Genomic DNA, 124,128 nt, shown 5'->3' with positions numbered 1-124,128 from the left:
TGGAGACTGCCCAGGCAATCTAATGGCGCTGAGTGTGTTTTAGTGAGATAAATAAAACATCAGATGATTATCTTTCTAAACTTAGCACAGAAAGTGCCAAATTCCCCTGCAATATTCTCCTGATGGTATTCACTCTTGTTTTGAGTTGCTAGTGTAGCTGAGTAATATTTTTAAAATAAATCTGATATTTTTTAATGAACATTCTCATTCTCAAAAGCTGTTACAGTATTTTCTTTTGTGAAGTTCATATTTTCTCTTTCTCTCTCTCTCTGTGTGTGTGCGTGCGTGTGCGTGTGTGCGCGCGTGTGTGTCGAGATCCGTTGTAGGGGTAAGAGGGTCGTGCAATGTTGTTTGTCTCTTAATTAAGCTAACTGTATGAAAAATATATTGTTTTGGCTTAAAGTCCTTAAGAAGGGAACTAAATAGCGATTTGTTTGAGTTTCTTAATGAGTTGTTGGTCGGCAAAAAAGGCCGTTAATGTTATTAAATCTGTTCGGGATTTTCCCTCCGGCCCTCTGTGCTGCAGTGGACGGGGAGAGGCCGTGCAACTGGCTGCTCGTGCTCTCCGCTGGTGTGTTAAGTTACCAAACTGCTATTTCTGAAATGTTGTGTGTTATATTGTTATGGACTGCACTGTAATTTAAGCTAAATATGTGAACGACTGTGAGTTTTCAGTTGATACTAATTGTATGTGAAAAAGGAAATTAAGTACAGACTACATTTTATATTCTTCTATAATTTTTTATATGACTTTTGTTGATGTTTGATAATATTGTTTAAAGTATCCGAATGACTTGGAAGTCACTGATTTTTATTTTACTGTTGCATTTATTTTTGGAAAAAAGCTGGGGAACCACTGTATGGGAGACGGGGAGAGAGCGTGCCCATCATGCTATCTGCAGAATAAATGTGCAGATCCTGATCCCTGGTGTGACGTCGTTATTTGTCAGCAACCATTCAAGAGCCACAACACTAGGTGAATTGGATGATTGCGCTCTCCCGCAGTATGGGGAAAAAAACAACACATAGGGTACTGGCTATTCTTACACATTATCCACTTTAAAGTAGCATGATGTGAAAGATCCATATACAGTCACAAACATCTTAATAATACCTCCTCATGCTGGTCATCAGCCTTTGCTGTGGGATGGTATGGCATGCCTTAACCAGTTGTTGTTGAAGGTCAACCAGAGTGGTTGTGTTGGTCACTCCGGTACATACAGCATGCCTAAGCTGATCCCACAACTGAATTGAGGTCAGGACTCAAGGTAGGCCATTCCATCCTCTCTGTTCCCAAACTCTGAAGAAACGTTTTCTTTTACTTTCTCTATCTGAATCCCCATTAGCTTGCAGCGACCAGCTGCACCTTTCTTCCTGGGGTCCTTGTATTTAATAAAATCTGTATATATATATATATATATATATATATATATATATATATATATACAGTATATATATATATATATGTGGACATGTATATGCAAATATGTTTACCTATACACAGAAATACATCACATTCCTACAAAGTCTATAAACTATTCTTTAAAATATATAATCCTTCCACATACGTACATGCACACAAATATACACATATTCATACATATAACACATGAAAAACTTTGTCTAAATTAATATAAACAGATATACGTATACATATACACACATATTCACATCTATACACAAATCATACAGATATACACACTTATAAAGTGAGTAAATTTATAACTCAGGAGCATTATCATTGTTAAAAATAAAGAGCACAGTTTTGTAGTTAGATCATAATTGTTTTCTTCTTGTCTAGACCTTTGCAAGCATATTTTGTGAATCATATTACAATGTATCTGCGTCTTTGTGCGAGTATACTGTCATTACATACTGTAGCTCATTGTTCTCATGGGAAAGCTGAACATGACCTTGCTAAGAAGATAACACAGTTTTAATACTTGTGCAGGACACTTGTATTTTCGGTTCGCATTTGGCTCACATTCGGTTTGCAGCTGGCTGTACACAGCTTGTGTTCTCTGTCTTTGTGCTGATGTGAACTCCTTGCAAGTAAACTTACTCTACCAAGAGTCCATTGGTCTATCGTTCCTGATTAAAGTCTGAAATTATTTTTTTGATCCAACAATCATGCTGGAGGACGGAGTTAGGTCCCAGATTCTGGAAATATGGAATTGCCACTGAAACTCATTGTGGTATGTCAAAGGTGCTAGTTTTGCATCTTCAACTGACACACACTGGACAGCACTTGAATCTCAAAACAGGATCATTCTAACAGGAGAATATTGAAGGGGGATGTTGATATTTTTGGGGGGCACTACCCACACATTTAACTGCGTTGCTCATTCCACAGAAACAAGGTATACCTCATAAATTACACAAAAACCTAAAACCACAGCTGTGTTTCCCCCCTTAAAAAACATTTGCACTTCTATTAGTGAGCATAAGCATTTCTGTAATGCAGAGAATGTTTAAGGACAACAGATTTTCTATTTTAAAAATTGACTGACTGATCAATATTACAACCTTCCAACAGTTTGCAAGGTCTTCTCTCAAGTTTTAAGGTGCCAAATTTTACATACCAGGCACAAGTTTAATTTTGATCCCATTTTGCTAATCTTGTACACACTTTGATTACTCAACAAAAAATCTTTTAGAGCAGGTTTTCCCAGAACTTAATTATTGGTGGCATTACTGTACAATGCCACAGCATGTTGTAACAAAAAAAACCCAAAAACTATATGCCTTACTATATAGCTAAATGGCTTTTAGTTACTATATGTAACTAAAAACATCAAAATAACAGACTTGGTGATGAAATGATTGACATTATTGTTTTTTTTCAAGGGCATCCAAAATAATCAAGCTTTAAATCACAAGAAAGTCCAAACCAACACACATTTAACATGTATCCATTAACAGCAGAAATTACTCTGTTAAGCCATCTTTACATTTACATGATGAAAACTAAAAACAAAAATGTCACACTGATGTGCACAGGAAAGTTTTGTGGTTCTCACAGTCCCAAAACTGGAATGACTGGAGTTCCTGTTTCTCCTAATATGGCTGTTTTCTGCCACCTTCAGAAATTCCCCGATGACTCAGCTGTTATTGGGTATATAGGAGAGGGAGGAGTACAGATCGCCGGTGGACAGGTTTGTAGAGTGGACTGGTAGGATTTACCTGCATCTGAATGTCAACAAGACCAGAAAGATGGTGATAGACTTCAGGAGGAACTAACTAATTAATTCCACTGAAAATCATGGGCCAGGAGATGGAGACTGCTGAGACCTTTAAGTACCTGAGAGTGACCATCAATCACTGAGTGGACTGGAGATCTAACACAGATGCTGTGCACAGGAAGAGGATGAGCAGGCTCTACTTCTTCTACCAACAGACTGAACAAACCTATATGGCTCCGTCATTGGGTACAAACTGGACAATTTTGAAACTGATGGAGAGGAGGTCACTGAACAAACTGGTTTCCATCATGGATAACCCCAACCACTCTCTCCACCACACAATGGTCAGGCAGCGGAGCTCCTTCTCTAACAGACTGAGAGGCTCCTCTTGTTCGGACTGATACAGGAAATCTTTCCTACCACATTCAATCACTGTTCAGTGAGTCATCTCTGGCAAACAGGGAAGAGCCTGCTTAGACACCAGGCTTTACCTGCTGCTCTTATCTACTTGCCATTTTATTGTACTTTTTAAATTCCATTTTGGTTTGCACATAGTTTTTCTAACATTTGATTTTGCACGACTTTATTTAAATTTATATACTTCTATAGCCTAGTCTTCTTATTCTCCCTTGGTCTATTGAGTTTTATCCATCTGTTTTTGAGACATAATTTTAATGAATTCAGTCTGCATGTCAACATCAACTGTCACTTGGGACTCACACAGGTGTTGTGCTGTGATACCATGCTACCAGGAGCATTGACAGAATGCTACCAGGAGAGTCTTCTCTCATGTTTATATTTACACAAACTTTGGTAGATTCAAAATAAATACTAATACATAACAGCCGGCAGTGATGCAGCATCTTTTCAAGCTCCTGGTGATTCCGACTCGTTTCTATTTATGCTTTTAATTTGGACACTTTGTTTTAACTTATTTATAGTATTGTTATTGTTACCTTGAGGAATAGCCAGGGCTTGGGTAACAAATCATGTTCTTTTCTGTTTTTGGCATGTAGAAATGTCCAAAAAACCCTTTTAACCATTTTGAACTTTGAACAAGAAACAGTCAGTTTCAGCAATTCCATGGCATTTTTTTTCTACACAATTAGTCTTGAAAGATCAAAATTAAAACAATATTGACATCTCCCCTCAGAGTTCAAGTATCTCGGGGTCTTGTTCACGAGTAAGGGAAGGATGGAGCAGGAGATTGACAGGCGGATCGGTGCGGCGTCTACAGTGATGCTGTATTGCTGCAGTGACTCTGCATAGGTCTGTCGTGGTGAAGAAGGAGCTGAACCAAAAGGCAAAGCTCTTGATTTACCAGTCAGTCTACATTCCTACCCTTACCTATGGTAATGAGCTGTGGGTAGTGACAGAAAGAACAAGATCGTGAACACAAGCGGCCAAAATGAGTTTTCTCTGCAGGGTGGCTGAGAGTGAGAAACTTGGTGATCCGGGAGGGGCTCAGAGTAGAGTCGCTGCTCCTCTGCATCAAGAGGAGCCAGATGAGGTGGCTCAGGCATCTGGTTAGGTTGCCTCCTGGACGCCTCACTGGTGAGGTGTTCCGGGCACGTCCCACAGGGAGGAGGCCCCGGGGAAGACCCAGGACATGCTGGACGGACTACATCTCTCGGCTGGCCTGGGAACGCCTCGGGATCCCCCCAGACGAGCTGGTGAATGTGGCTGGGAAGAGGGAAGTTTTGCTGAGTAGGCAGCTGCCCCCGCGACCTGACTCCAGATAAGTGATAAAAAAAAAATGGATGAATGGATGGAATGCCATCTTGTTTCTTATTGGATACAGAATTTATTGAAAAGGTGTGGCCTTTAATCATACCTAGTGTATTTTGTATTACAGGTGCAAAAATATTACATTATTTTTGTTTTTACTGTTGAGTTTTTAGGATTCTCTAATGCCACTTGTACAAAAGAAATATTAAATTGTGGTCATCTTGGGGAGAATTTTCTGTCCTATTAGATTGGGGGTGGAGGGGTAAAATGTTAAGAAAATTAGCATACTTTGTTTCTTACATACCTCTGATCAACTCCTGTTCCCCTTAATATTACACAGCACAACTCTGAAAAATTTAATCCAATTTCAATTTATTCAAATGCAAAAAAAGTGCAAAAAGTACATCCCTTAATTTGCTTTGATTAGTCAATAAATCAGGAGGAAAGACCAGGTCCAATCATCACTCGTGCTATACATATTTTCTATTTGTTTGAACATACAAAAACATGTCAAAATACAGCATGTATACATGTAAAAATAAAGTCCAAATACAAAAGTAATACTGTCAACATTTCTGTACCATATGTTCAAATTCATCAGATCCTGAATTCTGAACAAAATTTACCAAATTAGATAGCAGATTCTGCAGCTATTTACATTTTATCATTCATCTACTTCTTATTTATGAAAAATTATAAGTCAAAAGTTTTACTTTTGACCCTGGGTAAATCAAAATTGAGCTTCATCTGTTTCAAATCTTATGAAACCTTAATCCAAATCAAATTAGAACTGTGAACCCATTAAACTGAAGTAAACCTCAAACCTCAGTATCATAGGTAATAAACAGAGTACCTCTTAACTAGTTTAAAGCTTTCCAGTATTCCTTACTATACCATATCATAGTATACCAACCACTCATTTATGTAACTTTTTTTAGCTCAAACATAAATTCAAATGTGGGCTCTTCAGTGTCGACACAAAAAGTAGAGCTCACACTTCTGTCTCATAAGCATGTTTTGAATTACTCAAAACTAGAGAGCAACTGGGATCCTTCCAACATGTCATCATTTCTGCACTGTCCTGAGGAGTCAGCGTCAAAGCTTTACAGTGTCACATGGCACTTGTACCTGCTGGTGAAACGGCAAGATGCAGGCTGAGAACGGGAGATTAACAGTAATCTTGGGTGCTATTCTCCTGAGTGAGCCTCCAGGTCTGTGATCAACACATTCCCATCTGACTCTGTTGCTTGAGAGCTGGTTTGTCTGTAATAAGCGCTACCAAGTGTGGGGATGCCTCGAAAACTTGCAGAATTCCTCTTGTACAGAAACCACACGGCCCCTGCCAGCAGGGCAAAGATCAGCACAGCCACCAGCACTGCAGCAGGGATAACACCATGATGTAAACCTGAAAAACAGAGTGAGAAAACTCTGAATCACATGCAAAATGCATTAAATACTAAAATTTCTATTGATCTCAGCATGTTTAACCCCATTCTGTTTATTATCCATGGCAAGCACGTGCTCATAAAAATGTAGGGCAAATTTGCAGATACTTCTACACAAATCTAAAGTTTTAAGGTTACTGGATTCAAACAGCTTTACCATTTAATGGTTCCACTTCCACCTCCATAGCTCCATCTGCAAAAGAACAAAGACACTTAAGTTCAGGACAACATATCATGCATTTTCTTGGGAAATCAGACTGATACAAATAAAAAAAAAAAAAAGTCTACAGTGACATAATTTCTAAGACAAATGTGGTAATATTTTTCACAGCTTTAAAGGTGAATAAACATTTACAGCAATTTGGTCCATAAAAACCTCTTCAGCAAACAGCACAGTAACAGCTCAAATCGATAACTTTTCCTATGAAAGCACTTTTACTTTGAGCGAATAAACAAATCTGGCTACTTACAGTAAGTAAAAAAATTAAAAAAAAGTAGTGATACTACAGTGTCTGTTGAGTCCGTTTTTCTACTTTGTAGCAGCTGTAAACAGAATAGTTATTCATTTAAAAGGTTTTTTTTTGCGCTCTGAGACCAATTTTCTCTTTTTTAGCTCTGTAATTTGTCTCCATCAAATGAGAAGATTGGGAAGTTAATTCTCCACCATGTTAAGTAGCTAGCTGCTAGCTGTGCCTGCAAATTGGTACTTAAGAGGTAGCATGCACTTAAGTTTTGAGGGTAACAGCAGAATGGTTGTAATTATCTCTGGATTTAGTGGAAACTGAGGACAGAATTTGTTACTTTTCTATTCAAAATGAGAACATTAACAAATTATAGTGCAAACGAAAATGAGGTTGCCTAGTGTCAGCTTCAGTACACAGTCTCGAAGGCAAGCATCATGGAGAAAAGCACACAGGAGGCAGAACGACAGAATGTGATGTTAAGTGACTTCGTTGACATTTTCACCAAGACACCAAAACCAACCAGAATGACGACACCTGACTACTAATATAGTAGACAAGCTTAACTGGATCATACCATTTAAAGGGTTTCCAAAGACAGCTATATACAAAAGAAATAATGGAAAATATTTATATTAAAAGTTTCCCAGAGTCTATACATATATTTATACACCCAAAAACTACTCAAAAATCTTGCTAAATAATCCAACCAATGATTAACCAAAACTATAGAAAATTATTCCCCACAACTCCCCCTTTACCTATTTTTAAATTTAACCAATGAAAGTCAGACGTTGCTTTTCAACCATGCTTCAACAGAATTATTTAAAAAAATAAACTCATGAAACAGGTCTGGACAAAAATGATGGTACTTAATATTTTGTTGCACAACCTTTTGAGGCAATCACTGCAGGTTTAAAGGGTGCCTTTTCCAGACACCATGTTTCAGCTCCTTCCAAAGATGCTCAATAGGATTTAGGTCAGGGCTCATAGAAGGCCACTTAAGAATAGTCCAATGTTTTCCTCTTAGCCATTCTTGGGTTTTTTTAGCTGTGTTTTGGGTCATTGTCCTGTTGCAAGACCCATGACCTGTGACTGAGACAGAGCTTCCTGACACTGGCCAGCACATTTTCTCTAGAATCCCTTGATAGTCTTAAGATTTCATTGTACCTGCACAGACTCCAGACACCCTGTGCCAGATGCAGCAAAGCAGCCCCAGAACATATCAGAGCCTCCTCCATGTTTCACAGTAGGGACAGTGTTCTGCTCTTGATATGCTTCATTTTTCCATCTGTAAACACAGAGCTGATGTGCCTTGGCAAAAAGTTCCATTTTTGTCTCATCTGTCCATAGGACATTCTCCCAGAAGCTTTGTGGCTTGTCAACATGTAGTTTGGCTTTTTTATGATTTGTTTTCAACAATGGGGTTCTCCTTGGTCGTCTCCCATTAAGTCCACTTTGGCTCAAACAACAACGGATGGTGCGATCTGACACTGATGTTCCTTGAGCTTGAAGTTCACCTTTAATCTCTTTAGAAGTTTTTCTGGGCTCTTTTGTTACCATTCGTATTATCCGTCGCTTTGATTTGTCATCAATTTTCTTCCTGCGGCCACGTCCAGGGAGGTCGGCTACAGTCCCATGGATCTTAAATTTCTGAATAATATGTGTAACTTTAGTCACAGGAACATCAAGCTGCTTGGAGATGGTCTTATAGCCTTTACCTTTAACATGCTTGTCTAATTTTCTTTCTAATCTCCTGAGACAACTCTTTCCTTTGCTTCCTCTGGTCCACATTGAGTGTGGTACACACCATGTCACCAAACAGCACAGTGATGACCTGTAGCCTATATATAGACCTACTGACTGATTACAAGATTGTAGACACCTGTGATGCTAATTAGTGGACACACCTTGGATTAACTTGTCCCTTTGGTCACATTATTTTCAGTCTTTTCTAGGGGTGCCATAATTTTTGTCCAGGCCTGTTTCATGAGTTTATTTTTTTAAATAATTCTGTTCAGCATGGTTAAAAAGCAATGTCTGACTTTCATTGGTTAAATTTCATATAATTTTTATTTATTATTACTTTTGTCAGATTCAAGTTATTTCTGCGACCATTGTGAGTTTTTCTTTCATTAACCGAAGGGTACCAACAATTTTGTCCACATGTGTAAGTACAAATATTAAATAACTTTCCAGTATTTTTACTTAATACTTTACTTAAAACCATCAGAGCACTACATAATAATTGTTTAGCCATGCAAATCAAATCTACCTCGTCTTTGCAGGTTAGCATAACATGGAAGATTCCTGGTTTCTGCTACTACACACGCACACACATCATAAACCGATAAAAAAATTAACTTAAACTGTGTAATCATTCAACATTTGTTTTAAGAAATTAAAACATGTTTACCAATCAACCTGTCTTTGCAGTCATCAGTACAAATACACTATGATGTAACAATGGCTCACTGTGACACTGAGCTGCAGGAGCCAAGAGTGTTGAACTGACACATTTTGTGCAAAAAAATTCTGGTTCAGTCTGGTTTGGTGAAGTAAAATGACCCAATAATATCTAATGGCTTCAACATGGGTACACTGAACCATCCTAAACAGCCGGGGAGATTGCAAAGGTCTTCAACATTCAATGGGACAAAATTTCCTTAAAGGCTTTTTCTTTTTTATTCATGTAGATAAAAATGAAGAAAGCAGGGTTGAGTGTTAGCAAACTGATCTTTTTTGGCTTTACACTTTGTTTTTTTCTTAATTTTGTAAGCTGATTTAAATGAATAGCAGTCTGCCTGACATGATAAGAAAGCACAGGGAACTGTCTTGTATGCTTTTTTGTATTCAGTCTTTGAAACAGCTGTAGTTTAAACACAACAAACCAACATCACACTCTGGTGTTGGTCAGATTCTCAATGTAACAATGTTTCATTTTCCTAAATCCTTTTGAATTCTCCTTCCCACACTTCCTTGATCTATTAATGTTTTTTTTTTCCCCCCCCAAGGTCTGGGAAACTGTCAAGAAAAGAGATAGAGGAGACCAACCCTGTAATTGTGTAATAAGGTAGTAGTGAAGTAACAGACAGTTTAACAAAGTGATGTAACCCAACATTACTGCTGTGCAAAAACAGACGAGTAAAAACACATGCATCTCTATCACTAAATCCCAGCAGTAAAATACAGCTCACATGTTCACAATTATACTCTCATCTGACAGAGGACATACTAAACAATTCTACAGAAAACATACATGGATATGCTTCACTGGAAACACAAAGCTGATAATGCTCAATTGTAACACATGACTGACACGAAAATAGCAGCAAAGAAAAAGGATAAACCATGCATTTACTCAAGTCCAACCAAAAGCGAACAATTGTCAAAGCACGAATGGGAAAACACACACTGATCACAACTAGTGTAGCTCAATACAAAACAAAGTTACTGCTTTTACTCAGTAACATTTACAAGTTCCACTACACTAAAAATTACATCAATACACTCACCTCATTATCACGAGGGCACCTATACACAGTGATAAAGTTGCTACCATGGTAGGATTGTTCACGCTAACTCACACAATCTTCCTGCACTATACATGGTCATCAGCTGTAAATGATATCCAAAGACTTTCAAGCTCACGCTGCTCTCCGAAGACTTACCAAAGGCCCAACACAAGCTACTGAAAATTCAATCAGCACAAGATATAGAAACCCTGCTCTCAACATAAAAATATCAGGCTTTAGGTCGCTTCAAAGACTAAGCGTCTAAGCAGGCGGCAGACCAGAGATGCAGTCAACCACCAAGCTCTAAACTTATACTCACAAAAATGTAATAAACCAAAACAAAGCAAAAGAAATACAGACGTCAGCACAGATTAAACTTTGGAGACAGTATTCTCAGACAGTAAACACTTCAGTTTCAGTCTTTACTAACTAATTAAAAAGAAACTTCTCAGGTTCAGCCCAGGAAAGACTAAACAGGTTAAGACTAAACACAGGGTTCAAAAAAGAAATAAATAGGCTTTAGTTTGGGGAAACCCCTGCATGGCTCAGCAGGCAGGTTCTAAATCCACATTTCCACAGGTTTAACTACTATCACAATGAAGCTTTTGCACCATCCAAAGTTGATGCAGATGGGTGTGTTAAATCCTTTTCACTTGAGTATAGTCATGTGATCAACTTTCAGAACAAAAACACTGTTTACAACAGCTTAAAACTGTCGGCACTTAGTTATTTTTCTTTTTTAAGCTTCATGCAATTCTCATAGTCTAAAGTAAAACCCTTCTTCAAAGAGAAGTGAACAGGGCCTTTACTTTTGTGACACTTATGTGATCTCCTTTTCACTTGCTTGTTTGAAATTGCTTTTTTTAAGCTGACCCTTGTGACCCCGTGAGCATCTGTGTTTCAGATGGCCCCACAGCTTTGCAAGAGTCTTTTCTACCTACCTGAAATAGCTTTGCAGATAAAGCCGAGCTGTTTGGTGCATGTTGACAAGTGCCACATGCCATCAACCACTCCGGTAGTAACACAAGCATCTGCGGTCAGCATTTTGGTGTCTGGGCCTTTGTCGGCCCAGTTCGTGTAGTCCATCGGTGAACCATCCACCCACGCCAGAGAATCAGCTAGAACAATATTCCTCCGTTATGTGAAACAGGTTTAACATTTTCAGATGGACACACAAGAATGATCAATTCTTACTGTCAATGTTGAAGTACATCCCCAACCAAATGGTCTGGTGAGATAACCCTGAGGACCACAGCTGCTCCAGAACAAAGCGATTTTCTGTTTCACTCTCAATAGTCAGGACATCTGATGTGTTGACTAGAAGACAACAACAACCCAACAAATTCAATACTGCTGATATGTAAACAAATCAGTAGGTTCTTCTCAAAGTAAAAGAATGATCCTTAATAGCCGTTCTTGTACGATGCCATGTCAATAAAAGCTTAAATTTTCAGACTAATTAAAACAGAAATTAATCAGATATTGACTATGCAGGTAATGATATAACTCACCTTTGCGTCTGCAGTGCTCTCTTGACTCTTCAAAAGTCAGTTTCTCCACCACAGGTTCAAAGTTGTAACAGCCATGTCTGAATTTCACCCAAGTTGAGGGACATGTCATCTCATACGAGACAAATGGTTTACTGCCTGTGACAGACAGCAGGAGAGTACGGAAACTGGTGTGTATTTTTAACACATTTGATGATGAAAAGAAGAAACAAAACAGTTGAAAAAATGCACTTTCGAGTTATCAGACTTTCATGCTTTACTGAGGTGGCACTGACTTGGTGGAAGAACGTGACACAGGGCTCCTGGTAGCATGGTATCACAGTCAGCTCTCCGCCAACCTCCGCTCACATCCATGTACACACACTCTCCGGTAACAAAGTCGTCGTCCTCATCGTCAGCTGCATCCCAGTGTGTGTACACTGTGTCACTGCCATCTGACCACTGATAATTGATGCCACTCTGCAATGATTCAACAAAATAGCTATACTTCTGTTGGTAAAAATGCTGAAATCTCAAGAATTCACTTATCATTTTTAAATTAAGTCCTGATTGTCCATAATCTATTCTTAAGAAGTTGTTTGTTCAAGGTTTAGGAGGAAGGGGATTTAATCAGATACCAAAACAGAAGCCAAACTAAATATTAATGTTAATAAAAAGCAACATTCCTCAGGCTTTCGTTAGATTAGATGCATGTTTCTGTGGGTTACACCAGCTATTAATTCAACACCAGTGAAACACATTAAAGTGCTCCATGATACAGCAATCAAATAACATGAAAAGAAGCAGGCATTGTAGTTAGTATAGAAAAGTGCTGTAGTTATATTTATTAGCAAGTAGTCTGAATAATAAATTGATCAAGTATTAATTAGTATAAAAACAATAGAAAGACCACAGCAGCTTTATGGGACGTGTTTCCTGTAAGCTCTCGTTGACCAAAAATTCCACAGATACTGAGTTATACACGAATCCTAATGTTAAGTCTGACTGTCTGCTGGGAAAAGTACACGCCTGCAAACAGAACATCTTGCTTGGGTTACAAGGTCAAGAATCTATCTATCTATCTATCGTACAAACTGTAAGAGGGATACATACGTCTTGGCTATGCAGTCCAATCCAGTGTGGGACTGCCAATCTATTGACAAGGACAGTAAGGAAAGCCTGGTGGTAGGCATCTGTAACGCTCACTAGGTCTGAATGACTTTCTGTGCACATACGGATCGCGTCATACCAGCTCATGTTGCCAGAGACAACCTTGTAGCTGCGGTCTCTGTACTCAATATTGTCAGGAAGAGGGTGGTGATAGGAGTGGGTGGGGGGTTTGGAAGTGTCTACAACAAAACAGAGAGAAAGAAATAAAAATGAGTAGAGAACAGAATGATTACTTCAAGATGTTAAAGTGTGGAACAAAAGTATTTGCAAAAAAGCTTGATTCAAGGACAATTTTGGAATTTTTAGTAGAGATCTGAAAAAATTGGACTATTTCCCAAAATGCAAAACTATTCCTAAAAATTGAGAAATCAAACCATCATTGAATTTTTTAATAAAATAAACATGGCTATAAAAAAACAGGGAGCTGCTGTAGCTACAAAAAATGAAACTCAAAACCATCCAGTCACATCTGTAGTCAATGTTGTTGAAATATTTTCAATGATTCAACAAGAAGACCACAAGAGGTTTCTTTGACTTACTGATAGAGTGAAAGATAAAACTGTACAAAACATAAATTAGTATCTGAAAACTAGAGAAGCCTGAACAAAGGACAAATTAACATAACACAATCTTTTTATTAAATGCTTGTTATAACAGTAATAATAAGAGCAAGAAACTGGTGAAAATTACCTTGGGGTTTTTGACAAACAAATCCATACCCGCTCTCGCTGCACTTCTCATCGTACCATTTCCCAGTCAGGTGGAAGTTGTGGTTGTTAGATAAAACTGTGCAAAGGGGTTCATCAGCAAAGCCAGTAAGCCACTCATCCTCCTGAGATGAACACAGAAACAGACACAAACATTTAGGCATGAACATAACAGTATGTGAAAGACCTCAGCTTAGTCTTGTTTGTAGATATGGGAGGGAAACCTATTCACAGTCATTATTCACTATGGCTTACAGTGAGGTAGCTCTTTGGCTCAATAGGAGACCAGTTAGTGTAGCTGACTGGTTTTCCATTGGTCCATTTCATTGTGTCTTCATCCCGCAGACCAATCCACACACCTACTGAGCTCCCCTGGAGTAACATGGTGATGTATGCTGTAGAAGTGATGGCATGACAAAACAGAAATAAAACACAGAGCAGGACTTGGCACAAAAACAAAGCAGTTGTTTCTGTTGTTTGTGATAAACTGAGTCGTCATCGTGCAGGTTGTATGCTTCTACCTTGTTCAATCTCATCTTCTATGGCAACCAGCGAACCTTCAAACGAGGAGCAGATGGACTGGGCATCTTTCCAACTCTTTCCCTCCTTTGGACTGCCAGGGAGGTGAAGCAAAAGACACTGCCAACACACACATACACACATCCCACACAGAAAATGAATATCACATTGTAAAATACTAATCAGCATTCCCACACCACCAGAACTCCTGTTTGGACCGGCCATGATTCAAGGTTAAAAAATTAAAAAAAAAAAAAAAAAAAAAAAAAGACAGAAAGGAAAGTAAGAGCTCTGTTTGTTATCAGCAAATCTGAGAAAAATTAAGTAAATACTATTTTGCAAAAGGACAACACAACACTGTTCATTTACTCAAATGTACATTTCACTACCAGTTTAGCTGCCTGTATGACCAGGGTGTTTCTCTGAACTCATCCAGAACAAGTCCCCATTCTGAACCAAAGTGTTACTCTATGTAACTACATGTATTTCTCTATAAAGCCACAATAATTTGCCCATTCTTCCTTGCAACCACACTCCAAATCTGCCAGATTGTAAGGGCATCGCTTGTGCACAGCCCTCTTCAGGTTACCCCACAGTTTCTCTGGTGGATTCAGAGAAACTTCTTGATAGATTCAGCTTTACAGAAGCCTGAAGCATTTGCATAAAAACTTATTGGTATTTTAAACTGTTTATAAATTCCTCCATCTTGACTAAGGCCCCAGTTCCAGCTGAAGTAAAACAAGCCCAGAGCATGATACTGCCATTCTGGAACATTATTAGTTTAAGGGTGTGCAGACTTATGCAACTAGCTTCGACGTTTATATTGTGGATGTGTATATTTACCATTTATTTTTGTACTCATATAATTTTATATCCACTGTATAAGCAAATTCACTGGGTCTTAGCTGGTACAACAACATGATGCACCCCCATCTAGTTGAGTTAAAATGTGTTCTCCAACCAAATTTTATATGTTATGGCTTAATGGAAAATTTGACCAAAAAAGGAGAAACTGCTTTATTGTTTTTTTTTTTTTTTAAAGAGCAAATCAGATTTGAGTTTTATTGTAACTTGAATGCCATCAGCAAGGGGTAACTCTCATGTTGATAACATACCCAACCACAAACAGTGAAAGGAAACGCAAACATCATGTTTGCTGATAAGAAAAATGACCATTACAAGTCCTTTTGTGGTAGAAAGGCTAAAAAGAGACACTTGTTGCAGATTGCACAATATAATACGAATGTAGTAGCAGCGTGCAATAAGTGGACAATCATTTAATACAAACACTTTTATTTAGAGCCCTGCCAACCTGTTGACACAAAAGTGTATTAAATTTTATGTTCAGCGTTTGTCAGATATAACATTGCTTATGAAGATTCTTTTTTAAATACAATACAAACTGTGAAATATCAAAAGAAATATATTGTCATTTGAGGGACTGATGAAAAATAAAAAATACTTCAGGGAAAGTAAAGGATAACTTGTTGTTTCTGTGAGGTTAATTTAAATGAGTCATCCAGAAGTGTATATGCATATGTGCAAGCGTCAGGTTGTACCTTATGTCCGAAGTACTGCCACTTCTCTGGACATCCTCCAATATAGTGAGGCTCTCTCGGGGTCTCCACCACAGAAACTGTCCTTCTCTTGCACACATAGCCATGGAGGTTGTTGCATTTACTTGTGGACCACTTTCCTGCATCAAACCAATTAAAGTTAAGTGCTGGCATATACGATTATGTGAGAATCTGTGTGTGTGTGTGTGCGCGTTTGCTTGTGTTTACCTGTTGAGGAATTCATGGTGACACACATCCCATGTTTTTTAAGGCTACTGTCAAAACTCCCGTCAGCCCAGTTGTGAAATTCAATCATTGTCTTATCGCTCCACCTGAAAAAGAAATTTAATAGCAATGATTGTTAGAGTAATTAATGTAGCGTGAATTGTTTCTTGAACCCCAACTTTCATCTCACTGCCTTTGATCATCTGAATGCATTTCAGCTTTACTGCAAATGTGCATTCTTTTCAAATCAAACATAAATTTTAAATCAACCTCATTAAAACTAGACAAAAAAAGGCTTGTTCATTCATGCCTTCCCATCGACTACTGTGGGAAAAATGGCAGGGGTTTTCCTCATCTTGATTAACAGCTGATTAACAGATTAACCCTAATTAAATTTTAAATATTCCTGTTGTAGCACACTTAAGTTAATTTGGCTTCCTGTCTGTTTTCTTCCACATCTGTCTTCAAATGGTTAATTACTGTTATGGACAGTGTTATGAACATGGTTGTTCTTCACCTCTTTTCATCCATGTTAGGCAGCTAAACCAAACTTTCCAGCCTTTCTCATTTCTCTCCTCCTCCTCATCTCCTCTCTCCTCCTGCCTGTGACACAAAATAGTTATCACATTATCTTGAAGGAGTTCTTAATTGCTAAAATGCACCAGGTGGAAGGAGGAGTAAGAGGAGAGGAGGCATCTGGGATGTATAAAAAGGATGTAACATTTAATGTGCTATTGTCACAAAACCTCCACATTAGACAAGCTTCCTCATTGTCCATTTTTAAAACTCATCTTAAAATCCATTTTTATTCTTTGGCTTTTTTTAGTGTGCTATGGTTTGTCTTACTTATTGGTTTTATTTGTTTTTAATCAGTTTATTCTTTTAAATTGTTTATTGGTGTTAAACTGTTTTTAAAACAATGAACAATTATTTTATTATATTTTGTCCTTGTTAATTGTTGTGTTTTCTGTGTTGCTTTGCCCATTTATGTACAGTACTTTGTTACAACTGTGGTTGTTTTAAAGGGCTTTATAAATAAAGTAGTTAAGAGTTATCATGAACACTCTTAATAACCATGTGACTAATTGTAAAATACAACAAAACAGACTATGCAACTCTGCCACACATGATATTAAATTGTTTTAAAATCATAACTTCAAATTGAAGATGAATCATTTTGTTAAAAGCGAGTTAACGGAGCTTCACTCTATACACCTAAAAACCACCAACCAGGCTAGAAATCTGGGTGTATTGATGGACTCAGACCTAAATTTTGAGAAACACATTAAAGGAATTACAAAGTCAGCCTACTATCACCTTAAGAATATATCAAAGGTAAATGATCTTATGTTTCATCAGGACCTGGAAAAACTAGTCCAGCTTTCATCTTTAGTCGGCTTGATTATTGTAACAGTGTTTTTTATAGGTTCTACCTATAAATAAATAAATAAATAAATAGTTATTCAGAACTCTGCTGCTCGAGTCCTCACAAAGACCAAGACATCAGCTCTGAGGTCTTTACACTGGCTGCCTGTTCGTCAGAGAATAGACTTTAAAGTTCTGCTGCTGGTCTATAAAGCTCTGAAAGGTTTAGGACCAAAATACATCAGTGACCTCTTGATCAAGGATGAACCTGCCAGAACCCTCAGGTCATGGATCCAGTTTCTTATCAGTTCCCAGAGTCAGAACCAGACATGGAAAAGCCGCATTCAGCTTCTATGCTCCACATGTCTGAAACAAACTCCCAGAAAGCCTCAGATCAGCTGAAACACTCTGTTCTTTTAAGCTTGAAATTTTAAACCTGATCATGTTTTAATACTGTTTTTCCCCACAGTGGAACTTTATTTCTTGCATTTTGTCTATGTTATCTTAGCTTTTTCTGTTTTTATTTCTTTTAATGTTTTTTTTAAGCACTTGTTATTGCTCCCTGCTGTAATGCTTTTAATGTTTTATGTAAAGCACTTTGAATCATCTTGTACATGAAATGTGCTATACAAATAAATTCTGCCTTGCCTTTTCTTTTCTCAACTTTTTTCTGCTTTTGACTCTTCCTTAGTTCCTCTCCAGGAAGAAAAGGCAGGAAGAGGAACCAAGGCTGTACAAACTGAAAAACCAGAGGCAGGCTCCTGGATTTTTTCCCCACATTTGAATTTTTAATTTTGTTTGTGGTATTCCTGGTCACTTTCCTTGTGTGGATTTTAGATATCCACACTTTCTCTACATTTGAGAATTAAACTTATTTACACAGCTGGTGTTCTACATTTGACTCAATCCTTCTGAAATGGGGATTACAAAATTTTTAATTTCTGTTGGTTACATCTATTCATGCCACAATCTTCTCATCATATTTTCATCTGCTGTCCTTCTATGACACATCATATACTGAATGTCAACATTTATGTGTATCTTTCATATTTTTCTACATATGACACTCAGATGTTGGAAGCCAAAGCCAGAGGGCTACTTATTTATTATTAATTTAATGCATAAAGTATGGTAAACAGAAGTTGTTTTTTAGGTTAACCCTGTTATTGTATTCTCAAGATAACATTTTTGTTTTTCTTTATAGTGCACCTACAATCATAAAATAAATAAAAAATAAGACATTGGATTCATACTGCTCTTTATATTGCAAGATCTCAAATTAAAAACTTTATTAAAAGTAAGAGAAAATGAAAAGATAACCAGAGAACTGCTGGGTGTGCAGAAGATAAAGGACCAACTTTTCTGCATCTAAGAGGGAGAGAACGGGGTAGAGTTTGGAAACTTCCCGCAGGTGACAGAATGAGGTCTTGCAGAGGTGGTTGATATGGGATTCAAAGGTGAATTGGGGGTCCGTTTTTACAGATTTGTGACTACTGACAAGAGGAGAATATTGGAGTCAGAGAAGGACTTGCTGGTTATGAGTGATGATTTGGTCATTAACCAACTAAGGCTACCAAGCTTACTTTGCCCAATGTGTTATTGGATGAAGTAACAGACTAAAAAAAAAAAAAGAGAGAGAGATTCAGCACTTACAGGAGAAGCTGCTCTTTAGTGAATGGTGTAAAATGCAGTAGTTTGTGTAACAACACCTCAGCCCAGTTCTGTTTTAGGAAACAAGATTTCTTGCAGTCTTTTTAGATTTTTTTGTCACCCAATTATCATCAAAAAAAGCAACAGTCATTCCATTAAATTCAGATAAATTGCTTTTCCAATAACACACACACACCTGACCTCCTCTCCAGGCAGGCCGATGGACATGCCAATCCACCAGTCAGTTGGGCCCAAAGAGAGCTGAAAACACATAATGAATAAAACAGGGTTAAAAGAAAAAAAAAACAAAACAAAAAAAAACAAAAAAACGGTAACTTTATTTTTCCTCTCCTGCTCTGCAAGCTAGCCCTGATTTTTAGATGCCCTCCTTAGCTCATTCTTTGCTTCTTCATCATCTAGTTTTTGTTCCCATTATTCCCACACAAGCTTAAACACCACAAAAGACTTCTTAAGTCCGATTTGAAAGGCTGCTGCCAACAGACAGCCTTTTCCTGACTCACTCTGTGTGGGGGCACTCGAGCATTAAAGTGTCCACATATGAGGTGAATTTTAGCTTGTCACTGTGTGTCTGCAAACACTTAAGTTTGAGAAAAAAAAAGAGAATCATTGTGTTCACACTTGTAGGCTTTTCCCAGAGTGTGTGATCTGTTTGTAGAATGGGTTTTTCCAGAGCCATTCAACAAAGACAAGCTTCTGTGATTTCTTTGAGTGCATTTTTTGGGTTTGTTCTCTTTAAATAAAAAGAGGTTCATGTTTGTGGACTCACTTTGCCTTTACATTAAAAACATCATATAAAGAGTAAAAAGGTGAGGCTTTAACTCAAATGCTTTTGTAACAACTGCACACTAAAGAACGCAACTCACAGAAGCGCCACTCTGCAAATCTTTACATGTGGCACTCTGCTGTCAGATTATGAATTGCGACTTTGACAAACCCGTCGCAAGCGCTCCTTGACAAAGTGCAGCTCCTCTCTGGAGTGAATGGACATCAGATGGGCTCCCATCATCTGACAGGCCAGAGAAACAGAGTGCCAGTCGAAGGGCTGCTTGGCCAGCAGGTACTCAGCTCCACGGTAAAACACCCAGGGTTCACTCTCTGCAAGAAGAAAGAAGACGTGTTTTCAAATATTAAAGTGGGGTTAATGATGCACAGCTCTCATTTCTGACAAACTGATCACATTTTATATGTGACTATAAGACTGCTCAAATGGCAAAATGGACTTTTCCTTTTTTCCTTTAAAGACATTTTCAGTTCTAGCTGACAGAATTTCTCAGCAAGAAGTGAAATGTCCTCAAGAATCAAAATGAGAAAAAAACAAAAGTCCAGCAGCGTCCTACGTAAGTATTGGCTTGACTTCGCAAGATGGCCGTCCAAGCCTTTACAAGCTTGTTAGTGGCTGATGAGCCCTATACGACCAAGCCAGGTGCAGTTTATATCATAACTTCATTAACAACATCTGCAGTTTCGGCATCTGTTAAGTTTTTCAAAGAATTTTACTCACGCTCAGTGTACCAGTACGGTTTCTTTAGTTTATCACCTGCAACATCAAACAGAGTTTTATCAATAGGATGGTGCTGATGTGTGTATTTACAGACTGTGTGCAGCCGGGTCATATGTGGGTGTTCACCTCTTGACAGCTTGCAGATCCACTCATGTTTGTTATCACAGGGCTGTGGTGTAACAGTGTTGGTCAGGTCACTGTACACAGCACAGTCCCTCCTATCATCCTCCTCATTTTTATCTTCAATGAAAGACTTCACAACCTGCACAAAGACAAAGACACCAGACAAAGCTGTAATAATGCACATTTTGTAAATGTCAGAAATTGAAGATGAGCCGGCTGGATGTCTCTGTACTTACTGGAGAACCATCAGACCACTCCCAGACTCCAGGATGCTCAGGGTCTCTCTTATTTAAACCAACCCAGAACCAGCGGCCCTCTGTTCTAAAAATAACACAAAAAAGGAGCAGGGCACAAACACACTGCAACATAAGTTCATATGAGAAATTTAAATCCTTTTAAAATGTCTACTTTGATAAACGGTCTAGCCTGCCTCATCTGCACTCTACAGATCTTTTAGCAAAGATTCCAAATTTATTATTATTCCTCACATGAAAATAATAATTATTGTTTCCTTTAGAACAAGTTGTTTAAATCTACAGTAATGATTCTCTTCTTCCTCAGTCTGCAATTTAGCATTGTCATGTTTCTAAAGTAGCCTAGAAGTAACTAATCCATCATTGGCTGTAGGGAGGGCATTTCATTGTTTTAAGCACCCACCACAGATTCTTGTAAGAGGAGGGTTAGGCTGGAAGGATATTCAGCTGGATGCAATATGGAACTTTGTAACTTTATGCCATTAAAGTGTACACACATCTCTTTATTGCCTGGTCTGTGTAAACCCCAGTTTACTATTCACTTTCAAAAATGTTACAAACTTAAAGATTATTATTGTTTTTAATGCTGGCTAGAACAGAAGATTGGCTAGAATAACAAGTCTCTGAACCAAATTGCTTCCCTAAAAAGAGTAATTAAATTCTGAGTTTACTGTGTTACAAGTCTTAGAGGGCTGTACCAACCCTTCAAACATGGTACTGAGCAGGTACTTGACAAAAAGCTGTTCTTCATAGTGCTGGAAACTGGCCAGCTGAGCCCCAAGGGCCTGGCAGAAGAAGTCCGCTTCCACCCAGGAGCGCTTCATCAGGACTTTCTCATCGTGGAACACCTAGAAGGGCACCATCTCAGATAACCAGGGCTAAAATTGCAGAAATGCATTACATTTGCACAGTTTCTGAATTTTCTCTATTTTTTTTAGCGTGCTTTTTCTGCTTAATAGATCATGTTTAATTATAGAACTCACTTGTATAAATGATTATGACATGCATACTTAACAGGATAAGTAGGTGTAGACAACAAAGAAACAGATGGAAGAGTTTGTTGTTTGGTAAAACAAATATCCCCTTCAGTGTGATTCAGTCTGGTTGGTGAGCTTACTTGTGCCAATTTCTCTATCATTTCCATCCCCATACTTCATTTGTACTAAATAGTGGGCAAAGTAAGACAGAAGGCAATAAAAGGACAGAGTGGGTAAGAGAGGACAAAATAACACAGAAGTTCCTACCTTAAAACAGTGGAGCAACCCAGAGTGTGATTCCCAGCCTGGAGGACAGGGGGCATAAGCATCAATGTGGTGCTCTGGCAGCTCAATGTCATGGTAGCTGCTCACACTCTGCTTGCAAACGGACAGAGCCTTGTGTGACTTGCAGTCTTTCACCTCCCAGTGACCCAGAGCAGGTCCACCTGACATGGCAACACATCCACCAGCACTGACTGAGAACAGTAGAGAAGGAAGACAGATAAACTTCCCCAAAACAACCACGGTGCACTTATTCATCAGTAGCAAAACAAGAATTTTCCAACAACAGGCCACCTGGCTGGTGTTTATTCCAGTTTGTGAAGATGAGAGGCAGAGCTGAGCCATTGTGAGGAAGCCAGCTGTAAGTCCCCTCCTTCTCCTGGTCTATGAGACCGATCCAGTAATGCATGCTACTGTTGGCTCCACTCGCACTCAGCAAACTGTTGACAAATGCCTGCTCAAACCTGCAGGAGTGTGGAAGATGAGTGGAGACAGTTTGAAATGTTGAAACAACAAACCAAAAAAAAAAATAAATAAATAAAAAATATTTCCTGTAAATGCATTAAAATGATAGGGACAATAAAGCACCTGTTTTCTATAGTAACAAGAGGAGCCTTGCAGTAATATCCTTTCAGTGCATTTTCATAGTTTTGTTCATGACTAGTCACAGTGTAACAAGAATAACCATGCCGCCTCCACCCCTAAGAAACAAAAAAACAAAAAACAGAATCATTTCAAGGGTTTGTTTTTCCAGTTGTGCCTCACTCTATTTTAAGTAGGAATGTGGTTTCCTCTGAATTTGAAGGTGACCTCTATCATATTCAAACTCAGAGGAACCTCTGTAAAAAGAGGAGATTTCTGTTTCATACATCCATGCATTTCCACCCATATCAGGTCAGTCAGTCACCCACTTCAGTATTTTAAAAAGTCTTTTCAGCTTTTCTACAGCCCAGTGCAGGAGTGGCTGCTCATTTCAAGTATCATTCTCTTCCGCTCTCTCTTTCCATGTTACAGTTTTCAAAATCTTCTTTGTTATGGGAAATAACTTCCAAGCTACAACCTATGAACTGAAAATGGCAAGTTTACATTTGGGCCAGGCAACAAGTAAGGACTGCTTCTTTCTTTGAACACATAGGAAGATGTAAAAATAACACTTTGACTTTCAAAATATTTACCAGGGACATTCTTGTAAGTTTGGCCTCGGCCCCACCAAAACTAGAACCAGTCTTACACCATTTTACGGTAATATTACAAAGTGCATTATGGCCAAGTCCCTTATTTGTATCTCTTTAGAGAAATACATAGTTTTTTTCCTCCCTCAATTATGCCAAAATATCAAGTGCAATAACACTGCACTAGGGAGACAAGTCTGTCGATGTAAGGCAGGGTGTGGTAGACAAGCCCAAGCATTGAAGGTTTGTAGATAAATGGGGTTTTGACCTCCACCAAGACAGAGCTCAAGTAACTAGCAGCATTGGTTTTGTCTGTCTGTCTGTTAGCAACATAACTCAAAAAGTTGTGGACAGATTTTGATTACATTTTCAGGAAATATCAGAAATGGATTAAGGAACAGGTGATTCGATTTTTGGGGTGATCTGGATCACAGCCTGGATCCAGGAATTTTTAAAGGATCCTTTACTGTGGGGAGATTAGAGCGTCTAACAAAAAACAATGCCCACAACCATTGGCAAAAAAGGCTAATTATTATGGCTAATTCTAATTATTTTTGTGATGCTCATAGCGTTAAATTTTTTTTTTTGAAAAGCCAAACTCTCATTTCAGCTGGTACATCAAAGTTTGTGACCTGGTTAATGTTAATGGTTAACCAGAGTGTGTCTGCAGTGCTGCTGACAGTAATAAATGATGGCAAAGTTTTTTTTGGCTTTTCTTTTAAACCATAGTTCTTGGACTGTATTCATTTAAACTAGGATTTTCTTTTCTGCCTTAACAAGTCTTGTCTCCAGTGAGAACACCTCCTATTATAACACCTGTAACACCCTAAGTTAGCATTGCTGTACTTGTTCTACTTGTACACAGACATTTCAATAGATCTAAAAGGATTTAGAGCTGCATGTCAAGACTTTGGTTTCATCAGTGTCGAAAGCTTCAATGTTTTTCCTCACATAAGCACATGTGTTGCAATATAAATGCATTGTTAAATCATTAACAATTAATCTAAATTATACCCATAATTATTTTACTAAAGGTTTATTTATATGCAAGTTTTCCAATTTATGTATTAAATTAAATGCATTGGTTCTGTTGTTACATTGAAAACTGACTTTCCAACAATCCACATAGCCTAATCTCTAGCTTAGCTAAATAAATGTTTAGATCTTAAGTATTTAAAAAGTCCCCCTTCGTCATCTGGTCCAAAGCAAAGGTTTCATATTTTTCCTACTCCTGAAATTTGAACCCTATCCAGTTTTAATCCGGAGTGAAGGTCATGTTTTATGTTTTGGTGCATTTCTGAACATGTAGGGCTTTGGTCATATACATGTAAATGCTTGGTGTGGAGAGAGTGTTTTGACATGTGGTGTGAATTTTTCCTCCTTTACCCTTTTCACCTCTCTAACTCCAGACTCCTTATGGGGTCCAGATGCCTGCACTCACATCTGCATAAAGACAGAATTCAGAGCTTTCTCTAACACTAGACACTAGAAATGTCTTTAAAAAAGCATGCTAATAGAAACATTTCATCTCTTTACCTGATTTATCTGATAAAACACAAAGAATCTTAAGTGGAAGGCTTAGTTTTGTTCACTAAAACCCTGAAGGGGACATTCAGAAACTGCTCAAGCATGATGATATTGTACCCTCGGGGTAATTTTTGGCCCCATGTTCCAGAAACGAAGTAGCCTGATGACTCAGTAGTTTGATATTCCTGTAAACAGAGTCAGAGAGCACCATGCACGCCAGACAATACATCAACAGTCAATGAATCAGCTCATTGTGTTTGTGAAGGGGCAAGTTGTTGTGAAGTTGAACTGCAGCAGGCATGTGGATCTGTCTGGTGCAAGTCCCGATCTCTGCAGGGATGTTTAAACACTACCCAAAATCTACTGAACAAAATGCAGAAGAAAAAAAAATCATTTTAGTTTATCAACTGACTGGGTTTCCTTGAGCCCATTAGCTTTGTGACAAACTCTCAAGTTATTTTTAGTGTGCGGACACTTTCAGACTTGTAGGATACAGCCGGCATCAGTATTTTTCATACAAATAATTCGATGAAAAAATAAATAAATACATAAAAAAAAACCAATCAACATAAACCAATGTGAGTCTTCACTTGAACATCTTCTGCTTGTAGGTCTAATCAAATAGTTTTTTAAAGAATTGTGCCATCTTGTGGGTAAAGTTTTATACAAGACTCTGCAGCTCATAATGAAATGAAAGTTCAGTCATGGAAAGTAACTTGTTAACTCATTAGTGACCTGACCTTGATTTGAATAGTGCTACCAATGACTTCACTCATGTTACTGAAAGATGCATCAGAATGTAAATATCTGTGATGCAAGTGTGTATGTGTACTCGTGCATTCATGTTCCTACCACAGGACATCCTTCATCCCAGGTTCCATGGAGCTGAACTGGATTCTGACTCTCTCTTCTGCACACAGCAGGCAGCCGCTCATCACATGAGCCCAAAAGCCAGTTGCCTTTCTGTGACAGAGGTTTGCATTTTATTCTCACAAGGGCAGCAGCCAACTTATACAAACATTATAAATAACTGCAGCTAGATGATTAATAATTAGCTGATGTAAATGATATTTGGCTTCTCAGAAGCGACAAATGAGAGAAATTGTGTTTTTTTTTTGGTCAGAACTTGGAGCAAAATCAGTGTTTTTTTTTATCATTGATGTGTGTGTTTGTGTATACACATATATAACAAGATTTCCCACCTCTCTGTCCACTTTGGCACAGAGCGTTACATCTGTCAGGTTGAGAACAGGGTGATACTGGTGCCAAAGAGTAATAGTTACTGGTGAGCCATCAAACCACTCTACAGTTGGTGACGATGCACGTTTCCATAGACCAATCCAGACCTCAGTACTCTGCCCAGAAACTGAGAAACACGAGTACACAACTTATCATTCTGACACAATATTGTAATTTCGTTGCACTTTTGTTGCAATGGCAATAAAGTTCTATTCTATATCCTGAATTATCCTGTGTTGCATGAACATCCTCACAGTTGGCCAGGAGGATCAGCAGCATTTCCACTTCTGACAAAGTTTGGAGACTGGTGAGGTTTGCTCCATGAGAGCCACAGGCCTGGGAAGACTCCTCCCAGCTTCCAGCTTCTGTTTCTGGCAGTACATGGTAGCAGAAACCATTATGAGGCCACCAGCTATCAGCACATTCGGTACGAATATACTGCCAGTTCTCTGTAGGAGGAAAAACCAGGAAGTGAAGTGAAAACGCTAATCAGGACAAGACGGACCGGAATATCAAAAGCTCACAGCAGACATTGTTTTGGTCTAGTCGCCAAAAGCGCAACAGGGAGGAAGGTCAGAAGTTCACTCCCCAGGTGCAGTGCAGCAGCTGTGGCCAACAAATACAAAAACTAAGAAAGCTTTTTGTACATTTTTCCCACAAACTCATAATTCAAAACAGTTTAAAACTCCTCTGAAGAAACAGTCTGCATGTTTGAGTGCATCTGTTGTACACTCTCACCTAGCGGCTCAGCTCTGTAGGTGTCATTAGGTGTCTTCTTGCAGATGTATGGCAGAGCAGACTCACAGGACAGACTCTGCCAGTGGCCTTCGTAGGCTGAGTTGTAAACACCACACTGTCTGTTGTCCTGCAGAGGGCTGGTGGGAAGAGCTGGTGGGAGCACAGGTGTGAAAAAAATTTTATTTCTTCATTGTTTAGGATGTCACAAGGACTAAACATCTGATGTTAATAAATTTGTTATGAAACTGTTTATTCCTCATATTGCTACAGACTGTGCATACACATTTGATGGTATGAAGGTGTTTTTAAGGCAAAACAACTGAGCACCTGTGACTGAAATTTATTAGTTATTAGATTAGCACCTGTGGTGAAATTCACTAGTGCTAGAGGCGCTCCATCAGACCACTGCCACCCATGTCCATCATTAAGGTGGTTTAGCCCAATCCATACCATCGCTCCAACGCTTGACAGTCGATCTACACAAAGCGGAAAAAAACGTGACAGAAATCATTTATAAATCTTGAACTGTGATCAAATAAGAGAGGGCAACATTTTAAACCACAACCTTACAATATCAAGAACAATTGTTCTAGTATCAGTGCAGCACGGCTCTGTTGCAGTTTGCAGATTTAACACAGATCCAGCCCTGCAGTTTGTGTTTTTCTATCAGATGCCTACCTCTGATGTACCTGTGCTCTGCCAGGCTGGTGACGCTGAGCAGGTTTCCACCTTGAGCCTGGCAGGTTGACAACGCCTGACTCCAGGTAAGGATGGTGTACAGGTTGAACTGGTAACAAGCTCGTAGCTCTTGATTTGACTCCCAGAAGTGTTCACAACTGTAATCTGAGTATTGCAGTGAATCAAAAAGGCAGGAAGAAACTGAATGAGAAAGAGGTGAGTATGTGTTCAGAGCTTACACAACATAGAAAGCAGAGGGGGAAAATGGCATATTTATCACAGGAAACATGGCTCTAAAAATAGAGCCATCAGCGGAAACAATAAGGATTATAAAACTCCTTTAAGAAGACCGTTCAGTATTAAGTGTGGCAAAAGATGTTGGCTGTTCAGATTCAGAAAACTTTATTTAACCCATACAGGCAATTAACTTGCAGCTTACCACAGACACCAGTCAGCATTCAAAGTGCAATGTGTCAGACATAATTAGAGCACAGTATCCATGACATAGTTAGAAGACAACAGATAAAAACATTAAAATATCAATAATAATAATAATAAACCCAGGTTAACTATTTCTAAAATTTAATATAGTAAAAGGAAATCAGGAAGGCTGTCAAAGGGAAACAAACAGATAAACTAAAAATGAGCATCAATAAAGAAAAGTGAAAGCAATGACTTGAAAATATAATATTTCCAATTGAAAACAATGGCTAACACACAAATAAAATAAACTTTTATTTGATACAGATCAAACTAGAAGCACTCAGAGAGTACAGACCTTTGTCAAGCCATAGGGTCACTTACCTAAAAAAAAAAAAAAAACTAAATGCCAAACAGCCCATCCAGTACACCGTATATTTACCAGATCCAGAATATCAACATGGTCCGGTCAAACGGTGTCAGATTTGATCTGGGTCACCTGCAAAATCTAATCACTTGTTCTTTATTCCATTTGTGACATTTCCTAAAAATTTTATCAAAATCTGTCCATAACTTTTTGAGTAATGTTGCTGACAGACAGAAAGACAAACAAATGCCACCGAAAAAACAATTAAAAAATAAACAGATGCAGGAGAATATCTACGAAAACCACTAAAACTTAGCAGGTATCAGTGAGAAGACATGTTAAATACATAATAAAATAAAAATCTATACTCCAGCACATTGATGGATGTTAGAGCAGCATTCATCCTACTTTGTGTTTTAAAAAGAAAGAAAACAGAAAAATGAGAAATGGTGGATCAGATTAAAACTATTTACAGTTAAAGTGTAGAAACAGTGTCTCCATGTCTGCTGCAGCTATTCTCTTCTATGTTATCTGAACCACGTTTTACTAAAGACTGAAAGGAGATTTTTTTTTCTTTTTATCATAATGATGCATTCAGGTCCAGAATAATTGGATTCTCTGATAAAGAGGCAAACAGCAGCATCACCATTAACATACTGACTTAAGTGTAGGCTGAAAAAAAGTGTTTAATTCTGTATATTGTCCATGAACACAGAAACTGCCTCAAACACATTTTGAGCCAAAAGTATCCAACTATCACACCAACCAATAACAGATAGGCTGATGAAGAAAATCTGAAGATGAATGATGGCTAGAAATGAATCCTCTTACTTTAAATAAGATGATTTAGTTCAGAAAGACATTAAAGGGCTAAATTTAAGATCTGCTGTTTCAACCACACAACCAGTTAACCAGGTAATTAAACAGCCCCTTTATTGCCGTGTTTTTATCAGTTAATTATAATTTTGTAAACAGCTAGCGTGTTCACCGCTAACTATTTGCGTGTAGCATGTGAAAACAGTGTAGCTTACCACAGCTTCTACCATCATCATCATCCACAGCAGCTGATTTTTTTTTGTTTGTTTTATTTTCATGACAAAAAATATGTCCAATGATGGTTAAGCACTAAAGGAGAAGACAATCAGCATCTCTACAATAAATGCAGAACACCTTTCTCATTTCATTAATCAAAAGTAAATTTTGTGATGATTAAATTATTTTTGAGGATTATAATGCATCTTGTCACAATTCAATGACATGGCCAATAAGATTGGAAATGTATGGAGGACACAGAAAAAAAACAACGACAAGGCTCTATTCTGCAAAGCGGATCTGTCAACTGCTGAACCTGATCGATGAAGAGTATTGTTTTGCATTAGCGAAGTCTATAGGACAACAAATCCAGTCAGAGATGAAATAAAGTACTAATGGTAATTTTTTACATCTATTTGATCTGAAAAAAAGTAATAATGAATGTTACTTTTAAACCTGAAGGTCCATCATACCTTTCACCGGACAGAAGCCCCATCTTTCAGCCAGATCGTAGCGAGTGGTGGTCGAACACCAGTGAAGATGGTCCTCACGCCCCTCAGTTGTGCACTCAGCATACCATTTGTTGTTATAATTAAAGGGGAAAGCACAGGACATTCCGTGTGAATTTCCCAACAAAGTGTGAATATCTGTAAAATAAAAACCAACACACCATGGCTGTCAATTGTCTCATATAATAACAAAGACATGCAGGATAATTTAGATGCTTACCTTCATATGGAAATGAGCATGGTCCCTCATTTGGAGTGTTGTACCTTTTCCACTCATGGTAAATGTTCTTTTTTACCACCACCAAGCGTCCAGACACAGTCACCTTCCACTGGGATGCCCCGTAGAGCATGTTTCCACGGCAGCGCCACCACAGCACAGGGTAAGCCATGTCACACTCAAACATGCTGAGAGGCTGCATAGCATCTGATATGTTAAGGCCCAAGCACATGCTGGTGCCCAAATTGAAGAGACGATGTTGAGAGACCCACTTCCACAACATGCGGCGTGTGGGACGCTCGCAGTCTTCCAGCACCACATTGGAGCGATCCACTGTGATGCAGCGTTTGAGTGGCACACTCTCCAGGATAAACAAGCCCTTTCCTGGAGAGAAATGGATGAAAAGCGAGGGAACGGGTATGAGAAATTCAGACATGGAGGAGTGGACCGGATAGAGTGGGATGAGAGACATCCTGAACAACATGAGAACTTGATATAAATATGTGCCACAGACAGAGAAGGATGACCAGTTTTTAGCACACATTTTACCCAAATATTCAATCTCTTTAGCAGATGTTTGTCCATTAAAGCGGATCACCCAATGAAAATTAAAGTTTTAGCAAACCTTTTGTTTTCAGAAAATAAATCAAAGTTCTTCTGTAACTGGATCCTCAAGCAAAAGAAGATATAACGTTTACATGCCATTTCATGCCATAACTGTATTTATAAGAAGAAAAACAAGACTGTATGTTTCCTGAACTAATTCAGTGTTGAACTTGTTTGACTTGAGTTTAAGCTGGTGCATAGATTGTTTTAAAAAGTCATGCACATCCACCACAAGAGGGATTCAAATGTCTGTTTGACTAAAAGTCTAGTATGTGGGGGTTCAGTGTTTGGATATCATCATTTTGAGTTTTCCCTAGAATGAGCTACACCAACATGTGAACACTTACAGCATTTAGCTGCATTTTGGAAGTAGCACATAGGGTGTTAAATTATCTAATCTAAAATATACAGGTATAATTATATATATCACATGTCTGTCTAATTTCTAATTTAATTAGTAGTATTAAGTACCAAAAGTCTACACAAATATGTGCAAATCTGAAAATGACATTATCCTTTTAAAAGCAGCTCATTTAAAACAAAAGCCTTTAAACCCTTCATCCAATAGTAAATAGCACAGAGGCAAAATAATAAATCTTTTTTTTTTAAAAAAACATAAGTGCAGGGTAATGTTTACCACTGATTTAAAGCACCTCTTCTTTTAATAACAACTCCATAAGTGTTTTGGGACCAAAGAAATCAGAAGCTGTACTTCATCTCCTATTTTAATCTAATGTGGGCTTTGACTTCTAAACAGTTTAGAGACTTTTTTTTTAAATAATAATTTTCTCATATAATGGAAAACATATCTTTCTAGGCGACTCTGGAGTCTTGAGGTGTGTTATTGTAATTTGTGTGGAATTTTGTTTAGTTTTGTCTTTCTAAAACAAGCAAAGCCCTCCCAGATAAAATAGGCTACGTCTCTGTGGCTGCATATTTTTCTCCAAAACCTGTATAAAGTAATGTTTTAAAATATGTAGGTTCCCATGTCCTGTTCGCTAATGCACCTTGATGCCGAATGCTGTATTGTGGGACTGTGCCATCTATCAGCTGTGAGCTGATAACACAGTCAGTCCATCTTCTATTTTCCACAGGGTCTATGATTAGTCTTATCACATGACTCTACAACTCAGTCCATTTTTAATTAACTTGGGTCTACAGTAAGAGGTCACTTTTCTGTAACTTCTTTGAGTTCTCTATGCATACAAAAAAAAAAAAAAACTCAACTTGGGGGTTTGTGTTTGCTGAAAAACGTTTCCGAGCGTGGAAAGTCAGTACAGTGATTTCAGCTGTTGTTTTTATTGCAGCTCCTCCTGGGGGCTTTTTTTTCTACAAGTACAGAAATATCCCAGGATTCTCTGGATATTTTGATATTACAGCGCGATCCCCAAATACATTCAAGTGTTGCTATCGCTACATTATTATCCTCAGCTTTCTCATTTTACTAACGTGATGCCAATTAAACTAATTAGTTTACTGAACAGAAACGGTGCATCGGGTGTTTTATGCAGCTTCCTGCTTTATCCCCTTAAAAGTTTTACCAGCATCAAAATAACTATATATTTTATGGCCTCATTACTTTAACACGCTATCATAATAATAATTGTTGGTAATAGAAGCTTGGGGCATTAGTGGCGCGCAGTGATCTTGGGGCCACCACAGCAAACCCGGTGACTTTTTCCAAAGCTTTAAGTCCAATTTAAATAATCACACATCTTATCTGGTCCGGGTATCAAAGTATAATCCGTTTTTCTGACAAAACCAAAAAACGAAATAACAGAAACAGCGCCCCCTTTTCTTTTTTTCGTTTTAAACCAAAAACGGAAAAACGGTTTTTGCTTTCGGCCCAATAAAACGAAAAAACGAAAAGATCCAAATCAAATAACGGCCGAAATTTGGTTTTTGCAAATTCCTTGTTTCGTTTTTTTGTTTCTTATTCGAGATAGTGACGGCTGGCAGACCGGAAGCGGAAGGAGAGTGTTAACACTTCAGAACAAAAGTAGCGTGCAAACAGCTGGTTGTTTGCCAGAACGAGATGTTTAATCATTATTCTATCTGTGTAGGAGCCATATAAGTCGTCATGGATAGTGATCAATGGTTTTATGGATTGTTTTTTTTGGTTGCCATGGTGATGGGGGGCTCTGGCGCTGGTTTGCCAGAGAGAGGAGAGCTGGTCAGCCGTAGTTTTGTTGACCGCTTCAGTTTGTCCAGTTTGCCACGCACTCATTTGTCAAGTTGAATTACAGTTTGCCTTGTTTAATGTTCCACAACTATGTAGCCTACATTCCATTACGCATGTCATCAATCACACAATAAACCGGATCAAAGCAGCAAATCTGCGTGCCTCAATAACGAAGCTGTTAAGTGCGTTTAACTATTTTAACTTTACATAGACCACAGTAGCCTACAGACCTTCGTTGCTGTATGCTGGCACATTTATTGGCACCTCCCTCTACAACGCGTTGTGTTTTTCTTTCTGATGGATGTTAAGCATCATCTCGCCGTTTCCCACCAACGAACCCCTTTGTTGAAGCTACGAATTCACTCATCATTGCATCAATGAATAAACTCAACAGTGTACGTGTGTGTGTGAGCGCGCGTGTTTATGTGTGACAGCAGGTGTGTAGTGCATCCAGGTGGTGGGCGTGTCCAAACAAGGAGCGGCTGCAGCTTTTGACAGATTACAGCAACAGGCTGAAATCTCCGAATCTAAATGTCTGACAGTTCCTCAAACATTTTCTCTAGTCTCGTCTCCTAACTCGCGCACGCGTCTCGTCATGGGTCGTCAATGAAATAATTTCGTCATTGTTCACGAAAACAACTTTCCAGGATCTGGACCGGATCTGGTTTGCGGGTATCAAAACTACCTGACATCACAGCAAAAGTCGCTGATCTAAAATGACAAATGGATTGCGCCTTACAATACTATACACCTGATTTGCACGTTTGCCTGGAGAGAATCTGCATTATGGACATTTCAGCCAGAACGTGCAATGATGACTGGGATGAGACAGCTCTGCACGCACTATTTGAATACTACTGTAAATGTGCGGCCGCTATTTCTGCGCCTTGATTTAACACTTTTTAAAGGCAGGCGCGAGGCTGCACCCTCTGGGTGAGAGCGGAGGCAGCCATCTGCAGGAGTTCAGAGGTGTATCAGTCAGATGTTTGGTGCAGTCATTTAGTTCATTCTTAAATGTATCAATAATCAACACATCAAAGGGAAACCGTGAATCAACCTGAGTTTATATAAATGAAACTGAATATTCAACGCTTTGATCAGCGGTTATTAAATCAGACATGTATTTTGTCTTTCTATTTTTACTTTTAAACTCTGATGTTTGCAGTGCGCTCCTGACCTGGATGGAGAGCTCACCAAGCGCTCAGCTCTCCCTCCTCTACTTCCTGTGTGCCGTTCCCATCTCCAAGTCGCTCGAGACCAGCTGGTATTGAAAGCTATGTACCCCAACTTTGATCCCTTGCACCGGGACATAAATGACCAGCGTTACTCCTGATTCAGCGCTGTCATGGTTTACCTCACTGTATGGTCACAGAAGACGCACCTCATGATGTCAGACCATGTTGGCACAACACAGCAACTGCTTATCCATGTCCTGATTAACTAGCGACTTTTTTGGCTGTGCGGAGATACTTTCATCTATGGATTTTCAATTTTCCAATATTTCTCTTCCAATAATACCTCCATCTCCATCTTGCTAGTTGTGACCTTGGCGCAAGCAATCTTAGCGAATCACCCACAAACCCTGGCAAACTATTACTGTTATTTTTATCCCTCTAATTACAGCAATGTGAGGTTTTTACAATCAGTGGCTGTATCACTCTTCATGAGAGGTGTCCTTACTCTACAAGCAGAGCCTACTTTCACTGGAAGTACAGAATAACAGTGAGAACTGGGCTAAATTAGTACTGTTCTTTCCTCCTTTGTCTATATCTTGGCACACAGATGTTAACCTTTTAAATGCGTATTACTCCAGTGCTGCACAAGATCACATCATCTGAAAATAATACAACCAGTTCAGTTCAGTTGTTACTTATTAGGCAGAGGTCTGGTAGAAAAGGTTGCTGTACCATTAGGGCAGCATTCTTCTCTGCTGCTTTGATTACACTCTGAAACCTCTTCCTGTTGTCCTCAGTGCAGGCCCCGTGCTGTGATAGTTAAACCAGCAGGCTCTCAATACTAGAGTGGTAGAAGGTCTTCAGCAGTTCGGTGTCCATACCGTTCTTCCTGAGGACCCTCCTGGAAGGACACTGTGATGTTGGTCCTCCTCACTGTCGGGCCCATGTCTGGACCGCTGGAAATTACAGTAAAATACACCCTGACATACATTTAAGAGTGGATATGTTAGACCGTGTAATGTAAGGTTGTATTTTGCTAATTTGAAAACAGCCAAAAGCTTGCAAGTGGAATATCATTGTCTTGGTTTTAATGTGCTGAAACAAAACAACTGTATGCATGTCTGTGTGGTGTGTGAATAACTAATGGAACTAACACCTCCAAATGCACAATTCAGGAAACAAATAAGTACTCAGTAAACAAGAGTGCAAACACAATGTCATTTATTCCGACCACATAACACATCTCAACAGAACTATTTAACTAACTTAAACAAGTAACAACAAGAACCATATATAACCATTAACGCAAACAATGACCAAATATGGACAAAAGAAAATTAAACACATATTTCCCTCTAGACTTGTTGTCTCCGCAAAACAGAGATCAGCTCCATTACAGCTTCCTGGAAGGGGCGATGCTGTTGGTTCACGGCACTGTTAAACAGACTCCCCAAGTCTGGGTATGCAATGTTGAACTGCTGTTCTGCATTTTGCTGGTCTTCCAGAGACTGAAAGGGATTGGTGCCAAATATTGACTCTCTGGTCAGGTTTGCCCCCCTCTCCTGCAGGTAGAGATCAGCAGCCTCTGCTGAACCTGGCAGATGTTGTTCTGACAGCTTCACCTGACATCCACCTTCAGCCAGGACATTTGGAATCCCTCTTCCTTATGAAAGACAATGTTGAATCAGTGTACAGTATGTTTCTCTTGGTATTGAGACACACTCTGCTGTACTGTACTGTAACAAACTGTCCCCATCCCAGTATCAGTAATGCTAAAGTCTACTGACATTACACAGAAATAAACTGTTTGTGTCCATGTATGTCTGATTTGGCCTGACAGGCAACTGTAACACCAACAGTAAAGTGTTGTCAGGTGCTTAACTTATGTAATATCAAATTCATGTGAATGTGTCATCAAGAAGGAAATCATTATGTGCTGATTTGCAGCCAAAAAACAATAAATGAGCTAGTTTGTCAGTTCTTATGTAAATCTAATGATTATATTTTTAAAATCCTTTAAAATCCTTTAATTTGTGTTGAGTTATGATGAAAAAATTAAACTTATTATCAAATTAAGTCTATAAAACAAAATGTGTAATAATTGAGGGACTCTTTTAAAATGCTTTTAAGATGAGCTGTATTTACACATCGTTTACGGTAACATTTTGAACTTGAAAATGTTCAGTGGGAACAGAGAAAGCAGCAGGCAATACCAGGTGCTGCTGAGGGGGAAGTTATTCTCATAACAACCTCCCAGGTATGGGAACTTATTTTTGTGTCGCGGTGACAACTCATAAAATTGAAGAAATACCTGAAACTGTGTGAGAATTCCAAGCATCAATAAAGCGTTGGATTCCGATCCTGGCTACCTGACAGGTCAGGTTTGACACACAGTATCGGACTGTGCTGTCGTCCATATCAATAAGCTCTTGGTCCACCAGGTGAACCAGGGCTGCCTTCAGTGGATAGGTGACCCTGTTGTTCACCTCTGGCCACACACGTTCGATCCTGTGGTTCTGTGAAAATGTAGAGCAGAAGGGAATTCAAAAACATCAATAAGTTCTGTTCTGTTCAATTCTGTTGTGAAAAATACATACCCATACACACATATTTCATGTTGAGAAAAATTATATTTTGAAAAGCTTTTAAATACCCTTGTTGATGCTGTCTGCTGGCATGGTTCCCTGTCTTGCCGAAACCTGTACCCTGACAGTTTTTCCTGGATATAGAGTGAGAGATAGAATTCTCCTCCGTGATCCACCCTCAGCTGATCCCAAAGGCCATAGGTCACAACAGCATTCCTTTTCAATCAATGAAAAGAGAAATAAAAGCTCAAAAAAACGTAACCATTTCATTCAAATTGCACACCCTATCACAAATTAATGACATATTTTATATTTGAATGGACTCATCAGTTGGCTGTGGATAATTACAATGTATAATTTTATATTTACTACTACCCAAATACATTCAAAAATTTTTTCTCATCCCTTAATCATGTCATGCTGCATTAGAAAAATTAATAATAATAATACTACAAAACATATAATAAAAAGCCAACAGGGTAAAGACTTTTCATTGTTATTGCTATGAGCTGCACATTGTTTTGATCAGTCCAGTCCAAGCTGGCTCTTATTCTTTCCTATACAACTGTAAGCCAAAACACTATCAAACTTTCTTCAACTTAAACTTCACTTGAAGGGCAGTTGTTAAAAACTTTCATCAGTAAAACATTTTTCATCAGAAATCACACAGCTTTGTACATATATAATCCACATATCAACTCACCTGTACACTTCATCATATATAACAAGATTGTTTTTTACAGGCATGATGGAGTAGGCCACAATCTTGCTGCTATAGCCATCTATGGCCACCACATATGTCACCCCATACATGGCCATCTTTTCGTTTTGGTCCATGTGAAGCTTTTGACCAAAATATGCCGCTTGATACGGCATGGGATTGAGATTCCTCAAGCCCTAGAGAAAAGATTGACAATGGTTTCAATGTAACTGAAAGGGATATTTGACTTAAAAGATAGAAATGGGGCAATAAACTGTTTGTAGGCAAGCTGTAAATGGATAAAATTTCATATCTCACAAAAATTGAGCCATTTATTGAAAAGCACTAACATCAACTAGAAGAACATGTTTTTGGGATTGTATGCGTTTAACTGATTCGGGATTGCGCGTCAACTGAATCGTCCTCGGTCAGAAGGAAAAGGCAAACTCCATCAGTACAGTTCAGCCAGATTTACTGAAGGTTCAGGAGGTGCAGATGATTTGTTTCCTGCATAGATGTATTTGTATGGTTGTTGGTGTGTGTGGTTTGTCAAGTACGAACGCACACGGAACTCAGACACACAGGATTAATGCAGCATATAACACAAATGGCAATTTCTGCGGTGTAGCTGCTAGGCTGCTAGGCTCATGCGGTCAGGCCAAAAATGAAACTTAAAACAATTACGACACAACAGAACTACAAGAGGCCTGGTGCATTCCGAGTAAAGTAGTCCCAGTAGGGCACAGACTTTTAAAAACATGAGAAAGGGAAATCCAGACCTTTTCACTGGCTGATTTATTGTCACACATGTGAAATGCATTTGCATTTACCGTTGAACTTAAAATAGGCTACAACACAAAGAAGTTTTAAGTGCATACTCACTTGGCAACGAGTCTCGTGGTAAGGAGGCTGAACAGCCTTCAGTGCAGCTGCAACTCTCATTTCTGAGGCATGGATGCCTTTGCTATGGAGGTATCCCTTCATCAACCTCCGACCATAAGTCGGCCCTGTCTAAAAAAGAATAAAAGGTATTAAACACAAACACACACACAAGCTGAGGTTTGGACACATAAAATGTTATAGTATCATAAAGATACATTGGCTGTGGTTAGACCAGTAGTAGACTGGACGATTATGGAAAAAATAATAATCACAATTCTTCTGATTGATATTGAAATCACGATTAATGTACACGATTATTTATTGATTTTAATAAGTGTTTATTGAACCACCAAAGCTCAACCTCAAATATAACTTTTTAAAGAAACAACTGCAAATAAATTTGAAATAAGTAAAGGAGTAAAATAATATATTAAAATAATAATGGTAATAAAAAAATGAATAGCCAGTCTATATGTGTTCCTGTTATACATGTGACATTAATGATTTTTCTTCGATTACAGTGTTTTTATAATTGTTAGAAGGCATGATTGTAATCATGATTAAAATTCGATTAATTGTCCAGCCCTAACATGTTACTGGGCTTCTAGCGGAGCAAGTTTTTCTCGGCATGCGTACAGGTGCTTTTTTCAGCAGAACACGGGTGACAAATCCGTTCATTGTGTAGTGCCACTGTGGCCAAGAGCTGGCCACCCAGCACCAATATGCAGTTATTTGTGTTGCCATCATGATCTGAAGAGTAATGCATGACAAAAATGTCAGTCTTCAAATCAGGCTATCCCGTTTGTGAATAGGCAGTTTACAACCATTAAATTAAATATGATGCTATCAATTGCTGTTTATGTAGGCCTACTACAGGCAGCGCCGCTGCTCTACCTGGCAGTGAGCAATGTTCAAACTTATTATCATATGAAGGCCGTTTACCTCTTGAATTGCATCCACAACTGCGCCCTCCAACTGACACTTTGACACCAGTCTATTTTTTTTTAGGTTCCGACTTGCGCAGAATTTCTTTATACTCGGGACCGACGCGCCTTTCTCCAAACCCATTGAAACCAACGTATTGGAAATTTCATTGTAAGTTTTGCCATTTGACATCATAGTTTTGATTAAATCTAGGTGTGCATCAAGAGCCATCTCTGTGTGAGTATACGCGGGAGCAACTTCGAATTTGAGCGGGTGAATGTGCGTGATACGTAGGCCTATTAAGGACTACTAATACCCGTTTGACATGTCACAAATTTGAGCGGGCAAAGCATTCGTTTCTGCAAGGCAGACGGTGTGAAACGAATAGCATTGCTCTTAATTCCTCTCTCTGGTTCTGGATATGGATATGGATCTCGGAAGAGTGACTTTGTGGCGTGGGACCCGCAGTGTTAATGTTCGGCACATGGACCTGACACTGGACAACATTTCCCGGATTTTTAAGGTAATTCTTATTTTTCTCATTACAGTTGCTGTAATTACATGATGGTGTTTAACAATAACGTGGTAGAGTTATGTTCAATCAGAGGGAAACTTTTAATGTTCTAACTAAAACTCTTCCATAACAACAGTTAATATGCTCCATTTATGGCTTTGTGTCTGCAGTTTTTGGCTTTGTAACAAAATGTGAGGGAAAATAAAGTTTGGTTGTTGTGGTGGGATGGCACATGGCGGATGCAATCCAAAACTTTATATGTTTGCTCTGGCATTAGATATTCAGGTAAAACTCTAAAACTACATTTAAACAGCAGATATTAGTTTTCCACATGTTATCATTCTTTCATTCATTTCTTTTTCCGAAACAGCACAAATAAGATCATTCCAGCTCAGACCCAGCAAGGTCTCTTTGTCATCCTAAATCAGATTCTTACCTGATGTTTTCAATTACCTCATACTGTGATCTTGTCTCATTTCATCCCACTTTTATACAGTATATCTGTGGTGGGAGAGGAAGGAGGTCTGGATAATAGCTAGAGGGCACTGGATCTAAAAAGTTTGAGAAGCACTGATATAAACCATGTCAGAAAAAAACAAAATCTGCAACACATTAAATTAAAGACTAATAACAGGACAGAACATTGGATGGAAGCATTACAGACCAATGTTATGTGATACCAGCCATAGTTCATGACAATATGCCAACTTGGAAAATATAACATTAAGATCTGGCTGGACAGTGACATGTTGTTCTTTTAGGAATGAAGGAGAAGAAAACAAAGTTTGAAGTGGGACTGTGTGGATGCATAACAGTGTATCAAACTTTTGAAAGTCATTGTCTTCCATTCTCCCTTAGCTGATCCCATCCACAATTTATCTAATAAAGGACGGTGGTGATGTCCTACTGCCCAGCACCACAGGCTACATCGATGATGATGACTTACATCGATGTGAGGTCTGTGGGGATGAGGAGCGGTCTGAAGCGGTTCCTGGTAAGGCCAAAGCATATGATTATTGTAACTGATTTATCTGCTATTATCTGTTATTGATGCGCCTTGAGATGACTTTGTTATGAATTGTCGCTATACAAATTAATTGAATTGTAATTGATTCATTATTGGTTCTGTGTTTCTAAAATGGGTGAGAAATGGTAGGCTACTTTTTCTACTACAGTTAAGATAGCATTGACAATTGTTTGGTCCACATCTAAATTGTACATTATATTTACAATCTTAGAGGAACAAAGACAACCTGTGTGAAGTTGGGCCCCCATCCTCAATAAAACTTGATGAAAATAGTCTCAATAGTACGCAGTTTTGTGCTGCATTTGCGCTGGTTTGTGTTGAAAAAGTGATTGTTGGTGCTGCTTTAGATTTCGAGATATTTAACACTCTTTGAAAAGTGAATTTGAGGTCATGCAGCTTCCCATTTTCCAACTGAGCCTAAAGTGGTCTCATTCGTTTGTGCTGGATTATGCTGAAAAATTATCATTTGTGCTGGTTCAGTTTTTTCCAGTATTGCATAAACTCATATAACTTTCTCTCTGTGGGCTGCCCTTGACACTTTGACGTGTGTTTGATGTAGCATGATTGTGACATCGACCACTCGTGATCACAACTGCAGTTGCATTAATGTTTTTATTACTGACAGTCCCATTTATATAAACCGTGTACTTATTTTAAGTTTGTGATTGTAATGGCCATTTGATATCAATGCATTATCAGTGTTCGCCTTAGATACCACTCGTAAACTCGTGATTTTACATCAGCAGGTGAAGTGCAATGAAAAATGCAAATTTTTGCAGTACTTTGGAAAGAGACCATTTTAAGTTCATGTTGACTACAATGGGAGGCTGCAAGCCCTCAGGTGGGCCCGGTATTTTTGCAGGAAGGAAACTACAAAAACACACGAGCTGCAGTCTGCAGGAGGTAGGTTCTGGTATGAGAAAGAGGCAGCTCCCAGCAAGCCAACACACCCAGCGCTCATTTTGGGAGAAACTCCCTCTGCTGGCAAATTACAGCTATTACACTTACAATTTCATATTTAATTTAAGTAGGCGTTTATAGAGATGGGATCATCCGTAATAAAAACACAAATTAAATTGTAACTGTGATCACGAGTGGTTGGTGTCACAGTCATAGCAATGTTACATCAAAACACATATCACAGTGTCAATAGTAAACTTGCAATACCATAAATTCTAAAACAAGACAAACGCTAATTTTTTTCAGCATAAACTAGTGCAAATGCTGCACAAACAATAGAAACTATATTTTATTGAGGATGGGGGGCAAACTTCATGCAGGTACAGACACCATATTCATCTCCAGGAAGCTAGAGGAGTTAAAAAAAAAACATGCTTGATCATCAAACCAGCTCCTACTTTTTGCTGAAGCACACGTGCTTGCTGGCTTGCACTGTTGTTTTGGATGTTTTTAAAGGTTTTTGTGGGTTTTTCACTGTTTGTGTTTTAAGCCTTAGCCTATGGAAGTTTGTCCAGAAAATAGCTTTTATTCCCTTGGTCAGCCTCTTGGTAACTCGTGAGTTGGTTTTGATAGTCACCTAACATCATAAATCTCATGAAAAAAAAAAGATTAATTGTCACAGTTCCTCCTGCAAGACAGCCAGCCTTCACCTTTATGACAAGACCATCTACATCCACCGGACATGCTGGGCCCCCTACCCCACGTCCTGCCAAACTTTTCACCAGGTATGAGACCAAATAACCTTCTTTGTCATGGTTTATTAACAGAAAATAAACAAGAAATGGTGATTAAAAACTCTCATGCATAACATGCACAAAAGTTCTAATCATCGCCAAATCTTATGTACCTCTCCCCTCTTTGTCTTTGCATTGGAAGGAATATATTACTTGGAAGGGTGGAAAGAGGCAGCCTGACGATAGATGGTGCCTCACTCATTGTGGAGTTCAGCCTGGCTGATGCCACAATTCCAGCAATGTCTGAAAAAGTGAGGAGGGAGCTGAGGAGCGATATGGACATTGTTCTATGCGATGGACATGGGAACAAGTTAGTGGAGTCTAGTGGGACTAATGGTATGTTAAGTTGTTTACCTTTGGCAGAATGCCTTGTTCACTCGATCCTTTGATGAAATTAAATGTTTTATTCAGGCAAGCTTCAACTCTTTTTCAAGAGGTAAGTGATGTAACCTCATCTGTTGGGTGATACCAATCACCTGTTAGAGCAAATATCTTATTCTTATTCCATAAGCGTCAAATACCACTCATAATTACTAAACAGTAATCAGTAACATAGACTAATCGCAATAGTGTATTTTGTGTTGCTAACATTGCTTTGTTTTGTAACAAACTTTAACTTCTGAATGTTACTCTACTTCTTTTCCTTGCTTATAAATCATTGACATGGGGTGGGGTCAAGGTTCAAGCTCTTCTGTGAATTTGCTGACATCTGTCTGCCACAGGACAGCCCATTAAAGCCATAAGTTCAGAAAGCCTCATGCTTATTCATACATGGAAAGTCTTAAACTAAAACTTATTTTATTGACAAAACAACATTTAACATGCTTATTAAACTGGTAAAGAAACACCAGTAGACATTATCCTCCTTCAGCAAAATAATCAGCGTTGTATCTTTGCTTCAGGCCTAGCCTTCTGGAGACAAAATGCCAGGAAGGTTGTTGCTGTCCCACAACTGGACTTTGAGGAGCTGCAAAGGAGGAAGAAGAGGAGGAGTGGGTAAGAAGTGTTTTTAAATATGATTTTTCATGCTCAATGGAGATAGATATATGGATGACAGTGTTACAATGTTATTTTTTTATTTTTCTTTTATATTTTTCATTCTTTAAATATATATGGTAAAATATGTTATCCTTTTAACTAGCTAACAACTATTTAAATTGCAAGGCCAAGCAAGTAATCTAAGTACTAAGCTGCTTGCTTATCTACTCATGACTAACTACAGTGTCAACAAGTTAAAATTGGAGAACCGCAGGGACCTTTTCTCATTTGCAAATTTGTTTTGCCTTCCACCAGTGTCACAGAGGAGAGCCACATCACAAACATGGAGGAGCTGGTCCTGGCAGCAGAACAGCTGCCAGCAATCACCAAAGCCCTCCAAGACCTCGGACAATTTGCCAGGGCCAATAAAGTTAGCACAATAGCCTTGACGGATGAGGAGGTGGCATCAGTCAAGGCCACATTCAAATGCGTCATATGCAGAGGTGTGTAAGGTAACACATATAAGGCATAGTTAAGCATTTAATAATCCCTAAGTTGTATGAGTTGGTTAATTTCCTTCAATTATCATTGTGTGTTGAGAAGCTCACATCGCTGCCCCACAAATTAAAAAACAAAAAACACTGATAATCATAGGGAATGTACCTACTAATCTATTTAGGGGTAGACCGAATGCAGTTTTCTGGCCGATCACAGATCTTTAAAAAATTTGATCTACCGATACCGATTTTTGCCGATTCCGATTTTTCACCACATAATGCTGCCAAATTGAAGACATGTTTTTCCGGTGGACCTTTGTTAACCCTTTGGACTCCAGGGGGCATTTTTGGGGGGATTTATCGTCCGGTACGTCTTGTGTTATTGCTGATAAAAAAGTTATCTTTAAAAATATAACTTGCAACTATAATACAAATGTCAAAATTGTCCCATTTGCTCACTGTTTCTCATGCCATTCTTAGAGGCAGTTTTTATCTGCTATGAGCTCCATCAAATATTTTACCCTTTGCAGTGTATTTTTCTAATATACAATGAAAAAAAGTTGCACAAAAACAAGTAACAAGGGTAATAGTAGCATAAATTACAGCACTGTGTAAAATTCCATACTATTCCATTGATATATTAGTCCTTAGACGTCAATTATTGCGTTCATAACAAAGTTTCATTCATGGAGACGACTCACAGACAGAGGAGTGAAGCATCTCGACAACTAAAGATCTTTGACACAGCACGTCACCGCAAGAAGCTTTACAATTGGATCTTTCAGCTCATGTGATACAACTCGATAATACGATTTGACACTGAGATTCCAACACAAACACCTTAGCTTAGCTTGGCTTCTCTACGTCCTGAAGAAATACCGGAGCTATCGGCTCAAATCTTGAACTTTTCTTTACAGAGAAGAAGACAGTAAGATCGGTTTCACATGTACTGATCCGCCGATAACCAATCCCCCAAAATTAATGAAATCGGGGACATCCCTAAATCTATTGTTTATAATTATGGGGATAGGTTAATTTCGACAGAGAGCCTCCATTCTCACTCCTAATCTGTCAGGTCATGTAATTAATTATGTCAGCTATTCCGGACCTCCGGCATATTTCCTCTTTAAGTGAATAAACTGACATGAAGCTGCTAATCATGAACAACTAATTGTTCTTACAAACAATTTTCATGCATCTTGCAGATCCAATGAGGAACCCTGTGGCAAGCTCATGCTGCCGTGGCCTGATAGGTTGCCAGGTGTGCATTGATCAATGGGTGGCCCATGAACCCAGCTGCCCAAAGTGCCGGGATGCAGACTTTGTTACAAAAATGTTTGAAATGACAGGCATGGAGGAGACTGTTCAGTTACTCAAAGACACTATTCGTGATTGATTTTTTTAATTTTCTTTTGTCCATATTTGGTCATTGTTTGCGTTAATGGTTATATATGGTTCTTGTTGTTACTTGTTTAAGTTAGTTAAATAGTTCTGTTGAGATGTGTTATGTGGTCGGAATAAATGACATTGTGTTTGCACTCTTGTTTACTGAGTACTTATTTGTTTCCTGAATTGTGCATTTGGAGGTGTTAGTTCCATTAGTTATTCACACACCACACAGACATGCATACAGTTGTTTTGTTTCAGCACATTAAAACCAAGACAATGATATTCCACTTGCAAGCTTTTGGCTGTTTTCAAATTAGCAAAATACAACCTTACATTACACGGTCTAACATATCCACTCTTAAATGTATGTCAGGGTGTATTTTACTGTAATTTCCAGCGGTCCAGACATGGGCCCGACAGTGAGGAGGACCAACATCACAGTGTCCTTCCAGGAGGGTCCTCAGGAAGAACGGTATGGACACCGAACTGCTGAAGACCTTCTACCACTCTAGTATTGAGAGCCTGCTGGTTTAACTATCACAGCACGGGGCCTGCACTGAGGACAACAGGAAGAGGTTTCAGAGTGTAATCAAAGCAGCAGAGAAGAATGCTGCCCTAATGGTACAGCAACCTTTTCTACCAGACCTCTGCCTAATAAGTAACAACTGAACTGAACTGGTTGTATTATTTTCAGATGATGTGATCTTGTGCAGCACTGGAGTAATACGCATTTAAAAGGTTAACATCTGTGTGCCAAGATATAGACAAAGGAGGAAAGAACAGTACTAATTTAGCCCAGTTCTCACTGTTATTCTGTACTTCCAGTGAAAGTAGGCTCTGCTTGTAGAGTAAGGACACCTCTCATGAAGAGTGATACAGCCACTGATTGTAAAAACCTCACATTGCTGTAATTAGAGGGATAAAAATAACAGTAATAGTTTGCCAGGGTTTGTGGGTGATTCGCTAAGATTGCTTGCGCCAAGGTCACAACTAGCAAGATGGAGATGGAGGTATTATTGGAAGAGAAATATTGGAAAATTGAAAATCCATAGATGAAAGTATCTCCGCACAGCCAAAAAAGTCGCTAGTTAATCAGGACATGGATAAGCAGTTGCTGTGTTGTGCCAACATGGTCTGACATCATGAGGTGCGTCTTCTGTGACCATACAGTGAGGTAAACCATGACAGCGCTGAATCAGGAGTAACGCTGGTCATTTATGTCCCGGTGCAAGGGATCAAAGTTGGGGTACATAGCTTTCAATACCAGCTGGTCTCGAGCGACTTGGAGATGGGAACGGCACACAGGAAGTAGAGGAGGGAGAGCTGAGCGCTTGGTGAGCTCTCCATCCAGGTCAGGAGCGCACTGCAAACATCAGAGTTTAAAAGTAAAAATAGAAAGACAAAATACATGTCTGATTTAATAACCGCTGATCAAAGCGTTGAATATTCAGTTTCATTTATATAAACTCAGGTTGATTCACGGTTTCCCTTTGATGTGTTGATTATTGATACATTTAAGAATGAACTAAATGACTGCACCAAACATCTGACTGATACACCTCTGAACTCCTGCAGATGGCTGCCTCCGCTCTCACCCAGAGGGTGCAGCCTCGCGCCTGCCTTTAAAAAGTGTTAAATCAAGGCGCAGAAATAGCGGCCGCACATTTACAGTAGTATTCAAATAGTGCGTGCAGAGCTGTCTCATCCCAGTCATCATTGCACGTTCTGGCTGAAATGTCCATAATGCAGATTCTCTCCAGGCAAACGTGCAAATCAGGTGTATAGTATTGTAAGGCGCAATCCATTTGTCATTTTAGATCAGCGACTTTTGCTGTGATGTCAGGTAGTTTTGATACCCGCAAACCAGATCCGGTCCAGATCCTGGAAAGTTGTTTTCGTGAACAATGACGAAATTATTTCATTGACGACCCATGACGAGACGCGTGCGCGAGTTAGGAGACGAGACTAGAGAAAATGTTTGAGGAACTGTCAGACATTTAGATTCGGAGATTTCAGCCTGTTGCTGTAATCTGTCAAAAGCTGCAGCCGCTCCTTGTTTGGACACGCCCACCACCTGGATGCACTACACACCTGCTGTCACACATAAACACGCGCGCTCACACACACACGTACACTGTTGAGTTTATTCATTGATGCAATGATGAGTGAATTCGTAGCTTCAACAAAGGGGTTCGTTGGTGGGAAACGGCGAGATGATGCTTAACATCCATCAGAAAGAAAAACACAACGCGTTGTAGAGGGAGGTGCCAATAAATGTGCCAGCATACAGCAACGAAGGTCTGTAGGCTACTGTGGTCTATGTAAAGTTAAAATAGTTAAACGCACTTAACAGCTTCGTTATTGAGGCACGCAGATTTGCTGCTTTGATCCGGTTTATTGTGTGATTGATGACATGCGTAATGGAATGTAGGCTACATAGTTGTGGAACATTAAACAAGGCAAACTGTAATTCAACTTGACAAATGAGTGCGTGGCAAACTGGACAAACTGAAGCGGTCAACAAAACTACGGCTGACCAGCTCTCCTCTCTCTGGCAAACCAGCGCCAGAGCCCCCCATCACCATGGCAACCAAAAAAAACAATCCATAAAACCATTGATCACTATCCATGACGACTTATATGGCTCCTACACAGATAGAATAATGATTAAACATCTCGTTCTGGCAAACAACCAGCTGTTTGCACGCTACTTTTGTTCTGAAGTGTTAACACTCTCCTTCCGCTTCCGGTCTGCCAGCCGTCACTATCTCGAATAAGAAACAAAAAAACGAAACAAGGAATTTGCAAAAACCAAATTTCGGCCGTTATTTGATTTGGATCTTTTCGTTTTTTCGTTTTATTGGGCCGAAAGCAAAAACCGTTTTTCCGTTTTTGGTTTAAAACGAAAAAAAGAAAAGGGGGCGCTGTTTCTGTTATTTCGTTTTTTGGTTTTGTCAGAAAAACGGATTATACTTTGATACCCGGACCTTATCTCCTGTACACAATTATCTTCCATGCAGAAGTACAAAAAGACGTGGACTTAGTGTGCAGAGCTCTAGGCTACAACTAAAAGAACAAGCGAGCAGCAGCCGCATTACTGGTAACTTACTGTAAAACTCCGTGAGCTGCTTTTTCTCCAGCACCTCATCGTCCTCCTCGGTGACACACTCGCAGCTTTTCGCCAACAATACAGTTACACAAAAAACCGCCACAACAGTCACGGAGTCGATGCGACGAGGCGAGTGCGTTAACATTTTGACAGCGGGATGCGGTGTCCACGAGCAAGCGTCCGCATATTCCGAGGCGTCCGGTCAGAGAGAGAAAGAGAGGGGGAGAGTATTTTTGGATTCGCTGTTTTTCATTCGTGGAAAAGTTCAGTTTTTCAGCGGGGAACCAGCGACGTCACGTTTGACGGAGGAGCTACTGCTGCCCGGTCTGAGAGCTGCATTCCTGCCGCTCTGCGCTCCTTCCACTGGGCAACAACCAGTAGTTTAATTTAGGCCAAAAAGACTGCTGGGGACAGAATCCGCTACCATTTGTGGAGCTTTCCTTAAACTTTTCTGCAGAGTTATCTGATAAGGATTAAGACATTGTTCATGAACTCTAACAGTAACAACTTTAGAAAACAACAAAACTTTTACATAACATATTTAATGTTCCCTTATTCACAACAACATCCTGGGAACCTTCTTTCAGTTCCCAGAAAGTCCTCTGGGTTTTGGGTTCCCACCCCCATTTTGATGAAACTCAAGTTTCCAAGAGCTGGGCCAGATGGATGGGGACATGGTGAAGCTCTAAAATCTTACCCTCAAGTGTCCACGTGCAATAGTGAACTTCATTGTTTTATGTTGTTCTACATCAACACTCCCATGTTGTTAATCATAGTTTTTACATTGTTCAGTAAGTCTTATGTCATTATGTATAAATTTGATAATGGACTTTAAAATATACACCAGATATGTTTGATCTGATTATTACTATTGTCTGATTACTCCCATTTGTTGGAATCTGATGTTCATGTAAACAAGCTTACTGCCATTACATGATGAAGCATATTACGCAATGCTGTTTACACGATCACTTGAATAATCTAATGACTGATAAATCCAGAAATCGGATAATGATTCAATTTTTGGTGTGTATGTAAACAGGCTCACTGATAAAACTACTGATTTGGCTCGAAGCAAGTTTTACTCATTAACAATAAAGTATAACTATGTGCAGCAGTGATTAAAGACAAATAATTCATACTCAATCTAAGTCAACAACTGTTTGCATTTGCATTACCAAAACATTTTCTACCCCTGTAAGATTCATAAAATAATATGAAAGGCTTTAGGAAATGTTCCCCTAGTGGCCTGCTTTGATAATTTTATGAACTAGTCTTTTGTGAATGCTTTTTGAAAACACCTTGAGGCATTTTTTATTTTGGTCAACACTTAAAAAGATATTTGAAACTAATTTCTGACAAAAAAATTATTACTTATTGAGCTATATGGAAGGAATGATCAAAAATATCTATTATTTAAATGACTTTATCCTAGAATGATATTTTGATAAGTCACATTTTCTCATTTTCACAAATCAAAGATGTAAACAATGTATTTTGATATTCACTTCAAACATGTTCACAGTTGAAAAAGTTTACCATGAAATTATATCACAGTGAAGACAACTGAAGCTTTGAGACATGAAGCTTGCAGACACAAGATTGGGTGAATGTGACGTACATGTAAAGTGCTTTGGATAAAAGAGCTATGTAAGTACAGACCATTTACAAGAAATGACCCTTCAGCACATCATGTATCTATTAAATAAATTTTGCAAAAGGAAAATATTTCATATTTATTCTGTATTTCACAAAGAGAACAAGAGCAGTGATATCCCTACTCTTATTCAAAGTGATGATAATAAAAAGTGGAATTTTAGAGCTCTTAAAGAGCTCTTGTACACATGAGAAACCATCCTTGAAGAGAAACTTTCTGCTGGGTCTCAATGCCTCACCAGTGTGGGTGAACACACAAAATAGCACTTGAACACACCACAAAGACGATTTTCATCTGTCACCCAGGACATATAGTCTATATCTGCACAAGACATAGCTCAGCAGTGCAGGAGGGGGCAGTAGAACACATCATTCAGAAAGGGAAAACAAAGACTGCAATAATAATAATAATAATCTCATCCAGAGCTGATCCCTTGTGTAATGATAATCTTTTTTTTTTTTAAGTTTCTTTACCGTCATTGCTGTGAAAAGGTTAGTTTGTTTTGGGAATATGAAGATGACAGAAGAGATTGTGTATGACATGTTAAGATGTGAGCTTTCTGTCATCACTGCTATGTTAACCTTCTCATGCACTAGTCTGAACAACCCATTAGACTGAGCACTATCACTAACAGGTGGAAAGTCAAAGTAAAACACAAGGATGAGACCAGTGTTCATTAATGCTCTAGGTGTGTCTGACAGCTGATTGTCAGTTAAGTGTATGTATCAGGCCCCTAAAGCGTTATTTATTTTTAACTAGTTGATGATTATCTAATGGGGTTTTGCATAAAATAGCAAACAACAACCCATCCTCATTTGGAAAAAAAAAGCCTTTTGCTTGATGCTCCTTTTATAACCAACTGTGACACCCTTACCTGTCACCAAGTAATAATGTTGACTGTAGAATAGTCCAGAATGCTTTTATCTGTATATTCTATAAACATGTATCCTTTTGTTGAATACTAATGTTTAAAACTGAATGCTAAAAAAAAAAAAAAAAATCAGTAAATAGATTAAAATTTTCCTAATTTTTGTGTCAAATAATAAAAAAATTCAACAGAACAAGTTATTAACATTAAAGGCTCAGCCTTGCTTTACAATAAAACAAACACAGCATTAAAAAAAATCATACACTTGTATATTTACATACATTTGAACAAACCAAAGCTCAGTAGTTGATCACTTGTAATGTAGTCTCTTTTCCAAGCTGCAGGTCACAATACACAAGCACTTGAATGGTGTTCAGTGTCTTATAGTACAACATTGGCAGTGCACTTTTACAGCAGTAAACTCATCATGTCTTGTCTCTTCACAGCGTTTTCTACTGTGTTAAAATATCTCAGCGTTAACACAGAGATTCACACAAACAGTTTTAATATCAACATTCTCTCTGTCTTGTACACACACACACACACACACACACACACAACACACACAAACTCAAGTGCACTCAGTTGATGATTTGCAATTGCCTCCAGTTAGTCATCAGTAGCGATTCATCGTAATAATCCTTTCTCTCTGTGTGTTCTTATAGGTTACATTTTGAAATGTAGATGTTGAGCTTCTAAAAAGAGGGTTGGTCCCCTGAAGAGAAAAAAAACAAAAAAAAAACAAAAAAACACAAATGCAAGAAGATCATCAAATATTGTCACAGATAAATTATTGTCCAGATCAGCCATCTCAAACTCTGGTCCTCGAGAGCCACTGTCCTGCAGGTTTTAGGTGTTTCCTTGCTCCAACACACCTGATTCAGATTAAATGGATCCTACAGCTTTTTGACAAGTTTTGCATAATGACCCATTAATTTAAGTTAGGTGTGTTGAAGTAGGGAAACATCTAAACCCTGCAGGACACTGGCCCTTGAGGACTGGAGTTTGAGATCCTTGGTCCAGATATTACCATCAACAATCTAAAGGAAAAAAAAAGTCAGGACCAACAGTGTTAGTCCTGTTAATCCAATCCAATTTTCCCAAATATCCTCATCACCATTGTCCTTTTAACACAATTTAAGAATATTAAAAAAAGAAAATAACATACAAACTAATTAAATTATGTTATGCGGCTTTGAATTATTTCAATATTACTCCTGTCACAAAACATGTTATTGGTGTAACTGCATCTCTAAACTGTTCTGGTGTCACAATCTATGATTAGAACTTGTGAGATAAGATTTCTGTAGTTTGTTGCTTTGGGTTGGACAATGTACCTGTGAGTAAATGTGATCTATGAATAGTACAAAGTGTAACCCCTGTCTGTATACACTGCCTGGCCCCCCAAAAAAAGTTACTACCTGGATTTAACTAAGCAAATGGTACGAGCCTCCTATTAGATAATTACTGCATGGGTGATTATTTGTCAGCCGGGAACAAGTTATTTAACCCCAACTAATGCAATGAATAGTTTCTCCTTTCTTAAACAACCATATTTAAATACACATCCAATGTTAGTGAAGAAGACATTAGTCTGTTTTTAGAAGGGTCAAATCATTGGCATGCATCAAGCAGCAAAAGCATCTCAGGAGGTTGCAGAAACTACTAAAATTAGATTAAGAACTGTCCAACGTATTATTAAAACTAGAAGGATAGTGGGGAACCATCATCTTTGTGGAAGAAATATGGGTGTTCAAAAAATCCTGAATGATTGTGATCAGCTAGCACTTAAACGTTTGGTGGAATCAATTAAAAGAAGAACAACAGTAGAACTCAGAGCTATGTTAAGTAGTAAAAGAGCATTTCCACACTGACACTGTGAAAGGAACGCCAGGGATTGGGAATGAACAGTTGTGTAAGCATAAGAAAACCACTAATCAATAAGGCTAGCCAGAGAAAAAAGGCTTGAATTTGCTAGGGAGCATAAAGATTGGACTCTGGAGCCATGAAAGAAGTTCATGTGGTCTGATGAGTCCAGATTGACCCTGTTCCAGAGAGATGGGAGCATCAGGGTAAGAAGAGAGGCAGATGAAGTGATGCAGCCATCATGCATAGTGTATAAGCCTGTGGAAGCAGTGTTATGGTCTGGGGTTGCTGCAGTTGGTCAGGTGTAGTCTCAGTAACATTATGTGCCCAAAGAATGAGGTCAGCTGACTACCTGAATATACTAAATGACCAGACTATTCCATCAACTGATTTTTTCTTCCCTGATGGCATGGGCATATTCCAAGTTGACAATGCCAGGATTCGTTGGGCTCAGATTGTGAAAGAATGAGAATATTTGGGATGTGCTGGAGAAAGCTTTACGCAGTGGTCGGACTCTCCCATCATTAATACAAGATCTTAGTGAAAAATTAATTAACTAGATGGAAATAAATCGTGGGACATTTCAGAAGCTTATCAAAACAATGCCACAGCGAATGCTGCTGTAATCAAAGCTAAAGGCGGCCCAATGAAATATTAGTCATTCTTTTCTTTTTGGTGGCAACTTTTTTTTATTTATTTATTTTTTTGGCCAGGCAGCGTATATCTTCCTATCAAGGCCTGTGAATTTTGGTTCTTATAGGTTTAGCTCTTGTTAGATCTTCGTGTTGTATTATTTCCTTAGTCTGTCCTTTGGTTTTCAGTTTGGGCTGTCTTTAGGTTCAGGCTGATTTTTCTGTGTTAGGTTTGCTATCAGTTTTATTTAGTAGAGGTTATCCTCTTGTGTTTTCTGTTGTTTACTTCCTGTTACACCTAGTTCTTAGTTGCTGATTGCCACACCTGCTCACTTAGTATATAATTGTCCTAAGTTCCTTTGTTCTCTGACAGTTCATTGTTGCTGTTATTTCTGACATCCAGTCAGTGTTTTTGGAGCTTTTTGTTTGTTTATATGTAATAAAGCTTAAGTTTCTCTGTCCTCCTGCCTTACAATCCTACATTTGGCACTCTCAGTTTGGAGAATTGTGGTTTCCTGATGTGCTAGTTAAAGTTAAAAGCAACCTCAGTTGCTTTTAACTTAAACTAGCACAACTACTTAAACTTCAAAGATTTCACAATGGTTTGAGTACATTCTACAAACTTGTACACCTAATCAACTCTGCATCAGACAGTTTGCCAAATTACTGATGAATCATGTTAAGTGCCATGTTTGTTCATAAGTGTTTAATGCAAAAGTGATGCATGTCAACATTCCCCAATAGTGTAAGCTCAAAGTGCTGTAAGACTTTGAGTTTGATATGGTTTAGACATGGGTTGCACGGTGGTCTGGTGGTTAGCACCGCAGCCTCACAGCAAGAATCGGCTGGGGGGAGGTTAAAACCTGTGGGTTGGTGGCCTTTCTGTGTGGAGTTTGCATGTTCTCCCCGTGTATGCATGGGTTCTCCGGCTTCCTCCCACCGTTCAAAGGTTAATAGGGCACTGTAAATTCTCCCTAGGGGTTAGTGTGAATGGTCGTTTGTTCATATCTGTGCTGGCCCTGCGATGGTCTGGTGACCTGTCCAGCGTGTACCCTGCTTCTCACCTGCTAAAATGCTGGGATAGGCTCCAGCTTACCCCTGACCCGTAATGGACTAAGCAGTTGAGATAATGAATGAATGATTTAGACAGAGAAAGATGGACTCTTCTATGGGCCCTTCTAAGCAGCTTTAAGCTTAAGCTCAGCCATTCAGGAAACCATCTGACAAGTAGAGAGTGCTCTGATTTTTGATTGCTACCATGAACAGCATTGTGTAGCAATAATCACATAAAAGAAAGCCACTTAGCTTATCATGCAGACACAGTCTCTTATCTAAAGAGCTTATTGTTTGGTAATGTCATTGGATTTTTTAAAAAGAAGAAACTATAAAATATCCACAACCTTAAAAAAAAAAAAAAAAAAAAATCAAGGCCTTACCGTCTGCCATTTTGCCTTTGCCCTTTCAGCCTCAAACTTGGCCACCTCTTTGCGGTCATGGACTGATATGAGCACCTTCCACACAGCCAACAGGATCAGACCAATACACACCACAGAGAGGGAGACCCCCAAAATAATCATGGGGATGTTAGGAGGCTCTGGGCAACCTGAGGAGAAGCAGTGGATGACCTGTGTTTTACCCCAAAATGGTAAAATTTGTTTTTACATCTTTCTTGTCTTGTTATGAAGCTTACCGGACATCTGCAGATTGTAGGCAATGGCTCCCATCTCACCTTCGGCCACACTAAAAGACATCCAGCACTCATTTTCCATCATTAGTGTGCATGACTTAGAAAGACTCTTGTCATAATCTGAAAAAAAATGTGAACATACACATTCATATTGAAGGAGTGAATCTATTGTAAATATATCATCTTTCCTTTTGTAAGTGCACTGAGGATGTAAAAGGATACACTCTTCTCTGTTTTGCTGTCAGTGTGATTTCCATATCAAAGACTAATCTGGTGTGTGCGCATGTGTGTGGGCCACACAACATCTGAAAATCCTCTGTGATCATCAGATATACTTCTCAGTTTGCACAAATGTAGTGGTTTTAAAATCAACTCTACTATGGAAGGAAGACCAGGTTCTTTGGCTATTCACATGCATTACAATAGCTCTGCCTGTACAACAAGGTAAATAATATGTTCCCCATTGTCCTGCACAACCCAAAAGGACATGTTGTGTTAGAGAGGAGGGTGCAGACTTCAGAGAAACACTCGAGTTGATGGAGGTCAGCATTCCACCCAATCACTGACCCACACTGAAACTTAGTATGTTGATACAGATATCACAAAAACTGAGCTGAGAGGGCAAATTCTAATGACAAGCATTTACAGCACAACTGAAGGATCATTAAAAAAAATTATATAGTAAGACACATTTTTAAGATTCATTTGACAAAAACCGAGCATGAATGTATTTTTCAGTTTGCCTAATTCAAAGCACCTGTTCAACTTTCTGAACGACTCCTTTTAACTGATTAAATCCAATGACAAATGAAAGCCGAAAGTCAACTTGCACAGACCTGAAACCTGCTTCAGATCCTGTTTGGTGGTTGCTCAGAGAGAAAATGTGCGGTTTGCTGTCATTGATTTGTTATTACATCATGGTGACAGTTGCAAGCAGGGACTGTTTTATAAATGTTTCCTTGTGAGTTTCTTTCAAAACATTCAAGTTTGGATGCCAACGTGCTTTGCACGCTTCAGCTATGACGACAAACAGTTGGGTCATTCCAAGCCAACCAAACCATCCCAAACCCTAAATATATATATTTTAGTGATAAGTTTAGCACCTAAACTATTTTTTTCTTATATTTTCTGTGACTTTACCTACTTTCTTTGGAATGAAATCTCTTCTAAACATCAACAAAACACTGAGGATTATTAATAAATACACACCTGCTACAGAATGCTTTAAAGAAGTCAAATAAATATCTCAAAAATGTATATCTCAGGAAGTTTTTACTTTGTTGCAACAATTTTATTTATTTATTTTTTGTTCTGTGACGTATTTTTAATGTAGTTGTTTGGTCCTGCATTAAACACCCAGTCTCATGTTTAAAGGTATTTTGATTGTAGATTTTTATGGAAAAGAAGAACAATTGCTAATATACAACAAACTAGCAACTGTTACTTTTATCATTCACGATTTAAATGATAAACCACATTTTGACCAAGTATTTGATTTAGATTGGAGAGCAAAAACAGGTAAAACTGTTTATTATATGGTAATTTATGAGACAAACAGTGATTGATGTGCGTGTGTGTGTGTGTGTGTGTGTGTGTGTGTGTGTGTGTGTGTGTGTGTGTGTGTGTGTGTGTGTGTTACAACTGTAACTGAACGAGAAATTGTCTGAGAACATATGATTTTGCAATATTGTACAGATCGTTGATACTAAAGCAACACAGATACTTCTGAAAGCCAGAGCAGGTAGAGTAAAGAATCCTTTGTTCCTGAGTTCCTAATCAGGTTTCTAGTTCAGAAAAGTTTTAATCTACTGGAAATTATCACAACAGCTGAGCTCTACAGAGATCAGCTCTGTCAGCGGAGAAAAAAAAACCAAACAAAAAAAAACCATCAATCTTTAAACCCAAACGTGTTTTCATGAGTCATGCTCACAGTATGCAATCCGTGTGCACAAATATCCATAATTCATGTCATAAACTGTCTGCTGGACTTTGAAATAGCTTCATGGATTCATTGTTTATGCCCACAAGTAGCAACTCTGACCAATCAATGCCCTGTAGCAGGCGGTATTGTACAGTAACATGTAATCTAAGAAGACAAGGAGCGAAATATTATCATGGATGCTTGTTTTATAGAAATACTTTGAATGATAAATTGGCCTACAAAATCTGATTGCATGTCCGTGCATGAGAAGCTTTGATGGAGCTGGCCCAAACAAGGTAATATGAACAGGACCGTGCGCATAGATGTAGAAACCCTGTAGGCATCCTTACCTGCTGTTACATTGATGGAAATGTTATCAATGTTGCACTTCTGATCACACAACTCACGATCATCTTCATCTTGAAGATGGCACTCCACACAGGCCCTGATGTTGACACAAACAGTAAAACAAAAGCACAGATTTACCTTAAAGATTATATAATAACCCCTGGTAGTCAAGGTTTAATGAAGCTCCAATCACTGATGCAGGACACAAAGAGGAATCACTGGGTCGGTCACTTATCAGCATTTTCCCAAGGTTTTGCTCATTCTCTATCACCAGTCTCCCCTGTAATAGTGCTATCAAATAGCACCAGCCCTGACAGCTGCTTTACAATGGAGAAAGGAAATCTTTTAGTGCTATGTTAGGGACATTAGTGTCTTTTGATGTTACATGGGAGGTGTAGACACATGTTAACAAGGAAAACTGAATCTGATATCCCTGAACTCAAAAGAACAGACAGATCGTGTGGCAAAAGAAAAAAAAATATCTTGTATCTTTTAGTTAAGGACATATCAATCATAACAGGAAAGCTGACAAAATCCACATTCACATTACACCCATATTCAGCTAAAAGAAAAGATGGGGGTAAAGTGTTTACTCACCTTGCAGAGCTGCAGGCATCTTTACATGTTGGGCACTTCTCGCACTTTTCCCCAGATGCTCCAGGAACAGTGCAGACACACCGGCCACACTTGCATTTCCCTCTGCCGCTGCAGAGCCCAGCGTCCTCTGACATGCACATATCAGTGCTGGTGCTGCAGTTGCAGTACTCCCCTGTCCACCCACTTTCACAGTGACACTCGCCACAATCACACACTCCATGACCTACAAATATAAAATCCCTAAAGAATCATGCTCACCAAAAACTGATGTGGACAAGTCACAGTATTCATATGTGACTACTCACCTCCGCAGAGCTCCCCACGGAAGCGAACACATGAGTAATTGTCACACTCACAGTAAGGTCCATAGATGCGGCCAAAACTGGACGCATGACACGAGCACTTCCCACAATAACAGTGCCCCTGACCATTGCATATCTCTGAATCATTTGTTGCAAGGCAGTTACTCAACAAAGAACTCTCCTCATTGCATTCACAGTGCTCTCCCTGAAATCCCGGCTGACACACGCAGACGCCACATTGGAAAGCTCCTTGACCCTCAGTGCACTGGCTGCTGTTTGCTGTAAGAGGATGCTGGCAGTCACATGAGCAAAGAGACTCCAGTTCCACCTCCAAGCTGTCCTGTAAGCCCACTGGTTTGAGGGAGAAGTGCCGGAGTCCTGACAGGCATTCCGAAAGCTTCACGGACACATTAAACAATACCTGTAGAACAAAGAAAAGGTTCAGTGAAACCAAGTTCAAAACTACTGATCCCAGGAATCTCTGGATCTCTGTGTTGTAAAACTCCAGAGGAAAGTGTTGAAAGCCAGTAAATCTGTAATTATGTTGTAGTGACTGATATGTTCCCTTATTTAGAGAAACATGAGGTCTGGTCAGTGTTTGAAACTATCCTGCATGAACCATCCAGCATTATTAAATACTAAAATCTATTGTGCTTTAATACTGTAGACTCAATACTCCTCTTTGAGCATTTTTCTTAAAATATGTAAAAATCCCCCAAAAAACATCAAGCCACTCAAGTTAAACTAGGAGAAAGCTAAGGCTGAAACAAATAACTAAGTTCATTACCAGTAAATTCAAATTTGTTTTCATTCATATACAAATTCGCTAATGAAACCTGTCTGAGTTAAAACACACTAGTTTATAGCACATAAAGGATTTTTTTTTAATTCCTTAATACCTGAATTTATTTATAGTTATGTAAAAACAAAATATATACAGGAAAAAATCGAGGAAAACAATTGAAAAAATAAAATATTAGTTTACATATGTTAGTTTATAATATATTTATACAGTACTCTGAAATGCAACAGCCTGTATGAAAAACTAACAACAAATACAACAACAGAAAAAAAGCCTTATTTGAAGCAGAATCAACTCACCATCTCTCCTGGTTTGATGTTGGAACACAATTTTAAATCAGGAAATACAGTCCCATTAGGACAAATGGTTGTGAAGGACATCTGTAGCTCTTCTGTGTCTCCAAGGGCCTCAAGCTCAATCTCTGACCGCAGCTCCTGGAAAACAGTTCATAAGCTGTACATTATAACAGCATGTATGGAAAAGCAGTAGATACCGAACAGAAAGTTTTTCCTTTCTAAAATACCCCAACTTCTAAACCATGGTATTAATACAGTGACTTTTGTTATCATGAGGTGGGATTTCCAAGGCTGTGGCTGTAATTATACTGTCACCCCACAGTGACCTGTGATGTGCCAGCGTCTTTGAAACCTCCTATATAATTCAGCCTTTTAGATGAGTCATCATCCCAGGTGTGCTTGGTTACTCAAAGCACCTGAGTAAAGAATGACAGCTAACCTCAGCTGGAGAAAGAACTGCCTTTGAATGACGAATGCATTCTGTGACAGACTGTCTGGGTGCTATCAGAGGGTTAATTTCGTGTGGGTCTGCAGTTGTACTGTGTCTTCAGTGTTGCTATGGAGGAGAAAACTGGGACATATATGGGATATACCCAAGTCTGTAAAACAAATTCAAAAGAATGCATTACAGTTCAGTAAATTCATTTAAAAGTGGCTAAGACAGCTATCCAACTAAGGAACAAAGGCTTATTCATGATATTAGGTAAGTATAAATACTGTTCACTAAAATATTCCTGTCTGTAGTATTGTTCTTCTTTTTAAAGCAGTAAATCTACAATCAGGGACTCCTCTCCTGGTGTGGTCAACCTGGGTGTAAACAATGCAACTGACAAAGTAATTAAAGGACTGTGCACCACCACCACCAGTCACTGCCGCCTGGGGGGATTTACCAAACGGCACAGCGGGCTGCAGTGGAGAGAGAGAGTGGGGAAGAAAGAAAGAGCAAGTCAGAGGGGCGAGGAGATCAAACAGCCAGAACAAGCAGAAACTTGCTGTCAAACAAGCTGATGCAAAGCACTGGGTGGAAGAGGCAAAAAATGCAATAGAGGAAAGAATGAAATAGGAAAAGCAAGGGAGGGCTGTTGGCTGTCATCTAAAAATGATGATGTACAGAAGATTAACTAATGCATTTTTTAAACACTTTTCTGGGGCTCAGCTTCAACATAGTTGGACAAATTACTTTGTTATAATAACACAACAACAGCTTTCGCTGCTTTTACAACAGGAAGGTGTTTTCTGTTTATTTCTTAACATTCTACATCCAGATTACCAAGACTGTATATTTACTTTGTAAGCTGTCACAATCAGTTCCAGGATATTCCGTGAATCTGCTTCCAGGACTCCAACTGTGGCGCCAGGTATGAGGTTTGCATAGTTCTAAGAGAAAAACAAAACAGATAAAACGTTATCTTGTCATTCCAAATGTGGGTAGCATCATAGTCCCAAAAGCAAATAATAATCATAATAATAATAAAAAAAACAAAACAAACAATAAAAACATGGAAAAGGCATTGGAAAAAATGGGCTAGTTCTAACAGGTTGCATGAGATTCCAACTCAACAGATAAACATGTTAACCTCAAGAAGCACTTGCATTATTCTACTTTGGACCTATGCTCGTGGAGAGAAGTTTCTTTTACCTTATAGATGTTTGTTTGCTTTTCCGTCACAGCAAAAATAAGCAGGATGTTGTTCTCTACTACTTTGTCAATTAGCTGACCAAGAGTAGGATACTCCTGGAAAAAAAAAGGTTAAACATGAATATACCAGACAAACATCACCGTTAGTTTCTAACTGTGTTCAGCCAAATGAATCGGGCCTACTGAAGCTAAGCTTAGACTATGTGGTTTTGTTTTGGCAGTAGCTGGTCAAAGAAATAGGCCATCTCTGGCTCTAAAGTTATGGTGTGTGGTTGAGTCAGTTTGAGCTGAGAAATTAAACTTCTAGCTACATTTGGACCAACATTTATGGCAACCAGATTTTAGGAGAAATAAAGACCTGGCTCAGTCTCAGCATCCAGACTAGTTCTGGAGCCAACTTTAGGGTGTCACAAAAAACTACCAAGCTGATTTTTGTGATACCTAGTGATAAGTTCAAGCACTGACAAAGGATTACTTTAAACTTGGGTGCAGATAGAATAACATTTGCTAAAACTGCCAAAATAATCAAAGCCCTTAGCAGAGGATGCATGTGGCATGGTGGCTTAGGGAATTTAATTTGTTTTTGCTACCAGGTTGAGGATTTACCAGCACTGTGGACATGGAGTATTCATTGTTGACATCCAGGTGACACTTCCCGTCATTAGGAATCACAATTCCAGCCAATTTACTATCCATGCCAAAGTGTGAGTCACCGTCACTGACAAACACCAGCAGACGCATCGAATCATTCCTCCATCCTATTTTGTCCTATAAGGCAGACAAAACTGACTAATCAAATAAGAAAAATTAACATGACGGATTCACAAACTAATTAAAGTGATTTAAGAAATTTTACATGCAAAATCTTACCCCACAAACAGCTGCTTGCATGACAGCATCAAAGCCACACTCCAACTCATCCACATTTGCGGATACACGTTGCTCCGTGATTATCTTGTTGAACCTGTCCGTTTTGCTTGTCAAAGACAAGACATGTTTATAACCAAATGTTGGCTGACAAGTTATGGCTGCATCGCTGTAACACATCAGAAATGTAAAAAAAAAAAAAACAAAGAGTGAAAACTGAGGACCCACATAATATTGTTCCAAGTTCCAACCTCAGAGCAGAGGATGCTGCTGAGTCCTTTGGTCATGATACTGCATACCTGCAGGGGTTGTTCAGATGTTCCTCTGTGATCTTGATGAAAGGAAGGACAGGCTTCTCCACAAAAGAGCCAAAGCCCATGCGAAATTTACTGGTGAGGTTGGCCATCTCTTTAGACAGAGAGGAGCCCAAGTCTTTGATCATCTCCAGATCATCGATCATGGATGCTGACAAGTCCATCAGGTAATAAATGTCCACAGGATAATCCTCCGTGTGTTGTACTTTAACCTGGAAAGTCACCTCACTACCTGTGCAAAACACAAAGTCAACCCTTTATTTCTGTCTGAAAAATGAACAACCACCACTGAAGTCATCTTATCAGTTCCAAATAGTTTTTGGAATTGCATACCAGGTCGCAGCTTGAGGGACATTTTTTGTGGGGAGATTTGAGTGTTGTTTGTGTTGCTTGTCTTTTTCCCAAGTGGACGATCCTGGAGAATATGGCCTTTAGAAATGGGGAACTCAACATGGCCCCTGGCACATCCTTTTTCTAACAAGCTATCTGCTGTGTCACACCTTTCAGAGACTGACAACCAGTCTGTAAAATTCTGAGACATGAAGGAGAAAGTCAGACATTGTGCTGTTGACAGGTTGACAACTAAGATTGTTTTGTAGCATGCTATAAAACAGGGCAGCTCCACATGCAAGCACGTATTTACTAGATAAATTAAATAAATGAATAAAAATCTATGTCCATTTACATGTTGTGATTTCATACATGCAAATGTGCCTATTTACCTCCTGTGTGCACCAGGCACAGTGAGGACTGAGCTGCAGACACTCATCACAAGTCACAGCACTACCAGTTGAACATGTTCCTGAAGTACACATAAACACACTTCACAGTTACAGTGAACTTGTTAAACATCCACCACAGTTTATTTACACATTCAAGCCTTTCCGGGCAAAAGTTGTGCCTTTTAACATGATGTAAGCTTCTGGGCCTTGTAGAATGTGGTTAATTTATTAGCATGTAGAAATATTCTAATTAGTAAGGCAAAGTCCTATTAGGCTTCCACCCTGAAAGGCTTTGATAAATAAAAAAAAAAAAGTTTCATAATGGAAATTTCCTTCACATCGTCTTGACGTTGGTGTATTCTCTTGCTCCCGTTTCTCTTTGTTTGCACCTGACAAACGTGTTGCCCTTTAATGTTTCAAACCGAACAAAATTCCCGCTTACCCTCCACGGTGTTGATCCAGTACCGGAGAATCAGGCTCAGCAGTATAAGTCCCATGAGTCCGTGAGGTTACTGGTTGAGAAGAAACAGAAGAAGAATGTTGCCAGTTGTCTCATGGGCTATTTACAGGAGTGAAACATATCCAGGCTCATGTCTCCTCAAACGAAAGTAGACCGGGAGAGCGCTGCCGTTCCGGAGCACCTGGATAAAGGAGGAGGTGATAGCTGACTTTACCTGCGCTACCTTGTAAGACCACTTCCGTCCAGGACAGGTGAGAAAATGAGGCGGGCGCGAGATGATTTTACAGCCAAATAATGCTCCGCTGTCCTCTGGGTTTTCATTTAAGTTTATTTTATTTAAGTTATTTATTATTGTTGTTGTTGTGGCCTTTAAATCACTGCCGTCAGCAGTAATATTTAACAGGATTTGAAAATATTACAAATCTTTAAATCTTTTTCATTGAAAAAGATTTAATGATTTTATAGATATAAAGTAGAAAACCTTCAGGTTATCAACCATTGGACTAAACCGCTTTTTGCAAAGCAAAATATGTTAACACTTAAGCAATCAGTAATAAAATATCTGACATTTATCTGATGAATAAGAAATTTCAATATATACTGCTGTTCTATATTATCTTAATTATAGCACAAGTTTGAATACACAACATGCTCTTGTTATGAAATGTTTTCACAATATTATAAGTGAGTTATTTTCCTCAATGATGATCCATATAATCCAGATAGATCTCACGTTGTTATTGGAAAAAAATGAAGAAATTACAGGAGCACAAACTGAAGTAAAAAAAGAGCCCCATTAAAAAAAAAAGTCTACCTGTAGGCATGACCATTTGTAATTCACGTATAAAAGAAAGTGACTACCAGCCACATGATGTGATGAAACCTTTTCTATATGTATTTAAGTTTAGCTCCTTATGATCATCTCTGTAAAGTTAATGTTTTGCTGATTTGTGTTACAGCACTTCTATGTACTGCAGAATTTACATTTACTTACCTCACCGTACTTGTAGGAATTTCCAGTATCCACATTACTAATAGATTGTTTTACCCCTTTTACTTGACTTAACTGGTGGGCTTTAAGTAAACAGCACTAATAATGCTGTTGCTACACTGAAGACTAATAAAATACAGACAAGCCACACCATAAGCAAATACAGCAGTTTCTACTCTCGCTAAACCAGACACCTTAATGGAAGATATGTTAATATTTAACTCAGCTGCATGAATCATAGTTATTGTCTCAAGACTTTTTCTGTTTGACGATTAACTCATGACAACCTTCCAGGATATGAAATATGGCCAAGTGTGTGTCTAATTCAAGGGGTCAAATGGGGTGGCGTTGCGTAGGTGTTGAACCATTGACAGCTGCAGTGCAAATATTACTGCTTGTCCTAGCTCAGAGGAATCTTACAATTTAGCACCACGCCCACTCTGAATCTGTGTGAGTGCCATCTGTCACCCCAAAACAAACCCCACCTCCACTCCCCTTACACAAATACCTCTCTGCTCCTCATATTTTGACCCTTCTCACCCAGTAGACCTCTTGATGTGTGCATGTGTGAAACTGCCATTTCATTCATTCCTCATTTAGGTTATTTCCCATCATTACCTGCCTGTCAGTCTACTTGTGATGGGTTCCCCTTCCCACTTCTCCTCATAACTCTTCTAATCTCTGCCTGAATAAACTCTTCAGTATGATGCAATCATGCACCATTTTTTTGCAACATCCCATTTGATCAAATAGGCTGGATGCCTTAAGGTAGGATAAGGTGACACGTTTGCACTTTACTGTCTCATATTTCAACCTGACTTTCATTAAAAAGATGTAACCTGCTCGCTTTCCGTTTGTTTCTTGGGAATTGTCTGTTTTCTCTTATAAACTCCATCAAGGACATGATTTTAAAAGAAAATAAGGCTTATCAAAATTAAAATATTCCCTGAATTATTCTGTCAGCACTATACACATTCACTACCCATAAAAATGAATGTGTACATTAACTCTCCAACAAGCAGACTCACCTTCAGGGGTGTCCTCTGATAACATGCTGTCCAGTCTCAGTCTTTCTTCCTTGTCATCGAGTGAAAAATAGAAAGAAATGGAGATGCATCAGACCAGCACATTCGGCCCTATTGTATCCCAGCTCTCCTCAGAGTAACAGTAAACCTATTGTAACAGCGCCCTTTATGAAGCATGGCGCTGGGGTGACCCTGCTGCCCATGCTCCTTGGCTCATTTGTGCGTTTGTGTGTGTGCGTTTGAAAGTGGGTGAGTGGGTGTGCATGCATTCAAGGGTCATGTGTGGGTGTTTGTACAAGCTCCAACTTGCCCATATGTGTGTGTAGAAGGAGGCTGCAGTGATAATGAGTGACAGTAGCAACTGCTGACTGTGAGACCTCCACAGGAGTCAACTCATTTATTAGGAGACCCCACTGATGTGCTTGCATTGCTCTCTAGAGGCTGAACCATAACATTTCTGACTCAAATGTAAGGACTTTGGGACAAGTCTGGATCGTGCATGTGTGTGCTCATGTTTGTTCAAGTTCAATTACTTCCTGCAATGAAAAAGTGGATGAGGACAAGGAGTACCAACTTTAGTAATACAGACTCCTTCATACAGTGGTATGGCAAGAATGCAAGTCTACACACACATACACATGTAAGAGGTACAAAATAACAAAGAAAAGGTCCAAACCATAAACGAATAAAAGATCAAACAGATCCCAAAATCACAGTTTTATTTCCTGAGGCCATAATAACTTTAAGCATACAACTTTCTTTTATTAGAAACTGCGTTCAGACAAGAATCTACAGTCATACCGAGTTGAATGCTTGCAGCAACATGTTAGCGTTGACATACAGATTTAAGAACATGCAAACATTTTCTAAGCAGCTCTGAACACAAGCTGGAAGCTTATTGAAAATGTTATTAATTCATAATCTGGGGACTAATAAGGTGTGCACCAAATTTCAAAGCAAATCAAGTAGAGAGCTCTTCCTACATGGAGCATCAACATATGTGCAATCAGACCATCCTTGGTGAGTTTTCTAAATATTAATTAATAATAAAAAAAAAAAAATATTTAACCAGTTCAAGCAGAAGGAAAATATTCTCACGGTCACTTTGTAAAGTTCACCTTATTTGAATAAAAACTATCATTACAAATGTAGAAACATCATCCATTTAATGAGTTGTCATAATACACACTTATTATGAGTATAGGAGAAAAGGAGCACAAAAAAACTAAATGTACATGTTAGATACCATCCGGATTTATTTGCATTGGCAGTGAACTAACTGAGCAACCAAACATGGGGAAACTGTCTAATATCAAATTATCAGGAACTTGGTGTGGGAAGTGATAGCAAATGCGGCTTTTTTTTTTTTTTTTTTGTGAAATAGAAGTGGTTTGACCTTTACAATACTTAAAATGAAGTTGTTGTTACATGTGAGAGTTTCTGAATAGCAGCTTATGTTATAAATGCCACAATTTCATGTAAGTTTGATTTTAGCTCTCAAATAGTCCTTCAAAAGTTTTCATATGAAGGAAATTGCATCCTGTGGTGTTATACCCTGACATGTGTTAAGTGAAATTTAATTTAATTACAGATGCTTTTCACATGCGTTTCGTTAGCAAATGCTACTGTTGCATCTTTAGATATAACTTGAATTAACAGAAGTCACTTGTATTTGTACATCCTGAAAGCATCACACTATGAACTCCTGGTAAACCATTTGGAGAAATTCTTGTAATGTAGTCCTTAAAACTCTGACATTTCCAGGCATGAGGTCAGCTAGTTTTGTTGTGATAGCAAACATGAACAAGAGTGGCTTTGTAAAAGCTAAACATAAGCTTGCATAAAACTGTACCAACAGGTTATACAGAGATCGGAACTTTTCATTTGTTTTCAGGGACTGAAATTAATAGTAATAGAGGAAAATGTTTGAACCCTTTACTAAGAAAACAAAATTCCATATCACCCTGTGAAAACACTCGAGCACTTAAAATTTCTTAGTTTAATCTAAATAAATCTAATTATTTTCTTCATCACTATGTTGATTACATGATTTGCTTCAGTGCAAAAAATAGAAAGAAATGTCTTTATAATTATTATGAGCCCACGGTGGTGCATCCAACATCCCGTAAATTTTAAAGTTATTTAATAGTTAACATCATTTCTGGGATCCTGGAGATTAGTTAATTATTTTTTTTTTTTTTTATAGATTAAACAAACTACACAACCTTATAATAATGGATGGCTGCAGGCTATGACTTGCAAAAAATACTATTTCTATTTTTCCTCCTTTTAAATGTATTTCACACATTTGGAAATCATAGAAATTAGTGCCCTGGTCTCCAACAGCCTACATCTCTTGGATACGTCCCATGTGTTGAATTGTTGGAGTGGATCACACTAAATGAATGATATCGGATACTGCAGCCTCCCCTCTTAACGTCTGTGCCCCGCCTCTGACCTTGGTCTTTCTCAGGGGATCTGTGCCATGTGTGCCCTCAGCTGTGGAGAATTAGAAAAGAGACAGAGATTGGAAGACAGGAAAGAGAGACTCTGCTTGGTTTGTGTCTTATGTTCAAAGATTTGGTGCCTTCACAATAGGAATTTGATTGACATGAGTGTGTGCATGACCTACACAGGACATACATGTATGTTCCTGGAGCTGGTACGCGATGGGTGGTGTGTAAGTTAGAGGGTGTGATTTGATAGCTAATCTTACACCCCTGAGGTTTTGATCCTTTTGACTGGTAAGGGATGGGGGCATGGTGCCTCTATGTCTCTGGGATCAGCTGTGCTAAGACTGAGCTTAAGAAGAAGATCCGGTATAAGAGTGAAACTACAAAGGCTGTGCGCCTGAAATAGTGCATAAATGGATAGGGCATGAGCACACATGCTGCACATGTTGCTCATCTGATCCATCATAAGCTGCATAGAAAACATCAGACACAGTAATACCAAAAGATATCCATAACTGGATGTTAGTTCTGGTATCACGTATTGGATATTGAACTGCTTTGGCTCACGGCGCCCTCTACTGCCTGATAATCTATTAAGCCCCAAGCTTTGTTTACATAATAATTTATTCTTCATTTGTGTTGTGTAGGATTTGGATGAGTTTAATGTAAAAACTACACAAAGATAATGCAGCGTAGATGCCAGAGTTTTGGATCAAATAGACAGAATTAGCTCAACCTGAGTTTTAAGTAGCATTGACACATTGATAGGCCATACCTGTTCCATGCTTTCCATACCTGTCTTCCATGCATAGGCAGTTTTTTTTTATTATTTCATTCTAATGTAAAAAGGACTATTAGCGAACAAAATATGCATGATTTCCTACCAAAAACGCACCCACCTAAAATGCAGTGACTTTTGTTTCATACAGCTTTAAAAAAGAGTTGGAACAGTAAGTAAAATGTTAATTAAAACTGGAATAAAGCATGGTAATTCAAACCCAATATTTATTTTAAAACAGTAGAAAGACAACATCAAAATGTTGAAACTAGTATTCAGTGGCTGCAACATGTTGTGACAGGATCATGTTTACTGCTGTCTTGCATCACTTTTTTGTTGACAACATTCTTTCAGTGTCTGAACAAATCCAATTATATTTTGAAAGCAAAATATTCTCCATTTCTTCTTTTAGGTTTTTTATTTTTGAGCCTTCTATATTGTATTTTTCTTTTTATAATGTTTTAAATCTAAACATTAGGTGAGACGTCTTGACTGCAGGCAGACTAGTTTAGCACCAGGACTCTTGTGTTAGAGAGCCATGTTGTAATATATGCAGAATGTGATTTATAATAAGCAAGGTCTTCCTTTTAGCATTAATAAACAGCCAACAGTTCATGTCATGTGCACTAAATCATGTCCATACCATCACATGAGTTGGTCTTTAAACTATGTGGTGTTAACAATCTGAATAGTGCCTCTCCTCTTTAGCCAAAGAAAACAAATCTGCATAATTTCCAAAAACAATTTTAAAATTTGCTTCATCTGATCACAAAACTGATTCTTCAGGATTTTTCTGTGCAATAATGTTTCACTTCACATGGATGCAGTGATGAACAATGATCATTGGTAATGGTTTAAAGAAGAGTTCCTGCTCACATAGTGGTTTTCGCAACAGACGTTTTAGTTTTTAATGCAGTGTTGTCTGAGAATCTGAAGATCACATGTCCCATGTGTGCGCTGATGTTTTTGTATCCTCTAATGATAATGTGTAACATAGACTATAACAATACCAAATGTCTGTACAATTAAGATTGACAATATGTGTTGTTTAAAGTCAGGGTGGTCTTTTTTTAGCCAGTTTTTTACATTAATTTCTTTTAAAACAAATGAATCCAAAAAGTTCTATATTTTGAGACTGTTTTTTTTTTAATCCATATTTATTTTTTATCATTGCACAATTGACCTGTTCTCGTATGTTATTTATATTTTTATGAGCTCTGCTAAGACAAATAAAAATGTATGTATTCTGCAATGGCAGGAAAATGCAGAACAAAATACACCAGTCAGATTAAAAAGACAGGAGTCAAATGTGAGAAAGAGAAGAGCATTTTATTCAGCACTGTTTTTTTCCAATGTTTTCAAAGGAGAGAGCAAGGAGAGGATCGTTTAGAATCAGTAGAAGGTGACAAGAAGAAGCAAGAAGGATAACAAATTTTTTTTTTTTCGTTCATTTTTACGTTTTTTTTCCAGCAACAAATGTTCAGAAAAGGGAAAGTACACTCAGTAAAAGCTTGGCTGTATTTTTCTTTTAAGGTCAGCATTTACTCCTCAGTACAACTGATCAGGGAAGAAGCATCGCAACCAAACGTGTTTACCATTGTACTTGTGTCATGGTAGTGTAGTGGTCTTTCATTAGAAATCATTAAAGGAAAAAAAGAGCAAAGTAAACAATACAACTCACTTGCTTTTCAGTTTTGGCCCTATATTTATAGAATCCACAAGAAATAGATTTTTTGCAACCATGAAATTTCAACAAAGTATTGCTTTTTTTTTTTTTTTTTTTTTTTAGGTACTTTATACATGATTGCTGTATATTTTGCACAAACCAGATTTCAGGTATTTCTTTTTGCTCATCCAAATAGTTTGGCATGTACATGCTTTAACAACTGCTGTATGACCAAAATTTGGCTTCATTTTAGGGTTATTTTTGGAGAGCTTTCCAGAAACAGGACGAGTAAGATCGGTAGAAGTCAGAACAGTACGTGTAGCTTGCATTTCTTTGTTTCAAGCTGTAAGGAAACCAATTGTTTTACAGAGAAGCTGTTTTTGAATTTCTAAAATAGAGCATCACAGCTGAACAACAGTTATGTTGAGAAAAGAAACAACAGAACAGAATAAAAGACAAAAAAGAATGTAAATAAAAAAAAAAAAAAGTATTTTCCTTTTGAAGTTTAGGAGAAACGCTGCATGTGGGAAACAAACGGCAGAAATCCTGTTCAGCCAGCTCCTGAGCGTGGCTTCTGGTCTGCTTCGTCGTGTCTAGTGAGAAGGGGGCTTTACCTGCAAACCCCCCCACAACGCCAGCTGACTCCAGCAGAACCATGAGGTAGATTATTGGTCAAACTGACCACAGGAGAAAAGCAAACCCTCCTAAAATATGCCCATTGGGTGTAAAACTTGTAATTTCATAAAAGTACAGCTCTTGTTTTGTGTTAGATCTTGATGTTTTTTTTTTTTAAAAAAAAGGAAATAAGAAAATAAGGAAATACCTTGCTCTGAATTTGTCACCCTTTTTGCTTTTTTTTTTTTTCTTCTCAGTATTGTCGTGGAACTCTCATTGTCTTTATTGCTACCAGATGACTAGATAGCGAAACACTCGATGGAAATGTGCATGATTTCACACACACATTTGATCAATTGGAATAAAAGTATGACACCTGATTAAGTATTATGATAAAATGTTGGAGAATGTTTGATGTCACGTAAGGAAGGCACAGTTTCCAATAATAAATTCATTAATTTCCTAATGAAATGGTTGTCTGTGTCAGCTGTCACGTTCAGCTGCACGTGGACAAGGTTTACGAGCTTCTGTGGCAACTTTGAAAACCAAAATGAAGTTACTGTGAAACTTCAAACTTCAGTGCAAAGAAGATCTGCAAAGTTTTTCATTTACCACAAAGAAAGGAACTCTAAAATTATGGACACCTCAAAGGGGGAAAATATCTCAGTCTCATGCATTTTGATGTCATTTCATACTTGGATGGGGAGGGAGCATGGTGGGGTTGTGGGGTGGGGGGGGGAGAGTTCTCTGATGTGTTTGAGAATCATTGAAAAAGAGAAAAAAGAAGATCATGTTGTTTCTTATCAAAATAAATCTAAATTTCTTTTTTTCTTCTTCTTCTTCTTCTTCTTCTTTTTTTCTGTGATTAACCAACTGCTTGAGTCCATTTCCACATTTCAATTTCCACTACAAATGTCGGGGCTGTGCAAAAAAAGTTCATGTATCTGGTCCAATCAGAGCAGGCAGTGGATATCATATCCCTGCGATGTCATCAGCAACTTCCCACCTGCCTTCTGGCTCACAGAGCAGTAATGTGTCCTGAAGAACGAGAAAGTAGAAGCATTTAACTGGGCTGTAGCATTCTAATAACTGTCAGGTGATCGAAATCATTTGCTTAAACAAAAGATTGTTATAAAAAGCAGATTATTTGGCCTTAGTTGATACCTTTTCAAATTGTTTTAGTAACTGCAAAGTCTTGAGCCACCTCTCATTTCTTTACATACTGCCAAGAAAACTGGAGACAGGTTCTGTACGTCACCACTGAACCTCCTTACACAAGGAGGGGGGGGGGGGGGGGGGGGGGGCTATCCCAGCAATTACCAGACAAGAGGCAGGGTTTTACCAATTTCTTATGCACATTGTTTTCAGATACAATTATCAGCAGTAGATGCTTTTTTTCTTTTTTTTTGGAAGGCATTTCTTCTTTTGTCTTGAATTTGTCCAGTTTCATCTAACTTTTTAAAGACATACTTCCCATATGCAAAAATATGGCCAATTTTTCAATGTTTAAAGGTGCAAAAATATTATTTTATGCCTAGAAAACCATGCTACATTTGGTATTTTTGTATTTGCTACTTAAAAAATGGGAGCATATTGTGTGTCTTTGCAAGAGGCTCCTGCTAACAAAACGCCTAGAGACAGAATTTAAAACTGGTTCTTTGCTTTGCTGTCTGTTATCTGTAGAAACAACTTTGAAAACCCATCAGAAAGCTCCAATACCACTTTCTTTCAGAAAGTCTGGCTACTTGAAAGCAAAGTATAAATATATGAGAGGTGGATCAAAACTTTTGCTAAGCAGTACATGTGGCAGTAGAAGTTGCTGAACTGAACATGCTGGTATTTGGGTCAAAAGTCTTGCACTTGAAACTAAAGCATACCTGTGTGTTACTTGCTGAGTTGACTGTAAGGAGACGAGTTGTTGGAAGAATCCACTTGCTGCGGCGTGCCGTTTTCCTGCAAAGCAAAAACAGCATCTTTCATTTAGAATCTGATAATAACCATCCTCACTGTGTGCAAACTCAGATAATTGATGGGTTTAGAGGACAAACACTTAAAAGACAACTCAAAGCCTTATGGATGGAGGACGTTTGGACTGGCACGGGCTGTTGTCATTTTCTGATGTAATTACTGATTTTAAATGCATCACAGTTAAATGGATCCCAGCTGGAAGGTGAATGTTTTCTACTCATTGCATGAGATGAATGTGCAATGAACTTACAGGTGCTGCCGGCATGGGAGGATACTGAGGCATGTAAGCTCCCTGGACACTGGGGTTGGCAGCAATATACTGCAAGATAAGAAGAAATCATATTAATTCAAAATTACTGAGTGGCAGATTATATCTAGTCAGGCAAAAAGACTATATGCAGTCTGCTTCTAAACTTAGAGGAAGATGTTCAGAAAACCTGACCAACTACTGTTGTCTAAGATCAAAAGGTACTGGGTTCCTGGTGGTGTGGTGTGGAGATTAAAGAGGCTCATATGAAATTATAAAAAGTCCAAACAAACACAGCTGCTGCAGTAAAATATTTGCCACATATGATAGTAACCTCTTCCCAAAAATATTATATTGACAGAAAATGTTATCCTTTTTCATGAGCTCAACAAATAAAATGTTCAAGAGTTTGTCTTAATGTGTGAATCTGCTCTTATTTTTTATCTATTTCACACATATCTAATTTGACAGCTGCTGTGTGATGGAGGATATCCCATAATCCCACTCACTGCTCCAGTGTTTCCCAGTGACAGTTGGCCCATCTGCTGAGTTATCATGGCTGTGGGGTGCAGTGACATGGAGGGATCCACAGAGGGAGACATCACAGCAGCCTGCAATACACATCAGTTTAGTTTTTAACCTCATGTCACATGATAACCAGTCTTACAAACTCAATTAGCTCATTCTAAGAAAAGCCAAAAAACAAGAAACAGGGGCAGGCGGAGAGGAGTGACAGTATGAGCAGAATAAAACTTGCGGCTGTGGTGCAGCAAAGACCAGAAAGTTTAGATAAAGGAAAGAAGAGAGGCTAAACAAAAAATAAACGTTAAAGTCACAGCATTGACTGTGGGAGTGCAGCATTTCATTTTTAAAATGTACTAAGATTAAATATGTATGAATTATTTGTTCTCAAAATCAGAAAAAAAAAGAATTTTCTTTCGATTTTCTGATAGAATATCTTTAAACATGAATGCCTTTTGGCAAAAGACCATTTTAAAGGGGGGGGGGGGGGGGGGGGGCTCAGCAGAGACACTTGTTCCAGTGGAAACCATCTGTTGGAAGAGTCAAAGAGTCACAAGACTGTCTCTGCTTCAGGCATTTCCTGCTGGATTCACAGAGAAGGAAAAGGGGGTAGGGTGGGGGGCAGTGGGTGAATGTCTGTTTAGTTGTTCTCTTTTAAGCACACTTTAACACAGAGACACATTTCTGTTTCCCAGAACTTGTCTCAGCTCGGCCCCTCTCCTGCAGTTATGTTTAGGGGAAGTTTTGTTGCTGGGTTGACTGTGTCAGCAGAACAAGGCTGAATGAAGTGTGAGCCACAGTGAGCTCAGAGCTTTGGCTGGAGCGCCACCACACACCCATTTCCTGTATACAGAACAGAAGGCGGCGTTGCCTTACCGGGTGTTGCATGATGTATGGTTGATGTGCCACCCAAGAATGACTCTGCACCTATCAGAGTAGGAGACGGGACAAGAAAAAGAGAATGAGACTAATGTGTTCTAAATGAACAACCACAAATAAATGAAGATGCAAAGATATAAGATGTCTAAAACAGCTGCTGGACCTCTTCATCTATGCATCCATCCATCAGGTTTGAAACTACTAATTCAGCTCAGACATCCTGGTCAGCTATGATGGCCCAAAAATATCCAAAACCTTCAGCTTTTTCATGCTAGTCTGATTAATCCTCTGTCTCAGGAGCTTTAAAAATATCCAGCGAACTTGGGAATTGAGTTCTCCTCCGTCCTGAGGTTAAGTCTAATTGACTTTACTACACCGCTTCTTGTGAGGCTTGATCATCTGTCGTCAACCATCTGGATGAATTCCTGCCTTTTTCTCTCAAAATCCTCGGTGCTTCTTCAGATGTTATAAAGCAGAAGGTTATAGTTGTCTTTCCCAAACATGTTCCATTTTCTGTTTTTATTGCATGTGTCTGTTAAATGCAACACCTGTTTAACCACAGAGCTGGTGTCCACTAGCGTGCTCTTGGCCTTCTAACCTTTTGCCAACAGGACTTAAAACCACTTTTACAACACTGAAACTAAAAAGCAGATAACATGTGTAGTAGTGGGACAAGTTTTGTGGCTACTGGTACGGGTTGGGCTGGGTATTGGGTGTGAGTTTTAGAGGGCTGGGTGAGTTGAGTTTGGGATTTGGGGTGAGTTGTGACCTCTGGGGTGCTTGGCCAGGGACACTGGGGCAGGCACCAACCCATGGTGGGTGGGTGTCTGGGCCGGTCCTGCATTCTCGAGTGTCGGACTGGGTGTTCCCCAGGGCGGAGGGTGATTCTCGGGTGCTCTGGGTTTCTGTCCCTGACTTGTGCTTGGGGGGCCAGTGCCTGGCGGGGCTGGAAGACTGCTGCCCATAGTCCCCCGAGACTTGCAGGCATTGGAGGCTCTGGCTACAGGCTTCTTCCCACAGGTGTCCCTGCAGTGGGCTGTCTCAGTTCTGTGCTCTGTGGTGGCTGCTGGTTACCCGGTGAATGGGGCCCTCTTTGCCTCTGACCCTTGGAGGGTGCTCATTAGCATTTGCACGATCACTCAACACAACTCAGCCCTAATATTTTGAACACACACCCACACCCGTCCACATATATTTGTTGCTGTTGTGTTTGCTGTTGTTCATGGTTCATTTACAGTTTTTCTTCGCACAGGTGCTCCTGATGATTGTCTGTTGTGTTTTCTTAGAAGCCTTAGGATGTTTACTGTTTCCTTACAGGTGTATCAGCTGGTTGTCTGGTTTTTCCGTTTATGTTGGCTGCTTTTGTGTCGCTCTCCCTTTTTCTATCTTTTCTCTTCCCTTCTCTCCCCTGGCCACCTTCTTTCTTCTGTTGTTATTCTAGTTTGGTCCAGCAGTTATGAGTAAAATTGGCAAGAAACATAATAAAAATAAAATAAATAAATAAATAAAATCTGAAATAAAATAATAATAATGATAAAAAGCAACAATTAAGATTCAAGGGGAGCCCTGTATCCAAAAGGCTTTCTTGTCAAAGTAATTTTGTCAGACACAATATGGCAACCAGACCATCATCCTGCTGTCATGATGCGGAACGGGACAGGACAGGTTAAAAACAAAACAAAACAAAAAAAAAAAACAAAAAACAAAACAAACAAGAAAAAAAAAAAAAAAAAAAACTTGGGTTGTGCATCTACCAAACTGGCCTCGAAATCCTAAACATGTTGTGGATTTATTAGGTTACTGAACATCTGCTGTGTGTTGCAATCCAACTAAACAAAACCCAGAGATTTGGCATTTCTGCTTGATAGAAAAATAGTCAAAACTCATGGGAAGAATCTTAAGCAACAGTAAATAACTGCTGAAACAAGGACTTTTTATAACTTCATACCTACAAACAACAAAGTTTATTCTCAGATGACATTTTGTCTGGTTGACCGGGGAGTTACTGCACTGAAAAATTCTAATGATTTTTGCAAAGAACTGCAGGAGTGTCAGGTATGTATAGCACCTGTATAGCCTACACACAACTAAAAATATGCACATATACACACCATCTCTTATCACAAGATGGAGGACAGGAGCGAGACAGTGAGAACGAGATGATTTAAATTAAACGCTGGCTGTTGGGTGTATTTATATTCATCTACAAATGTGACTGTGCAATACCTGGTAAGCAGAGACTGGAGACATGTAGGGAGACATTGTGGGCTGCACAGTCATTATCCTGTTAGTCACTGGATACGGAGAAGGATAGTACCTAAGAAACAGACAGCACTGCAAAATAACTATAAAGAACTGTGAAGGTAGTAAAATGTTAAATTATGTGATCTATCATTTTCCATAAATCTTAAACATCAACAGATTTTCTTGAAAGGTTGATAAAGAAAAAACAAATTAAACATTTGCCTATTGAAGAAAATGTTCTATTATTTATCCTCAAAATATCAATTTCTGTGAGCGGCCAAATTGTTTAGGCAGCAACAGTTATTTTAGAAGTGAAATTAGTCAGGTGTGTTGAATAATGTCATAACAATCCGGCATGCTCTTTCTTTTAGCACAAAGAACAAAAATGGATCAAAGTCTGACTTTCACAAAATGTGCTTATGCAAGTTCGTTATGACTCAACAAGTTTTTTGATGATTATCAGCTGAGAAAAGTTAAAAAAATTTCTAACAGAAGGCAACTTAACTTCTTTTCTTTGGCTCTTGAAGCTCATTTCACTCATCATCTAAAAGGTTGTTTCAGTTCTAACTGACTTTAGACTATTTAGACATGAAAAAGCCATTCAAATAAGAGAAAAAACACAGTCAAGAATAAAGGAAATCAAGCCCATTGCCGTCTATTTAGACATTTTGGATTACTATGACCTGGATGACTGAGAATCTACACAGACAGGCTGGACAAGTTACAAAACCATTTCTGATGAATTTCTAGTCCACCAATCCACAGTTAAACACAAATTAAACACAAATGGATTCAATTTAAGACCATTACTGTTATTCCCTGAAGTGGCTGATGAACAAATATTGCTCCAAAAGTAAGCTCTGATAGTCTGACATATCATGAGAACAATGGTGTGCACAGCAGGGCTGCAAAGAGATGAGAGGAAGTAGATTTTGTGAACAGAAGACATAATATTTGAGCTTCAGAGTTTTAACCCATCTGTGAAACAGTAGTGGTAGTATCATGGTATGGACCTGTGTTGCTCCTTATGGGTTGTTACAGGTTGTTATCATCAATGAAACAATGAGTTCACAATTATTCTGGTAAATTCAGAAGGAAAAACTAATAATAAACAACATAAACTAGGTCTCAAGAGAAATAGTGTTGTCTTGAAACGGCAGATTCAAAGCTGTGACTTTGATGAAAAGTAGGGCTGGGCGATTAATCGATAAAATCGATAAATCGACTTTTTCATTTCTGGAGATTAATTTTTTTGAAAATCGGGATTTTTTTTCCATAGTTAGTTAGCAGCAGACTTAGCCCTCCCTCCACACCAGAACAGTGTTTGTCTGACAGATTTTCAGTAAAGTGACCCTTCACTCACGCCTGGGATTTAGCTGTACGTATAACTGCAGTGAGAAATGCTGCAAACCCTTGTTAAGAGACAACCTTCATCAGGGGAATTATTCCTGCAGTGGATCCTGTATGATAAGGATCCAGATGGAAAGAGATCACGGATGCATTGTGTCGCATATTTCAATGTAAGATATGAAGTTGTTTATATGGTGGAAGAGCTATGACATTATATGCTTTATTTTTGCTAGCATTCATCTATATAAACAAATGAATGTTTTAATAAGTTTATTTATGTTTTGTAAAAGAAAAGGAAAAAAAATCGATTAAAATCGGAAATCGGATTTGGTTATAAAAAATCGGAGATTTTATTTTTAGGCCATATCGCCCAGCCCTAATGAAAAGACATGAATGGAGCAGCTTTTGAAAAAAAAAGAAAAAAAATTAACAACCAAAAGTTGAAGTTTGAGTGTAAGTATGAAGGAATGAGCTAAAATCCCCCCAAAACATGAATTGCTAGGTTGTTGCATAAAATGGTCCCAGCAGACACAGACAAAGGCTTGACCACTTCTTTCACTGACAGATAACTGGATTATTTGCCTCAATAAATAACGAATTAAGTAGTATATACATACTGCCCCATTTGTATAGTATGTTTTCTTTAACTACTTTTAGGGCTTATTTCAAAGTCTGAGAATATTTCAGTACATATTAAAAGGAGAAAGAAACAGAAAAACTTTTAAACACTTAACAAACTTTCAAACACAAGTTGCTTACCCATTCTGTATGGCTGCCGAGGACGGGTCATAGGTGAGAGTCATTGCACCCTAAGATGACGGAAAAAAATTAGATCATTTTTTGTCTTACCATGATTGTAACAATTAAAAAATATTAATAAAACTGAGACATAGTCTTGTATACAGATGGAAAGAGTTGTTTAATTCTGATGTTATTCTGTCTCAGAAACCTGGAACAGACAATGAAATTAGAATTTAGACTTATTTATTTAATATTACATAGTGAATGCTTTTACCAGGAAATTCCGCTGATAATTGAGAAATTAATTTAGCTGCTTTTCCAAATGTTTTATTAAGTTATATGAAAATCTGCAAGCAAACAAAGGTTGGGTATTGTAAGATGACAAGTCTCTGAAATATACGCACTAGTCTGAGATCGGCTGTCTGTCCGTTGGGGACAAATCCACTGTGAGCATGTTTCTTCCTCTGGCTGTCTGCAAACTTACACAGCAAGGGCTGAGATGGGGCTATGGGGCAAAGCACAAGACCAGCATATAAAAAGTCAAGCAACAATTAATCATCACCGCCTCCACAGTTTTCTCTAGAAGAGAAATATACAGAAAAGTGAAACTATCTGATACCCAAAGCTCCGGAAGCTAACTTGATGAACTTTCCATTGAAGTGGGAGATGACAGCATTACACTGCTCCGTTGTGTCCATCCTGACAGGGCAGAAGGAAAAAAACAACACCCACAACTCATCAGTAAATTACTAAGAGACAATCTATAACAAAACTTTCTATACCAGAAAGTTTTTGGCATAACTAGTTTAACTTTTTCTCTCTCTTATGCAAAAGTCAAACATGAGTGTTGCATTAAAAATCACGTTCTTGGCTGTGTGTATACAAAGTGAAATGGGAATTTGTTTCTCAGCTTGCCTTCTCTAGCTTATAAAGATAGGGACTGGACATAAAAGTTAAAGAAATGCAGTATTATGAAAAAGTCTTGATCCTTCATTTCTTTAAATAACCTCAGAAACACATTAAATAAGAGCAGCAATTTATTAAAACGTGTGAAGGCATAAATAAAAACTGTGTAAATAAAGGTTTGTATAAGTTGTATAATTCTATGAGCTTGAAAGCCAGTATTAGTTTTAACCATTTTTATTCTTCAACAATGCTGTGTGATTTCTTGAAGTATTCTTCAGGAATAATACTCCAGGTTTTTTAAAGGGCTTCCCAAAGCTCTTCTATAGATGTAGACTGCCTTTTATTCTGTTCAGTAATGCTGGCAATAAGACCTGGGTTCACAGATTCTTGTCATTTGGTATACTTTTCTCCCTGTTTCCCTTCTTTATGAATAGCTTCTTGAAAACCATCCTTTTATATATTCTATAGAGACTATTACTGCATTTCAGATGAGGCTATAACAGTGTAGTGAACAGTAGGTGGATCAACTGAAGGTCCAGGTGCGTCTCTCAGGTCCTGTGTCAGGCCTTTGCTGTTTTTTCCCCTATTTGTTATCGCATCACTAATCTGTTAAAGATAGTTTTGCCTTGTTTTGTTTTTTGTTGTTGTTGTCTATAAGAATATATGCCATATTTATGACCAGTAGCTTGTTGGGAAAAAAAAGTATTATAGGCTTGTCTTTTTTTTAAACCTTGCTCCTAGATGCTACTAATAATATGAGAACAAAATAAATGTCTTTGCAACAGGTTGCTACTAAGAAAATGCCCTAAGATGCACTTTGAAATTGGTCCTTTGCTAAGTTGACTGTTATTTGTTGACACAACACTGATTTAATTCTTAAACAAGGTGTCTATTTTTATTCTTTGAATAAGTATATATCAGTGTTAAGTGGTTTAAACAAACAAATACATTCCTCTATGAAAGACTGGATTGAAAATGAATAAAAAAGCACTCGCTGTTCAAAGAAAACCTATATAAAGACCTTCAAAAACGGGAAAACTATTGTGCAAAATTACTTTAAATTTTCAAGAAGCTGTGTTTCCTGAGAAGCAAACAGTAAAGGAATGAGGGGTGGCTCAAGATTTTTTCATAATCACAGAATTTTCTATAAATATAAACACAGGCTCAGTGTTTCTTTTGTGTGCTGATCTAATTTTGCTTTTACAAAGTTTCTGCCAGCACTGTGAAAACAAAATCAATCCCTACAAAGACAACAAGGCAGATGAAACCCAATTTAAGAAGAATGAGTGTGGAAAGAGAAGCTGTTTGTCTAAACTGCAGAGAACTCAAGCTGCTGTGTTTATTGTGTTATAATATCAGCAATACTATTGCTGCCAATTTTACTTTCAGTAGAAACTAGCAGTAGCTATACACCATTGTTAAGCTCGAAGTAGCATTACTGGCAAAGATAGATTTGCCAAAGGCTTATTCTACAACTACTATAAAGGCAATTTAGCAGAATAGAAACAAATGCACTTTTGTGTATTTTCTCCTGAGACAAACCTGGCAAAGCCAACTCCTCGGCTGTTACCGCTGTAATCTCGGAGGATTCGAGTGGAGACCACCTGGCCAAAGGGCTGCAACATCTTCTCCAACTCTTTCTCATCCACAGAGAGAGGCAAGTTGGAAATGTAAAGATTTGTGGGGTCCTGCTCTTGTTGCTATTCACAGGAAAGAAGATGGGAGTACAAAAATGTACTGAATGAATGTATAAAAGTGAATTCCAGCCATATTTTTTCACTTCATTAAAGTCTAACATGATGCATTTTGTTTTCTATATGAAGTCTGGCCAGAGTAACATTTGGTTAAACAGTTATATTATTACTGCACACACTGAAACACACTTCATTTTCACTGTGCAGCAGCTCAGTGCCTTTATGGTCTCCCCTAGTAACAGCAGGAGGGCAGCGTAGCTATAGCTACCACTACACACAAACTGTGCTCTGTCATGTTTGTTTCAAACAGAGAAGCAACATGCAGGTCTCTACTGAGCAGCCATTCATCAATGAACTCACTCTCATATATTCAAGCACAGCAACACAGCTGGGAAGAATTAAATAGAGAAAAATCCTGCTGGTCATTTTAAGGGACATTGCATAACATTTTCTGTTGTTTACTGGCCACAATTGATGTCTGCTTGTATATATGTGTTATTCTTGGTGTATTATGACCTCCACTAATGATCTAACGCATTCTCGTAAGCAAAGAACTTTAGATTTGTTCATACATATGATGATATACTGGTAGGGCAGCACCATGACGTCTGCCATCTTGAAACTACTGTTGCCAGCAAGGGACAAATAGCACCAACATCGCGTGTTCCCTACGAGCCAGCACACAGTGATTGAGGCTACCCAAGCAAGTTGGAAAATCTGTTAAATTTGTGAAATTCACAAAAATGCAAGATCATGCATATGCAGCAGCTGCACGGGAGCCATTTTACCATCACCCAAAAAGAGAAAAAGGGGACTTAAAAGGCAGCATGGCACGAAGATACAAAAAGGAAAAACATCGGGGGCATTGTGATCTTGGGCAAGACCCTTGTTTTTTTTTTTCGGGCAACACCAGCATCTGGAAGCCTTCCCCAGGTAGCAGGAGCTCAAGAAGGAGAAATATTTTAAAAGGAAAGCTGGAGTTACCAGCTTTCTGCTTGACAAGTAAGTCCATAGCACTGCCTAAATTAGCCTAAAGCTAACTTTTAATCATTAGGTTTTGTTAGGTAGTGTTGTTCGTTACCATGGGCAGCAGTACAGTAGTTTCTGCTAAAATACAGCAGCCTTGTTGGTACAGAAGTGTGCGTTTACGTGGTTTCAGCTGCTTTCATAGTCACGGTAAATGCCGGCTTTCAGTTGCAGCAAAGCCAGACTAAAAGCTGGTGGTAAGCTGGCTTTCACTGTGATAAAAAGCTGGTGCTGTGTTGAGATCCGTTTCCCCTGTGAGAACCGTTCTTACTGCTAAACATAGAGGAATGATATCTAACAGTGAATTTCCATCCACCAGATCTTTTCCCCCCTGGCCAGTTATGATCCAGAGGGAACTTCTTCACCTGAGTGTGTTAAGTTTGAAATACAGTAACTGTGTTACTGGTTAATACAATCTTCTGTATTTGTTTCATGGTGGTCACATATGTGTACTGTTATTGTGAAGGGGGCAGAAGTACGGTTGCTGGTATTGGGGGGTATACGGAAGTAGGTGAACTGGATTGTTGTGAATATGCCGGTGGTGAATAAAGTTAAGGTTCAACTTCAGAAGTAAGTTCTTTATGTGTAACAGATAGGACTCTATTAATTATCAGATGACATGCTTTCATCTGTGTTGTCAAGGCCTTTTTGAGATATGGTGGCAACAGTTGTTGCAATAAGTGTTTAAGAAAGTGAGATGCTAGAATGCACTATACCTTAGAATGTGAAACACGATTCCAACGTTCGATTGTAGTAATTCTTACACAATTTCCCTTTAAAATATTTTTTTATGTGCAGTGCTTAACCTTAAATTCCTCATAGATCAAGATAAAGAATGATGTAGATCCTGAATGGCCCAGTGCAGACATCCCTTTATAAGTGTACATTATCTCTGAGTGTAAACACACAGTGAGATAATAATATGCTGGCAACTTCTTTGCAATCTCGTAACCCAACCGTAATGGTGTGTAAGAGAATAAACCGGTTGGCATGTGTATAATACGTCATAGTGACTGACAGGAAATTTGGCAGAGAAAAAGGTGACATCTGGTTTCTACAGTGAAAGTAAATGAGGTCAAGGGAGGAACAGCTTGTCAGCTGAGGACATGTGACCAGTCTAATGTCATTCTCCAACACACACCGGACACAAGTATGTATGTACTAAAAAAGCATGGCTCCAAAGAGATATTCACAGGCATGACAAACATGCACACACGCATGCAGACATATGCACGTGCCTGTAACAGACTCACCTTGGCCATCTGGGCCTGTATGCCGCTGGTTTTTAGAGCATGTACCGCCTTTAAAGCAGCAGCTGGGCTGTCGAAGTCGACAAAACCATAACCTGTCGTTTGTAGAACAATATTAATATCAGCAGCTGGTTAAAAAAAAAAACCAAAAAACCAACCATCTTTAGAACATGTGTTTCCACAGTAATTATAGACTGAATGATATTTTGATATTAACTCCTATTCATCCAAACAAGATATACATTTAAAGTCATATTTATATAATTTTACACTATGCTGTTTTAAATGTACACTTCCAAAACCGAATATTTAGTATTTATTACTAATTTCTTTAGGAATATGTCACCAATCAGTCTTTATCTTCTTTCCAAGAGTTAGAAGACAAGATTACATTCTCACCTGTGTGCTGTTGTCAGCTTTGACTGAGTTAATTGATCAAACACTGTGTGTACCAGCGCCTATTTGCCTGATCAATAAACTTATAGCTTTTTTCTCTGTGTAAAACATCTAGTTTTAAGCAGTGTGTAGAGTTCCTGAAGTCTCGAAAGCAAAAATGTGAAACTGTTCCTTTAAGAACTAAAGCAGAATTTCTCACATCACTTTTCACTTTTTTTCACAAAGCACAACATATAGTTTCTTATTCCTCCACCAAGGTGGAGGAATGAGATTATTGCTGTTTGTTTGTTTGTTTGTTTCCAGCAAGATAAAACAGAAATTAGCAAGTCAAAAATCATTAAATTTAATGGAGTGGCTTAATACTGCTAAAAATGAACCAAATAATGTTTTTTTGTTTTTACTTTTGCATCACATAAAAAAGGAAATTGTAAAAGTGGTCATTGGCATCAGTGAAGGATGAGGTATCTATATTTTCCTATAATCTAGTCAGTTACTCTTTTCCATTTATATCCATAAAGAGTGAAAATCTGTTTGTGGAGCCTTTAAACCTGCCTGCCTTGGGTAATCCATCATAATCTGCTTTTGTTTTTGTGAAACTTCTGCTACCATTTTTGCAAATCAATCCACTGCAATGACATGCAACAAAATGTGGTCAAAAATAGAAATAGCCACGTTTGCCGTTAACATTCACAATGATGGATTATCAACTCAAGCTGGTGCCACGTCACTACAAATTGATTTTCATTCACTGTGGAAATTAATAGAAAAAAAGGAAGCTGCCTGAAAGGTATTGAAACGCAACTTGGTTTACTTAGAGAATTTAACACAAATTAAATCATTCTCCATACTTAATTCAAAGTTATGTTCTATGTATTTTCAGTATACTTATGAAAAATGATAACTGCTACAATGGATGGCTTTTTCTTACCTTTACACTTGTTGGTTGTCTTATCCAGGATTGCCTTTGCAGACTGAATCTTTCCATACCTGAGTGCAGAACAAAATACTTATTACTATCATGAATAACTAATTGGAAACAGGAGAGACTGTGATTATCAATTAGATTTCTGAGTATCCATGAAGAAGAATTTGTAAAGCGAGGACCTTCATTCATCATCACTGTGAGCTTAAAGCACAAAAGCAAAAGCAATTTAAAAAAGCAATACATGCTGGTTATATTGGTACTTGCAGGGAAACACATCTGCTCTGACCTATATGTTTGTAAAGAATATGAATCCAACCTTAATATTGGAAGCTTTGTTTTATCAGTAACTACAATGAAGCTGAAATGTGCCACAAACTGTGAGCTACTCTGGACACATAGACTATACAGGCTGAATGCCTATATAGCTTACATCACCATTCAGACCTTGTTGCTATGAAAAGCGCTTTCATTTCTCCTTTGTGCTGGCAAACACCACCGGGAACATGAACAAAACACAAGCAAACAGGACACAAACAGCTGCTGCTGGTTATATGGGTGAATGCCTCTTCTTCCAATATGCCTCTGATTTAAAAGGGGAGAGAAAAAACCCTCCTCTAATTATGGCACCCACCGCACTAACCACCCAGATTTAAGCTTGTAACTTATATCAAACACAGGACTGCTTTGCATGACTGCTTTCTTCTGTCCAGAAAACAATATTTTTTACAGCCCACTACATATACCGAAGTTGAGCTATTGCTTTTCCATGTGTGTGTTTATAGAGGTATGGTGGTTTGAGCATTTCATGTCTCAGTGTACACTTTGGTTGAACCAGAGAGCATTTCTAAAATTCCAACAGTCATGTTTCTGAACTAAGACAGGGGAGAGGCTGTACTTTTTTTTCTATCAAGTTTCAGTTTGATTTATTTACAGTAAGTACTAGCTTAAATACAATTTTGTTAGTACATTTTTCCAAAAGTCTCTTTTCATTCATTGGTAAAATAAATCAAAAGCTACTTTAATTCTGTTATAGAAACTCTTGTAGAAAGAGAATTTAATGCTTTCTTGCCAAGAGATAGAGAGTCTAGACACTTCAACTTTTATATCTAAGCTACCACCTGCACATGGTTAGCTTAGCTGAAGTTAGCACAAATGTTTGAAACGGGAGGAAACTGTTAGCCTATCCAAAAATAACAAAACAAGCCTCATGTCATACCGTCTTTAAAATCATGTTCTCTTAAAGACGTCAATGTAAGCAGTGTCAAATTATTCACTGGTTTATGAACATAAACTATAAATGTATGAACAAAATAAAAACATAAAAGTCACTGTATTTTGGTTTTACAGACATTAGCTATTTTGTCTTTAGGCTAAGCTAAGCTAACTATCTGTGAGTAACATCTCATCTAGTATAATAATAACAACAATAATGATTACATTTATATAGCACTTTTCAAATAACCCAAAGCACTTTACATTGTATCTATTATTCATTCACTCTCGTCATACTTGGTGATGGTAAGCTACATGTGTTGGCACAGCTGCCCTGGGGCAGATTGACAAAAACATGGCAGCCAATCCCGTGCCTATGGCCTCTCCGATCACCACCATACATTCACCCACATTCATACACCAGCAACAACGACACTGGAGGCATGGAGGGGGAAGTGTCTTGCTCAAGGTCACAATGACAGATTGAGTGGGGGATCGGGAATCAAACCGCCAACCTACCGATTATTGGACACCCCTCTCTACCATCTGAGGTTTGTACTTTATTAATTTATTTCACCTTCAGTTTACCTCCACTGAAGTACCTTTGTAGCCAAAGACAGTACAGGCTTAAAGAAATTACTCACATTCTTGAATTACCCACAAGAGCTGGTGTTTGCTTGGATTTTTTTTTTTCAGTTTAAAAAGCAGGAGGAAGGACTCAAAACCTTATCAATGTGATGCTGTAAACCAGGTTGGCAGCAAAACATTTTCAACCACATGCTGTGAAAAAAAAGACAACTGAAAAAAATGAATATCAGTTTAGGTTAGCAATATATTAAGAGCAACTTGAACACTATTTTGCCTTCAGACAGTCATGTCCTACTGGGAGAAGAAGGTATTCCATCCATCTATCCATCCAGCTTGTTCAGTTGTAGATACCAACTGCACAAATGCTTTTGGCTTGAAATAGTAATTTAAATACAAGTATGCAAGTAAAAATATCCATCCATCCATGAGCACAGAAGCTACCGGCTTACCTTTGGCTCTGATGTTTAATTTGTGGAAGTGAGAATGCACATAAAGCATCAAAACAGCAAAACAAATTATATCTTTATTTCTTTTTCCATTAATTATGTGCATGCCTAAGAGAATGCCCTTTGGTGTTTGTATTTGCCCATCCATCATAAAGATAACTATATGTCCTGTGACTCTTATACGGAGGAGACATTTCTGTATTTTTAATTGGGAATAAAATTGCTTTTAACTTATATATGTAAGTGAAATTGTGTGCGTTTCTTGCCGGCTGTCTGAAAGACACCAACACCAAAGACTAGAAAAGCATTGGAAATATGATTTCTTTGAACCTTGCTTCACCCAACAATAACACTGGTGCATACACATATGACTGTAGTTGTAAGTTCATACTGTGTATCTGTACTCACTGGTGACAGAGTTTAACCAGATCCAAATCTGTAGTAGCAGGAGGCAGGCCACGGATGTAAAGGTTGGTTTTGCTGAGCTGCTCCAGGCCTGTGCTGCTGCTGTTGCTGCTGCTGCTGGGACTGGACGGAGTCATGGGGTAGGACTGCACACAGGAAACCCACTGTTAGGAAATGTACGGGATCTGGATAATCTAATTTAAACCCAGGTCAACAGTACTCACAAGAACATCTCATCTGTGTAAAATGGAAAAACAGACTATCTTGTGCCATATTACAAACCTGTATTGCAATCTAAGTACTTTTAAAACGTATTGGAGCCAGTTATGTTCTGTGTAATACCCCTTGAACAAGATGAGAATTCAGTGTTAGATGATTAGTGACTTAAAGGCATGGGAAGGGCATTTTTAGATCACTTCAACACTTCAGATGGAAATATGACAAATTTTACTTCATTACATTTAGATAATGGCAATGCAGTCTCATTATACAATAATTTAGCCACTTCTGTTTAAATAAAAGTTTTTTTTTTCCTTCTACTATCTGGATTTTCAGTGGCAGGTAGATTTGATTTTGAGCTCTAAACTGTGGAAAAAGACGATCTTATCCACCTAAATTTCGAAAAACCCTTTTACAAGTACGCAATCTTGTGTGAGAGCCTTTATACACCAAAGAGTAATTAAATCTGTGTTCATCATGTTGTACATCCTATTGGGATGTTTTTCAAAAAAAAAAAAACTGCAGTGTTCTTCATACTTGCGAGCCATTCCCCTATATGGAGGACCGAAACTGTCAAAATAAAAAATAAATAAATACAAAAATGGCCCAATAAATATATTGATATGCAAAAAAAAATGATACAAACAAATGTTAAAAAATATTTTTTTCCTTAAAGAATGTGACCTTTTCAACTATTTTACCTTAACTCTGTATTGATACTCTAATTTATTTACTTTTCCATCTCATTTTCAGTTTATTAATTTAAATAGTGTTTTTTAAAAAAATATCTTTCCTCCTTCATTTTTATGCCTGTATTTATTTCTGTATTATTTTTCTCTTACATTTTCTCATCTCCAGAATCTATTTTTTTTCATCTAACATTTTATTTATTTATTAACACTTTATTTATTCAATCATATTTACTTCCTCATTATTTCCAATCTTGCCTTTTCTTTACAATTCTCTGTCTCCTTTTTATATTTTTGTATGCATTTCTGCCTCATTAGGTAAATGAGGGGAGTAGTCTTTCAAGGCATGTCTTGGGGATAAAGCCTCGTCTATTGGTCAAACAACACTGCAATCATGGTTCTAAGTGCTCTAGGTATGCAGCCAAGCCTGACTTGGTCTGTTGCTTGTGGCCTCGGGAGGGAGATGTGAGCTCGGAGTAGGTAAAACACCCCAGAAATGGCTGACTTTCAACAGGAGATTTTACAGAATCCTCGGCATGTCAATATTTTAGCTAAAAATCACACAGTCACTGATGACTGTTTACTGTTTGGTGTAGATACAGTGACTGAGAGGGTGCTCCAGCACCAGACATGCACCACTAACAAAAAACACTGCTGATGGTTCTGATAAAGTTGGCTGTGACGCTCAGAGGCCTTTGCCTTGATTGTTGGCATGAGAAATTTTTTAAAAGTTCTGCAAATGTTTGCTGAAGGCTACAACTAACCTTCAGAAAACCTTCTCCGAATCATTGCGTCCTCTTCTCCCTGGTCCACTACAGTCGCTGCTGCCGAAACATGCTACTCTCAGGTTGTAGAGCCTATCCGAGCCTTCCTTAATTCTGTCATAAGTTTTCCTCACTTATGCAGAAAAAATAAATACATTCAACTATCGGATTGTTATTTTATTTGACCCATTCCTGGCAGGATCTTTCAGCTCTTCCCCAGCTAGTATGGAGCATCATCTCCTCAGTTTTGTCCACTCTATTTCAGCTCTACATCCCTCAGAAGTATTATCCATCCATCCATTGCTTAATCTAGTTCAATTAACTGAATAAAAATGCTTTTTTTTCCACAAAACATTGCTGGGCACACTGCAGCGCCTGTGACGATGCGGAAGTTAAGAGACAAATAATAAATTAAAATTTATGTCACATTGATTGTTTTTTTTTTAATGGAAAGACATTTTTCAATATTTTTGTATAATTTATGACCATATCAATTTGTTTATTGAGCCATTTTTTTTTATTTCTGTAGTTATTTTTAATTTAGGCAGTTTTGGTCCTCCATAGGAATACCAAGCTGCCCCGCAAAGCATTTCCTTCCCCTTACTCATTCATTAAAATCGCTCCCAGCCACCCCGAACCCTCTCCAGATCAGATCAAAGGCAAAACATGGCAGAATCACACCATCTGTCCATAACCAAAGAATGATCCACTGCAAGAGCCAAAAAAATGCAACTGTAGCCACGCCACTAAAACCAAACTCAGCCATTCTTTGCTGGTCATGTGATGTTGAATGTTAAAGAGTTATTTTCCTTTGTACACATGAAGAATTGATGGCTGTGGCAGAAACATCTGTCATGTGCCAATACATTTTGTTACCAACTTTTCTTTTGGAGACAATCAAAGGGTCTGCATCTCTTTAAAGGGAAGTGTTGCAGCTGATTAACATTAAGATCTCATTATTCTCTGCAGGGATTCATATATCTAAACCTCTCAATCCACTTGATCTTACAGATCACACTTTGATTACTTGATCATTGGTTAAAATAAGTGTTCCCTTTCTTCTCTCTATGCCTGTTTCTTTTATTCCCATCTCCCACCTAAATCAAAAGGTGTGATGGGAAAGCAGCCTACCAATTATCGCTTTACTCACCTGAGAGGTCAAAATGAAAAATGCAGGCAGCACACTGACATACTGTACCTTACATTAGTACATCAGAGCCCTCTTTGTAACCATTCTAGATTCACCCAGAATGCATTAACCTATAAAATGGACTACAGCTATCGTCATACATATTGACCAGAGTTGACCAGCGACTGAGCAAACAAGGTTATACGACATAATCATTTAAGTATCGGTTGTAGAGCTGTAGATCCAACCAGCTGGTGTTTTACCTCTACATGTAGCCTATTTAGAGCATCTGCTTGACAACTGCTGCGAGGATCTAATTAGTAAGGAATTTAATTAATTTGGGATTTAAAAATGTGGTGTGAATGTATGGGTACATTCCGTACATGATAGCCAGAGAGGGCTTTCCAATGTCATGTGCGGCTGCTATTATTCACCCGGCTTATTCAAGTGTGAGGGGGAGAAAAAGTAGGCAGAAAATAAAGGATATGTGTTTCTTTTTTTCCCTTTTGGCCTACCTGTTTACGATTGGCTGTCTTCAGCGGGTTGCCTGTGTTTGCAAAGATCATCCTGGAGGTTACAGATGTATTTTAATTCCCCCACAAAAATTTGCAACGATGATCCACAAGAGACGGAAATCGAGCGGTGAGAGAGGCTTCTAAAAGAACCGGTTGCTTTATAATATCCACATACTGAACAGGATGGTTAACAGCGAAAAAAAGCCTCGGTCTTTGATAGATATACTGACACATCTATAATACAGTCAGATGCACACCAGGCGATGGACCAACCCTCCGGTCCGGTTCATTGATCTACGACGTCCTGCTGCAGACCGCTCGGCAGTCCCACCTACTACAGACCGAACCATCTCGCCTTTGCAGGGTGTTCCACATTAAATAAACTGCGTGGCCGCCTTATTAAAACTCGAACTGTCGTTTTGTTTTCTGTCATAAAGGCACATTGGGACGTCTGATGTTTGCGTCTCACTTTCTAATCGGACACACAATGCTTTTGGGTTTGATTTTTTTTATACGCACAATTGGTTGGGCTGTACACTCGCCTCTCACGGTGTTGTCGTCCGCACATACCAAGCATTCCTCACCCCCACCTCCTCCAACCACGCACACACATACACACACGCACACACACACACCCTCTTCCTCTTTATGCCCTTCCCCCCATCCAACATACATGTCAGAGAATCAGGATGCAATGAAATAAGCAGCGACTGGCCCGGTCAGGAGGTCACAATCTCCCTTTAAACCCAACTGTGGGAGGCACTGGATTAATAAAGAAAAAAAAACCGAGCAAATATTTGGAAACAAAGAATTAAAATCCCCTTTATTCTTTTCTGTACTATTTTCTGAAACATAGCCAGCATCTACTCTATGTATGCTGATAACACAATGTGACACAAATGTTTAAATGATGAGGTAGAAACCAAATTCTGAAGAACTTACAGATGATAACCACTAATTCGCACCTTTAAGAGCATTTACAAGATTTATTGACTTGTGTGCTGTTTGTTAAAGTGTAAACTAAGCATTTTCACATTTTCACCAAGTGATGAAAAAGAGGAACTACAGCTTTCTAGCTTTGGTCTCCACTGCTTTGAGGATGAACCGCTTTGGTATAATGATTTCAATAAACTTACTGTTTTGATCTGGTGCTCTCTGCTGATGAGAATTTAAAACTGTATTTGAACCTAAAGTAACAGAAGATCATCATAAAATACACAAAAACACAGAAATGATTTGCAGTTTATCAGTTTTTCTAAAACGCTGGCTTTGCATTGCATATAGATTTGCAATACTGTTTAATCTATTAGGTAAATAAACTCTACTTTCTATGATATATTGTTAAAATTACAGCATCATACTGCACATTAACTCTCCAAATATCACTGAGTCACTCTATATCCATATATATATATACATATATATATATATATATATATATATATATATATATATATATATATATATATATATATATATATATAAATCTCAGTCATGCATGCACAGGTCATCAAGCAAGATGATAGATACAAAAATGTGGACTATGTGAGACTTTCAAACTACACAATTGATGTCTCTAGTCTTATTCTGCAAAATAAATATTGCATCATTATGTCATTTTTGACACTTAGCATCACACAACATCACTTTGGTGTATCTTTGCAATCTTCAGCTATTATTCATATAACAGTTCAATTAAAAAGAGAAGAAAAAACAGGATGGTGTGGTACAAATGTTTGAGTCTTTATCTGCAAAAATACATACAAAGCTGGAAGTGAATGAATAGATAAAAGGGAATAATGAGCATCATAACCACTAAGCTATCTGAAACACAGACTTTGCATCATACTACACTGTCTGTGTCCTCCCTGGTATCAATAATAATGTGTGTCTTGAAATAGATCAAGGGTAAAAAATGATAGAAATGTAGTAGGGAAATTAGAAGAACTGATATTTAGAATCAAAAGTGCTTTGACTGGTCTTGGTGGTGCAGATTAACCTTTCTCTTTGATCTTAATTCACTCATTTTATATTCACTTAGAAACATTTAAGAGTTCAAAGCAGTGTTTCCCACTAGCAGCCATCCTGCTGTAGGTTCCTGCTGGAGATTTATAAAGCGACACTAAAATCCGAAATCCCATCAGGGCACAGGGAGGCTCTTAAAGCATCAGATTTCTCTCCCTTATTTCCTCTGCCTGCAGGATTAAGGTTTCATGCTGGTTTCATGTTCCTGGTAACTTCTGATGTGGCTCGACAAGTCTAATCATTCCTATCTGAATAATCAGCTGCTGATGGCTTCCTGTCCTTGTTGCTATCCAGTTAGGTAGTTATTGATTCATAAGCTAATTATATCGAAGGTGCAGATGATAGATGGGATTTTATATTAGATTAATTATTTTTTCACAAATCAAAGCTATGCTTAAAGCATCTGTTAGCTTTGTCAAATTTAAAATAATCCGATAGGTCAGCTAATCCACAGACTTTGTCTCATTTGTCCATGTATGTGTTGTTTGTCTGGGTAATTCATCAAAAAGCTTTACAAATTACATTTCTCTGCTCTGAGCTGAATTCAATCAACAATAATGATTCAGCAAACAGTAAACCTTTTGGAAAAATAATGGTAGTTTTTGTTTTGTATTAGATCAATTTTAATTAAGTTATTACCTACATGAATTGTAAGTAAAGTGAAAGTATTCTTGCCAAGGTATTATTATTAGATTCATACTATGACAATAAGAAACAACCCAACAGATTTTGAATAAAGCTAAAAGCATATCACTTTAGTGGCAACATAATTGATCACTGAAGAATTAACTCTGGACTGCAAAGGTCAAATAAACGAAGTCAGCCCATTATAAGAAAGCATCTCCTGACTAAGAATGCTACGTGTAATGAATTGTGTTGAGATAGCAGGGGGTCCTGTGAGTTTGAAGAGGGAGGAACTGAGGAATGCAGATGATTATCTGTTCTGTCTACGTCCACTAAAGAATTAGGGAATTTATAATTCCCTTTGGTGACCTCAGAATGCCAGCTGACCTATCTGGCACCACAGGGTGGTCACTGCTGGGTGAAACACCACAAGCCATTCTGCAGAACTGGCGACTTTCTGGGAAGATTCTGTAAACTCAAACAGGGAAGTTTTTTCATGAACAACGGTATCTGATTAGCTAGAGTTTGTGGCTCCACTGGGAATAATGAAATGCTTGCTTGAAATATGAGAAACCACATAAATTATAATGAGGTTTTCTTTTAAGTTCTTGAAATAATAATGCTGTTAAGTAAATTACTGTTATTTTATATCAGTATGACACTGCTGTGTGCACCAAAAGTAAGGATTGTTTGTCACATTCAATTAGATGAGAAAATGGTGATCAAATTATCTACTTACAAAATTATAAACCTGAACATAAATTCATAGATGCTAAAAATGTCTTAATAAAGTCAGGACCAGAAAATGTTACCCAGCTGATCTTGTGATCACAAAAGCAGTGATTTCTGATAAAAAGTTAGTATGGGTCATTACTAATCATTCATATAAATAACAGTAAATGGTACTTTGAAATTATAAAATCATTGGTGACATTTTGGTGTACATATCTGGCCTACAAGACATCTAAACATTGTAGGATGTGTGTGGAGTTCTCAGTCACTGAACACCCACAAATACACTTAAATTATGAATGTCAGCTGAAAAGTGTACACTCAGTAATATAAGATGAAAGGTAGCTGTGTTAGTAAAAAGAGCAATACAAGACAAACTTAGAGGCTCTGCACAAGGGCCAGTACAACACTGAATGTCAGTATGAAAAAGCTATGCAATGAAAGCACACATGGAGAAAACTGCCACTTATTTTCTCTTCATACTTGTTATGCCCAAAGGGACAAAATAACGCCACTATGTTTCCTTTGTCCAAATAACAGGTCAAACCTGTAGGTCAAAATATAAAAAAATAAAAGGACTTTTGCACCTCTAAAGATTAAACTGCATGGCTGCTTTATTTTGGGTCTATATTTCAACTAACTAAATTATTATCAAAAATCTGCTGTTAACACGTTTTAGTATATGTTCATTTAACAATTCGATTTAAGACAAAGGATCAAGTAATGGTTTTTCAGGCCTATTCATGCATTTTGCCTATCTAAATGTTAATGTAAGTAACTAAAGGTATTAGATAAATGCAGATTAGTAAAACATACAACGTTTCACTCTAGGAGTACCCCGATTTTTGCACTTAGTAATATTCCACCTAAAATATACTGATTGTGGTGTACCCTAGTGTCGAGATTCTGCAGTTACCAGCGGGAGCTTAGCGCGGGAGTGGGAGGAGCGTGGAGCGTGTCCTACACGTCATTAGTGCGACGGAAGTAGTTATTCTAAAAAGAAAAAAGAAAAAGAAAGAAAAAAATAGACAATTCTGGCTGATTCATTGTAGCCCGTTGGTAGGATTCGACTTCACACAGAAGAAGACACTCACCTACATACCCAACAGATTTCACAGCAGGTAAAGAGAGTTAATACTTCTTAAAAAAAGCAAGTGTTATTTAACATGGTCGGAATAGCTCAATGATCATTTTTAGATGTCCATCGTCTTTTGCCAGGCTAAGTTAGCATGAGATAGCTAGCGGCTAATGTCTCCATGAGTCGAGCGACTGTAACATAGTACATTATTAAATTACCAATTATTTATTTAATTAGTTTTGACAGCCTGATTTAAATTTTGTTTTTGCCTTATATGTAATATAAAAAATATTTTACGTGACGCTGTAAACATTTGTATTAACGGTCTCTATGTTGTCATTGAGAACGACAACAAGGTTTTTCTGGTCAGACACATTTAGTATTCAAAATAATATCTGGGCTTGTTGTATTAATCATTGCCTAAACCTAAGCTGCATTAAATTACACACACACACACACAAACACACACAAAAGCAAAACAACAAAAACAACACTGAATATTTTTTTCTTGGTAAACAAAATTTTTTTTCCCCACATTTGTCCCAAAGGTTTCCTCAGTCTGACTTCTTATTTGCATTTTAAAAGTCAAGGCAATAGAGGTCGGCACTATGAATGTATATACACTGGCACTATGAATGTATATACGCTTTACTCATGTCATTATACAAGTTGCTGCTGGACACAGATGACACTGATTTGTGTGGTGATTTTTTTTTTTTTTCATTTATTATTATTTTTTTATAGCTCTTATTATGGACCGGCTGCTTAGGCTTGGAGGGGGAATGCCAGGACTTGGCCAGGTAAAAAATAAGTTTGAATCATGTACAGATAAAGAACATAAAGAAGGACTTCAGAAAATCTGAATAGGTCAACATAAAAAAATGATTGTTCAAAAGAGCATCAGTTTTTTTACTAATGGTGGAATCCCCTGTCACAGCAGTAATATGTCCAGTATTTAATGATTATTTCAGTTTAATCTTAAATAATTTATTCTCCTGGTTGAAACCAATGCAGTTTTACCAGAGACCAGATTCAGTCTCATGTTCTTGTGCACAAATCCCAGAGCGATTTATGCATCGTAATGTGATATAACATAGAATTTAAGGTCCAGGAATTTCAAAACCTTGATAGATAATTTCTATTTCGACTTCCCAGGGCCCCCCGACAGATGCACCTGCTGTGGACACAGCAGAGCAGGTGTACATCTCTTCTCTGGCCCTGCTTAAGGTAATCATTCATCCTCAGCACTAAATTTGTAATATATCTGACATAGTACTCATTGGCGTTGTCATTGTGTTTTCTCTTTTTTAGATGTTGAAACATGGTCGTGCTGGTGTACCAATGGAGGTCATGGGATTGATGCTGGGAGAATTTGTTGATGACTACACAGTGCGAGTGATTGATGTGTTTGCCATGCCTCAGTCAGGAACAGTGCGTTTTCACTCCTGCATTATTTCTGACATGCTTAAGAAAATATCCCATCAAGAAGCTTCCTGTAATACAACATGTGCACCATTGTGTTCCTAACATATATCATGTTTGTTAGTAATTTAACAAACAGTTTGTGATACTAAATAAAACTTTGTTTTTCTTGACAAAATGCTGACTTTGTCTCCACAGGGAGTGAGCGTTGAAGCAGTGGATCCTGTATTCCAGGCAAAGATGTTGGACATGTTGAAGCAGACTGGCAGGTAACATGACATAACCATGAGAGGAGGAGAGAAAAAAAAAAAAAAAAAAAATATATATATATATATATATATATACATATATACATATACACACACACATATATATATATATATATATATATATATATATATATATGTATATATATATATATATATATATATATATATATATATATATATATATATATATATATATATATATGTATATATATATATATATATATATATATATATATATATATATATATATATATATATATATATATATGTATATATATATATATATATATATATATATATATATGTATATATATATATATATGTACAGTTCATATGTACAGTTACAGTTCAGGTATGTCTTAATATTTATAAAATCAAATATTTATGACAAAGAAGGATGACATTTTCAGAAATTACTAACTAACAGGTAAAAAGTCAGCAGGATGAATTTAAAGTTGTGAAGCTGCTTCCTTCTAAACACAGAAGGAACAATATCTGATGAATACCAGCATCAGGTGAACATACAGAAAGCAGGATTAGAATCTCACAGCTTCTAGATGGTGAGGAGAGAGAAATATTCACAGTATGCACAATAACTTCCATCCATGCACCTTTAGTGGTTCGTTATCCAGATGTATTGTCTATAAATTCTCTAATTTTGCATTTTTAACTTGACTGTTTAGTTTAACTTCTTGCACCTGCACCCTCCGCTACCGGGAGTTAAGGGGTCAACATCTGGTTTTATGTGTGTAACCTCAGGTCTGTAAATGCAACTATAAACATGTGTGGTATCCACAAAAAGTCCAGAATTTCAGCTAACAGGTCAGTAAAACCATTTCTATGACCACTAAACACAGTTAGGACAACAAACAGTTAAAAGACCAGGTACACACTGTCTAAAAAATATATGTAAACAAAAATTATGGCTTCCTGTGTCCACCTGATGGCATGAACACGAATGAACGACCTCTCTACTGACAGCTGATATCTCACAGATTCCAAAACTGTAAGTTTCACCAGAACCTGAACCAGAGGCAAAAGAAGGCCTAATTTATGCTTCACATTTATAAAACAGTCATAAAATGTCTAACCTTTGCTGTCTTGCCTCAAAACTTATGTCCACCAGGATAAAACTGCATTTAGTAAAAAAAACAAAACAAACAAAAATAACTAAGTTTCTTATATTTTGGGAGCAGTTTCCCATCCAAAAATTAAAATTTTCTGCCCATTTCCATGGGTTTTAAAAGACAAAGAGAAATGTCGGTTCTTTTTCTTCTTTAAGTGTCAGATGGAAAATGTCTCCATTTGAATAAACACGCTCTCTCCTGATTACATAAGACGGACCACTGCAGCAGGACAAGAGACATAAACTACAAGCCTCTTAATGTGGCCAGTGAGCAAGAAGAGGAAAAGAAAAGCCCCAAAACCCTGTGTTAATGCATGTTAAAAAATTAACAGTGTTAATTAATGTGTTAACACGATTATAATGCATTAATGTGCCCAGCCCTAATATGTGTGTGTGAAACAAAACCTTTGTTTTTTTCATCCTGTATGTAAAAAAAAAGAACAAACAGAAAAAAAGATAAGTGCTGAAATGTCATGTTACCTTTATTAGCACCTTAGTAGCTTTACAGGAAGCCTTACTTGTTTTAATGAAATAGACCATTTCCAAAGTGAAACTGACTCTTTAATTGTTTTCTAATTTTGTTTCCTTTAAACACACTTGCTGCTGTTCACCTGTATTGTTCATCAGACCTGAGATGGTTGTGGGTTGGTACCACAGTCACCCTGGTTTTGGCTGCTGGTTGTCTGGTGTGGACATCAACACACAGCAGAGCTTTGAGGCCCTGTCAGAGCGAGCTGTTGCAGTGGTGGTTGATCCAATTCAGAGTGTCAAAGGAAAGGTGAGGATGAATGATGTCTGCTGTAATATAGGTACCAATAGTGCTCATATGAAGTGAATTGTATATTTGAATGATGCTCAATATAGTAAAGGGCCTTCTTGTGACTGTTTTCCCCAGGTTGTCATTGATGCCTTCAGATTGATCAATGCCAACATGATGGTGTTGGGTCATGAACCAAGACAAACCACGTCCAACCTGGGTCATCTTAATAAGCCCTCAATCCAGGTACAGTAAATATTACTGCTTTAGTGTAATTTTAAAAAATAAATATAAAATCTTTTTTTTTTTCAATCAGAATAAACAAGTTAGTGCTTTCAATCTTTTTAAAGTTGTTAACTTTAATAAGAAATTATGTTTGACAGACATCAGATAAGCTCAGTTTGTTTTTGCCTTTAGTTGTTAGGGAAACAGCAGATCGCATGCCATCTCGGTATACTGAGAAAACGTACAGTCCATTGTAGTTTGAAATATTTAGCACCAGTTTCTAACACATCACCTCAGTGTACCGCACATTGTTAGTTTGCATTCTCATAACCTCACAGCAGTATTCAAACATTCTCCTGTGAGCAGCAGGTGACAGTGGTGAGTGGAAAAATAAAAAATAACACAGAAGGAGAGCTGTTCCAACACATGCAGTAGGCAAAATATCCAATAACTTTAATGTGGGACATTATTGCTAATCCCAACAGCTTGACGAAAGGCAACTGAATTTATTTTCTTGGTTCTTGTAAATGTTTAATCTCTCATCCGAAAAGCTTCCTCAGATTTTAGGATTATCCTGGATGACGGAAAATCTACAACATTATTTCAAACGTTTAAAATGTTTCTACTCTTAACTGCTGACCATTTTAGATAATTTCTGAAAGAGTACATCTTTTTTTTTTGTTATGTTTAATTAAACATACTGTGCTTTTTTACTATTTTTTGCCTTTTTTGTGTGTTTTCAGGCTCTGATTCATGGACTTAACAGGCATTACTACTCCATTACCATTAATTACAGGAAAAATGAGCTGGAGCAAAAGGTTTGAGTCCTACACCAAGTATTTGTTTCGGTTCCTTTCATTTATTTTTAACCACCATAAAGGTGACCTGCCGTTCTTCTTTAGATGCTGCTGAACTTGCATAAGAAGAGCTGGATGGAGGGTTTGACCCTGCAGGACTACAGTGAGCATTGCAAGCTTAACGAGACCATTGTCAAAGAAATGCTGGAGCTGGCTAAGAACTACAATAAGGTACAACTTCCAGACTTTGTTCCTCATTTACACAAAACACAAAAAAAGTGCCCCATGTGCAGTTAGCAGAGCATGAAAATGACTAGTTTACTGTGCGCCCCTTCAGGCTGTTGAAGATGAAGACAAAATGACCCCAGAGCAGCTGGCAATCAAGAATGTTGGAAAACAGGTACAAAAAAGAAAAAGAAAAAGATTTATATTCACTCCTGCACCTTCAAGTATGTGAGCCAGACTGACATATTTGTACAAGAAGAGCAAATACAGATCAGGTTGTTTTTTTTATTAATATTTCCTGCTTGTTTAACTGAACTGTGCTGAAACCAAAGATGTGTCAAAACAGCAGCTTTATTTGTTAAAAATGTCTTATATCATTGGTCACATCTGATTGTTGATATTGTCTGTTCCCCTCTCAGGATCCCAAGAGACACTTGGAGGAGCACGTAGATGTTTTAATGACTTCCAACATTGTTCAGTGCCTAGCTGCCATGTTGGATACTGTTGTTTTCCAGTGATGCCGCTGTGTTTAAAACAGTTGTTTTCTTTTATATAAAATAAATGTATGTATCAAATTGAACTTGTGCTTCATTTTTGCTATTTAATTTTACTTTCTCAAGAACTGTTTTAATTATATATTTTCGGTATGCACTTTTGTATCTAGTGAATATTTTCGGGATATATTTAGTTGAGGTTTTTTTTCTTTTAAAATTTTTAACAAGCTATATTTTCACACAGTGACATATTAGTAGAACCCCTTCCTTGGTTCTTTGATGTAATACTCATACTAACCACTAGATGGTGGAAAAGCTATTTATTATAGGGTCAAAAAATACAAGTCAAACTGGAATCATCATCTGAGGTTGTTTCCATTTCAAGAGTCATTCCCTTGTCAAAGATCAGCTCCTTACATGTACCAAAGCATACCAAAGTGAATGTATTTAAATACTTAAAAAATTTCATCACTGAATGCAGAGTTTCTCAAACCATGTCATCTTACAGTGTGGAGATGTTCACATCATCCCAATGTCAAGTCCATTTTGGGATATGTTTTTGTTATAGATTAATTGGACAGTTTTGCAGAGTTAGCAGTAAAATAACAAGGTATGTACATTTTTACAGATTAATTCTACTTACTTTGCACAAATGTAACTTTTTCTATCCATATGGTGTCCTTTTAACTATTGGTTCTTCCTTTAATAATCTGTCCATTGAGACACTGTCCTCCTGACTGAATGTCAAAATTATATATTTTTTGTCACATAAACCGCACAAAAGAAGAATGTGAGTAATGATGTCTTTTTCTGTTTTAAAATGTGCTGATCAGCAAGACCACTGTTTTTCAATTATGCTGAAGTTTGCATATGTAATGCACAATAGACACACTCCCATGTGTGAGTTATCAGCATGGAGAGGAAGTTCAATCTGAGTTAATCTCAGTTTAAACTGCAGGTAAATCAAGTGAAGTATACTGAACAGTATATTGAAGTATACTGTCGTAACAAGAAACCTAAAGTGCAGATTATATCAACCTCACCTCATCCAACAATTTTGTTGCAGAGAGAACTTATGTGTTCATAGTGGGAATAAAGCCTAACAGCCAGTTGCCCTCATGCTTTATTACTATTCGTAGGGAACATAAAAAGAAAGTCTGATGAGTGTACAGGATCTCAGCCAGAGATTCAGCTCATTTCCAGCAAGAACATGGAGCATATGGTCCTCCTCCACTCTCTAGTATATACTAACTAGACAGTTAGGACAGACATTCCCTTCCTCAGGGGGCTCCAGGTTTCATAATATCTGTTCCTGACCAGAATCTCTGCAACCTCCTCAGGAGGAAATTGGTTTCCCCCCTGAGGACAGTTTGAAAAATGAGAAAATTCAACACTATGAAATAAAACACCTTCCCTAAGGCCATATGTATTCAGACCTCACAAAGTTCCATACAGCAAATTTATAACCCATGTGTTGAAGAATAGTTTTGGGACTCCAAAAGATAAAAATCCTGTAAAAAACTGACTGTGCTTTATTAACACTGTGATGCATTTAAAAACTGATTGAGATTCAATGAGTTTACAGCGCGGTTTCGATGCATCTTTAAACTAGTAAATACACAGGAAACAATTCTGTAAAATAGTTATCCTGAATCATACTTATTCACTTAATATTTTCAGATAGATTCAGATTAAATAAGGTCCATACATTCATGGTTCTCTAATGATGAACTGTAATGGCTGAAGTGCCACCACAAGGTTCACATTCACACTTTTCAGAGCTAAATTCCAACACTGACAGGAAATATTGACTTAAAACTTTGTTTAGATGTTTGTGTTACTTCAAGATTCATTAGAGATACTTGACTAATCTCCAGAAACAATGCCTTTAATGCTTTTTATTTTTTTCTATGTTTCAAAGCGGTCTCTTTTCCGAAGCAGAATCAACCAGTTAGGATGCTTGACAGTATGGTCTGTATATTTTCAGTTCCTCTTTAACCCATAGTTACCAAGGTTTACTCATAACAACCTTCTCTGCAGAGACATAGCAGTGAGTCAGCGATGGATGAACTGTGAAAGGCTAATTCACATATTCTGAGACTTGTCTCTGTTTATGTGAGCATGTCGTTCTCACTGTTTGCTAAAAGTGCTGAATCATCATACAGTTTTCATTCTAGCCAGTCGATATAATGGAGACATTTTTAGACGTGTTGCTAACATATTTTTCTGGAAATGCCAGGAGATGTCTCAATATGATTACAGGCGCAGTACAAAGCAGTCCAGCTGAGAAATCATACGGAGCTACGACAACAAGACCACAATGTTATCTTTTGGGAATTGTGATAAGAGACCCTCCCCACCCCCCTAAAAACTTTGGTGTCACACAAGCCCAAACCTGTTTTTGCTCTTTCTCTTGCCTTCTTAAGAAAAGATTAGCTTTCTTCTCAGTGAATGATTGTTGAAGTTGAATGTGCAAATAGTACATAGTCAGCTGGTACTTTGGGCTTTTACTAGCAATTAACTAATGTTGAAGTTGGGCTAATGTCTCCTGCAGCTGGTCAGATCCACCAACATTTTATCCTCCTTATTTAATGGAGGTTCAACACTGAACAACACATATTTCTTTCCAGCACTCTCTCAAAGGACAACTTGTCTCCTTGCTTTCCTCTCTTGGAAAACCACTTTTTAAGCAGGCAAGTTAAAGAGGGAAAATGTAAACAAGGCCAAGGCTTTAATAAACGCTGACATTTTTTTGGTGTGGTTCAAGAGGACAGATCACTCCCATGAGGCCACGGCCAAGTACACAACACTCCACCCCGCCTCAGTGAATAGAGACTGGAGGATGATAGAGTTCAGCCTTTTTAAGTGCATGCTCTTATAGATGAACACTTGAAGGCTGAATAATGTTAAAAACTGTGTTGTTACTGAGCAATTATGTGAAAAACGAGATAAGGCATTTTTGTGATATTGACCCGCTCAGAATTCTTTGTTACTGAATTAGAGTGAAGTCAAATGAGGGAAAGAGTGCTTTCAAGTCCAAAATGATCCCTGAAAGCTTTTTCACATCCAATTTCAGTCTTCACCTCTTAAACAGCTACTGACTAAACAATCTCACCCTAACCCTTAATTGTGATCATGTTTCAAAAGCACTGATTTTTACCTTATAAGTGGCATAGCTTCAGTAATGTTGGACTAGTTGACCACTTTGTTCCAGACTACATTATATATGTGATTTCCATGACATTTTCACAAAACATCTGCTGATGATGAATCCTTTAACTCAGATCTAATGAATTCTTTGAACATCCAGACAACAGGCACAAGAGTAAACCCTTCATTTTGTCTGATGTAACCTCTGTAGTAGCGATTTGTGTTTTCCAACATCTTTCTATTTTATTCATGCACATGGACACAAACAGGTACATATGATCATATACAGTCTTAAGGAATTTGTTACAAATATTACAAAAAGTTTGCAATTTTAACAAGACAACAATGCTAGAGTCCAAATTGGTAGATTTTATGTTTAATTTAATTTTAAAATTCACTTTGTTTTCCCTAGGTGTTTGCCTTTCTTGTGACTTACTCATAGGTTCGTTTTAGGCTTTAAAAAATATTTGGTTGAGCTTGGGAAAACAACAAGGAGATTGTAGAGATTGCCATAACATTCCAATGTGTAATGATGAGGACCATTTATTGAGTGAAATGCAGCATAATTTGTTCCACAACAATTTTGTTCATGTGAATGTTTGAATTTTCATAACCTTGGTTCTACAAATTTAATAGTCAAAGACATAGGTTGCCGTCTCATCCTGTTTGCCATGTTGTGCATGTTAATGTTACAGTATTAACAAAGAAATGATAAACCAAACACTGCATCTACATCAGGCCTTAAATGTTCTTGTGGTCACTGAGTTTCTCAAAATGCACTCGGAAGTATGTAAAGTGGGGGTTTGAGTTTGTGCCCCTCAGTTCCATCTTTTGTGCTAAAACTTTTAAAGAGAACTTCTTACAACATCTCCCACATGGTTAAAATCTCATTTTAGTAGCTTACTGAGGGATCATTTTCTAGAGATAAGAATGCTGCAAGCAGTATAAAAACAAATAAAACTTTTATTCAGAACAGTACTCATGTATTAATAGATACTGCCCAAGACTTCCCTCATTCTACATGCTTCCTAAAGTACACAAAAACTTGGAGAACCTACCCGGAAGACCGATCATCAGTGGCAACGAATCGATTACAGAATCAGCATCTCAATTTGTTGACTTTTTCATTAAGTCCTTTGTCTCAGAACTGCCGTCTTTTATTCAGGACAGTACTCATGTATTAAATAAAATCAAGGACATTGGACCTTCTCTTCTAGCCACAATGGATGTTGAAGCACTTTATACTAATATCGATCACAAAGAAGGATCTTCATCTGTCATTACCTTCCTAGATCTTAAAATCTCTAAAGATATCAACGGAGATTTCTATTTTAAGGAAACTGACGGATTACAATACAATTCAAAGAGCAGACAGCTTCCATCCTCCTTGGCTAATAGAAAACAATTCGTTTGGCCAATTTCAGAGGCTGAAAAGTATAATACAGAAGAAGAGCTTGAAAGTAACGCACAAGACATGAGCCAGAGATTTAAAAAGAGAGGTTATAAACAACAAACTATACTCAAAGCATTTAATAAAGCTAAAAGTCTCCCTAGAGAACAGCTGCTGGTCCCTACATAGAAAGATCAATTGAACCCTAATCAAGTATACTTTGTGACACAATTTAGCAATGAAGCTAATCAAATTAAACAAATTGTTAAAAGAAATATTGAAAAGTGACAGTGTCCTTAGAAAATATGAATAGATATATTAAATAGAAAATTTAATTAGAGGTGGAGGCAGACTTGAAAAACTCTTACAAAGAGAGTCATTCTGGATTTAAACACTAAAAGCTACACAGTACCCAGGTTTGAATGGGGACTTGGATTTTTTGTAATGGTCTTGTAATGTAACTGATTAATCTGTGGTCCCTTAAAGAAGTAATGAACAATATCTATTTATTCTTTAGTAGATATACGTATGACTATGGATGTATATATACATATCTGTTAAATCTGGTCATATTATGCTATGTTAACCTGTTTTTTTTATGAATCTCTGACTGTGATTGTCATTGGCAGGTCATGGGTATCATGTGATCATCTACCTGCCCACACAGAGCAGCTGTTGGTGATTGCCTATTTATACATGAATTAAGCTGCCAGACAAACATTTTGCTACTTGCCCTGACGAAGGCCTCTTAGGCTGAAACGCGTTGGCATTGATATGTTTTTAATAGATTAGCCATGAGATAATAAAGGCTTTTTATTTTCTGCCTTCTTGAGTGCCTCAGTAATCTTTTCATGAGTCAAACAGAAATTATTTAGTTCTAAGAGTCCTTCACAAGATTTTTTTCATTTTGTCCAAATGTCTATGTTTACTATGACACCAATACACGGTGATAATCAAAGAGAGTTAGAAGTGTGCAGTGTTACACTCAATTTTTGCACGCAATTTAAACTTAAAAACAGCTAACAAATGTAATTTTTGGTGAGTTGAAGAGCTTGTCTGTTTGCTCTGTTAGACTTTAAAACGAACCATACTGCAAATGAGACTGTGTTTTTATGATTGTTCATTTAAACTGATGTATGTGAACTTTGGCATGTTTTATTATGAACATCTGGATGAGTATCTCTTTAGGGTTATAAATACTCATCCATCAACCCAGATCTGTTTTTTGAAAGTCTCTAAAGAGCTTTTTCTTTATCCCAACTGTGTTTCACCTTTCTTCATAACCCATTAAACGTGGCCAACTAAAGTTGATGTGAGCCGTTTGGGCATTTCAGTGTAATGCAATCTGTCAGGCAGCTGTGTTATATCAGCTTTAAGTCAGACTCTGTTCTTTGCAGACTGCCCCATCAGTCAGAGTGCCCTTAACCTGCAAATATCTTCACTTTCTCAGCACACTTTTTCAGCCAAGAAATAAACAAATGCACTCTTTGCAGTACGTACTTGCAGCATTTTCTGGCAATTATTATTGTATACAGCATGTGATAAATGGTGCCTGCTACTACTGTTTAAAAAAAGACATAAAAAGGGGGTATGGCATGCATGACAGGAGAAATGTGGACCAATTTTGCTTCATGATTTAGATAAAATTCAGTATCAAATTTAGTTGTTTAACTTTAGGGAGCATAAGTGGATTATGGAGATGGTGAAGCAGTTAGAATACTTCCAGAAATATTTGTGATATGACTGAATTTGTTCCTCATGTTGAAGGAATAAATACTTCTGTGCTACAGGGCAGAATATTTTATTGAGCAAACAAGAGAGGAAATGAGCAATTTAATAAGTAGGAAATGCAGGGTGTGGTAGTGGTGCATATGAAAAATAAACTGAAAACATAACACGATTAAAAAAATTTTCATCTAGGATGTTTCTACTTATAATAAAGCAACCAGAGGAGCTTCAGTGTTTAGTTTAGTGGAGTGACATAACAGTAGACTTACAAGTATAAAAGACATAGTGCAGGAAAAGCAAAGATAGTGGTGCAACTGTTCTATTTACATCCACACTTACACAAAAGATGAGATGCTGTGTAAATAACAACAGAAAGTAAATTCTCATGAACAATACATTATTCACAACAGAACGTGAGACATTTTATTGTTTCATAAAAATAATTAAAGCTCAAAAAATGTTAGAACCAAGCCTTATATATTACCCCTTTTTTTAAAGAAAAGTCTGGACTGCAGGCAGGCCGGTTTGGCACCAGTACTCTTCTTCTATGAAGCCATACTGTTGTTAATTTAGCATTGTCTTGTTGAAATATACAATGCCTCGGTCTTACACAAGTCCTAAAAATCAATGAAAAGAATGTAAATTTTCAGAAAAATATGTGATTTTTTTTTTTTTGCAATATATGTAACAGTTGAAATCATGAAGATATCACTCTTTGCTCTAAAACCTGTAAATGCTTTTCAGTTTTTCCCAGAGAGAATGGATGCGTGTCTGGGTTATGTCACAGACGATTTATTCTTTTATTTTTATTTTTTTGCATGATTTTGATTGAATCAGCATTGGTAGAGGAGAAAATATGTTCATGGACTATAATTTCTGGAAGTGTTCTTGGGTAAATGCAGTGATTTCTATGACAGAATTTAATGCACTGACACAAGATCCTGAAAATTATGGGAATATGGGTTTTGGGGCATGTACCCTGTTCTCCAGATTCTCAGAAACATCTGATTATATTATGTATGATGTAAGATAATGTATAATAATACAAGGTGTACAATAATAATTTGCAATATATACTATAATACATTAACCATAAACTCTGCAGATGTAATAGATGCAATAACAGAAAAAAAATAATCACAGTACTGTATTGTGAATAATTTGTGCATATACAAAACAATTGTGCAAGTTAACAGTAGTGCAAGTTTTGTATGTAATAGTGCAAAGATGAAATGATCCAATAGCAACAGAGAAAGGAAAGTGACCAACTGTTCTGAATTTAAGGAAGAATGGGGGGATTAGGGGTGAGGGGAGCTGTTTTCTGGGTTGAGGTGGGGGTATATGGGTTGGTTGGGAGTTGAGGGGTAGGGCAGCCCTTGGAACAAAGGTTCTCCTTCTCCTCTAAGTCCTGCATTTGGGGCAATGCAGCCTATGTCCAGAGGGAAGCCACTGGAAAGCAGGGAACAGGACGTGGGAGGGGTTCTGAAGGATCCTGCTAGCTGTGCTCAGAGTCTGCTGCTTACAGAAAGTAGAGAGGGCTCTGAATGGTGAGCCAATGATCTTGAAACACACCTGAACTGTGTTCTAAACGTGGGTCCGGTTCTAGACACTGATGGAGTGAAACTAGCAGACGAAGGAGAAACTGATTATCCACAGAATGAGCTGCTCATCCAAGTGAAAATGGCTGGAAAATTTCTGGGCCAGAATGTGGGGCTGCAGTGTGTCAAACGTCGATGAGAAGTCAGCAAACAGAAGTCTGGCTGTGGTCTTGGGAAGTTCTAGGTGTTGATGAATGGTGTCTATGGTAAATGACTTGGTGTCATTCACCCCCTTGCCTGCGCAATATGTGGATTGCATATTATTGTTGGGGAAGATGGTAAAAGTTTTGTTGGGAATGATGGAGTCCACTCAAAGGGAGATGTAAAAAGAGATTGTGTCTTGTTCATTTATGTTGGGGGCTGTGGATGTAAGGCAGTCTGTGGCTTCAACGCATCTCTGTAGCCAGATAATGCTGTTGGTAGTCCACTGGTGGATTTCACAACTTGTTGTGCTCTTGTTTAGTCTATGGCTGTGTCATCATTATCTTTGGAGTAGATATAATCTAGAATGAATAAAAGTTGTGGAAATTCTTGGGGGGAATAAAAGGGTTTACAGAGAATATAAACTACTCTGTGAGCCAATTGGTCACCACACGAGCAGTGACCTGGGATCATGATGGGATCGTGCTTTCTTCTATCCTGAATTCTTATTAACACTTTACCAGGTTTACTTGAAGAATGTTGTTTGAAGTTAATGAATACCACCCTTCATTTCTTGAATTCTGGATAATTCCCCAAGCCCTGTAAATAAAAACCATCCCACAGCATGATGGTGCCACCACCATGCTTTACTCTGGGATTAGGTACTCTGTTCGATTTAAGGATTTTTATATATATATATTTTTTATTTTTAGTATTTGTTTTTATAATACCCTAACCTATTCTTCTCCAAAGCTTCCTGACCTGTTTGGAGAACTCCTTGGTCTTCATTGTGCCCCTTGCATCGCTGTGTTGCAGACTCTAAAATATGATCTTAACTATGATTTCCACTGGATTAATTAAAAACCTGAGATATCAAATTCAGAATTAGGGCACATTCCTATTAAACTTCTGTCTAAATCTAGACGTCACTTTAGCTTAATTCTTAGAGCCACATGCCCATGTCCATCTTTTTTATATACATTGGCTAATCTGGGGATTCTAGCATGGCAAATAAATAATTGTACAGCTGCGTTCTCAACCAAGATTTCCTTTTTATCTGGATTAATTGTAAATGGACTGTACTTATATAACACCTTTTTAGTCATATGTTTAGCATTTAAAGTGCTTTGACACTACATGTCACATTCACCCATTCATACAACATTTCTATTGTTTATTATACGAAGTGCTTTTAACCTATCACCTATTGCCTATTGGCACATCAGTAGGCAACGTGGGGTTTAGTGTCTTACCCAATGGCAAGGGGAAGCCTGGAATCGATCCACCATCATTCTGGTTGGTAAACAACTTCTCTTCCTCCTGAGCTACAGCTGTATATTAATTGTCAGAATGCCCATTAATTGACAAAATAAAAAAATATTTAAAAAATCAATGAAAACCTAAAGGTCATTCAATGAAAGCAGATGATTTTTGATCAAACCCTCTTAAAACCTCTTGTGCACAGGTTGTGCATTTTCATAGATAGATGCACATAACTGGGAGATTATTTAAAAAATGCTAATATATTCACTCACCCTGATAGTTATGATATCTTCTTGTTTTAATTCTCACTTTTATTAATTTCATTATCATTTTGGTATTCTTTTTTTTAAATTCTCATGACGATAATACAAGACTTGGGTTCTCCTCATGCTTGTGCTTATGATGTGTTCAGGACAACTGATTCAAAAGCAAAAAGGGTGTGTGACTCAGACTTCAGAAACAATATCAAATTTATGCACTGGATTCTCACCTTTTTGCTAACTCAGTCATTTTCTATTATGGTAACAAAGCTGTCACTTTTCTTTATTTTGTATAATGTTTTTTTCTGTTTTTGATTCACATCTCTGTGTTTGCAGACTTAAACTCCAGGATCAAGTAACTTGTACTTCAAATATTATACAGCAGCACTCCAAAAGAGAAATGCTTTTCCTCTGCAGTGTAAAACTGTGTTTAACTGTCATTTCCTAGGAAAAAGAAACACTGACACCACTTGTTTTCAGGTATGTGCAAAAGAGCTCAAGTTCTGCTGAGGAGGCCAGTAGGTAAAATTCAAATTCACACAGGAAACCAACTGACTTACCATTTCCCATAATTACATGAAGTCATTTCTCTCCATGCCTGCTCTTTCTGTCTATGTTATGCAATGAAGCCATATGCTTCCAATCCAGAGAGGGTCAAGCGCAAGTAAGCACAAGAATTCCCCAGAAACTCTTATCGCCCAAAGCAGATAAACATATCAAGGAATAGCTTACCCCCACCAATGTTTGTTTAAAGGTGGCTCGTGAGATAGACAAATGATGGAAGGGAAGGATATGGTTGGGAATAAGTACACAATGGCTATCCGGAGCCATCCAGAGCATGGAGAGATGAAAGGGAGCTTTTGCAGCATAACATCCCATACAAACATCCCTATTTCTTTATTCTGAGCAATTATATGTTGTTTTCTGCATTTTGTTTGTGTGTCCTTCAGTAAGAATCCATGATTATTGCTCCTGGCATCCCTTGCTTCCATAGTTTTAATGACAATAAATTTGTGCATGCTGCAGTGTTGTGATTGTCTCAAGAGGCTACATTTCTACTTTTCTTTAGATCATTTAATGGTCTCAGAGTGATGATGTCACTTTCAGCAGTTTCCACTGCAGCAAAGGGCCTGCTGAGATGAAGTGAGTGGGTGTGTGTGAGTTTTACATGTACAGTCTGACCGGCTGCATTTGCACAAGGAAGAAGGTCGTTCTAAGCAGGACCACAAAAGAGAGGTGCTGTTTTCATTGGTCTAGTCTGCAGGGACTCACTGTCTGGGTCTATGTTATTTAAGTCAATAACGAGCTCTTTTGACTCATAGTCCTGCACATGCACACATGCTTGCACACACACACACACACACTCACACATGCAATGAACAGTATAAGCAATGGACTTTTTACTGTTTGTCCTTTTTTTGTAATGAGAAGAACAGCCAAATAAAAAGGCCTGCACCCTCTAAGAAAAATGTTGATGGGAAGTCTGAATATTTCCTGTAATTCAGACCAAGCAAAGCTTAAATGTCAGAACAAGAGAATATATAAGTCCTGAAATTTCCGAGAAATGATGATCTTGTGGAATTTGAGTTGCTGTGTAATAATCTTGATGATGAGAGAAATAAAATTTGTCTAGAGGAATTCATGTCAGAAAAAGGGGGGCACCCTTGTGGAGTAGCTGGAGTCATAGTAGAACACTTATGTAAGGTATAGATAATTATGATTTATGACCTCTGTGATGAGTTTCACAGCTGCTTCCAGTAAAACCTCAACTTCTAACTTCAACTATTGCTGGAAATGTTTTAAGCTTGCTGCAGAACAATTTATGTATGATAAGGACAGATGATAATGCCAAAACAATAAAAGGAGTGTAAACTATGGAACAAGCAGATTTGGTAAGAAAGGTCATACAGGGGTGCTTGAAAGACTAAGAATTCTCCCAAATTCTCCAAATGTTTTAGTATTTCTCCTTAAAAATGTGCCCTAAAAATGAAGCAGACTTTCAGTGAGTTCCTAAATAAACTCAGAAAATGAGTTCCTAAAATGATGTTTTGTAAACACCCACTCCCATTTCCCATACCAAAGTAATAATCAACAAGAGTCCAAATCTAAAAAAAATCTAGTTCTTATAAACATTGAACCATCCTTGTTTCAGTCTACTAGTATCACTCTTTGCACTTTCAAATTTGCACTACTTAATGTTAGATCACCGGTAAATAAGATTTTCATTATTTATGACATCATTGCTGGTAAAAAACTGGACTTAACTGGATTGAGACCTGGTTACGCTCAAATGAAGCACTTGGCTCTTCAGCATATTTCTAACTTGCTCACTGTGTATCCCAATCAGGTTCACATTCAAAACCAAACTAAAAGCATTCCTGTTTTCACAAGCCTGCAGTTAATAACCTTAACTATGATCTTCCTGTCTAGTTTTATGTATGTTTTGTTGTGAGTCATGTTGAATATTTGTTTTGTTTGCACGTACATATGCATGTTGTATGTGCATGCTTCTGCTTGATAATATGTTTGTTTTCACATTCATTATCTTTTTTTGTGAAAGTAAAAGAATATAAGTACAAGAAAAGAGTATTTGATGTTGGTAGGTTTATCTTTCATCTGATGGTAACACTTGTCTTGAATTTTCTCTATTTGCATGCAGTCTGTGTCGACACTCTTTACAGAAGGTTTTGTAACTTTTTCCAGTATGATAAGGAATGCTTTTTATTTTTTTATTTTTTTTTAAAGAAATCCATTATTCTGTCCTGGTATAGTTCCTGAGGCATGTGTTGTAAAGATTAGACCTCATGAAGTAAATAATGGATGGATGGCTGTAAATGAATCATACTTCCTTTGACGTCTTTAATAAATAAAAAAGGACAAACTTCAGCTCTTTGTTTTTCACATTTTTAGAAAATGTACATCTCTGCATTGACCTTTCTTCAGAAATCTCCAGACTTCCTCTTTGACTGTGAGACACTCACCACTGACCAAAGCATCTCCACAACAAACTCAAACTTTCACAATGACTCTCCATAACATTGTTGAATCTGAAACCACAGATTTCGTATGTAGATTGCACTGTATTAATTTCCGCAATGTTTAGTTCAGATATAGTTCATATGATAAACTGTGTCTACATAGCTCAGAGGAATGAGTTTGCTTGACACAAAGGCAGGCATAAAAAGGCAGCTGCAACCTGGTGTGTGATTTTTTTTTTATTTGTATATGCACTTCAAATCTTCTATTGCATCAAAGTTTCCACTGAGTCAGATAAAGAACAGATCAAATAAACCTTTATAACATGTGAACACGTGAAGATGCTCTAGCTCCTTACTTTTAAATACGTAACCCATTGATGGTCTGTCTGATGTCATCTGCTGGATTCCTTGAGGGGAGAATGATCTGTGTAATTATAGGTTAGAAATGGAGAGAGACATCAAATATACAAGTAAATGCACATGCATAGCGATGATATCACACTTGTTTACTGGGAACTTCTTTCACCATCTGTTCAAAGCTGTAGGACAAGACAAATTATCGGTTGATAGTCTGCATTTTGTCTTGTGAAAAATTACAAAGCCAGTAACGATGAATATAACGAAAGGATCATGTGCTTTTACAAATGCCCAATTGAATTTTGGACTTCCAAACTTCCTTTTCTTAATGTCAGTGACATTTTCTAGTAAGCGCAGTACAATTGCATGCAAAACTTAGAGTTAAGTGGAAGACAAACCAGACTCTTTTGGCCTTATTAAAAGCCAGTTTTCTTTACTCAATTGTGAGAGTTTTTAATGGGCTTGTAATGCCAACAGGGAAAACTGGGAAACTCCTTCCAGGCTGCTCTTAATGTTTTCTCCATGCAGAGACGTATACTGCTGGGAAATCTAAAATGTTCTGTCAGTGTGCCTGTCCACAGAATGAGTCATTTCCCTCACAGCTTGGTTCTGATTTTGTCATGCGGCATTTACATACATATGAGTCACAGCCAACCAGAACTATTATTATTATTATAGCTATAGCCAAAAGAGCCCTGGAAATTATTAATACTTATGTTTTTTTTGCAACAATTTACCCTAGGAAATGGTTAACAATCACATCCATGAAAACATGATGTCTTTGGCTGTCTCTGGCACAGCCAGTAAACCAGCTATTTCCCAAAGAATTTGCATGGAGCTAAATGGAGAAAGGTATGAAGACTGAGACCAAAAAAAAAGGCTGTTTTAATCTTTACACTTATCTGTATTTTAGCAGTCTAACTAGAATATTGTATTCCAAACAGCAACCTGAATTATTCAATTTCCTTTGTGGCAGCCAAGAAAAAGATCCATGACAATAAAAACAAAAATAAGTAAAGTTTTGTTGCATCACACACCAAATCTGGGTAATGTGACATCTGAACAAGTGATGAAAGTTAAAAAGGAAAACATGAGAACTAGATAAAGATTTTTTTTGTCTTTCTGAACTCAGATGTAATATCAAAATGAAGCCATTATTCAATCTTTTATTACTGGATCATTATGCATGTGATTACATAGTTAGACTGCAAGGTGATGCAATAACCTGAGGGTGGTGATTTGAAAACCTGTGAGGTAACTGAGACTGGGACTTCATGTTAAATGCTCAATTTCTTGATGAGACAAAACAGTTTCCATTTCATTTAATTTAATTTCATTCAGTAATCTGGTCAGTTTCAGTTGTTTTTATGTCTTCCTGCAAATATTTTCCACTGTGCTTGACTCAGCTGAAACTACCAGCTTCCTGGAAGGCAAGGCAGTCTAAAAACAAGGTGGTAATTTGAAGTGAAGATTATTCCAGTAAAGATGATTCCAGTAAGGAGGTTAACACATTCACAATATTATCCCAGTGTTCTTAAAACATTTTTTAACCTATTTTGGACAATTCTGTACCTCAAAATATATGTCTAATGCCAATGTTCATGCTTTCCTCATCAAACCAAAAAGGCTCGAGGCTAGGTGGGTTATGTGTGTGCAATCAACAGGCTACTTTTAATTCAGTCTAGTTCACACACCAACACACACACACACACACACACACACACACACACACACACACACACACACACACACACACACACACACACACACACACACACACACAAACAAAGACATATTTCTTATAACCTACAGAAGTTCTACATGAGACAGCTTTTAAATGTTCTTACAGCCCCCCCCCCCCCCATAAATACATAAACAATAACATAAATACAAAAACAAATGTTAACAAGGATTCAATGTAAACTCCCTTTTACTTGGGCAAACCTTAGATGCCCAAACACAAATGAATGCAACATGTAATGTTGATGAACATGCAGAATTTATACAGCATCAGTTTGCCAACTGCCTATTTTTTAGCATGTTGATGCTTTATTCTGATTCAGGTGTGCCACAGCAGGACTGCAGGACCACAGTCCTTGAGGGCCGACTTTTTCCAGGTTTTCAAAAGGAAACTTGAATTTTAACTACATTTTGTTATTGTATGGTGAGTTTTAATATGTTCTCCTTTTATGTAGTGATAAACTGTACTAACTGATAATAGTCTTCAGTTGTATTCCCAAGACTATCTAGTTGATTTTTAACAAAATTGTTTCAGGGCATGCATACAGAGATTTCTCCAGTTTCTTTAAATTTAACAACGATATTAATTGCCGTGGATAATTAAATTCTCTGCAAATTGTGTTTAGAAACCTCATTCTTAAACCGTTAAACTATTTGCCAATGCATTTACAGAATGATGAATGCCATCTGATATTTACTTCTGGAAAAACTAAGATGTTTTAACACATAAGTTTTTAGTTCGTACAGTTTTTCATGTTGTCTGTTGACTCTATCAGAATGGTTGTAGCTGACGCTGAATTTAACATGCGCTGATATTTTTGCCTTAGTTTCATTATTTGATAATGTATTAACTATATGGTGTAAATGATATCCATCGTACTCCTTTCTGCTTGTACCCACATTTACACTAAGCCTCAGTTTTTTGGAAACAAGATTTTTCCTTTAAAGGTACAGTGTGTAAGAATTACTGACATCTAGTGGTAAAGATGGGCATAGAAATTACTTCAAATGCTGGACACAGTTGTGAATTAATGGCAGCCAACAGTGGCCAAAGTTCTTCCAGACATACATGTGTTTTTATTTTTTATCTGCTAGTGAATCCAGTGGCCTTATGTGCAGTGATGACTGCTCTACAGGTAAATACTTTTGGTGCCTTTTAGGGAAATTATTTATTCCAAATGGTGCTCTGGCACCTATCAAACAAAGTTTGTACTGCTGTTTTAAAGCTCAGAGGTTCCTCATTTTACACACAGAGTTGTTTGTCCTTTCACAGATACTGTAGTAAAAATTGTAGCACAACTAAGGCAGCTGCTGATCTATGTAGATGTAAGTTGATATATATGACTCATTCAAAGAGAATTAAAAGTATAACAATTATTTTAGTAACCTGAATAGATACCAATAGAAACACAGTTTTTAATAATATATCAAATTTTTCTGTCATTGACCTTTGGTTTTGTTACACACTGGACCTTCAACCTCACTGTAGATGTCATGTATAAACATCAGAAATGAAAGTACAAGAAATTTCAGACTGAACATCAGTCAGTACTGTTAACATTCTTAATAGGTTGTATGCAGGAGAGATCTCACCTTACATCAAAACCCTACCAGTACTGAATAAATGCCATTATATGACTCCAGTTAGCCAGTGGTAGAGTTATTGCCTGGGTGTGAACTGTGAGCCAAGCTTCACTCAGCAGCGATGGCAAACTGCTCATCCACAGCTGCTCTGCCTCCACTCCCTCTCTGTCTCTGAATCAAACCACCCAGCCCTGCTGTGCAAACTGCTGGCACTGCCAATATGGAAGCTAGTGTATTATTTCCAGTAGTGGTGTCAAAACCAAATGCTAACACAAGTGTGTCTGAAAAGTCAGTTCCACATAGAAAGTTCTAGTTTTCTGTACATAATTTCTGTGAGACCACATGCAGCCTACAAGTGTTGAAAGGGTTGAGTGCAAACATAGCTGTAATTAACAGGCTGTGTTTGCTGCAGCGTCTGTGTGTTTCTGTGTACGGTATATTTATGGAGATGTCTGACTATGTGTGTGTGTGTTCAGGGGGCTGTAGTGATCTGCAGATTAACACTTTTGCTAGTCATCACGCTGGCCTGGTCACACTGTGAAGTACATAGAACTTGAATCTCAAATGACGGATGAAGTTCCCTCTGTTCACTGATTCCTCCCACATCCCTCTAAACAGCTTTAGGTTAAGAGGCTACTCATCTATTTCCCAAAACAGGCTGACTTCACCTGGGGTGAGACAGGAGACAGGTAGGCCAACCTCTTCTCCACATGGCCTCAGGTGAGCTGGCTTGTCCAGGCTGTCTAGACAGGAATGAGTGAGTAATGGTGATTCTTACAGCAAGGTACACCTTTAATGATATTCCACCTCGCTGCTTTGGAAAGTGTGAAAGTTTGAATCATCAGGGTCCAGCTTCAGAAACGTTTTCCTACGATGGGAGCAGGGGATTTATATTTAAACGTGCTTTTGGCACCCCAATCATGTACTTTTCTATAAAGGATTGGGCAGAAAACAACTTTTTCTCTAATGAGAATGTACACTGGAAAAGTTCAGACAATGAGAAAAACATGCACAGCAGAGTAAAGAGTGAACTTAAGTGCATTTTGACCCAACAGGGTCTTGCAAACCTTTTTGTGGCTTTCTGCAGGGCCTGCATGTGGTTTTAGGAGGCAGGCAGGAACGCTGGTATCCTCTGACCTGATGCATGTTGAAACCCACTCCTGTTATAGATGAATGTTCTAAATAAAATGTTTACTCTTCATTGATGACATATTTGTGTTTTTTCTTTATGTGTTCTGTCTGACTAAACAGTACCAGCACCAGCACCTTTCCCTGAAGGCTAGCAAAAGGTCAGCCCACTCAAAGCACCTCTTTGTCTGCTTCCTCCAGGATTTCTTGAGGACAACCTGCTGAGTAAGAGATGATGAGGCAGGTTGTGGTGAGAGGTCGCACACAAACGCACATCGCAGACGAGCGCCAATGCTGTGAATAACTGGTCATGGTTCACTGGTCCTCCACCTAGCTGGCTCTGGAACTTACTGTAGGTCCGCTGGAAATATGCCCTGTCTGTGTGAATATCATCACCTTTCCTGAAACTTTACTTCTTTCATTTTATCTATTTTATTTTGGCTTTTTCTTTCTGTTTTTATTTAATTTCCTTTATTTCTTTTAAAGTTTTTTTTTTTTTTTAAATGCACTTGTTATTGCTTCCTGCACCCTGCTTGATGCTTTTATTTTATGTAAAGCACTTTGAATGGTCTTGTACATGAAATGTGTTATACAAACAAATTTGTCTTGCATTGCCTTGCATTTCCACTGGCAGCTGAATTAGGAATTCATTAATGTGATGGACTGTAGTCTATGCTTTATAAAACAATCAGTCTTAGTTGGTGTGACAACAGGAAAAGGGACAGACGCCCTCACATGGGCTCCAAATTCTGTGCATGTCTGCGAAGCTCATTTTGCAGCACTAACAAAGCAGCTATTTTTTCATTCCAGTGGGTAAACAAGTTGCAGGCTTATTTCCTCTACTTTTCTCATTGGCCTCATTAAAACCACGGGCCCAGTCTGGGGAATCAATCCCATGGGAAAAAACAAAACAAAACACAAAAAAACTCCCCTTTGTGTGATCACTACACTGGCCAAACAGTGGACGGTGTATGTGAGGACACAGGTTAAAGAAACACTCAGCATTCAATTCCACCAAGTTACCTTCAATCAGGCCCTATGTTTCTCTGTCCTTCTCACACAAACACACAGAAATAGAAACACACGTCTTACCCAGTTCAGGTCATGCTTATTTACACCTGATGTCAGGGTGTAAAAACATAGACAGCGTTTCCGTGACTTTGAGAAAAATGTCATGACAGACTACAGTCCTGGAAATGATGGAACAGCTTATGTCAGGTTTGACTGGTGGAGCTATAAACTGTGACTGACCTGAGGGAAAACAGCTGTCTGGAGAGGAGGAGGGTCTGGTTTAGTAGAGAGAGTGTTCTTCTTGAATCAGGATGGACATAAGTCAGAGAGGGGAAAGATGCTGGACTTCCAAATGCAAACATATTCCCCTATAAGGATCAAATTTCTCCTCGTTGTCTGATATCAAACTTAACATCAGACCACCTTTGTGTGAAAATTGCTACGTATGACACACCCAAAGACGAGAAGGCTTAACTGACCACACTTTTCCCATCAACTCTAAAGGTTGTGTTAGCATCTTTAAGTATCTATGTTTTGGTCAAGTTTCTAATTAGTCTTTTCTCTGCAAAAACAATGGATGGATGGACCTTACCCAGCCTTGTTAATCAACTTTTCCCTTTTCTACCTTACTGTTTGTCATAAACAAACTTTAGGCTATAACACGCATCATGTTGTTTGAAAGCTTTCACAAAACACAAAACAGTTTTCTTGCAGTTTCTTGTAAGACATCGACACTGACGAGTCAAACTTTTCCATTGGTAACTTATGGTGAGTAAAACAAAACTAAATGGCAACTTATTGGTGGACCGTTGCTTCATATCTGCCAGATGCATCGATGAGTAGCTTGTTCCCTTTGCCAGTTACAAAGTTACACTAAAAAACAATTAAAAGCAAAAACATTCAAATCCTTATTTTAGATGCCAGTTTTACTGTTGCAAAAACAATGCACAGGACAGAATAACTAAGAAAAAAAAGCCAAAAATCTTAAATTGTTAGGGTTGTAACTTGTAACTGAACTGACTTGTGACTTTGCTCATCTGGACACATCACAGGGACATCACCTCATCACAGGGATGTGTCAGTCCCATGTGTGACTCAGCTCATAAGTCTGCGGATGAAATGCCGCCATTAGCACCCCTCACTTGTCAAACCCTTCCTGTCACTCTATAAGTGGCTCCACCCAATGTGTTCTCCATGGCAACTCTGTATTTTAGCACAGTGTTGTGGAATCTTTGGTAAGTGAGTTATCCGAGTGTTCGTCTTTGCGAGGGCCACCCACCCTCAGTGACTTCTAACGTGTCACCAGCAGAGCAGCGGATGCTTTTCACATCCTCTGCAGAAAATTCGAACTGAATCAGACTTGAGCAATGATGAGGACCATGGAGAATGCTGACAATCTTAAATTGTATTGCTTAACTCTCTCAGTGTTCACCCAAAGGCTGTCTGGGGCATGCACTTCTGCATTGCTACTTTAATCCTGTCACGTTCTCGCTCCCAACAAGATTATTGGATTTTTTTTTATTTTTTTTTTTAACTGTGCAACTCAAAGCTGGATACAAACAGCAGAACATCTGTACATGGGTGTGACAGGCCATGGTTGCTGCCCATCTCATCCTCAACCCTTCAATTACACAAACCCACTACTGTAACCTCAAACTTTCAACCTCTCTTCTAAAGCATCTCCACTTTTTTTCAATAATTTGGCACATCTCCCAATCCTTCACTCCCTCCCCAAGTTATTCAGTCTAGCTGTGGCCATTTGGCTCTCATCATTTAGACTGCACATCCACAGTTTGTGATGTTGGGGTGGAGAACGGCACTTTCAAAACAATCATTCTCAAGGCTCTCCATCTGTTAAAGCTTGGCATTTATTACAAAAGCTTTTTCAGAGCCTCAGGTCACTGTAGCCTCACACAGCTGGACTTACAAGAATTTTTCTATCACTGGACTGTTTGACAATGCTAGGATTTAGAGAGGTGTACAAATGTATCCTTTATTGGTTTCCCTTTAATACTGTGTTGGATTTCTTGTTGAGATAAGTGAAGTTATGTTACCCCTGTCTGTTGAATGTTAGGCCTGCAAATCAAAGGCTAGTTAGTTTAGCAACAGATAATCCTCAGTAATCTTCCAGTACATTTAAAAAAACAAACAAAAAAACAAAACAAAACAAAACAAAAAAAAAAACTATAGGTTTTCAGACAAGAAGTATATGTGTTGAAGGAGATGTAAACTGTCTTTACAAATCACACATATTGAATTCTGTTTGCAGGTGTTAGAAACCACACTGGCATAACAAACCAAGATATCTCAATATGTCTGACTCAGCTCCTGGCCGTTGTTTAAATATACACACTGAAAACATTATTCAAACATTGTCAGTGTCTGTTTGAAACCAAGAAAAAAATATAAACTGCTGATATCAACAAAACCCATGAAGTCAAGAGTTGGCAAAAAGAAACCAAATAATGAGACAAGACTGATGGCTTACGATAGAATTACTGTGTTAAGGAAGGGTGTGTGTGTGTGTGTGTGTGTGTAGGTTCCAAATGAGGACGTAAGGTTGATGAAAATAAAGAACTGATTTGTTTTAGGAAAAGAGAAACACACCAAGCAGGGAAAAACTGATAGAGAGTGTTGATGAACAGGCCATTACAACATAAAAGTAGGGACCTTATATTCTCGATAAATGATGACAAGAACCAGGTGTGTATGGCTGGAAAAGAATAAAAGTAAGAATAATCAACAGAACTCAAAACACATCTGGAGACAGCAAAACTAACATCAGTGAGCAGGTGCAGACTACTTTCATAATAAACCAGATAGTAGAGCTATTAAAACCCAGAGGATTAAATCTAAAAGACAAGACTATGGAACATACAATCCAGGACATAGCAGAAAACCCATAAACTCTCTTTCTTTTAAATAAAATTAAAATGTAGCAAGTTTGATTCCCACTACGAGTTAAAAACATCTAAAACAGTTTTAAATTTTACAAGGAAAAAATAATTAAAAATATTACTGGTGGATTAATAAGTAACTCCTGACAGCAGCTAAGAAAAAGTTAATGGTTTGTTACTTGATAAACAAGTGAGAAGGAAATCAGGAACAACTTTAATGACTTGTCCATCAGCAGTCTTACAAACATTTTCAACAGAGGACGAAATCACAGATAGCGACGAGTTATCAGAAGGCAGACTGTCAGAGCACATATTACTGAATGAGACAGTGATGATACGTTACAGTTAAGTAAAATATCTAGATCGAGACACATAATTTCAATTCGTGTTCGAAAAAGAATGAAAAGGAATCTAAACTTATTTATGCCTACACGACTTCTGCATCAACACAATTTACCTGCCAACAACCCAGTCAACTCCCTGCCCAATAACCTGAAGTATAAGTATGGTAGCGTGTATAAATATCTCACAATCATGCTCTTACTGTAATTAATATACACAGGCATTTATACATATAAACTGTACCTACATACGTACACACATATATAAAAAATCCACATATAAATACTCACATCACATAAAAGGCTAATGGACTGAACAATCCTCAATGCTGAGTAGACCACTAATGATCCTCCACATTCAAGCTATTCCACAGTTTAATTCGACAAACTAATAGAAAAACCTCATAATTTTGTACAGAAAAACAAAGATTTAAAACTAGGTTTACCCCTTAAATCATAGCCCCCTTCCACACTGAATAGTTTATTAATGTTATCTGATCATAAATACTTTTTTGCTTTAAATATTACTTTTACTGACTGAAAAGCCAATAAATTAATTAGAGATATTTTGACAATAGGAACAACACAGTTATATGATCTCCATATCAGAAATCCATGTATCATTTTTCTATCTTTTGTAGTATAATTAATTAAGCTAGTTTATAATTGTTACCCATAACCTCAGCCCAACATTTATTTGTTTAGTATAATTATGTATTTGTGGCTCTCTGACACCTGCAATTCAATAAGTTGGATGATACAGAAATAATAATAAAAAAAGGCTCAGATATAGAAGCAAATCTACTAAAGAATGGTTTTAAACAACGAAACACAGACCACAGTCTTGGTATGATGTAGAGCAGGCATGTCAAACTGGTCCAGCAAAGGGCCGTGTGGCTGCAGGTTTTTGTTCCAGCCAGCCAAGAGCACACAGTTTGACCAATCAGCTGTCTGAAGACTGAGATCAGTTGATTGAATCAGTCAAATCTGGTGTGCTGCTGCTTGGTTGGAACAAAAACCTGCAGCCACACGGCCCTTTGCTGGACCAGTTTGACATATGTGATGTAGAGTGACCTCCAGAGAGCCATGCACACCAGATTTCTTAACAAGTTGGCTTATCTGAAGCAGCTATTGGGAAAATGACTATATAAATCCTGCTTGGAAATGCAATCCACAAATCCAGGCAATGCTTGTTTGACTTTATTGTTGTGAAAAGATATTTGACCAGTTACTAAATTCATGAGTTGACAGATGTTTTTTTCACCAGCACTAAGAATGTTAAGTGCAAGTGTAGGTTTGTGACGTTGAGGCAGTATATTGTAATATAATGCTCTCTTAACTGTTGTTGAGAAAATTAAGTGTTTTTTTTCTAGAAATTACTTCAGCACATTTTACATTTCAATGTAAATATAAAGTACCCTTAACAACAATAAACACAGACTGTTAAACTCAAACATTGTTAGGTGCTGTTTTGATATTGATGGAAAATGGAGACTAAAAAGTAGAAAAACAAAATATTACACTCTAGAAATTCTCTGCCGGTTCCAGTTATTTTCAGCTTCTACACATAAATCACTGCAAGAACATTTAGAGTGGAGATAAATCTTAGTTCAAATATGGATGTTAGGCATGGAAAACAGAAGAGACAGTGAAGTAGAGATGAGGTGAATTACTTTGACAAAAGCCAGGCTGCCTTCCAGAGGCAAAGACAGCTCATAAATTGACTAAGGCTGATATCCTTGGAAATGAAGTCATAACCAAAATATATAATTTTAGTAGGCACTGAAGGCCTCTTTTGTTGAAATATTTATATGTTCTTTTACGCCTGTTTCCCACCT

At 38.0% G+C, this 124,128-nt stretch overlaps 4 protein-coding genes and 2 long non-coding RNA genes across 7 annotated transcripts; 3 read left to right on the top strand and 3 right to left on the bottom strand.

The window, feature by feature from the left end:
* Nucleotides 1–5,062: 5,062 nt before the first annotated feature.
* pla2r1 (phospholipase A2 receptor 1) lies at nucleotides 5,063–48,637 on the bottom strand. Its single transcript, XM_041980495.1, has 30 exons — nucleotides 48,330–48,637; nucleotides 30,071–30,451; nucleotides 29,815–29,988; nucleotides 27,523–27,687; nucleotides 27,207–27,320; nucleotides 26,845–26,994; nucleotides 26,361–26,555; nucleotides 26,070–26,233; nucleotides 25,720–25,830; nucleotides 22,757–22,869; nucleotides 22,463–22,632; nucleotides 22,154–22,362; nucleotides 21,612–21,757; nucleotides 20,892–20,976; nucleotides 20,659–20,794; nucleotides 20,533–20,568; nucleotides 19,966–20,126; nucleotides 19,207–19,271; nucleotides 15,999–16,102; nucleotides 15,774–15,910; nucleotides 14,217–14,334; nucleotides 13,951–14,090; nucleotides 13,679–13,820; nucleotides 12,932–13,167; nucleotides 12,115–12,298; nucleotides 11,843–11,977; nucleotides 11,526–11,648; nucleotides 11,273–11,449; nucleotides 6,513–6,548; nucleotides 5,063–6,315 (listed from the first exon to the last, which is right to left on the bottom strand). Exons 1-30 carry the CDS (start codon nucleotides 48,472–48,474, stop codon nucleotides 6,098–6,100), a joined length of 4,470 nt encoding a protein of 1,489 aa, XP_041836429.1. The 5' UTR covers nucleotides 48,475–48,637; the 3' UTR covers nucleotides 5,063–6,097.
* On the top strand, nucleotides 40,485–42,637 carry LOC121636759. Its single transcript, XR_006009768.1, has 3 exons — nucleotides 40,485–40,629; nucleotides 42,245–42,347; nucleotides 42,499–42,637. It is a non-coding gene; the product is annotated as an uncharacterized LOC121636759 (long non-coding RNA).
* On the top strand, nucleotides 44,655–45,369 carry LOC121636754. Its single transcript, XR_006009765.1, has 2 exons — nucleotides 44,655–44,759; nucleotides 45,037–45,369. It is a non-coding gene; the product is annotated as an uncharacterized LOC121636754 (long non-coding RNA).
* A 1,415-nt stretch (nucleotides 48,638–50,052) lies between the features above and the next one.
* On the bottom strand, nucleotides 50,053–65,424 carry itgb6 (integrin, beta 6). 2 transcript variants are annotated; one of them, XM_041980518.1, is made up of 16 exons: nucleotides 65,327–65,424; nucleotides 63,290–63,359; nucleotides 62,848–62,927; nucleotides 62,459–62,657; nucleotides 62,111–62,357; nucleotides 61,815–61,980; nucleotides 61,551–61,712; nucleotides 60,945–61,040; nucleotides 60,593–60,682; nucleotides 59,309–59,443; nucleotides 58,211–58,628; nucleotides 57,906–58,128; nucleotides 57,311–57,405; nucleotides 55,043–55,159; nucleotides 54,789–54,955; nucleotides 50,053–51,569 (listed from the first exon to the last, which is right to left on the bottom strand). In XM_041980518.1, the coding sequence occupies exons 2-16, from the start codon at nucleotides 63,342–63,344 to the stop codon at nucleotides 51,471–51,473; spliced, it is 2,349 nt and encodes a 782-aa protein (XP_041836452.1). In that variant the 5' UTR covers nucleotides 63,345–63,359; nucleotides 65,327–65,424; the 3' UTR covers nucleotides 50,053–51,470. The 2 variants fall into 2 exon arrangements, with proteins under 2 accessions (XP_041836452.1, XP_041836443.1); XM_041980509.1 differs by lacking the exon at nucleotides 65,327–65,424 and adding an exon at nucleotides 63,522–63,561.
* A 4,440-nt stretch (nucleotides 65,425–69,864) lies between these two features.
* Nucleotides 69,865–91,425, bottom strand: rbms1a (RNA binding motif, single stranded interacting protein 1a). The gene is made up of 14 exons (XM_041991347.1): nucleotides 90,951–91,425; nucleotides 87,638–87,780; nucleotides 84,987–85,045; nucleotides 83,666–83,757; nucleotides 81,235–81,392; nucleotides 79,406–79,485; nucleotides 79,191–79,291; nucleotides 78,805–78,854; nucleotides 76,678–76,768; nucleotides 74,449–74,499; nucleotides 73,560–73,661; nucleotides 73,054–73,122; nucleotides 72,713–72,788; nucleotides 69,865–71,873 (listed from the first exon to the last, which is right to left on the bottom strand). The coding sequence occupies exons 1-13, from the start codon at nucleotides 90,999–91,001 to the stop codon at nucleotides 72,720–72,722; spliced, it is 1,116 nt and encodes a 371-aa protein (XP_041847281.1). The 5' UTR covers nucleotides 91,002–91,425; the 3' UTR covers nucleotides 69,865–71,873; nucleotides 72,713–72,719.
* Nucleotides 91,426–95,316: 3,891 nt separating this feature from the next.
* Nucleotides 95,317–100,807, top strand: psmd14 (proteasome 26S subunit, non-ATPase 14). The gene is made up of 11 exons (XM_041993155.1): nucleotides 95,317–95,452; nucleotides 96,154–96,209; nucleotides 96,565–96,636; nucleotides 96,721–96,840; nucleotides 97,030–97,100; nucleotides 98,854–99,004; nucleotides 99,122–99,229; nucleotides 99,952–100,026; nucleotides 100,111–100,236; nucleotides 100,343–100,405; nucleotides 100,650–100,807. The coding sequence occupies exons 2-11, from the start codon at nucleotides 96,162–96,164 to the stop codon at nucleotides 100,746–100,748; spliced, it is 933 nt and encodes a 310-aa protein (XP_041849089.1). The 5' UTR covers nucleotides 95,317–95,452; nucleotides 96,154–96,161; the 3' UTR covers nucleotides 100,749–100,807.
* The last annotated feature ends 23,321 nt before the right edge of the window (nucleotides 100,808–124,128 follow it).

This window comes from Melanotaenia boesemani, chromosome 1, assembly GCF_017639745.1.
Source record: "Melanotaenia boesemani isolate fMelBoe1 chromosome 1, fMelBoe1.pri, whole genome shotgun sequence".
NCBI lineage: Eukaryota > Metazoa > Chordata > Actinopteri > Atheriniformes > Melanotaeniidae > Melanotaenia > Melanotaenia boesemani.
Note: the sequence above shows the minus strand (reverse complement) of the source record. Positions and strands in the feature narration are given on the sequence as shown.

Coding starts and splice junctions, on each gene's coding strand:
- pla2r1 (XM_041980495.1), bottom strand. CDS start 48,474: ATGTTAACGCACTCGCCTCGTCGCATCGACTCCGTGACTGTTGTGGCG. Junction 29,989..30,070: donor ATGCTCATTTCCATATGAAG/GTAAGCATCTAA, acceptor TTTATTTTACAG/ATATTCACACTTTGTTGGGA. Junction 26,556..26,844: donor CTACAGAGCTGAGCCGCTAG/GTGAGAGTGTAC, acceptor TTCCTCCTACAG/AGAACTGGCAGTATATTCGT.
- rbms1a (XM_041991347.1), bottom strand. CDS start 91,001: ATGATCTTTGCAAACACAGGCAACCCGCTGAAGACAGCCAATCGTAAA. Junction 81,393..83,665: donor TACAGGCCCAGATGGCCAAG/GTGAGTCTGTTA, acceptor TCCTGTGAATAG/CAACAAGAGCAGGACCCCAC. Junction 79,292..79,405: donor GTTAGCTTCCGGAGCTTTGG/GTATCAGATAGT, acceptor TTTGCCCCATAG/CCCCATCTCAGCCCTTGCTG.
- psmd14 (XM_041993155.1), top strand. CDS start 96,162: ATGGACCGGCTGCTTAGGCTTGGAGGGGGAATGCCAGGACTTGGCCAG. Junction 96,637..96,720: donor CTTCTCTGGCCCTGCTTAAG/GTAATCATTCAT, acceptor TCTCTTTTTTAG/ATGTTGAAACATGGTCGTGC. Junction 99,005..99,121: donor TTCAGAGTGTCAAAGGAAAG/GTGAGGATGAAT, acceptor TGTTTTCCCCAG/GTTGTCATTGATGCCTTCAG.
- itgb6 (XM_041980518.1), bottom strand. CDS start 63,344: ATGGGACTTATACTGCTGAGCCTGATTCTCCGGTACTGGATCAACACC. Junction 61,713..61,814: donor TGCAAGCAGCTGTTTGTGGG/GTAAGATTTTGC, acceptor TCTGCCTTATAG/GACAAAATAGGATGGAGGAA. Junction 58,129..58,210: donor CCGTGGGGAGCTCTGCGGAG/GTGAGTAGTCAC, acceptor TTATATTTGTAG/GTCATGGAGTGTGTGATTGT.